This window comes from Papio anubis, chromosome 13 (genome assembly GCF_008728515.1).
Source record: "Papio anubis isolate 15944 chromosome 13, Panubis1.0, whole genome shotgun sequence".
NCBI lineage: Eukaryota > Metazoa > Chordata > Mammalia > Primates > Cercopithecidae > Papio > Papio anubis.
The window spans coordinates 9,375,418-9,519,596 of record NC_044988.1 but is presented as its reverse complement, the minus strand read 5'-3'; the positions used below and the strand labels follow the sequence as shown (position 1 = coordinate 9,519,596).

Sequence of the window (144,179 nt, the reverse complement as noted above, 5' to 3'; positions counted from 1 at the left end):
GGGTCACATGAGAGCAGAAGTTTGAGGTTACAGTGAGCCATGATCATGCCATGCCACTATACTCCAGCTGGGTGACAAAGCAGAGACTATATATACACACACACACACACACACACGTATATATATACACACATACATATATACACACACACATATACACACATACATATATCTATATACACACATGTGTGTGTATATATATATTTTTAAGTGCAGGAGTGGTGGCTCATGCCTGTAATCCTAGAACTTTGGGAGGCTGAGGCAGGTGGATAATTTGAGGTCAGGAGTTCGAGACCAGCCTGCCCAACACAGCAAAATCCCATCTCTACTAAGAATACAAAAATTAGCTAGTTGTGGTGGCACACATCTGTAATCCCAGCTACTCAGGTGGCTGAGGCAAGAAAACTGCTTGTACCCAGGAAGTAAAGGCTGCAGTGAGCTGAGATAGCGCCACTGCACTCCAGCCTGGGTGACAGAGCAAGACTCCATCTCAAAACAAAACAAAACAAAACAAAAACCCAACCAAACAAACAAAAAAAGGACATTACATTACAAGAAAATTATAGACCTCACAAATATAGATGCAAAACTCTTTGATAAAATATTAGCAGATCTACTTTGGCAATACATTTGTAGGATTGGGTTTATCATGGCCAAGTGGGCTTATTCTAGAAATAAGAAGGTTTGGCATTCAAAAGTCAATTATTATAATTCTCTATATTATATTGAAAAAAGAAGAAAAACATGATCATTTCAGTTAATGTATAAAAATCTTTTGACAGAATTAAACACCCATTCAGGATAAAAATCTCAGCAAACTAGGAATAGAGGGGATCATCCTCAACTCGATAAATACCATCTGCAAAAATCCTGGAGTTAACATATCAGAAAAAGAGAAAAGCTAACTCAGACACTACCAGTTTGGGCTCAGTGCTAATACCTGGCTGCCATATCTACAGTTGACTTAGCACTTGATATGGTTTGTCTGTGTCCCCATCCCAATCTCAACTTGAATTGTATCTCTCAGAATTCCCACCTGTTGTGGGAGGGACCCAGGGGGAGGTAATTGAATCATGGGGGCTGGTCTTTCCCATGCTATTCCCATGACAGTGAATAAGTCTCACGAGATCTGATGAGTTTATCAGGGGTTTCCACTTTTGCTTCCTCATTTTCTCTTGCTGCCACCATGTAAGAAGTGTCTTTCACCTCCTGCTATGATCCTGAGGCCTACCAGCCATGTGGAACTGCAAGTCCAATCAAACCTCTTGTTCTGGGCCGGGCGCGGTGGCTCACGCCTGTAATCCCAGCACTTTGGGAGGCCAAGGTGGGTGGATCACCTGAGGTCAGGAGGTCGAGACCAGCCTGACCAACATGGAGAAACTCCGTCTCTACTAAAAATACAAACTTATCTGGAGTGGTGGCACAGCTACTCGAGAGGCTGAGGCAGGAGAATTACTTGACCCGGCAGGCGGAGGCTGTAGTGAGCTGAGATCATGTCATTGCACTCCAGCCTGGGCAACAAGAGGGAAACTCCATCTCAAAAAACAAAAACAAAAACACCTCTTGTTCTTCCCAGTCTCAGATACGTCTTTACCAGCAGCATGAAAATGGACTAATGTCGTAAACTGGTACTGGAGTAGGGTGTTGCTGAAAAGATACCCAAACATGTGGAAGCAACTTTAGAACTGGGTAACAGGCAGAGGTTGGAACACTTTGGAGGGCTCAGAAGCAGACAAGAAAATGTGGGAAAGTTTGGAATCTCCTAGAGACTTGTTGAATGGCTTTGACAAAAATGATAATAGAAATATGAACAATAAGGTCTAGGCTGATGTGGTCTCAGATGGAGATAAGGAATTTGTTGGGAACTGGAGCAAAGTGACTCTTGTTATGTTTGAGAAAAGAGACTGGTGGGCTGAGCGCAGCAGCTCACGCCTGTAATCCCAGCACTTTGGGAGGCCGAGGCAGGTGGATCATGAGGTCAGGAGATTGAGATCATCCTGGCTAACATGGTGAAACCCCGTCTCTACTAAAAATACAAAAAAAAATTAGCCAGATGTGGTGGCAGGTGCCTGTAGTCCCAGCTACTCGGGAGGCTGAGGCAGAAGAATGGCATGAACCTGGGAGGCGGAGCTTTCAGTGAGCCCAGATAGTGCCACTGCACTCCAGCTGGGGTGACAGAGCAAGACTCCATCTCAAAAAAGAAAAAAAAATCAGAAAAGAGACTGGTGGGATTTTTACCCTGCCCTAGAGATCTGTGGAAGTTTGAACGTGTGAGAGATGGCTTAGGGTATCTGATGGAAGAAGTTTCTAAGCAACAAAACATTCAAAAAGTGACTTGAGTGCTGTTAAAAGCATTCTGTTTTAAAAGGAAAACAGAGCATAAAAGTTCAGAAAATTTGCAACCTTATGATGTAGTAAAAGAGAAAAACCCATTTTTTGAGGAGAAATTCAAGCCAGCTGCAGAAATTTGCATATGTAGCGAGGAGCCTAATGTGAATCCCCAAGACCATTGGGAAAATGTCTCCAGGCCATGTCAGACACCTTCATGGCAGCCCCTCCCATCACAGGCCCAGAGGCCCAGAAGGAAAAAGTGGTTTCATGAGCCAGGCCCAGAGTCCCCATGCCGTGTGCAGCCTAGGGACTTGTTGCCCTGGGTCCCAGCTGCTCCAAACATGGAAAAAACAGGCCAGCATAGAGCACGGGCTGTGGCTTCACAGGGTAGAAGCCCCAAGCCTTGGCAGCTTCCACATGGTGTTGAGCCTGTGGGTGCACAGAAGTCAAGAATTGAGGTTTGGGAACCTCTACCTAGATTTCAGAAGATGTATGGAAATGTCTGGATGCCCAGGCAGAAGTTTGCTACAGGGGTGGAGCCCTCATGGAGAACCTCTGCTAGGGCAGTGCGGAAATGTGGAGTTGGAGCCCCAGCACAGAGTCCCTAGTGGGGCACTGCCTAGTGGAGCTGTCAGAAGAGGGCCATCATCCTCCAGACCCCACAATGGTAGTTTCACTGACAGCTTGCACCGTGCACCTGGAAAAGCCACAGACACTCAATGCCAGCCCGTGAAAGCAGCCAGGAAGGAGGTTGTACCCTGCAAAGCCACAGCGGCAGAGCTGCCCAAGACCATGGGAACCCACCTGTTGCATCAGCATGACCTGGATGTGAGACCTGGAATTAAAGGAGATCATTTTGGAGCTTTAAAATTTGACTGCCCTGCTGGATTTTTGGACTTGCATGGGCCCTGTAACCCCTTTGTTTTGACTGATTTCTCCCATTTGGAATGGCTGTATTTACCCAATACCTGTACCCCCATTGTATGTAGAAAGTAACTAGCTTGCTTTTGATTTTACAGGCTCATAGGTGGAAGGGACTTGCCTTGTCTCAAATGAGACTTTGGACTGTGGACTTTTGGGTTAATGCTGAAATGAGTTAAGACTTTGGGGGACTGTTGGGAAGGCATGACTGGTTTTGAAATGTGAGGACATGAGATTTAGAGGGGCCAAAGGTGGAATGATATAGTTTGACTGTGTCCCCACCCAAATCTCAACTTGAATTGTATCTCTCAGAATTCTCATGTGTTGTGGGAGGGACCCAGGGGGAGGTAATTGAATCATGGGGTCTGGTCTTTCATGTGCTGTTCTCATGATAGTGAATAAATCTCACAAGATCTGATGGGTTTATCAGGGTTTCCACTTTTGCTTCTTCCTCATTTTCTCTTGCAGCCACTGTGTAAGAAGTATCTTTTGTCTTCTGCCATGATTCAGAGGCCTCCGAGCTATGTGGAACTGTAAGTCCATTTAAATATCTTTTTCTTCCCAGTATTGGGTATGTTTTTATCAGCAGAATGAAAACAGAGGAACACAACACTTGTCATTTGTAGTGATAATATATGTGTACATGTATCAGCCATGTTTCTAGTGTCTATAAATCTGTATTTAACATCTGCATATGTCAGTTATGCATTGTTCTGGACAACCTGTTATTATGTCTGAGTCACCTTGCCTTGGCCTCCTACCTCTCTTATTGTCCCCAAGCCCCTTACAGGAGGAGTCCACCTCCTATCCTCCTGTGACCACACTTTTCTTTTTTTTTTCTTTTTTTGAGATGGAGTTTTGCTCTTGTTGCCCAGGCTGGAGTGCAATGGTGCAATCTTGGCTCATGGCAACCTCCCATTCCCGGGTTCAAGCGATTATTCTGCCTCAGCCTCCCGAGTAGCTGGAATTACAGGCATGTGCCTCCACGCCTGGCTAATTTTTGTATTTTTAGTAGAGACAGGGTTTCTCCATGTTGGTCAGGCTGGTCTCGAACTCCCAACCTCAGGGGATCCACCCACCTTGGCCTCCAAAGTATTGGGATTACAGGCATAAGCCACCCTGCACCTGGCCGACCACACTTTTCAAATAAAAACTGATAACCTTCTGGTCACATTTGACAGTGTACCTTAGAAGTAAGCAGGCTTACAAATTAATCCCCCTGGGGAAGATATTGTGACTTGATGGTGACATTCTCTCTCTGAGTAAAGAATCTTATCGAAAGTACTGCAAATTGTTGATGTACTGATGAATGCATAGCCTGCTGACACTGAATAGGACGCTGATTTATTTTAAGATTAGCTGAAGCATGAAGTTCTACTGATTGTCTTGCATGTAGGCATTTTTTAGCCCGCATGATGTAATCTGTAGCTAATGATCGCGACTTCTGTATTGTACCCGCCTATGAAAAGAGAACAACTCCAGTTTGAGAAGTCCTCCTCCTTGTTTTTAAACTTTCCTATAAAAAAACTCTTCAGGAGTTGGAGACCAGCCTGACCAACATGGTGAAACCCCGTCTCTAATAAAAATACAAAAATTAGCTGGGCTTGGTGGTGGGCACCTGTAATCCCAGCTACTCGGGAGGCTGAGGCAGGAGAATCACTTGAACCCAGGAGGCAGAGGTTGCAGTGAGCCAAGACTGCGCCATTGCACTCCAGCCTGGGTGACAGAGCAAGCCTCCGTCTCAGAAAAAAATAAAAAATAAAAAACAATTTTTCGCCATGGTGGGGCGTGGCAGCTCGTACCTGTTAATCCCAGCACTTTGAGAGGCCAAGGCAGGAGGATCACTTGAGGCCAGTGAAAGGAGCTGGGCACATTCCTCAGCCCCGGGCTCAAAACTCCCTGAGCCTAGTACAAACACATCCCATCCTCCCATCCCACCACATACCGCCATATATCTCTCAAACTCCCTGAGCCCAGTACAAACACCACCTGGAAAGTCTCCGATAAGAGGACAGCCGTTCAAGGTTACTGAAAGCGCGGGAGCCAAAAGAATTTCTTTGTTCCCCTGCAACTTTCAGGCTATAAAAAGCAAACGCTCGCATTGTTCGGGGCCCTCTTGTATACTGTGGAATGGAGGGACCAGGTTCGAACTTGTAGTAAAGATCCTTGCCGCTTGGCTTTGACTCTGGACTCTGGTGGTCTTCTTTGGGGAACAAACGGTCTAGGCATAACACCAGAAGTTTGAGACCTGCCTGGGCAACAAAGCAAGACTCTGTCTCAAAAACAAACAAACAAACAAACAAAAAAAAACACTAAAAAGACAAAACAAAAACAAACAAAACCTTTCACCTAGTGACAGACTCCAGAACAACTGTAAGTTTGTTGGTGGGTCTTCCTGGGCCAATTCTCACATTCAGCTTTCAATAATCCCTTGTAAAATTATTTCTGTCTCAACAGCCTCAATTTTGGTAGACAAAACCAGCTGATTGACAGTCCCAATCACCTCCTCTATGGGGTTTTCACACTCTGAGCTACCATACTCCTGCCCTAATCATCCCAGAGCCAGGTACCAGACAACTAAGAGACAGCCCCTAAGCCCCAGGGGCCACTTACATTATGCAATTTTTTGTTTGTTCGTTTGTTTGTTTTAGCAGCAACAAGATTTATTTTGAAGAGTGAAAAAACAAAGCTTCCACAGCATGCAAGGGGACCCGAGTAGGTTGTCTAACAATTCAGTTGAAACTTTTTTTCTTTTTTTTTGAATGGAGTTTCACTCTTTTTGCCCAGGTTGGAGTGCAATGGCGCAATCTCAGCTCACTGCAACCTCCGCCTGCCAGGTTCAAGTGATTCTCCTGCCTCAGCTTCCTGAGTAGCTGGGATTACAGGTGCGCACCACCACGCCTGGCTAATTTTGTATTTTTAGTAGAGATGGTGTTTCACCATGTTGGCCAAGCTGGTCTCAAACTCCTGACCTCAGGTGATCCACCCGCCTTAGCTTCCCAAAGTGTTGGGATTACAGGCGTGAGCCACCACGCCCACCTAATTTTTTTGTATTTTTAGTAGAGACACTATGTCTCTACTAAAGACCAGGCTGGTCTTGAACTCCTGACCTCGTGATCTGCCTGCCTTGGCCTCCCACAGTGCTGGGATTACAGGTGTGAGCCACCTCGCCCAGCCCATGAATCAAAGTTTTTAAGGTCAACTTGGTGGGTGGGGGAAAGCCAGTAAGCCAGGAGTGCTGATTGGTCAGGGGTGAAATCATAGGGAATCCGAGCTGTCTTCTTGGACTGAATCTGTTCCTGGGTGGAGGCCACAGGATCAGATGAGCCAGCTAATTCGTCAAGTACAGGGTCTGCAAAACGTCTCAATCACTGATCTTAGGAGCAGTTTAGGAAGGGTCAAAATCTTGTAGCCTCCAGCTGCCTGACTCCTAAATCGTAATTTCAAATCTTGTGGCTAATGTTAGTCCTAAAAGGCAACCTAGTCCCCTGGCAAGAAGGAGGTTTACTTTGCAAAAGGGTTGTTTTCATCTTTGTTTTAAACTATAAATTTCTCCCAAAGTTAGCTCAGCCTACACTCAGGAATGAACAAGGACAGTTTAGAGGTTAGAAGCAAGATGGAGTCGGTTAAATTAGATCTTTTTCACTGTCTCAGTCATAATTTTGCAAACGTAGTTTCAAGACCTTTGTGTAGTGTGGACCTGGCATAGTACATGAGCCCAGAAGAGTTATTTAAATGTGATTAAACTAAACACAAAGACATACTTTTCTTGGATATAACATTGTATCAGAAAAAATGAAGAAAGTTTGGATAAATTTAAATATTAAATAATAGTTTGTTGACTATGAGGCAAAAAGAAAATCCAGGGAACTCACCACCCAGTCATCCCTGTGGTCCTGAGGTTCCTGGTCAGTCGGCTGTCTTCTGTCCTTCAAATCTTGTGATGTTTGTTTCATACATAATACCCAAGACTGTTAGTTGTACTCAGTATGAGAAATAAGGAAACTACCACAACTCACACATATGAAATAGATAATTTGAATAGCTGCATAACTATTAAAGAAATTGAATTCATAATTTTAAAACTCTCAAAAAGGAAAAATTCAGGGCCAGATGGTTTCATTGCAGACTCCTGCCAAATGCTTAAAAAGTTAACACCAGTTGTACACAATCTCTTTTAGAAAATAGGGGAGAAGGGAATATTTCCCAACTCATTTTATGAAGTTAATATCTGCCTAATGCCAAAATCAAAGAAAGTATTAAAAACACAGGCCAGGCACAGTGGCTCACATCTGTAATCCCAGCATTTTGGGAGGCTGAGGTAGAAGGGTTGCTTGAGCCCAGGAGTTCCAGAGACTAATATTGGTAACCTGGTGCGATCCCATCTCTATTTAAAAATTAATTAATTAAAACAAAAAACTATAAACCTATATCTCTCATGAGTAGAGATGCAAAACTCCTTAATCAAATATTAGTAAATAGAATTCAACAATATATCTTTAGAGATTATACAACATGTCTGAGTAGGGTTGATTCCAAGGATGCCAGCATGGTTTAATATTTGAAAATCAGTGTAATCTATCATATTAACAGCATAAAGAGAAGCAAATCACATGATCGTGTCCATAGATGCAGAAAAAGCTTTTGACAAAATTCAAGACCCATTAATGATAAAAAACTTTCAAAAAAAAAAAGCAATAGAGAAAAATACTTCTTCCATCTACAAAAAACCTACAGCTGCCAGGCACGGTGACTCGTGGCTGTAACTGCAACACTTTGAGGATCTCTTGAGCCCAGGGGCAAGAGACCAGCCTGGGCAACACAGAGAGACCCTGTGTCTACAAAAAACAAAATTAAAAAAATTAGCTGGGCATGGTGGCTTCTGCAAGGCATGAGGCTCACTTGAGCCTGGGAGGCAAGGCTGTGGTGAGCTGTGATCATACCATTGCACTCCAGCCTGGGTGACAAAGTGAGTGAGACCCTGTCTCCAAAACAAACAAACAAACCTACAGCTAACATACTTGATGGTGAAAGACATAATGTTTTCCCTTTAAGACCAGCGACAAGGAAAAAAAAATAAGATCAGGAACAAGGAAAGGGTATCAGCTCTTATCAGTCTTACTCAACATAATGCTGAAAGTTCTATGCAGTGTATAAAGCAAGAAAAGGAAATGAAAGGCATACAAACCATATGGAACAGAAAGGAAGAAGTAAACTTGTCCATGGCTGGGCGCAGTGGGTCACCCCTATAATCCCAGCACTTTGGGAGGCCAAAATGGGAGGATCACTTGAGTTCAGGAACTCAAGTCCAGCCTGGCCAACATGGTAAAACCCATCTCTACTAAAAATACAAAAAATTAGCTAGGCATGGTGGCACACTCCTGTAGTCTCAGGTATTCAGGAGGCTGGGGCACAAGAATCACTTGAACCTGGGAGGCAGAGGTGGCAGTAAGCCCAGATGGCACCACTATACCTCAGCCTGGGCAACAGAGCCAGACTCCATCTGAAAAAAAAAAAAAATTTCCAGGTATGGTGGCTCACCCCTGTAATCCCTGCACTTTGGAAGCCTGAGGCGGGTGGATCTCCTGAGGTCAGGAGTTCAAGACCAGTCTGAGCAACATGGTGAAACCGCATCTCTACTAAAAATACAAAAATTAGCTGGAAATGGTGGCACGTGCCTGTAATCCAGCAATTCAAGAGGCTGAGGCACAAGAATCACTTGAACCCAGGAGGCAGAAGTTGCAGTGAGCCGAGGTCGCACCATTGCACTCTAGCCTGGGCAACAGAGCAGGACTTCATCTCAAACCAATAGCAACAACAATAACAAAATTGTCCCTACTTGCAGATAGCATAGATATATATACATAAAATATATTTAAATATATGTATGTATACTTATATATTTATATATACGCTATAAGCAGTGTATATATGCATATGTATTTATATATACTATATTTAAATATATTTTATAATTATATTATATAATTATATTATAATTAATTATATATAATTATAATATAATATAATTATATAATTATATATTATATAATTGTATATATCTTTATATATAAAGATATATATCTATATATCTCATATAATTATATAGATATCTTTATAGATGAATATATATCTATTATATAGATATATAATTGTGCTCTGTTATATCTGTATGTATTAATATATCTATATAATTATATCTACATGGTATATATCTATATTACATATATAATTATAATATATCTATATTACATAGATATATAATTATAATATATCTATATTACATAGATATGTGATTATAGCTTTATATCTATATTACACTTAGATATATGGTATAACATATCTATGTTTTTTATAAGATATATAATTATAACATATCTATATTATATAAATAATTATATTATATAAATAATTATATATCTGTATAATTATATATCTTTATATATAAAGATATATAATTATATAGATATCTGTATCATTATATAGATATATATCTATATTATATATCTATCATTATATAGATATATACTTTATATATAGATATATATACTTTATATAGATATATATCTATATACTTTATAGATATATATACTTTATATATAGATATATATCTATATACTTATATATAAGTATACTTATATATATGTACATATAAATATATATATTATCTATATATACATATATATATTTTTTGAGATGGAGTATCACTCTGTCGCCCAGGCTGGAGTGCAGTGAAGCAATCTTGGCTCACTGCAAGCTCTGCCTCCTGGGTTCACGCCATTCTCCTGCCTCAGCCTCCCAAGCTGGGACTACAGACACCTGCCACCATGCCCTAATTTTGGTTTTTTTTTTGTATTTTTAGTAGAGACGGGGTTTCACCGTGTTAGCTAGGATGGTCTCAATCTCCTGACCTCGTGATCCGCCCCTAGCATATATATTTTTAACATTTTATTGGAGATGGAGTTTTACAGTGTTGCCCAGGCTGGTCTTGAACTCCTGAGCTCAGTCAATCCACCCACCTCACCCTCCCACAGTGTGATGACAGGGGTGAGCCACTGTGCCTGGCCAGATATCATAATTTTCTATGTAGAAAATCTCAAAGTAAAAAAAAAAAAAAAAAAAAAAAAATTTCCTAGAAGTAGTGCAGAAGTCAATTGTATTTCTACATACTAGCATGAACATGAAGGCATCAAAATTAACAATGGAGTACCATTTAAAATCACTCAAAAAGTACTCACGTATAAATATAGCAAAATATGTACATGACTTACCTGCTAAAAACTACACAAATTTCAGGAAAGACATCAAAGAAGCTCTAAATAAATAAGGAGACACACTATGCTGATGAACTAAAAGACTGAACATAGTAAAAATGGCAATTCTTTCCAAGTTGATATACAGGTATAATGCAATTCCTATGAAAATTGCAGCAAGATTATCTGTAGATATAGATGCAATATTATTCTAAAATGTGTGTAGAAAGGCAAAGGAACTAGAATAGCTAAAGCAATTCTGAAAAAGAATAAAGTAGGAGCAATCAGTTCACTTGATTTCAAGACTCATAATATAGCTACAGTAATCAAGTAGTTTGGTATTGGTAGAGGGATAGACACATAGATATAACATAACATAACATAACATAACATAACATAACATAACATAACATAACATAACATAACAGACTCAGGAATAGACCCACATAAATATGCCCAACCGATTGGGCAAAAGCAATTCAACAGAAGAAAGACAGCCTCTTCAAAAGATGGTACTGGAACAATTGGACATTAAAAAGCAAAAAAATAAATCTCAGCCAAGTCTCATATTTTATAGAAAAACTCAAGGGCCTGGTACAGTGGCTCACGCCTGTAATTCCAGCACTTTGGAAGGCCAACGTGGGTGGATCATGAGGTCAGGATCAAGACCAGCCTGGAAAAGATGGTGAAACCCTGTCTCGACTAAAAATACAAAAAATTAACCTGGTGTGGTGGCGGATGCCTGTAATCCCAGCTACTTGGAAGGCTGAGGCAGAGACTTGCTTGATCCTGGGAGGCAGAAGTTTCAGTGAGCCAAGACTGCACCATTGCACTCCAGCCTGGGTGACAGAGTGAGACTCTGTCTCAAAAAATAAAAAGAAAGAAAGAAAAAAAAGAACAACAACAACAAAAAAGGCAAGACAGAAAACAAGAGAAGATGGGAGGTTGAGGCAGGAGAATGGCATGAACCCGGGAGGCGGAGCTTGCAGTGAGCCGAGATTTCGCCACTGCACTCCAGCCTGGGCGACAGAGCAAGACTCTATCTCAAACAAAAAAAAAGAAAAAAACAGAAGAAAGGAAGGAAGGAAGGAAGGAAGGAGGAAAGACAGAAAGAAAGAAAGAGAGAGAGAAAGAAAGAAAGGAAAGAAAGAAAGAAAGAAAAAAAAAGAAGGAAGGAGGAAAGACAGAAAGAAAAAGAAAGGAAGGAAGGAAGGAAGGAAGGAAGGAAGAAAGAAAGAAAAAAAGATCCTCCCAATGTTCAGGGAGGAATACATATTGGTAAAACGCCATCTCTACTAAAAATACAAAAATTAGTCAGGCATGGTGGCAGGTGCCTGTAATCCCAGCTACTCGGGTGGCTGAGGCATGAGAATCACTTGAACCGAGGAGGTGAAGGTTGCAGTGAGATGAGATCACACCACTTCACTCCAGCCTGGGCAACAGAGCAAGGCTGTCTCAAAAAAAAAAAAAAAAAAAAAAGAAGGAAAAGAAAGAAAGAAAAAGAAAAAAATAAATGAACACATACAATGTGTGAGACAAAGAAACAGTCTTTGAGGGAAAGATTCAAAAGAAGAATAAACTGAAAAATGAATCGGTGAGCTGTGTGATAACATCAAATGGCCTAATATATTTGTAATTTGAGGTCCAGATGTATCGGGATGGGGTGGAAGGAGGGATGGCCAAAAACATTTGAAGAACTAATGGCCTGTGTTTTCAAATTTGATGAAACTATAAACCCACAGCTCAAACAAACAAGAAAACCCAACAACCACAAGCAGAAGGAAAATGAAGAAAATCACACCAAAGCACAATATAATAAAATTGCTGTCCAGGTGTGGTGGCTCACGCCTGTAACCCCAGCACTTTGGAAATCCACGGTGAGTGAATCGCTTGAGTCCATGAGTTTGAGACCAGCTTGGGCAACATGGCAAAACCCTGTCTCTCCAAAAAAAAAAAAAAAAAAAAAATTAGCCAGGCATGATGGCACAGACCTGTAGTCCCAGCTACTCAGGGGGAGGCTGAGGTGGAAGGATGGCTTGAGTGACAGAGCGAAACTCCGTCTCAAAAAAAATAATTCAGGCTGGGCGGTGGCTCATGCTTTGGGAGGCCTCTAAGTCTTCACCTCCTATTAACACAACATCTTCATTAGCACAACTTCACCCCAAGTCCTCTGGCCAGGCATGGCTTCTTTTGGGCAGATGATCTGGGAAGTACCCACTGATCTATTCCCACCAAGAACCCCCACATTTCCTTGTTCTGCAATGGTTCACCCTCAACCCAGGAATCTGAAGCAATAATTTTTAATCATGTAGTTTGAGGGGGAGAGGTGATGAGAATGTTGACATATTTAGTTGATAACTAAGGTATAGAAAAATCAGCTAAACTTGGGCCATTTTTTCATATGTAGATAACAGCTACACACACACACACGCACACACACACGCACACGCAATACTTTCACATATAGGCATGCTCAACAGGTTTTTAACTGCCCAAACACACGGAATTCATCTGTGTAGAACATTCCAACACTCCTGCCTCAAAGGATGGTTGATCAGAAGACAAGATAACCAACACAATGCTTGGCTTTTGGTTTGCAAAATAGGCTTCTGAGGTTTCAAGGCAAAGATTTTAGTTTGAGACTACATTTCCAAGTCTGCAAGGTCTGTTTGAGACTCACGCCAAATTTCTTTTTTCTTTTCTTTTTTTTTTTAAATGCCAAATCTCTAAAGATATATTTACTTTAGGAATATGGAAAGATTGGGTGAGATCAGCGCTCTCCTGCCCCCTGTGATAAAGACCCCTTCCTCTGCCTGGGCAGGAGAAAGTTGGTGATACCATGAAACGTGGAGGGCTTTGGATCAGGGCATGAGAGTATTTGTTCTCTAGCTCTTGGTTGACATTGCCTAGGAGTCAGTGTGTTGGCTGAGTCTCGGGGTGTCACTTCTGTCCTGGCCTGGCTACACCTTCTTAACTCATTTATCCCGGAGGTTGCAATTTTGTGTGTGTGAAAAGTCAGATCTTGGCAATGATCTTGAGCAGTAGGGTATAAATAACTCCCACAAGCTTAGAGTTCCAATAATGGAACACTAGTTAAGTATTATTCAGGATGTGTATTATCTGCTGGAATGCCAAGGCTCCCCTGCCTGTGCCCCAGCCTTTGTGCAGCACTCAGATTCATCGTGACACCCAGAGAGGTTGTGGACAGGCCTAGCATCCCCACTGAGGCTGGGCACTTATCATGTACACTCTGACTATAGTCAGTAGATGACCTAGTCTTGGAGAAAAACTGTGAAAGTAATCACCCCCCAAGGTCACTGTTTGAAAGCACTGTGGTTTCTTAGATTTAATCTATTCATTATATGCTGGTGATTTATGGTTTTCACATCAAAGAAGTGAGCACTTACACTTTACACCCTCAGGGAAAATCTGGCCAGGGGAGGAGGGGATTGGTTGGTCTCTCTCACACACAGGAACAGACCGTCTCAAACACAGATGCACATGGAGAACTAGTGACCCTTTGGAAAGCCTGTCTTTTGTTTTAAGGGAATTATCTGTGGGCTGGCTATATAAACTAATGTTTACACTTGATAGAGAATGAAAGTGGACTATTTTGATTATTTGACATTGTGAGTCATATGAAAAACATGTTTAAAGACAAAATAGCTGGGCCGGGTGCGGTGGTTCACGCCAGTAATCCCAGCACTTTGGGAGGCCGAGGCGGTTGCATCACCTGAGGTCAGGAGTTTGAGACTAGCCTGGCTAACATGGTGAAATCCCGTCTCTACTAAAAAGTACAAAAATTAGCTGGGCGTGGTGGCTCATGCCTGTAATCCCAGCTACTTGAGAGGCTGAGGCAGGAGAATCGCTTGAACCCAGGAGGCGGAGGTTGCAGTGAGCTGAGATCATGCCACTGCACTCCAGCCTGGGTGACAAAAGCAAAACTCAGTCTAAAAAAAAAAAAAAAAAAAGACAAAATAGGCTGGGCTTGGTGGCTTGCCCCTGTAATCCTAGCACTTTGGGAGGCTAGGGTGGGTAGATCGCCTGAGGTTAGGAGTTGGAGACCAGCCTGGCCAACATGGCAAAACCCCGTATCTACTAAAAATACAAAAATTAGCCAGGCATGGTGGCGTACGCATGTAGGCCCAGCTATCTGGGAGGCTGAGGCACGAGAACCACTTTTACCTGGGAGGCAGAGATTGCAGTGAGCTGAGATCATGTGCCAACGCACTCTAGCCTGGGCGACAGAGACTCTTTCTCAGAAATAAATAAATAAAGACAAAATCAAAATTAAACCTCTCCAGTGCTTAAGGTTTTATTCTATAATTTTAAATTTTTAAACAACGAACAAGTGTGTCTGAACACGAGAGTAAAAAAAAATGCATTATCTTAGTATGGGAAAGATGTTTCTAAACATTGTAAAAATTAAAGAAGCAGTGCAAGAAAATAGTGCCAAATTTGATTATACAAAATTTTAGGCTAGGTATGGTGGCTCATGCCTGTAATCCCAGCACTTCAGGAGGCTAAGGCACAAGGATAACTTGAGCCCAGGAGTTTGAGACCAGCCTGGGCAACATTGCAAGATCTCCTCTCTACAAAGAATAACAAATTGGCTAGGGCATGATGGTATGGGCCTGAGATCTCATTTACTTGGAAGGCTGAGAAGGTGGGTGGATTGCTTGAGCCTAGAGGTTAAGGACACAGTGAGCTGATGAGTGCACCACTGCAGGAAAATAAACACCATAAACAAAATAAAAACCGAAATAAAAAATTGGTTAAAAATTTTGCTACATATGTGACAACAGACTAATATTCTTCAACATGTAAGGAGTTCCTGCAAAACAAGGAGAAAAAACAAAAATCCAACTAGATTAGACCACAACGTGGACAATTCACAAGAAATACATTTCAAATTTTTTTGTTTTATTCTTTTAACAGCTTTTTTGAGATACATTTCATGTACTATATACTTTACTTATTTAAATTATACAAGTCAGCTTTCAATATATTCATAGTTATGCATCTATTATCATAATCAATTTTGGAATACTTTTATTACTCCAGAAAGAAATGTAAGCACCTGAGAAGTTCTTCCTGCCCATCGTGTAACTGCCCAGCGGGTTCACCTTGCCCTCTGCCTAGACAGAGCCAATTTATCAAGACAGGGGAATGGCAATACAGAAAGAGTAATTCACGCAGAGCCAGCTGTCCAGGAGACCAGAGTTTTATTATTACTCAAAGCAGTCTCCCTGGGCATTCAGGGAGCGGAGTTTCTAAGGACAATTTCGTGGGTTGGGAGAAGCCAGTGAGTTAGGAGTACTGATTGGTCGGTGATGAAATCACTGGGAGTTGAAGCTGTCTTCGTGGACTGAGTCAGTTCCTGGTTGGGGGCCACAAGATCAGATGAGCCAGTTTATTGATCTGGGTGGAGCCAGCTGATCCATCAAGTGCAGGGTCTGCAAAATATCTCAAGCACTGATCTTAGGAGCAACTTAGAGAGGGTCAGAATCTTGTAGCCTCCAGCTGCATGACTCCTAAACCATAATTTCTAATCTTGTGGCTAACGTTAGTCCTACAAAGGCAGTCTAGTCCCGAGGCAAGAAGGAGGTCTGCTTTGGGAAAAGACTGTTAGGGTCTTTGTTTTAAACTATACACTATAAACTAAGTTTCTCCCAAAGTTAGTTCAGCCTACCCCCAGGAATGAACAAGGACAGCTTGGAGATTAGAAGCAAGATGGAGTTGGTTAAGTTAGATCTCTTTCACTCTCTCAGTCATAATTTTACAAAGGTGGTTTCAATTGCAAAGACGAAATTATCATACTTCACTGAGACCACGAAATTGCAGTAAAGAAAGACTTTAATTGATGTGAGGCTGGTTACACCACATGTTAGACGGAGTTACTACTCAAATCAATATTACCAAAGGCTTAAAGGTTAGGGGTGTTTTAAAGATAGTTCGGTGGGCAGGGAGTTAGGGTATAGGTGCTGATGATTAGTTGAGGATTCAACCATAGGGGTATGGAAAACGATCCTTATGTCTGAGTCGGCTTCTTGGTGGGTGTCCCAGGACTGGCTGAGTCATGGGCCTGGGTGGGGCCATCTAGTAGTAAAAAATGCAAACCCTGGAAAGACATTTCAAAAGGCCAATCTTAGGCTCTACAATAGTGATGTTATTTATGGGAATAATTGGGGAAGTTGCTAATCTTGTGACCTCTGGAATAATGTCTGGTAACCACTTAAGTGATTTTGCAAAGGCAGTTTCAGAAATCGTGCACTCCTTAGCTGTTACCCCTCAATTCCCCATTCCCCCCAGTCCTAGGCGTCAATATAATTTGTCTCCATTAATTTGTCTTTCAATTCATGAACATAGGATACTTTTTAACTTATTTTGGCTTTTAATTACCTTCAACATTATTTTATTCTTTTGGAATCTGTTATAAGTAGAATTCTTTTCTTAATTTCATTTTCAGTTTGTTCATTTGCTACTGTATAGAAATACAACTGATTTTTGTATATTGATCATATATCCTAAAACCTTGCTGAACTCATTTATTAGTTCTAAGAGTTTTGTTTTGTTTTGTTTTGTTTTTGAGATAGAGTTTCGCTCTTGTTGCCCAAGCTGGAGTGCAATGGCACTATCTTGGCTCACCACAGCCTCCACCTCCCGGGTTCAAGCGATTCTCCTGCTTCAGCCTCCTGAGTAGCTGGGATTACAGGCATGCGCCACCACACACAGCTAATTTTGTATTTTTAGTAGAGACAGGGTTTCTCCATGTCGGTCAGGCTGGTTTCGAACTCCTGACCTCAGGTGATCCACCTGCCTTGGCCTCCGAAAGTGCTGGGATTACAGGCATGAGCCACTGCGCCCGGACGGTTAGTTCTAAGAGTTTTTTTAGTGGATTCCTTAGGAACAAATTACTTTTAAATATATGAAAAGAGATCAACTTCTCCTATAATAATAAGATAAATGCAAATCCAGATTACCACAGGATATGATAAATTCACCTACTAAATTGGCAAAGATCTAAAATTTTGATATCATTGCGTAGATGATATCATTGTGTAGGTGTGGTATCTATTAAGACAAATACTCATACTTTTTCTTCAGAATTCTGAAACCACCATTGCAAAAGTATAACTGAGGCAGTAAAAGAGATCTAACCCAACCAGCTCCATCTTGCTTCTAACTTCCAGGCTGTCCTTGTTCATCCCTGGGGGTAGGCTGAACTAACTTTGGGAATAACTTAGCTTATAGTTTGAAGCAAAGATGTTAACAGCTCTTTCCCAAAACAAACTCCCTTCTTGCCTGGGAACTAGACTGTCTTCGTAGAACTAACAAATTAGTCAAAAGATTAGAAATTATGGTTTAGGAGTCACGCAGCTGGAGTCTACAAGATTCTGACCCTCCGCAAATTGCTCCTGGGGATAACAACACTATTGTAAAACCTAAGACCTAAGACTGCTTGAGACATTTTGTATACTCTGCACTTGATGGACCAGCTGGCACCACCCACACTGATCAACTGGCTCATCTGATTTTGTGGCCTCCATTCAGGAACTGACTCAGCACAAGAGGACAGCGTATGATGTCATCTCCGACCCAATCAGCACTCCCGAATCACTGGCGCCACCCCTCACTCATCAAATTATCCTTAAAAACTCTGATCCCCGGCCAGGCACGATAGCTCACACCTGTAATCCCAGCACTTTGGGAGGCCAAGGCGGGTGGATAACGAGGTCAGGAGTTTGAGATCAGCCTGGCCAAGATGGTGAAACCCCATCTTTACTAAAAATACAAAAATTAGCCAGGTGTGGTGGTGCACACCTGTAGTCCCAGCAACTTGGGAGGCTGAGGCAGGAGAATAGCTTGAATCTGGGAGGAAGTGGTTGCGGTGAGCCGAGATCGCACCATTGCACTCCAACCTGGGCGACAAGAGCGAAACTCCGTCTTAAAAACAAACGAACAAAAAACCCCCACTCTGATCCCCGAATGCCTGGGGAGACCGATTTGAGTAATAATAAAATTCCCATCTCCGTATGGCTCTGTGCGAATTACTCTTTCTCTATTGCAATTTGCCTGTCTTGATAAATCGGCTTTGTCTAGCCAGCAGGCAAGGTGAACATTTTAGGTGGTTATACATTTATAAAATATCCTGCTTCTCAACATAACCATAATGTCACCATCATCCCACTCCCCAATAAAATAATTATCCGTGATCTTCGAGTACCCAGTATACTTGCTGTTTGACAATTATTATTATTATTGGGACGGAGTTTCACTGTTGTCACCCAGGTTGGAGTGCAGTGGCGCTACCTCGGCTTAATGCAACCTCTGTTCAAGGGATTCTCCTGCCTCAGATTCCTGAGTGGCTGGAATTGCAGGCACCCGCCACCACACCTGGCTAATTTTTGTATTTGTAGTAGAGACAGGGTTTCACCGTCTTAGCCAGGTTGATCTTGAACTCCTGACCTCAGGTGATCCGCCCGCCTAGGCTTCCCAAATTGCCAGGATTACAGATGTGAGCCATTGCACCCAGCCTGACAATTATTATACTATCCTTTTCATGAGCACTCCATCAGGTCAAATCCTGTCCCAAAAAGTTTATTAGAGTCTTCTACATCGTCTCTTATATCTCAAAATTCCTCCTCTCCATTTTCCTCTAGATAGCACCAGATTGACTCAGCAAAGTTTACCCCGCAAACCTGACCGAACAACTTAAATGGTTTCCAACTGTATGGTGAAACTCCTTTATAAAAGTGTAGTTCTGTATATAACTTATTTTGATCCTTGACATAACTCTGTAAGAATGGGCAATGAGAGTTTAAATTCCCCCAATATCCTGGCGCTTCACAACCCCTGTGTCCTAATAAATCCACATGACCAAGTATTCCCAGACCATGTCATGCATTTATTCATAATGAACAGTTGTTGAACCCTTACTGTGCTCTAGGAGTATACTGACAGTGAAAACAGAGTTTGTTGTTCCCCCTGGACTTTATAATGGGCTGGGAGAACAGAGGATACACAAGTAAACAAATTGATACCTATGCAATTACAAAAAGGGATCTATGCTACAAGTGGAAACAAGAAGGGTGTAAGTAAAAGAGAATAATAGTGGGCAATCTATTTGTGCGGGTGGTCAGGGGAGGCTTCTCTGAGGAGGTGATATTCAAAAGCATTTATTTGCCTGCTGTGCAGAAAATGACCTGTAGGGAGGTGGGGAGTCAGCCAAGGGAAATGGAAAGAAGCCTGGTAAGTTGACCAGATGGCTGAACTTTGCTCCTGCTGTTTCTCTCCTCAAGTCCTTCATCGAGTGAACATTTCCCGAGTAGCATGTGATGTCTCCCCGCTCCCCGACCCTGTGATGTGTAAATGTTCTTGTGGATACAGACTTTGTGCCCCCTCCAGAGGCTAATGAATAATGGTATCTGCTGAACCAGGGAATGGAAGGGCTGTTTTGGTTTTCTTTTCTTTCTTTCTTTTTTTTGACACGGAGTTTCGCTCTTGTCACCCAGGCTGGAGTGCAATGGCGCGATCTCGGCTCACTGCAACCTTCGCCTCCTGGGTTCAAGCAATTCTCCTGCCTCAGCCTCCCGAGTAGCTGGGATTACAGGCATGCGCCACCACACCCGGCTAATTTTGTATTTTTAGTAGAGACGAGGTTTCTCCATGTTGGTTAGGCTGGTCTCGAAATCCTGACCTCAGGTGATCCGCCCGCCTCAGCCTCCCAAAGTGCTGGGATTACAGGCATGAGCCACCGTGCCTGGCCTCTGGTTTTCTTTATATAGACAGGGACAGTTGTTTGAGAGAGGCCTGGAAGGGCATGGCACTACAATTTGTGATTTTGCTGAGGCTCCAGGAGCATGGCATTAAGCCACAGTATAAATGAGTATGGAGAGGGGGTGCCTTCCAAGAGACACAGTTCCTGGGTTCTCTTTGCCCCTTGTAGTCCCACCGCTGCCTGGCTTCCAGCAGACAGTGGCAGGCTAGTTTGCGGGAGAAAAAAATATTTTTCCCTCAACCCTCTCTGAGTTCTTTGTTGAGATGGACGGCTAGAACAAAAGACAGATTAACAAGAGAAAAGCAAACACGTTTATTAACATGACTATCTTATAAATACATGGGAGATAACTCAGAGAAATGAGACAATCTCAAGAGTAGATCTCAAAGAGGTAGCTTCAGACTTCCCTACCATCATTCCCTGACACAAATAATGAAAGGCGTGGGCCAGACCACCCTCATCCTCTGCTAGGACTGCCTGGCCAAGAGGTGCAGGGTAAACAAAAGCCAGGTTTGTGATGCAGATTGAGCTTGTGTTTTTTGCATTAATAAGAGTTTCCAGGGCTGGGCATGGTGGCTTACACATGTAATCCCAGCGCTTTGGAAGGCCGAAGCGGGCGGCCCACTTGAGGTCGGGAGTTTGAGATCAGCCTGACCAATATGGAGAAATCCTGTCTCTACTTAAAACAAAACAAAACAAAACACAAAATTAGGTGGGTGTGGTGGCGCATGCCTGTAATCCCAGCTACTCGGGAGGCTGAGGCAGGAGAATCACTTGAACCCAGGAAGGGGAGGTTGCAGTGAGCTGAGATAGCGCCACTGCACTCCAGCCTGGGCAACAAGAGCAAAACTTTGTCTCAAAAAAATAAAATAAAATAAAATAAGAATTTGCAATGATTTAGTCATCCTTGTCTTCCTGGTACAGAGAGGAAAACACTATTACAAATGCAGATTTTCTTTACAGAATAAGTTTCTCTTACAAAAGGATAACTGTTGACTGTTTTCAGTTTCTCCTGTGTCTGCTGTTTCCCAAAATAATCAGTTTAAAGTAATCTTATGTCAAAGAGGCATATTTGGAATGGCATATACTGGTCTCCTACAGACATGTTTTGGGGTGGCGTGTGCTGAACTCCACCATTGGCTCCCTCTCCCTTTAATAGGAATGTAAATAACATTCCTAGGAGGCCATTGATCTCCACTGAGCTCCTGCACCAGCGCCAACAGACCAATCCAAGATGGAGTCCCTCCTGCTAAAGTTTGATGTCACCAAACTGAAACTAAAAAAAGAGAGAGAGAGAGAGAAGTCAAATTCCCAAACAGGCCAGCTTTAGCTGGCTTGATAAGGGAGTCTCCTCTGCTTTAACCCTTATAAGGAAAGCAACTTTGAACCTACCAATTTGCTTTTTGTTCTTTGTTTCTGCTTTCTTCATCCTTTTACCTAAGGACTAAGCTCTGATTTTTTTTTTTTTTATCTTGCCAAAATTCCTATCTAAGGATCTGGGGAATCATGCCCTACAAATCATATCAGATGGGTTTTATTTAACCTTGTATATTGTGACTTACTTTCCAATCTGGGATAACAAGGAAGAAAATCAAAATACTTTACCCCAAATCATGTTTCTCTGCCATTATCTTGAAATGGCCCGGCAAAGCCATGTCTTATGGGAAACAGCCATATTCTACAGAGAATCCCCTTTCCCCCATTTATTTATTTATTTGTTTATTTATTTATTACCTTTCTTCCTTTCCAGATCCAGGAGATAATCAACTAAGTACTAGGCACCCTTTTAGGTCTAATAAGAAACATTTCACAACCTGCTCTCTCTGAAGTCTACTATCTGAGAGCTTCCTCTGCACAATAAAACTTGGTTTCCACAATCCTTTATCTTAACCTGACCATTTCCTTTCTACTGATCCCAGGTCTTCAGATAAACTCAACCAATTGTTAATCAGAAAATGTTTAAATTTACCTATAACCTGGTAGCCTCCTCTTTGAGTTGTCCCGTCTTTCAGAACCAAACCAATGTATTTCTTAAATGTATTTGATTGATGTCTCAGGCCTCCCTAAAATATATAAAATCAAGCTGTGCCCCGACCACCTTGGGCTCATGTTCTTAGTGTTATAAAGTTTTGGTGCCACAAAAGAAATAGCACTCGAATATAAAATTTTCTTTTAATTCTCAGCAAGGCAAGGTATTTCTATAGAAGGGTGCACCCTCACAGATGGAGCAATGGTGAGCGCACACTTGGACAAGGGAGGGGAAGGGGTTCTTATCCCTGACGCACATGGCCCCTGCTGCTGTGTCGTTCCCTTTTGGCTAGGGTTAGAGGGCACAGCATAAACTAATTCTGATTGGCTAATTTAAAGAGAATGATGGGGTGAGTGGTTTGGTGGGAAAAATGGTTATGACAGAGCAGGTAATCGGAATGACTCAAGGTGGAGCAGGTAATCGGAATGAGTCAGAGTGGTGCAGGTAATCCAAAAAGGTTGATTTATGAGAAAGTTAATTTTAACAGTAGAAGGCAAAGAATTGAACATACTGACATATTGATTGTTTGAAAATAAATTTAGAACTCATATCTAATATCAGGACCACCTGAGGGCGGTGTCACAGGCCATGGTCACTCATATTTGGCTAAGAATAAATCTCTTAAAGGTTTACTCTCAACATATCCATCCAAAATACTCACTGCCCACATTGCGGAGATGAGCGCTTGAAATCTCTTCTTGTTCTGAGGGTTGCATGATGGTGAATTGTTCTTTGGTCAAAGAAACTCTGTTACACTTATCTTGTCTGGTATTTTTCTTTATCAGGAAGAAGCTTTGGTGTGGAGTCCAGTAGTCTGAGGCTTCCTGAGAACTAAACAGGTTCCCACTATTCAAGACTCACACTCTAGCAAGGTGATGGGATGGTGGGAGAAAGGGTCAGAGGATGGGGGCTGGGCCTAGGATTGGGTGTGGCTCCTCCAGAGACCACCCAGTTTTGTTTTTTTAAAACCAATTACTTCCCATGGAAGAATAACTTCTGTATTGAAGTTGTAGCGTGAACATGGGGAAGCCATCCGCAGGCTCTGAACTGTCAATAAGCCCTGAGCCGTTCTGGAACTTGCCCAAGCTGGTATAGAAGTCCTGGGTTCAAGCAATCCTCCTGCTTAGGCCTCCCAAAGTGGTGGGATTACAGGGGTGAGCCACAGTGCCCACCCTTTATTTTTTTATTTTTATTTTTTTTTTGTTTGTTTGAGATGGAGTCTCGCTCTGTCACCCAGGCTGGAGTGCAGTGGCCGGATCTCAGCTCACTGCAAGCTCTGCCTCCCGGGTTCACGCCATTCTCCTGCCTCAGCCTCCCGAGTAGCTGGGACTACAGGCGCCTGCCACCTCGCCCGGCTAAGTTTTTGTACTTTTAGTAGAGACGGGGTTTCACTGTGTTAGCCAGGATGGTCTCGATCTCCTGACCTCGTGATCCGCCCGTCTCGGCCTCCCAAAGTGCTGGGATTACAGGCTTGAGCCACCGCGCCCGGCCTGTGCCCACCCTTTAGTGTCTTTATTGACCCCCTACTCTCACCAGACTTTTGTTCAGGCAGTGGAGATACAGCACAGAATAGAGGAAAGGATGTATGCTCTGGGAGCTTACAAGACTATGATAATGTGATAGAGGGCTAGAGGAGGCATGGAGCATGCTCCCATCCTTGCCAGCCCCCCGGAATCCAGGTGAGCAGGCAACACCCGGAGAGGCTCCCAGCAGGGCTGTGTGTGCTCAGTTTGTTTCTGCCCCGTGTCTGTTTGTGCTTTCCTTATTTGTTCCCCTCCTCTGGTCCTAATGCTGACCATCCAGGCAGGTGCTGGTCACTTCGGTTCTGACTGAGCCTGGATGGACTCCACACTTCCTCACATAGAGCCTGTATCAGTTGTGGCTCTCAGTCAGAGATTCGGCCCCAGTGCCTCATCACATCCAACACAGAAGAGCTGCCTCTGTCTCAGTGAGGCCACCATCTTATCAGGATTCACATGTTAGGTATCTTAGTGTACTATCTGTTGCTTGAAACTGGGTAATTTATAAAGAAAGGGAATTTCTTTTTTTTTGAGATGCAGTTTCACTTTGCTGCCTAGGCTGGAGTGCAGTGGCATGATCTTGACTCACTGCAACCTCCACCTCCCACATTCAAGCAATTCTTGTGCCTCAGACTCCCAAATAGCTGGGACTATGGGCACGTGCCACCATGCCCAGATAATTTTTGTATTTTCAGTAGTGACGGGGTTTCACCATGTTGGCCAGGTTAGTCTCTAACCCCTGACTTCAGGTGATCCGTCCTCCTTTGCCTCCCAAAGTGCTGGTATTATAGGCATGAGCCACCATGCCCAGCCACAAGGGAAATTTATTTCTTACAGTTATGGAGGCTGGGAAGTCCAAGCTCAAGAGGGCCTTCTTGCTAGTGGGGACTCTCTGCAGAGTCCTGAGGCTGTGCAGGGCATCACATGGAGAAGGGGCTGAGTGAGCTCACTTGCTAGCTCAGGTCTCTCTTCCTCTTATAAAACCATCAGTTCCACTTTCACAATAACCTATTAATCCACTAATCCATGTATGGACTATTCCTCTTAAAAGGCCCACCTCTCAATATTGCCACATTGGGGACTGAATTTCACCATGAGTTTGGAGGAGGCAAACATTCAAACCACAGCATTTAGAGTTGCCTCATCAGCACATCCATAAATCTATAGCTACGAGTGTGAGTGGGAGAGCCAGCATGAACCTCAAGCCCTCATATTGAGGGCCAACATGTTACTATTCACTCAGTGGGAGAACCTGAGCAGTCCTAGCTGGATGACCGCTGCCTGACCAATCTGCGTACGACACAGGCAAGCACTGGGGAGACAGCATCCTTTCCTAAAGGTGGATCTTCAAGCTCACCCACCTAGAGGTTAAGCCAATCAAATAATTATCCATGGGCTTGGGGTATATACTGGATACTGAATACTTTTTGCTGTGTTGAATAATTCTATAATAAACATACTAATTTGAAAAGGATCCCTAGGGTCAGTTCCCAATTATTACATCAATGCCAGTGGGGTGAACATATCAAGGTTCACTGCAGATATTAACCACCCCTCACGACTTTGGTATCTCTTCCTTCTTCCACTCCAAATCACAAGTATACTCATCCTTAGGGCAGAAATCCTCCCAAGTAGAAGCCCAGGAACCCAGAGGTAAAAGAGACATACATTTAGTATAGGCCAAGGCTTTTCTTTCTTTATTTATTTTTGAGACAGAGTTTCGCTCTTGTTGCCCAGGCTGGAGTGTAATGGCGCAATCTCGGCTCACTGCAACCTCTGCCTCTCAGGTTCAAACGATTCTTCTGTCTGTCTCCTGAGTAGCTGGGATTACAGGCACCGGCCACCACACCTAGCTAATTTTTTTGTATTTTTAGTAGAGAAGGGGTTTCACCATGTTGGCCAGGCTGGTCTCTAACTCCTGACCTCAGGTGATCCGCCCACCTCTGCCTCCCAAAGTGTTGGGATTACAGGCATCAGCCACCACGCCCAGCCGGCCAAGGTTTTTAACATGCCAATTTGTATTTAATAAGCTTGCTATAGGAGGAAAAACATATGTAGAACCTCTGATCCAATTTAGAAGTTGAGTATGGTTGAGAAACTGTAAAGAGATTACCTATATGCCAGGGCTGGTGGTGCATGCTTGTAGCTCCAGCTATTCAGGAAGCCAAGGTGAACGATGGAGAGTTCAAGCAGACCTGGGCGAAATAGCAAGACCCCTTCTCCAAAATATAATAAAAGCAAAATAAAAGAAATTTGCTATATATGTAAGTTTCTCAAAATATTTCATTAGCAAGTTGGAGCACAGCAGGAGCTGCCTGGCAAGTTGAATCAATGTGTCTTAGTATCCTAGAAATTCATAAATTAACTTGAATTCTATTTTTCCAATTTTTTATTTTGAAAAGTTTGTTTTCCAGAAAAGTTGAAAAAAAACTGCACAATGAACCCACCTAGACTCACCACTTAGATCCACCAACTATTAACAGTTTGTTACATTTGCTTTACCTCCATATAAAATACATCAGTCTCTGAGGCATTTATATGTCAGTTGTAGCCATTAGGACTCTTATCTAATGATTCAGCACTAACATCCTAAGAACTAGGGCATTCTTGTAAACAGCCATTGTCACACCGAAAAATCTAATGATGACACAATAATACTGCCTAATATATAGTCCATATATAACAACAAAGTTTCTCAGTTGTCCCTCAAATCTCTCTCACAACTTTTTTGCCTTCAATGCAGTGCTGCATCAGGGGTCACTTGATGGACTGACCCAGTTGTTATTTGTCTAGAACAATTCCCTAGCTTGAATTTTTGAAGACTACAGTGCAGGGAAATTGTTTTGCTGAAGGTCTTCCAACCTGAATTTTTCTTATTTTTTTTTCCCAACTTGAGTCACTTAAACATTTTTGGCAGTTATACATGGGTAATATAAAAACCCATTTGTGACATTCTAATGAGCTAATTAGCAAGGCCTTAGATGCAGTTGAGATATGTACTCCTCTGGAGGATGACCTTTGCTAATAGACATTACTGGACTGTGCATTCTTTTTTTTTTTAATTTAAAAATTTTTTTGAGACAGAGTCTCACTCTGTTGCCCAGGCTGGAGTGCAGGGGTGCAATCTCAGCTCACTGCAACCCCTGCATCCTGGGTTCAAGCGATTCTCCTGCCTCAGCCTCCCAAGTAGCTGGGATTACTGGTGCCCGCCACCACGGCTGGCTAATTTTTATATTTTTAGTAGAAATGGGGTTTCACCACGTTGGTCAGGCTGGTCTCGAACTCCTGACCTCAAGTGATCTGCCTGCCTCGGCCCCCCCAAAGTGTTGGGATTACAAGCGTGAGCCATCGCACCCGGCTGGCCTTTTTAAAATTTTAAAACATTTTATTTATTTATTGTAGAGTTGGGGTCTTGCTATATTGCCCAGGCTGGTCTTGAACTCCTGGGCTCAAGCCAGACTCCCAACCTTGGCCTCCCAAAGTGCTGGGATTACAGGCATGAGCCACAACGCTGTGTATTCTCTCTCTCTCTTTTTTTTTTTTTTTGAGATGGAGTCTGACTTTGTCACCCAGGCTGGAGTGCAGTGGCACAGTCTCGGCTCACTGCAACCCCTGCCTCCTGGGTTCAAGCGATTCTCCTGCCTTAGCCTCTGGAGCAGCTAGGATTACAGGCATGCACCACCACGCCTGGCTAATTTTTGTATTTTTAGCAGAGATGGGGTTTCACTGTGTTGGCCAGGCTGGTCTCAAACTCCTGACCTCAAGTGATCCACTTGCCTCAGCCTCCCAAAGTGCTGGGATTACAGGTGTGAGCCACTGTTCCTGGCCTTTGTAAAATTTTTAAAAATTGTATTTATTTTAGAGTTGGGGTCTTGCTGTGTTGCCCAGGCTGGTCTCGAACTCCTGGGCTCAAGCCGTCCTCCAGCCTCAGTCTCCCAAAGTGTTTGGATTACAGGTGTAAGCCACAGTCCTGCGTATTCTCAAGAGCTCCCAATGTGATCATTACTAGTGGCACATTTTAAATCAGGGGTTGGGGGATGGAGATGGAGGTGGGGCAACATATTTGACTTTGAAGACGTTTTCTGTGAATTTTGGAGGAGCGTGTGTGCTACTAGCATCTAGTGGGTGGAGGCCAGGGATGCCGTCAAACATCCTACAAAGCATGGGACCGACCCCACACGAAAGGATTATCCCATCCCAAAAGCCAACAGTGCTGAGGTGGAGAAACCCAGGGGTCTCACCAACGAGATGAAATCTTCCAACCAGCAGATTTCTTGGCACCTACCTTCTTCCCATTCCTCTGTTTCTGAGATAATCCCACTATAAGACATTAAACAGGCCGGGCACGGTGGCTCACGCCTGTAATCCTAGCACTTTAGGAGGCTGAGGCCAGCGGATTGCTTGAGGCCAGGAGTTTGAGACCAGCCTGGCCAATATGGCGAAATACCGCCTCTACTAAAAATATTTTTAAAAATTAGCTGGATATGGTGGTGCGCGCCTGTAATCCCAGCTACTCGGGAGGCTGAGATATGAGGACTGCTTGAACCCAGGAAGCAGAGGTTGCAGTGGGCCGAGATCATGCCACCGCACTACAGCCTTGGGAACAGAGCGAAACTCCGTCTAAACAAACACACAAAAAAGACATAAAATACACAAATGAGTGAGTAATTTCTCAACACTTGGGAACTTGTAAGTACAGCGTTACACTTTTATATCTCAGTACTGAAATCAGCCCTCTAGTTGGCCTGTGAACGTCCCATGCCTGCCAAGTGTGTCATCTGAGACAAGCATTTCCATTTGTTTGAGTAGGAATCTATCACTCTTATTTGGAAGAAAAGGTGCCAGTCAAACCCCAAAGAGTATTGCTAACTAATAATTGTGCTGCAGTTTAGAGTGTTTAAGGTGCTTTCCAATACCATGTTCTGAAATTTGATCTGACAACGCTTTGGGAGGCGGTTTATTACGATGAGGCTGCGCTGTCGCACTCGAGGAACCGGGTCAGTGACCTGCTGCAGGACACGGGGCTGGCGGGGAGGGGAGAGCGCCTGAACTCAGCCTCCAAGTCCTGCACTCGACTCTGCAGGAGTAAAAACTATTCTTGACGCTACCTCTCTCCCTTCTCCTGCAAACAAGCAACAAAATGCTGAAAAGGCATCTTAACTGAAACGGAAGTCAAATGAATTCGCGTGCGATCATGGGAATTTTTGGCTCCTAACCTTGCGAGTAGAGCTGGGTGACTTCCATTTCTGGTGGGGGAGTGGAAACAGGTTTCTGGGCTTGCAGAACCCACATCCCGTCCCCACACAACCTAGGCCAGGCCAGGTATTTGTAGGTGAGGCTCCGGGGCTCCAGCTAACCCGAGCTACCTGGGCTAGGCTTTGTGCGGGGAGGCAGCAAGCGAGGTGAGCGGGCGACGACGCCGGCCTCTACGCAGTGCGGTGGTGAAGACGTCTCTTCCAGGGAGTCACAGGAAGCAAATCCATCCTTTTAAAGGGCTCGCGTCCCGCGGTCCTGAACCGGCGCGCTGGAGCAGTAATGCGGCGTTCTCCAAGGTTCAGGGCTCACGGCCCAGCCCTGTGATCCAGCTTCCTCAGTCTTCGCGGTGTGCACTACTCAGGACCACTTGCGGCTTACGTCCCAGGACAAAGGGGGCTTGTCCTTTCTTCAACGTCCTACTGCGCAAAAACGAAGTCCTTTTGAGGCTGCCTGCCTTCCGGGAGAAGCTGCGCCCCCTCAGGCGCCTGGGCTCCGCGCGCCTGCCACCGCCCATTCACCTCGCGCACCTGGCATTCCGGGTCTCGGGCCCCGCCCTGCCGCCAGCCAGGTGAGAAGGACAGGGCCCCGCCCCCGCCGGCCCCGCCCCGCCCCACTGCGCCTGCGCAGTCGGCCGTCGGCGCCAGGCGCCGGGGCGGCGCGGCCGTCGCAGTTCGGCGGGCGCAGTGCGCGTGCGCCCTGGCTGCTGGGGGGCGGGCGGCGTCCGCGGCGAGGGAGCGGGGGCGGGGAGGCGCCGTCTGGCTCGGGCTGGGGCCGGCGGGAGCGCGAACGAGCGACGGCGGAACCCGTGGGCCTGTGGACTGCAGCCTCGGCGGCCAGCAGGTGAGGCTCGCGTAGGGCGGGCGTGGGTCGTGAGAGGGTGCGGGCCGCCGGCAGGCCAGGGGTGCGGCGGCCTGCCCGGGGGCGCAGGTGAGCGCGGCCCGCGCGGGGCCCGGCGGAGCATTGTCCAGCGGGCGGCGCCCGCACAGCGCCCCCTGCCGGCCGGGCCACGGCGGGGACCCGGGCGGGGCGGGCCTGGGCCTCCGGGCGGGCGCGCGCTCCTTTGTTCGCCGGCCCCCACTCCTCAGTCCCCCCATCTCCGCCGCCCCCCGCCAACATGGCCGCCACCCTCCCGTCCCCAGTTCCCCGGCCGCCGCCGGCCCCTTAGCGCGCGCTTTGTTTGGAGCCGGGCGGGGAGGCCCGCGGGCAGGGGGCGGCGGCGCTGCGCAGTCGGGCGCGGGGAGGGGGCGCTGCGCCAGAATGCGGGCGGGGAGGGGGAGCGTTGCATAATCCCGGGCCGGCGACGGGGGCGGGGCGGGGGGAGGGGCGGGACCCCGGCGCGGCGGGTCGGGTCACCCCGGGGACGCGGGCCTGCCCTCGGGCCACCCCTCCCAGGCCCGGGGGATGGCCGCGGACCTTGCAAGTTGCGGGCTCCGCGGATCCGCGGGTTTCCGCGGCGCCGGAACGCCCACCGGCCAGTCCTCGCGCCCGCGCAGCCCCTTTCCTGATGCGCCCGTCTCCTCGCCGCCCTCCGTGGGGGCGCGGCGAACGGGTTGCGTGCTCTGGAGAGAGACAAGCACTTTCCTCTCCATCGTGAGTGACCTTGGATGTATTCGTCAAGGAATGTGTTGAAATGAATTGTGCGATGCGGGAACTGCGCAGCGCCTCGGGTTTGGCTTTCTCGAGCATCTTATCGCATTGATTGTGCGTTCTCGATTTTACAGAGGTTCGTTTTGAGTAATGGCTTCAGTAATGTCATCGCATACGCATTTCGAAGTTTGTTTATGCATTTGTTTTTACATTTATTGTCTTTTTATTTATAATTTTTGAATCAGATTTTGTGTTTTGGAGAGATTTTCCGTGCGTGGTGGAAGTGTTTTTACTCTTGGTAAATATGGATTGACTATTTTATCACGTTCATCGCAAAACGATACCAGGAACATTTAAATGTCTTAAAGGATTTCACGCTACATGACGTGTGCCAAAGACTACTTACGCACCAAAACGCGAATACCTGTCTTAACTTTTTTTCTATTGGAATTTTCTGGAAGGAATTCTGTGCAATCCGAAAGGATTGATGGAGGGTACGGTAATTGCTTTCTACATCGCTTTTGTTAAACAGTGAAAATTAAGCTTGGAGATTTATATCTGGACATACTGAGTTTTTAAACACTCTTTTGAAGTGAAATTTTGGAAAGGGCAGGTAAAATGAGTATTCTTCCAACCTCCTTACTCCCCCCATCAGCTTTAGTTAAAAGGCAAACACCAAAATATTGTAGTAGCTGGTAATTTGCAGAACGTTCGTTATCAGATTTGATAATTATGTATTAAGGTACAGTATGTGTGTGCTAGTAGATCGTAGATTCTTACGAAAAATAGAATTTCTTTATAATCTTTTGAGTAGCGAAATGGTTACTTTTACAATGGTTATGAATTGGGTTAAGGCAAAAGGGCCAGTATATGTCTTCAGTCATCTTTTTATGCCTGAAATCCAGGGAACAGTGAAAATGGATGTTCCCTGGAACAGCCATTGCGATGCCATATGTTGATCATTGGTGTCCTAAAGTGTATCTCAGATAATTGTGTGTCTCTCTTGTGAACTGAGGGATCACAATATTGATGTGGCTGATGTGTGCCCCTCTGCATTTTGTGGGTAGTGTCTCAAATTTGGCTATCATATTGATGAGAGTTATTAATTTGGTTTTTATTTAGATGGTTTTCACTTCCGAGTGACTTACCTGATTGCACTTAGTTATAACGTTACTGGTTGCACTCCTTAATTGCTAGCATCTTTTTTCTAGTATGTTTGATATACATTCTTTTGGTTTATCCTTTAAAATATGTGCTGAGAAAGCATTTAAATGTCAATACTGTATTTACATTTGCTGGACGTTTAATTCAATATGTCTTCTTTCCCTTTCCATGAATGAAAAGAAACTGGAAGAAGAGAATCAACTATTTCGTGCAAGTATTTTGTTCAGTTTAGAAGATACTATGGTATTGTGAAAACAGTGTAGTCTGGAGTTTGACATGGAGTCACAGTGGCCTTCCAAGTCAGTACAATCTGGGTTGAAATTGACTCCTTACTGGTCCAAAGCCACATAACTGATTCATCATGCAGTCTTTTTTTAAAAAAAGTTTTTTTTTAAAGCTACTCGAATATGTCAGTTTTATTTTCTCTATACACACATTTATTTGTTACTGAAAATTGGAAAAATAGCACATTAAAGATCCTTTTATTGGAGTTCACATTTTTGGAAACCAGAAAATTCAATAATTATGCTCTTGCCAAACTACCCAGTGTTTTCTTTACATTCTTGCTCCACAAGTTGCTTTACTTAAATTCTTGATGTTGGACTTCATCTCACTGACTTCAGGCTTCTGACACACAAAGGACATTTAGGACCTACTGGCTTTTTGGGTCACATCAGAGAGGAGAGCTAATGTATGTTGAAGTTACTCAAATACATTCAAGCTACATGGATCTGTTATAAATTACTGGTATCGTGGCAGAAATGAAAATACTCCAAAAAAAATCACAGAACTTTTCATCAAAATTATTGGTATACAGGCTGTTCTAGCATAGAGTAGGTTTCTCAACCTAACGCATAAAATTATCAGCAAGAAAAAAAGTACAAGAATGACAGTTTATGGTTGAATTGGCTTGGTGTCATGATTCCCTGTTCTAGCATTCTCAGGCTATCTATGATACAGAAACTGCAGCTCATTTGAATGGTTCTCTTCTTGATTCATTCTGAATTCTCCCTTTGGCCCAGTGTCTACTAGTTGTTTTTCAAGCCAAGAACATCTGTTGAGGAACAGGTATCTCAATTTTACAATACTTACTTTCTGCATAGATAGCAGTGTTCTTACTTCTACTCCTAAGGCAAGCCATCTCTGATGTCCTGGAAGGTCGTTTCTCTCCTATCCAGTTTTTGGAATGAATCTCTGGTAGAAGGGAAGGGAATTAGGTACTAGGGTTGGAAGTCATGTTACTAAAGTTCTTTATTGACATCTCTGAGCAGAAGAAAGGCCCCTGAGTCGTCCTGGGAATTTTCTTCAGTGAGCATTTGTGAAGATTCTGGGGTCAAGGTTGGGTTAAACTTTTGTGGTGGGTCCATCCGAGGTCTAGTCAACAGCACTAAGCTCTTCCTGGATCTTTGGGACCCAGCGGAAAGTGATGCCAGTTCTCAAATTGCTACAAGGTAACCTGGAAAGAAATCTATGACCCAGAAAGCCTGAAAACCCAAACTCCAGCAAATAATGGTGAAAGAGCCAACACGCAAAGCCTTTTAAAACCTTCAATTCCTTAACTGTAAACTGGGATAAAACCTATGGTGTAAGTCTGTTCTGAGAATTACGTGAAATGGATTTATAGAGTTTTCAGTACAGTTCCTGAAATATAGCAGCTGACGCCAGTAGATGTTGATTTCCTTCTCCTTTCTGCTTTTGAACTTTGCTGTAGTTGTTAGCATTTTTTTTTAATGTGAAGTAAACAGTTGGCTTAGTTGTGCATCAGTATTCAGTCCAATTTAATCTTAAATTACACCTTTACTGGGAACCTATTCATGACCTTAAAATTGCCATAAACCCTTTATAGAACAAGTCATGTTTGGCTACATATATAAACACAGATGTATCCTTACAGACTTTATAGTCTGATAGAGGAGATACACATGCATATAATGAGGGAATTCTGTGCTGAAGGGTATCTGGGAAGAGAAGGTGATTCTACAGAATATCAGAATGGGAGAGGAAAGACATCTGGATGGACAGGAAAGCAGGAGCAGAGGCTAGGAGTTAAAGAGGCCATCGGGGATTGTAATCCCAGCCAGAAGTTAGCCCCTTCTTTTCTCTTCTCTTCTCTTTTTTTCTCTACTCTTCTCTAATCTTTTCTTTTTATTTTCCTCCCTTCCTCCCTTCCTCCCTTCCTGCCTGCCTGCCTGCCTGCCTGCCTGCCTGCCTGCCTGCCTGCCTTCCTTCCTTCCTTCCTTCCTTCCTTCCTTCCTTCCTTCCTTCCTTCCTTCCTTCCTTCCTTCCCTCCCTCCATCCCTACATCCCTCCCTCCTTCCCTCCCTCCCTCCCTCCCTCCTTCCCTCATCTTTCTTTTACTGTCTCCTTCCTACCTACCTACTATCTATCTTCTATCCTCTTTTGTGAGTGTGTTTACGTATAGCAGGGGCCGAGAACACCTACCTCATCGGGGTGAGCTTAAATGAAGTAAAATGATTCATAGGCTCCTGGTATACAGTAAATGCCCAGTTGATATTGATGATGATGTCACCACTGCCTACACCACCTGTAGTTTCTTTCCTGTGGCTGATCTGTCTAGGGGTGAATTTGGGGGCCACATTTTAAATTCTGCATGTAACATTAAGGTCTTTGATGTTGAATTTGTAGGTAGGGGGAAGCCGTTGAAAGGCAGGGACAGGATTGGACCTGTGTTTTAGAACAGTTTGAAAGGTGGGTTAGAGGAATTTGCCTGCGTAGGCTCTTTAATCCCCAGAGTCTAGTCTGTTAGAGAAGCTGGTGAAGTCATTTGAGGCATGGGGTATTGGTCTGAACTCGGAATATTTAATGTTATGTTAAATGTGCTTTTTTTTTTTCTTTTCCTGAAGGGAGGTGAGGAGGAAGGATTTATTCAATGTGAATATTATTTTATCCAAATGTTGAGAGAATAGATGAAAAGACTAGTAAGGCATCTTTATACCATTTGAGATGTTAGATTATAGTAGCATGTTAACAAAATAGACAGATTTTTTTAAAAAACTGGATTATATTTCTTTGTAGTTGTTTATGCTTGGGCCTGTCTTTAAATTATTTAACAAATCATATGTTTGAATTACTATTACTTAACCTGACACAGGCAATAAGGAGAGAAAAGAACTCTTTCGCATTTCTTTGCTGTTTTTTTTTGAGTATTAAATCTCGCTTCTGTCGGCCAGGCTGGAGTGCAGTGGCGCATCTCTCGCCTCACTGCAACCCTCCTCCTGGATTCAAGCTGCATTCTCCTACCTCAGCCTCTTAATAGCTGGGTTCATGTTGCCACCACGGCATTGACCCAGCTAATTTTTGTTTTTAGTAGAGATGGGGTTTCACCATGTTGGCCAGGATGGTCTCAATGTCTTGTCATCGGATCCCACCTCGCCTCCCTGTAAAGTGCTGGGATTACAGGTGCCGGGCCACCCTGGCCTGATTTTTTTTGGAGGTAGGGGTTTGAATTACTTTCTTTTTTCTTTCTCTCTTGAGCATCAGTAGACCCATGGGTTTTTATGCACGCAGTGTGTGTTTTTGTGTTTTTAGTTTTGAGAAAGAGTCTTGCTCTGTCACCCAGGCTGGAGTGCAGTGGTGGGACCTTGGCTTGCTACAACCTCCGCCTCCTGGGTTCAAGCTATTCTCCTGGCTCAGCCTCCTAAGCAGCTGGGATTACAGGCATGCACCACCATACCTGGCTAATTTTTTGTATTTTTAGTAAGACGGAGTTTTACCTTGTTGGTCCACCTGGTCTCAAACTCCTGATCTCAAGTAATCCTCCCACCTCAGCCTCCCAAAGTGCTGGGATTATAGGCGTGAGCCACCACATCTGGCTTTATCCAATGTGTTTTAATCAAATACTCACTGTTTTTCTGTAACTTGTCACAACTTGGACGTGTTGAGGTCCTTTCAACCTAATTCTCTTGGCTTTGACGTGACACGTAATCTCTGAAGCTTTTCTTGCTTTCTGACACGAGATGTCTGAGGTTCACTTTGTGCTTTTCCTGCCAAATACCTATCAGCCGTTTCTTGCAGCTTGTTTTATTGAGGAGTAGAATTTTTGTATCTAAAAATCTAAATTGTTATATGTTCTGACTGTTAGGATGCCCATGCTTTTATAGGACAGACATGGGAAACATACAGATTTTGATTTTTATATTGGTATTTCCAGTTCGAATTTAACATCACAGAGTTTTTACTATGAGCTTATCCTTTTTTTCTAACGTTGAAAATTTACGTTCTTAGCAGCATTAATATAATTGCATTATCTTATAGTAAGAATGTAGTAGTTTGAAAATAACACTAATAACAAGCAACTCTAGGTTTATGTTTGGTTATGGTTCTTTTTGTTCTTAAAATGTATCCGCATAAGCATGTTCAGTTGACATTCTGATTTGTAAGGCCATTTGAAAAGCTTTTCTCTGATTTTGTGTTTGATAATTAATTTGGTTTGTTTGCCTGAAATTCTTCAAGAGTTGCTTTAGTTTTTCATTTAATGTATTTTTTAACATGTAGAACATTTATGTGAACATTTATGTAGTTAAAAAATCCGATCTGTGCTAAAAAGTTATGTTCACAGCTTCGTTTTAATTCTGTCCCTCCACGAATTTCTCTCCTGCCCCAGTTGTTTCTGCTTTATTCTTCTGATACTTCATTTTTGCAAATGTAAGCATATGTGTATATTTTTATTTCCCTTTCTTTCACAATAGGCAGCGTTCTATGCACACTGCTCTGCTTTCTCTTAATATATTCCGGAGATCGCTTTATAGAAGTGCATTCTTTTGTGCTTGCAACTCATCTCCTGTTGAACATTTGGGTTGTTTATGTTCTCTTGGCTGTTATAAATATTGCAGCAATGAATAACCTTGTGGGTATAATGTTTTGTATTTGTGCAAATACAGCTTTAAGATAGATTGTGGGGTGAAAGGTAAACACATTTGTAATTTTGTTAGTGGCAAAACAGTTACATTTTCTTTTTAAAACTTTTTTTTTGTAGAGATGAGGTCTCACAGTGTTGCCCAGGATGATCTTGAACTCCTGACCCCAAGCAGTCCTTTCACCTGGGCTTCCCAAAATCTTGGGATTACAGGCGTCAAGCACCAATACAGGCTTAAAAAAATAACATTTTCAGGCTGGGTGTGGTGGCTCATGCCTGTAATCCCAGCACTTTGAGAGGCTGAGGTGGGTGGATCATGAGGTCAGGGGTTCAAAAACAGCCTGACCAACATGGTGATACCCCATCTCTACTAAAAATACAAAAATTAGCCGGGCGTGGTGGCGCGTGCCTGTAATCCCAGCTACTCGGGAGGCTGAGGCAAGAGAATCGCTTGAACCTGGGAGGCAGAGACTGCAGTGAGCTGAGATTGCACCACTGCACTCCAGCCTGGGCAACAGAGGGAGACTCCATCTCAAAAACAACAACAACAACAAAAACCCGTCTCTACTAAGAATACAAAAATTAGCCAGGCATGGTGGCACGCGCCTGTAATCCCAGCTACTCCTAATGAGAATCACTTGAACCTAGGGAGGCGGAGCTTGCAGTGAGCCGAGATCACGCTGTTGTACTCCAGCCTGGGTGACAGAGTGAGACTCCATCTCAAAAAAAAAAAAATTACATTTTAAAAGGCAGATCTTACCATGTCAGCCTTTTACTTAAAACTCTAAATGGTGGCCGGGCAGGCATGGTGGTTCACACCTGTAATGCCAGCACTTTGGAAGGCTGAGGTGGGTGGATTACCTGAAGCCAGAAGTTTGAGACCAGCCTGGCCAACATGGTGAAACCCCATCTCTACTAAAAATACAAAAATTAGCCAGGCGTGGTAGTGCACGCCTATAATCCCAGCTACTCAGGAGGCTGAGGCAGGAGAATTGCTTGAACCTGGGAGGTGGAGGCTGCAGTGAGCTGAGATCATGCCCCTGCACTCCAGACTGGGCAACAGAGTGAGACTCCGTCTCCGAAAACAAAACAAAACAAAAAACAAACTCCGAATGGCTTTCCAGTGCCTTAAGGACAAAAGTTTATAAAGTAGCCTCAAGGGTACACATATATTTGGTGTACATATAGTTTTACATCCCTTAACAATGGGATTCAGAGAACCTCATTGTGTACCTCATAGAGCGTACTTACAGAGACCTATATGGGACAACCTACTGGCACCTAGGCTATGTAGTATGGCTTAATGCTCCTAGGCTACAAACCTGTACATTATGTGACTGAACTGAATAGTGTAGACTGTTGGAACACAGTGGTAAGTATTTATATATCCAAACATATCTAAGCACAGAGAAAGTACAGTACAGACATGCTATAAAAGATAAATGGCATGCCTGTGTAGGGCACTTAGCATGAATGGAGTGGCAGGACTGGAAGTTGCACTGGGTTGAGTCTGTGAGTGAGTGGTGAGTGAATGTGAAGGCCTAGGATATTACTGTACACTACCGTAGACTGTATGTAAACACTACAGTTAGTCTACACTAAATTTATAAAAACAGTTTCCTCAGTAATTAACCCTAGCTTACTGTAAGTTTTTAACTTAATAAGCTTTTTAACTTTATTTTTTTTAACTTTTTGTCTTTTTAAATAGCACTTAGCTTAAAACAGCCTCATGATATGGATCCACTGGTTTATGTGGTCTGTTGTTGACAGAAACATCATTAGGTGGTGCATGACTAATTACTTTTGGGCCTCAGCCTCATCTTGTACTATTTTCCCCCTTGCTTTCTTTGCTCCAGCTGTATGGGGCCTCCTTCATTCTCCTGGAATCCCCTCCATCTTCTCCACCAGGAATCTTGGCACTCGTTCTTTTCTTCTGCCTGGAATGCCTTTCTTTGTTAACAGTTATTCCTGGTCTTTAGAGTTTGGCTCAAGCATCACTTTTTAATGAAATTTTCTGTGTGCGTGCTTGCAAATTTTCATAAGATAAAGAGATTGGAGTGTACTGATATTCATCACCCACTCCAACAAGCATCAGTTGCCTGAAGTTTTTTTTTTTTTCCAGACAGAGTCTTGCTCTGTTGCCCAGGCTGGAGTGCAGTGGTCGATCTCAGCTCACTGCAGCCTCCGCTTCCCAGGTTCTAGCGATTCTCCCTCCTCAGTCTCCCAAGTAGCTGGGACTACAGGTGTGTGCCACCGCACCTGGCTAATTTTTTTTTTTTTTTTGAGATGGAGTCTATCGCCCAGGCTGGAGTACAGTGGTGAGATCTCAGCTCACTGCAACCTCCATCTCCCGGTTAAAGCGATTCTCCTGCTTCAGCTTCCTGAGTAGCTGGGACTGCAGGCGCCTGCCACCACGCCCGGCTAATTTTTTGTATTTTTAGTAGAGACAGGATTTCACCGTGTTGGCCAGGCTGGTTTCCATCTCCTGACCTCAAGTGATCTGCCCTCCTCTGCCTCCCAAAGTGCTGAGATTACAAGTGTGAGCCACTGTGCCCGGCCTGAAGTTGTTTTTTTGAGACAAGGTCTCACTTCTATTGCCTAGGCTGTAGTGTAGTGGCACAGTTTTGGCTCATTGCAGCCTGGACCTCCCTGGGCTCAGGTGATCTTCCCATCTCAGCCTCCTGAATAGCTGAGACTACGGCATGTGCCACCATGCCTGGCTAGTTTATTTTGGTATTTTTAGTAGAGACAGGATTTTGCCTTGTTGCCCAGGCTGGTCTCGAGCTCCTGGACTCAAGCAGTCTACCTGCCTCAGCCTCCCAAAGTGCTGGGATTACAGGCATGAGCCACCGTGCCCGGCTGTCTGAAGTTCTTGAAGTTTTTTCTTGACCCTTCTGCAGTCAAGTTCTCTTGGTGCTTATCAGAATTACAGTGTTATATTAGTTTATGTGATTTAATTAATTTTAGTTTTCCCACAAAGGCTGAGTTTCATGAAAGCAGAACCGTTCCTGTTTTTGCCCGTAATTACTTTTCTGGTATCTAGCTCAATGTCTGAATTGTGAGGACTCAAACTACCCTGTGCAGTAGCTAGAATTAAATCATAAGGAAATTGAGGCTGTCCAGTTGGTTAAATGTCTTGTCTGCTGCACAGGTATTTGTCATACAGGGATTATTAAGTAACAGTTTGTTGACTTTTATTTATTTATTTTGAGAGGGAGTTTCGCTCTTGTTGCCCAGGCTGGAGTGCAGTAGCACATGTTGGCTCACTGCAACCTCCGCCTCCTGGGATCAAGTGATTCTCCTGCCTCAGCGTCTTGAGTAGCTGGGACTACAGGCATGTACCACCACACCTGGCTAATTTAGTATTTTTAGTAGAGATGGGGTTTCTCCATGTTGGTCAGGCTGGTCTCAAACTCCTGACCTCAGGTGATCCACCTGCCTCGGCCTCCCAAAGTGCTAGGATTACAGGCGTGAGCCACTGCACCTGGCCTTGTTGATTTGCAATTGTAATTTTTTTTTCAGGACCTCATAAGGTTTAGAAAAATGAAACCACTAGGATGGATAAAGAAAAACATATGGAATATGTCTGTGTATGTATTAAGGCATATGCTACAGTGACTTGAGTTCACACAGTGTAGAAGCTGGCTAAGCAGTTTCTATTAGGCTGTTGTCTTTGTGCTAGATGCTGGAGTTTGAAGTCCACAGGGCAGTCGTTTGAGAAAGAGAGATGGATATAAAGTGGGGAAGAAGATGACACAGGAGGCCAGAGGCAAGGTACATGGAAACCATGCTAGTTCTAGTTGCCTTTGTTCCTGGTTGTGTGGGTGGCCTGTAAGAGTTGGATCTTTGGCACATGTAGCCCAGGAGCAGAGAAGCTTAAGGAGAACCCAGAAGAAGGTGGAGTGGATGCAGCTGCGATTCTTGGCCAACCACTGCCTCACATGAATGGGGTGAGTCAGAAGATGAGCAGCAACAGTGTGTGCAGGCTGCAAGGTGGTTGCTTCATCTCCTGCACCCTTCACCTGCTGCACAAGAATCTGTGAGCCATGCAAGGAGACACAAAGGAAAGGAAATTCGGGGGAATATAATTCAGCTCAGCCAGTTTCAAACCAGACAAAGCAGAATGATGAACTCAGGCTTTTAAATTTTTAGCTCAGGTTGCATGTAAGGGACCTGAAGGTTTCTGTGACTGCTGTAAAAATGCAAATGTAATTCCCAATTTGTGGGTGAGATCATTGATTGGTAGGAATGGAATCCTGAAAATTGGATTGGAGGCATATGGTCAGATTCTGTTTAAGCTGGAAACCTTCAATCCTTAAATGCTGCTCTGCTACGTTTGCCAGAGAAACAGCGTTTCCAGCCCTTCCCAGAGGAACTTAATCTCTGTTTGCCTGAAAAACCTGTAATTGGCCTCCCTTTGGGTAGTTGTTCTGCATGGTACTGTCTTCCTGATAATCTGCCCTGTAATCCTCCTTTCTTGTGGATCTGTGACTGGACTGTAGTTGCAGCAGGCCCCAGAGAGTGAGGTGACCTGTGAGAAAGGTATGCTACACTGCAAAAGATTGTGTAGCTTTGCCACTATATAGTCAGGAGCCTGGAGGAGTATTTGTGGCATTGGAGCGTAGGAGTGTAGTGTAATAGAAGAAGGAACATAAAGTTGGGTCAGGCAGAATTTATTGATATGGGCTCACTAAATAGAGGTTCTGGATTCAGTGTTATAGTTCAAGGGGTTAGAAAGGGCTCTTAACGGTTGGGTTGATTGGCTAAGGCCCATCCCACAAGGCCTGATGCCTCAATTAGATTTTTTCCCACCTAACAAGGAACTCCACTGAACACTCACTCACCTTGTATGAGAGTCTATATTTGGCCTGGCATGGTGGCTAATACCTGTAATCCCAGCACTTTGGGAGGCCAAGGCAGGCGGATCACCTGAGGTCAGGAATTTGAGACCAGCCTGGCCAACATGGCGATACGCCATTTCTACTAAAAATACAGAAATTAACTGGATATCATGGCCCATGCCTTAATCCCAGCTACTTGGCAGGCTGAGGCAGGAGAATTGCTTGAGCCCAGGAGGTGGAGGTTGAAGTGAGCAAAGATCGCGCCACTGCACTCCAGCTGGGGTGACAGAGCGAGACTTCTGCTCAAAAAAAAAAAAAAGCCGGGTGTGGTGGCTTGTGTCTGTAGTTTCAGTTACTTGGGAGGCTGAGGTGGGAGGATCAGTTGAGCTGGGGAAGTTGCGGCTGCAGTGAGCCAGCCTGGGCAACAAAGCGAGACTAATAAAATATTAGTTCATAAGGAAAGGTTCACCTAAATGCAGTGAGCCAGCCTGGGCAACAGAGCGAGACTAATAAAATACTAATTCATAAGGAAAGGTTCACCTAAATGCATAGCCCTTAAATAAGTAATTTACATCGTTGGTGAAACTGTACTTTGCTAGGACTCTTTGGAGGATAGCTACACTAAAACCGAATTTAAAATGTTGACTCTGTTGATCCAGTAATTTCACTGCTAGGATTTTATTGTATAGATAAATTTGGACAGTATACAAATATGTATGTGTAAGGGTTTTCATTATATCGGTGTTTGTAATTGAGAAAAATTAGAAACAATTGTCTAATAATGGAGTTAAGATAGAGTAAACGACCATTATATGCGTACACTGGAATATTCTGCCACTGTTAAGAAGAGTTTGATAGGAAAAAAAATTCATACAACCATCCCTCCATATTAGGGAATTGGTTCCAGGACCCACTCCCCCCTCCCCTTGGCCCCCGTGGATACCAAAATCCATGGATGCTCAAGTTTCTTATATAAAATGGTGTAGTATTTGCATATAATCTATGCACATCTTTCTGTATACTTTAATCTCTGAATTACTCATAGTATGTAATACAGTGTAAATGCTACACAAATCATTATACTGTATTGTTTAGGGAATAACTATAAGGAAAAAAGTTTATGTGTTTGGTAGAGATGAAACCATTTTTTCCCCAGATTTTTAAAATCTGAGGTTAGTTGAATCCACAGATGTGGAATTCAAGGGATAAGAGGGCCAAGGGCCTACTTTATTACATGAAAAATGTACCATTTAATGAGAGACACAAGTTGTGGAACTGTATGTTCTCGCTTATGTTGAGATGTTATATGTTTTAAGCCTTTGCATAGAAATACATTGCTAGATTCCTATCTTTTCCTTTTATTGCATAATATTTTACATCTTTATGGGATACATATGAATACTTGTTACGTGCATAGAATGTATAATGATCAAGTCAGGGTACCTGGAGCATCCATCACCTTGAGTATTTATCTTTTTTTGTTTTTGAGACAGAGTCTCGCTCTGTTGCCCAGGTTGGAGTGCTGTGGTGCGATCTCGGCTTGCTGGAACCTCCTGCCTCCTGGGTTCAAGCAATTCTCCCGCCTCAGCCTCCTGAGTAAGCTGGGATTACAGGTGTGTGGCACCATGCTGGGCTAATTTTTGTATTTTTAATGGAGACAGGGTTTCACCATGTTGGCCAGGCTGGTCTGGATCCCCTGACCTCAGGTGATCCACCTGCCTCAGCCTCCCAAAGTGCTGGGATTGCAGGTGTGAACTACCATGCCTGGCTGAGTATATATCATTTCTGTGTGCTGGTAACATTTCAAGCCTTCTCTTTTAGCTACTTTGAAATATATGGTATATATTTGCTAACTATGGTGACCCTACTCTGCTATAGAACATTAGAACTTTCTAACTGCATGTTTGTACCCATTAACCAACCTCTCTTCCTCACCCCCCATCCCTTCCCAACCTCTGATACCTGTCATTGTTTTCTCTATTTCCATGAGGTTAACCTTTTTTTTTTTTTTTTTTTAGCTCCCATGTATTTGTGAGAATGTGATATTTGTCTTTCTGTGCCTGGCCTGGCTTATTTCACTTAACATAATGACCTCCAGCTTCATCCATGTTGCTGCAAACATGATTTCATCCTTCTTTCTGGCTGAATAGCATTCCGTTGTGTTTATATGCCACGTTTTCTTTATCTCTCTGGTCATCGATGGATACTTAGGTTGATTCCATATCTTTGCTTTTGTAAATAGTGCTGTGATAAACAGGTGAGTGTACGTATCCCTTTGATATACTGATTTATTTTCTTTTGGATAAATAGCCAATAGTGGGATTGCTGGATCATGTAGTAGTTCTATTTTTAGTGTTTTGAGAAATCTCTGTACTGTTTTTCGTAATAGGTTTACTAATTTCCATTCCCAGTGTGTAAGAATTCCCTTTTCTCCACATCCTTGCCAGCATCTGTTGTTTGTGTTTTAATAATAGTTATCCTAATTGATAAGGTGCTATCTCATTGTAGTTTTGATTTGCATTTACCTGATGATTACTGATGTGAGCATTTTTTCGTATATCATTTGGCCATGTGTATGTTTTTTGATGGCTTTTGCCCACTTTTTAGTGGGATTATTTGTTTTTTTTAATTGTTGATTATTTGAGCTCATTGCATATTATGGATTTTAGTCCTTTGTCATGAATAGTTTGCACACATCATTTCCCATTCAACAGGTTGTTTCTTCACTCTGTCATTTGTTTCCTTTGCTGTGCAGAAGCTTTTCAGCTTGTTCTGTTGGTTATTGAAAGAGATATATTAATACTTTGATTTTGCATTTGTCAGTTTCTCCTTAGCTCCGACACTTTGTGCTTTATACATTGTCATATGAGGGTATGTTCTTAGATGCATTGGTATTTAGAGCTGTATATCAACCAGGTCTTTTAAAATCGCTATTGGCTGGGTGTGATGGCTAATCCCTGTAATCCCAGCAGTTTGGGAGGCTTGAGGCGGGAAGATCACTTGAGTCTTGAGTTTGAGACCAGCCTGGGCAACATAGCAAGACCCCATCTCTAAAGAAAATTAAAAAAAAATTAGCTGTGTGTGGTGGCACACACCTGTAGTCCCAGCCGCTCGAGAAGGTGATGTAGGTGGATCACTTGAGCCTGGGAGATGAAGGATGCACTCAGGAGCCCTGATCTTACTACTGCACTTAGCCTGGGTGACAGAGTAAGACCCTGTCTCCAAAGCGGGGAAAAAGTAGAAAACCACTATTAAGTGTTCTTTTTAAGGGAGAAGTATTAGTAGAGGTAAAGTTATTTAGCTTGATATTAATGTTGCTGCAGAGTTTTCCTTTGGTTAGTATGTGCAGGGTATATCCTTTTTTACTCTTTAATTTCAGTCTTACTTATTTTCTGCCGCAGGTTGCTTAATGATGAGAGTATGTTCTGAGAAATGCATTGTTAGGTGAGCATTATAGCATGTACTTGCACAAAACTTAGATGGTATAGCCTTTGACACACTTAGGCTAAATGGTATAAACCTATTTGCTCCTAGGTTACAAACCTGTGTAGTATAGTATGTGACTGAACTGAATAGTGTAGACAGTTGGAACACAATGGTAAGTAATTATGTATATAAACACAAGGAAAGTACAGTGAAAACATGGTATAAAAGATACAGAAATGGTACAACTGTATAGACCACTTACCATGAATGGAGCTTGCAGGATTGGAAGTTGCTCTGAGTGAGTGAGTGGTGAAAGAAAACTAATACTCAAGATCATCTGTATCACTGTCTTCCAGCTCGGCCCCTTGTCACAGTGAAAGGTCTTCAGGTGCATTAACACGTTTGGAGTTGTCATCTGTGATAACAGTACTTTCTTCTGGAGTACCTCCTGAAGGACCTGCCAGAGGCTGTTTTACACTGAACTTTTTTTTTTTTAAAATAAGTATGAGTACAGTCTAAACTAACGATTAAACATATAGTTAATACATAAACCAGTAACATAGTTGTTTATTGTCAAGTACTATGTAATTGCAAGCATAATTGTGGCCTATACTTTTTTTTGAGATCTGGGTCTCACTCTGTTCTCAGGGTTGGAGTGCAGTGGCACGACCTAGGCTCACAGCAACCCTGCACCTCCTCGTTCAAGCAATTCTCCTGCCTCAGTTCTCCCAAGTAGCTGGGATTACAGGCATGTGCCACCTCATCCCCAGCTATTTCAGCTTTAGTAGAGATGGGGTTTCACCATGCTTGGTCAGGCTGGTCTTGAACTCCTCGACCCTTGTGATCCACCCACCTTGGCCTCCCAAAGTGCTGGGATTACAAGCTGCGGAGCCACCGCGTCACTCCCCCTGTACCAATACCTCCCTCCCCCACCAAGGTGGAGTCAGCCCTGGTTACCAGGTGGCTGGGAGTGCAGTGGCGTGACTCCTCGCCTCACTGCAACCTCCACCTCCCCGGCTCAAGCTTATTTCCTCCTGCCTCAGCCTCCTGAGTAGTTGGACAGGTTCTCGCCACCATGCCTGGCTCATTTTTTTTTTTAAGTAGACAGGGTTTCGCCATGTTGGCCAGGCTGGTCTTGCACTCCTTACCTCAGGCGATCCATCCACCTCAGCCTCCCAAAGTACTGGGATTACAAGCGTGAGCCACCGTGTCCGGCCTGTACTATAATATGACTTTGAACACAGTAGTTTTGTTTGCAGCACAGTGGGTTTGTTTACACCAGCATCACTACAAATGGCTATGAAATACTAGACAATAGGAATTTTTTAGCTCCGTTATAATTTTTTTTTTTTTTTTTAAACAGGGTCTCGCTCTGTGGCCAAGGCTGCAGTGCAGTGGTGTGATCTTGGCTAACTGCAGCCTCTGCCTCCTGGGTTCAAGTGATCCTCACGCAGTCTCCCTAGTAATTGTGACTACAGGCGCGTGCCACTATGCCTGACTTGTGTGTGTGTGTGTGTGTGTGTTTAGAGGTGGGTTTTTGCCACGTTGCCTAGTCTGGTCTCCATCCCTTGGACTGAAGTGATTTGCCCACCTTGGCCTCCCGAAGTGCTGGGGTTACAGGTGTGAGCCATTGTGCCTGGCTCTGTTATAATCTTATGGGACTACCGTTGTATATGTGATCCATTGTTGACTGAAACATCACTGTATGGGGCATGACTGTACTTACGTTTTGAAAGATTCTCTTGCTAACAATACATAGTAGAATTAATTTTTTTTTTTCTTGAGTTGGAGTCTCGCTCTGTCGCCCAGGCTGGAGTTCAGTGGTGCAATCTCAGCTCACTGCAAGCTCCACCTCCCGTGTCATCGCCATTCTCCCGCCTCAGCCTCCCAAGTAACTGGGACTACAGGTGCCCGCCACACGCCCGGCTAATTTTTTTGGTATTTTTAGTAGAGACGGGGTTTCACTGTGTTAGCCAGGATGGTCTCCATCTCCTGACCATGTGAGCCACCGTGCCCAGCCAGTATATACTAGAATTTTTAAAAATCTTGTGTGTTTCTTATGATTACAGCATCTGTCTATTAAATTCTTTATGTTTGAAATGTCTGGTGTGGTTCCCATTTTCCCACTTGGGTCCTGTTAATCTTTTAAGCCTAGTTCTCCAGCCTTCTCTTAAAGTCTATGAGCCACCCAAAATATTCCTAAAAACTGCCTTTACCAGAGTTAGACAGCCCTAACTGGTACACACATGGCACAGTCAGCCACCAAAGGATCTAAGACAGAATTGGAAGGCAGAACCAATTAATCCACAGCTCAGATATGTGATTTTCACAGGCCATGTTGCTTTTGAGCAAAGAGGTAATACAGAGCTTATTTAAAATCTTTTTTGTAGAGTTTTTTTGGAGACAAGATCGCGTTTTGTCACCCAGGCTAGAGTGCAGTTGCATGATCTCGGCTTACTGCAGCCTTGGCCTCCTGGGCTCAAGCTGTCCTTCTGTGTCAGCCTCCCTAGTAGCCGGGACTACAGGCATGCATTGCCATGCCTGATTTTTTAAAATTTTAGTAGAGATGAGATCACCCTATGTTGCTGAGGCTGGTGTTGAACGCCTGGGCTCAAGCAATCTTCCCTCCCTTGCCTTCCAAAGTGTTGGGATTACAGATGTGAACCACTGTGCCTGGCCTATTTTCAACTTTTTCTCATGGTAGTTTTCAGTTATATGCAGCAGTCAAGAAAATAGTTCAAAACAACCCTGTTTGTTTGCTTAACACAATTCCAGCAGTCGTTGATAGAGCTTCCTTGCTTCTGGTATGACAGGATATTTCAAGCTTCTCTAATACCCTTCTCATCTGCAATCGGCTATTTCTCTAAGAAACTTTGGTTTCTGATAGTTTTTACGAGGGATGTCTGTGTAAATTTTACTTTAACTTTGTAGCTGTTGGGAGGATTGTTTAAATTACCAGTCCATTATTACCAAGAGTTGGCCATTTACATTGATCCTTGCGGGTGACCTTCAGAAACCCATCAGAGACCCAGAGGGACTGCTTGTTGTCCATAGTTTTGGGCACTTAGGGTTGTGCCATGGACTATTTGCCAGTTTTATGAAACCTATGGATGCCTCTTCAGAATCTTTCTGAACACAGTGAATGAAATACACAGGATCACAACAGAAACCAATTATGTTTAAACAGTTATACAAATATTACTACCCTGTTAAACAGAAGACTGACGTCTTTGTCAGTAATTTTTTTTTTTAAGACAGTCTCGCTCTGTGACCCAGGCTGGAGTTCAGATGGCACAGTCTCAGCTCACTGCAACCTCCACCTCCCGGGTTCAAGCGATTATCCCGCTTCAGGCTCCCTGGTGGCTGGGACTACAGGCGCATGCCACCACACCCGGGTAATTTTTGTATTTTTAGTAGAGACGAAGTTTCACTATGTTGGCCAGGCTGGTCTCAAACTCCTGACCTTGTGATCTGCCTGCGTCAGCCTCCCAAAGTGCTGGGATTACAGGTGTGAGCCACCGCACCAGGCCTCTTTGTCAGTAATTGAAGTGACAAGACAATATTGTTGATACATAGGTAATTCAGATTTTGTTTTTTAAGATATTAAAATTAAGGGTTTTTTTGTTTTGTTTTTTTGAGATGGAGTTTTGCTCTGTCTCTCAGGCTAGAGTGCAGTTGTGTGATCTTGGCTCACTGCAGCCTCAGCCTCCCAGGTTCAAGCATCCTGCCTCCACCTCCTAAGTAGCTGGCTCTATAGGTGCACACCACCACATCTGGCTAATTTTTGTAGAGATGGGGTTTTACCATGTTGGCCAGGCTGGTCTCAAACTCCTGACATCAGGTGATCTGCCTTGGCCTCCTAAAGTCTTGCTATTACAGGCGTGAGCCACTTGTCTGGCCAAGGTTGTTTTTTTTTTGAAGACGGAGTATCACTCTGTCACCCAGGCTGGAGTGCAGTGGTGCAGCCTCGGCTCACTGCAAGCTCCGCCTCCTGGGTTTACTTACTCCATTCTCCTGCCTCAGCCTCCCGAGTAGCTGGGACTACAGGCACCCGCCACCATGCCCAGCTAATTTTTTGTGTTTTTAGTAGAGACCGGGTTTCACTGTGTTAGCCAGGATGGTCTCAATCTCCTGATCTCATGATTCGCCCGCCTTGGCCTTGCAAAGTGCTGAGATTACAGGCGTGAGCCACTGCGCCCGGCCGTATTTTTTTTTTTTTTTTTAAAGGCAGTCTCCCTGTATTGCCCAGGCTGGAGTGCAGTGGTGCGATTTTGGCATACTGCAACCTCAGCCTCCCAGGTTCAAGCGATTCTTGTACCTCAGCCTCCTCAGTAGCTGGGACTACAGGTGCGCACCACCACACCTGGCTAATTTTTTAGTAGAGATGGGGTTTCACCATTTTGGCCAGGCTGGTCTCAAACTCCTGACCTCAAGCAGTCCGCCTGCCTTGGCCTCCTAAAGTGTTGGCCTCCCAAGGCCTCACACTCTACAGGTGTGAGCCACTGCACTGGGCCAAAATTAAGGTTTTGATGTTTAATAAAAATCAGTTGTGTGGTGGTCTTTGGCTTATCTCCGTTTATATATTCATCAACACATAATTGTTGATGGGGAATGTATCATTGTGATACATTTCGACTTAGATCAAAGTTAATAGGTTTCCACAAGACTGCCCTCTCACTTTGTATACCAGCTGCAAACTTGAGGGGCTCCTGTGTTACTTTTATTTCTGACCGAGTACAAATGTGGAGGTTTCTGTCACACTCAAGTTTGATAATTCACTTAGGATGACTCACAAAACTCAAGAAAGTCCAGTACTTACAGTTTATTGTAGAACAAAAAAAAATGCAACTTAGGACCAGCCATCAGAAGTGACATATAGGACAGTGTCTGGGAAGGTCCCAGATGTGAAGTGTTCATGCCCTCCTATGGAGACAGGGTGGATCATCTTGGTGTCTCCATGTGTGACTATATGCACAGAGTATTAACCAGGAAAGCTCATGTGAGCCTCTGTGTCCAGAGTTATTGGTGCTTAATTACATCAGCATGAGCCATTGAATCATTGGCCTTGAACTTGAACTCAATTTCTAGCTCCCCTCTCTGAACTTTGGGCTGCTGTCCTGGGGCTCAGAGCCCCAGCCTCTAATGCCATGATTGGTCTTTCTGGTTTGGCCAGCTCCCCAGCCCCACATCCTGAGACATCTTGTTAGTATAAACTAGGTGCTCACCGTGAATCACAGAGATGCCCTGTCCCTCTCAGGACATTTCAGGGATTTAAAGGGCACCAACTGGAGCTGGGACAAAGGCCATCCAAGCTCTTTGTTATACCACAGTCAGCAATTCTGCTTTCAGTTTGATGCGTAAGGACCAGGCCTAGTGATAGCTGACCTGAGCTGTGCCTGAGCGCCTGCACGAGAAGACTGTGTGCTCTGTCTGTTCTGGTGGCAAGTCTAGTCAAGTGTCAGTTGATGAGTTTGAATGGTATTTTGAGCTACAACAAATTCAATGGGATGGAAATATATGTGATTTCTATTGTTGAGAAGTTGGAAGTATTACTGATACTGTGGTTTGTTTACATTCATGATAGAAGGAACTGCTGTACTTCAGGTAGAGGTTAGGAAAGATGAAGATAAAATTTTTCTCCTGTCCAAATCCATGGTCCTTATAAATGTTGATCGTGTATTATACTTGTATTAAAACTTGGTGTTTAGATGTTTAGAGGTTTAGGGTGTTTAATAATTTTTTTTTTTTTTTTTGAGATGGATTCTCGCTCTGTCACCCAGGCTGAAGTGCAGTGGCATGATCTCGGCTCACTGCAACCTCCACCTCCTGGGTTCAGGCAGTTTTGCTGCCTTAGCCTCCTGAGTAGCTGGGACTATAGGTGCATGCCACCACACCTGGCTAATTTTTTGTATTTTTAGTAGAGACAGGGTTTCACCGTGTTAGCCAGGATGGTCTCGATCTCCTGACCTTGTGATCCGTCTGCCTCAGCCTCCCAAAGTGCTGGGATTACAGGCGTGAGCCACCGCATCTGGCCTAATAATTTTTATATTGATAGGAGAATTTGGGCTCTGAAGACCTTCAGATTAAGTAGCTGAACATTGTGTAATTAGCAGTACTTTATAAGGATTGAGCCCTTTATTTTAATCTTTGAAGTTTCAGCTAAAAGCAGAACCTACACCATGGGCCCCTAGAACATCGTCCTTAGGTTCCATCGATTGTAACATTTATTTTTTGAGAAAGGTCTTGCTCTGTCACCCAGTGCAGTGGTGCCATCCTGGCTCACTGCAACCTCTGTTTCCCAGGCTTAAGTGATCCTCCCACCCCAGCCTCCCAGTTAGCTGGGACTACAGGCATGCACCACCTCACTTACACTTTTTTGAGACGGAGTTCCAGCCTCCAGTCTGGCTGGAGTGCAGTGGCCGATCTCTGCTCACTGCAAGCTCCTCCCGGTTTACCGGCCTCCTGCCTCAGCCTCCCGAGTAGCTGGGACTACAGGGCGCCCACTCACTCGGGCTAGTTTTTGTATTTTTAGTAGAGACGGGTTTCAACTGTGTTAGCCAGGATGGTCTCGACCTCCTGACCTCGGGTGATCCGGGCCTCGCCTCACCCCAAAGTGCTGCTGATTACAGGCTTGCTCACTCACCGCCGGCTAATTTTTAAAAAATTTTTGCAGATGAGGTCTCACTGTGTAGCCCAGAAAGGTCTGGAATTCCTTGACTCAAGTGATCTTCCCACTTTGGTCTTACAAAGTTGGGATTACAGATGTGAGCCCCACCCTGCCCATTGTAACATTTTAAATGTTTTAAATATTTATCTAATAAAATTTTAAATGTTTATCTAATAAAATTTTTTTTTTTTTTTTTTTTTTTTTTGAGACTTGAGTCTCGCTTCTGCCTGTGGGCTGCAGTGTAGTGGCGATCCTCGCTCACTGGCAAAGCTCTGCCTCCGTGGCTCACGCTGCCTCCTGCCTCGCCCCTGAGGGCTGACTACAGGCGCCCGCCACCATGCCTGGCTAATTTTTTTTTTTTTTAAGTAGAGATGGGATTTCACCATGTTAGCCAGATGGTCTTGATCTCCTGACCTTGTGATCCGCCCGCCTTGGCCTTCCAAAGTGCTGCGACATATATGAGCCGCGCCCGGCCCAAGAATATCTAATAAATTCTTGTAGTTACCTAGGAAGGTTTTGAGTTGTGCTCTGAGTGTTTTTTCCTTCCAGAACTGTAAAACCTAAAACCATTGACCCTTAAATTTTTGTTGTGAAACATTTCAAACATAGAAAAGTAGAAACAGGCAGTTAATATCTGTACTCAACATCTACATTCAGGAATTGCAGATATTTTGCTGTCTCTTCCTCTTTATGTTTTTAAATTTCTTTTCTGCTAAACCGTCCTTTGTTACCCTATTTTTGTTTTATTTGTTTATTTTTAGAGATGGGTTCTCATTCTGTCACCTAGGCTGGAGTGCAGTGTGGCTTGATCATAGCTCTCTGCAGCATCAAATTCTTTGGTTCATGGGATCTTCCCACCTCAGCCTCCCGAACTGGAACTACAGATGCATACCACCACATCTGGCATTTGTCTACTATTAATAATGATGTCTTAGTTAAAAACTTAACTGGTAAACTCTAGTGATGCTGCTGCTAGTTCTAAACTTAGTTACTTTTTTCCCCTGCTGTTTTTTTCCCAAACTTTTTAAATGAAATTTTCTTTCTTTTTCTTTTTTTATTTTTTGAGATGGCGTTTTGCTCTTGTTGCCCAGGCTGGAGTGCAGTGGCGTGATCTCGGCTCACTGCAACCTCCACCTCCTGAGTTCAAGAGATTCTTCTGCCTCAGCCTCCTGAGTATCTGGGATTACACGTGCCACCACACCTGTCTAATTTTGTATTTTAATAGAGACAGGGTTTTTCCATGTTGGTCAGCGTCTCGAACTCCCATCTTCAGGCGATCTGCCTGCCTCGGCCTCCCAAAGTGCTGGGATTACAGGTGTGAGCCACTGCGCCTGACTGTAAATGAAATTTTCTACACATAGAAAAGTTGGAACTATAGCAGAGTGACCCAGCCTGTATACCCGATATCAATATTTCAATTTGCTTACATTTTGCTCTGTTTTTTGCTATTGAACCATTTGAAAGTCTCATTAAATTGCAAACATCATGACACTTCTTAGAGTAAGGTTGTTATTCTTTGTAACTACATACCATATTTAAGAAAGCTGATTAGCCATTCATATCTAATATCTATGTCCTGTATTCAGATTTTAGCTATATTTTTTTCGTATAAATGTTTGTGATAATGCATGTAATCCCCACTATGTTTTAAAGGAAAAGCAAATTCGTATTCTCTATACTCGTATTCAGCACAACACTTCTGTGATCAAATGTGTGTGGGTTTTCTCTACATTATCTGTGTCTCATTTTCTCTGATGACTCCAGTGAGTTGTCCTACAGTTTAACTTAATTCTGAGAGTATCCACCGGGAAATAGCATCACATCCCACCAGACTGCTCCCGCTTCTCATGCCAATCACAAGTCCAGGTTATTCATTTTATTTATTTACTTATTTATTTTTTGCGAGATGGAGTACTCACTCTGTTGCCCAGGCTGGAGTGCAGTGGTGTGATCTCATCTCAGCCCACTGCAACCTCCGCCTCGCGGGTTCAAACAGTTTTCCTCTCTCAGCCTCCCCAGTAGCTGAGACTACAGGTGCGTGCCACCACACCCAGCTAATTTTTGTATTTTTAGTAGAGACAGGGTTTCACCATGTTGGCCAGGCTGGTCTTGAACTCCTGACCTCAAGTGTTCTCCTGGCCTTGGCCTGCAAAATGCTGGGATTACAGGCATGAGCCACCATGCCCCAGCCAAGTCCAGGTTATATTATGTGCTTCTGACACACTAGCTATGAATTGGAGGCTCCTATGATTCCTCCTTCAGGTTTGCTAGTATCACTCAGAGAACTCAGGGAAACAGTGTATTTGCTAGATTATCATTTTATAATAAAGAATACAACTCAGAAACAGCCAGATGGAAGAGAGATGCATAAGGCAGAGGAGAAGTGTGGAACTCCCCTGCCTACTCTGGGCTCATCACCCTCCCAGTACTTCCATGTGTTCACTAACCTTAAGTTTCTCTGCACCTGTCCTTTAGGGTTGTTCTGTAATCTTCAGTAAGCCGGCATGATTGATTATGTCATTGCCCACTAAGGATCATCTTAGCTTTTAGCCCTCTGCTCTACCCGCCTCCCTTCCCAAGGTAGGGCTGAAAGTTCCAGCCCTCTCACCACTGGCGGGTTCCCCTGGCAATCAAACCACTTCCTGAGGCTATCCAGAAGCCATCAGACATCATTCATCTCATTAGCGTAAAAAAGACACTGGTATTCCTAGAGTTTTAGGAATTTGGGTGCCAGGAAATGGAAGAACAAAGTGTGTATTTCTTCACGTTTAACCTTGTGTGACAACCATTTTTTTCTTTTTTGTTTAGATCTTGTTGCATACCAAAACAGCAGTTTTAAGACAACTTGTTGACAGCCCAAGCTTCAGTTTGGGCTTGACATGTTTCACTATTAGTGCTCCTGTATACTTTTTCATTAGTGGTCCTGGTGTTAACATTTGGGAACTTAGTATTTTTGCATAGTTTTAGGAATCTATTTTCTTTATAAATAACACTGTTCAGTGATAGCAGCAGGCAACAAATACTTTGATATGACTCTACTTCCTGAGATTACTGCTTTTATATCTGAAATGTTGAAATACTCATGTTTTAGCCTGTTTGGAGACAATACATGGTCATTGATTTCGTGATACCATATTCCTTTATTGAAGCAATCTATGTGTTTATTTTTAAATAGGAAGTGTATCTCGACAGTGCTAGTTTCAGTCTGTGTGACCTTGACCAAGTTACTTTAATGTCTGTGCTGTAGTTTTTCAGTTTCCAAGATGGAATAGTTATAGTACGTATCCTCCTCACGGTTGTGAGGAGTGCATGACACATAGAGAGTGCTCAGTGAACGATCATTTTTCTGGTAAGTAGTTGGAGAATTTTTTGATCTCTTTTGAGATTATTATAGAATGAGAATTTTGAGTTTCAGAATTTAAGTTCATGACACATTTTTAAGATTAGAAAAATTGCAGGCCTGGATACTGTTAGATATGAGTTCTGAATTTCTCCTCCAAGAATCAATATGTCAGTATGTTCAATTCTTTGCCTTCTGCTTTTAAAATTAACTTCCTCTTAAAGCAACCTTTCCCACCCTCATTCCGATTACCTGCTCCACCCTGACTCATTCTCTGCCCTGACTCATTCTCCACCCTGACTCATTCTCCGCCCTGACTCATTCTGATTTCCTGCTCTGCCATAACCATTTTTCCCGACAAACCACTCACCCCGTCACTCCCTTTAAATTAACCAATTGGAAATAGTTTAGCCTGTGTGGTCTAACCCTAGCCACTAGGGGAACGACACAGCAGCAGGGGCCACGTACATCAGGAATAAGAACCCCTTCCCCTCCCTTGTCCAGGTAGTATGCTCACCATTGCTCCATCTGTGAGGGCGCAACATTCTATAGAAGTAAATTGCCTTGCTGAGAAGAAGAAAAATAAAATTTTATATTCGAGTACTATTTATTTTGCAGCACTGAAACTATAACAGTACTTAACTATATTTAATGAAGATGGACTTAGCAAAGGAAAATCCAGCATCTTTTTTCTCTTAATTTCTAAAAAATTTGAACTGAAATAAAAGTTCAAAGAATAACATTAGTGAACACTAATATGCTGTTCACCTACGTTAAAAAAGATTTTGCCATGTTCATGTTGATTAAAAATTGTAGGTGGTGCCATTGTTTTGAGCTAATCTCCTGCACTAGGCCACAATAGACCAGACTAAAATCTAAATGGAGCCACTCATGGTTCCAGACCACCAAACTGAGGTGTTATTGGACCTTCCCAGAAATCAGGAGAGAGGAATAGCCTTAATTTCTCAAACCAGACAGTTCCAGTTGGCATGATAATGCAGTTCCCAATCAGTTATTTCTCTATGGTCCTGTTTTTTCATTCCTTCCTTACAAGGAAAGTAACTTTGAAATGACCAGTGCACTTTTTGTTCTGCTATCCTGAAATAATCAAAAGGATCACAGTCAAGTTTAAAAGAGTTTTATTCAGGCTGGGCACGATGGCTCATGCCTGTAATCCCAGCATTTTGGGAGGCTGAGGCGGGCGGATCACCTGAGGTCGGGAGTTTGAGACCAGCCTAACTGACATGGAGAAACCTCGTCTCTACTAAAATTACACAATTATCCAGATGTGGTGGCGCATACCTGTAATCCCAGCTACTCGGAAGGCTGAGGCAGGAGAAGAGCTTGAATCCAGGACGCGGAGGTTGCAGTGAGCTGAGATCGTGCCATTGCACTCCAGCCTGAGCAACAGAGCAAGACTCCATCTCAAAAAAACAAAACAATACCAAACAAAAAAACAAACAAGAGTTTTACTTAAATGCAAAACTGAGAGCAGCCAACTGGGTAACACAGAATCCAGAGGAATAGAGCCAGCCAGTCCTCTGAAACCGAAGAGTTTAAGGTCTTGCTTATTTAGGCAGAAAACAAATTTAACAGGATTGCCACATTTTCCATACAAGGTTGGTTTATGAGTTATAGCAATTTGATTAGTTACAGTTCTTTTCCTTTTCCAATTTAAAAGAGTTTATTTAACATTCCATCTTAGTGTTTTTGTGTAAGAGACAGAAGTTAATCTACAATGAAGATTAAGTTTAGAGGGATGGGGGTCTTCTCTGGAGCCCATTAGTCTTTTCCAACATTTTACAAAACAGTGTAGGTAAAAAGGCTGATCTATAATCGGAGGACTAAAGCTGCCTGTCATGTGACTCAGGTCCCATTATCACATTTCTTTAAGGCTGAAAATAATTTAAAAACTTCCAGCAGATTTGATTTTGAATTATTTTCACAGTTCTTTGTTTCCGCTTTCTTCAGGCCTGTTGTTTCTGTACATGTAGCCTCTGCTCTGCTCACTGGAATGCTCATTCTATTTTATGGAACAAAGCGTTGCTTGATTCTAGAATCGTAAATAAAGCTGTTTAAGATCCTTAAACCACATTATTGTAATTTTGTCTTTTGATACTTATGTTAACCCTCATGTATGTACTCTTTTCTTTCCCTGAATTATTTGAAGTTAACTTACAGAAATTGTGAGTCTATCTCTTTAGGCATTTCAGCATGTGTTTCCAAAGAATACGTTCTCAGGCATAACCACAATGTCCTTGTGCTTTTAAAATTCAACGATAATCTTACAATATCTAATATTTAGTCTGCATTTAAATCTCCCCAGTTGTCTTAAATGTATATGTGTGTGTGTGTGTTGTTTTTTTTTTTTTGGATACAGGGCCTCAGTTGCCCAGGCTTGATCATGAAGTGCAGTGGCTCGATCATGGCTCACTGCAGCCTTGACCTCCTGGTCTCATGTGATCCTCCTGCCTCAGCCTCCTGAGTAGCTGGTAGCTGGTACTACAGATGTGCATCACCATACCCAGCTATCTTTACTGTGTTGATCACTTGAACTCCTGGGTTCAAGTGATACACCACTCAGCCTTCCAAAGGATTAGGATTACAGGTGGAAGCCATTGTGCCTGGCCTTAAGTGTCTTTTGTAACTTTTGCCATCCCCCCAACCCCCAACCAAACCATGTGGTTTATTCATTGTGTCTTATTGTTGAGTCTTTAGTCTCTTTTAGTCTAGAGCAGTATGTCTACCATTTTTCTTTTTTGACACTGACTTTTTGAAGAGTATGGCCCACTTTTCATGTGCAAAGTCCACCTTACTAATTTGTCTGTTTCCTCATGGTGTTGATCTGAGTTGCTTCTGCATCACCTGTATTTCATATAAACTAGAAATTCGATCTAAAAGCTTGACTAGATTTTTTGGTTTTTTTAATATATTGCCACACTTCACCTGGAGCTAAAACAAGTTGTCATATCACATTAAGAAGTGGATAAAGAAAGATTGATTCCCTTTTAATGATGCCAAATTGTTTTATCTTTCCGTTCTGTTGTAGTGAAGGGTCAAGATTGCTCTATTGTAAAGCAACAACATTTTCCCCTTTATAATTAACAGGTAACTTATGGAGCGATCCTTTGATACCATACAGTTATTGTTCTCCAGCAGCCTTTCTCCTGATGGTTTTAGCAACTATTGATGGGTCTTTCTGAATGCAGGACCTTCTTCTTAATGGTCTTGTAATTAAGCTCCATTTGACAATATTTTCCATAAGACTTGAAGGTTCTGCTAACCTAGAAATAATGCTAACTCTGAACCTAAATTTTTTGTTTCCTTCAGTTTTCATCTACAAAGTTAATCACTTAGTAGAATAACTTAAGGTAAAGATGGTATATCTTTAAACAAACCTGAGCAAATTAAGTTTAGCCTTTTCCAGTCAAAGGAGAGTGGGATTTGTTTTAGGAAAGCTCTGGTTCATCTGAATTTTGAAAGCCTTACATGGCAGCTGTTAAAACCAGGGTCATTATTTTATTTTATTATTATTTTTTAGACTACATCTCATCATGAGGGAAGGACTCTTTTTTTTTTTTTTTGAAATGAGGTCTCGCTCTGTCGTCCAGGCTGGAGTGCAGTGGCACCATCTCAGCTCACTGCAACCTCCGCCTCCCGGGTTCAGGCGATTCTCTTGCCTCAGCCTCCCGAGTAGCTGGGATTACAGGCGCCCACTATCATACCCGGCTAGTTTTTGTATTTTTAGAGGAGACTGAGTTTCACTATGTTGGCCTGGCTGGTCTTGAACTCCTGACCTCAGGTGATCATCCACCTCAGCTTCCCAAAATGCTAGGATTGCATGCGTGAGCCACCACACCCAGCCAGTGGAAGGGCTCTTATCTGGAGTTTTGCATTCTAATATTATTTAAATAGCCTCCTTGTATCCTTCCCCTACTGCAACTCTTCCTTCATCTCCTGTCTTAAATTTTTAGTCTATTAAGTTCAACTTGAGGCCGGGCGCGGTGGCTCAAGCCTGTAATCCCAGCACTTTGGGAGGCCGAGGCGGGTGGATCACGAGGTCAGGAGATCGAGACTATCCTGGCTAACATGGTGAAACCCCATCTCTACTAAAAATACAAAAAACTAGCTGGGCGAGGTGGCGGGCGCCTGTAGTCTCAGCTACTTGGGAGGCTGAGGTGGGAGAATGGCGCGAACCCGGGAGGCGGAGCTGGCAGTGAGCCGAGATCACGCCACTGCACTCCAGCCTGGGAGCATAGCGAGACTCCATCTCAAAAAAAAAAAAAAAAAAACAAATAAGTTCAACTTGAAATGTTAATGAAGTGGAAAGCAGCAGAAAATATTGCTAAGATAAGCTTAAATCTGATAGAAGGGTGCACACTTCAGAATATCAGTAAGTTAAAATTCTCATTTGATCGAATGAATTTGTTAGGATAAATTGATTTTATGTAGTTTAAAAATTTCTTTAATTTGGCCGGGCACAGTGGCTCATGCCTGTAATCTCAAAAAAATTTTTTTTTCTTAATCTTTGAAGTCGTTCTCTAAAGAGCACAGAAAGGGAGTAGAGTCATGGTTTGTGTTTTAAAATTGGGAAATACTACATTATGGTTTTTTGGTTTTTTTTTTTTGTTGTTGTTTTTGTTTTGTGACAGAGCATTGCTCTGTCATCCAGGCTGTAGTGCAGTGGTGCATTCTTGGCTCACTCTAACCTCTGCCTCCCGAGTTCAAGCGGTTCTCCTCCCTCAGCCTCCTAAGTAGCTGGGATTAAAAGTGTGCACCGCCACACCTGGCTCATTTTTGTATTTTTAGTAGAGACTGGGTCTCGAACTCCTGGCCTCAGGTGATCCGGATCTGCCCGCCTTGGTCTCCCAAAGTGCTGGGATTATAGGCGTGAGCCACTGTGCCCAGTCTACATCATGATTTTTTTTTTTTTTTTTTTTTTATAAAAAGTTCTTGATCTTATTTATTGTATTTTTTTGAGATGGGGTCTCACTGTGTCACCCAGGCTGGAGTGCAGTGGTGTCATCTTGGCTCACTACAACCTCTGCCTCCCTGGTTCAAGTGATTCTCCTGCCTCAACGTCTCGAGTAGCTGGGACTAAGGACATACACCACCATGTTTGGCTACTTTTTTGTTTGTTTTTTGTAGAGACAGGATTTCGCCATGTTGGCTAGGCTGGTCTCGAACTCTTGAGCTCAAGTGATCTGCCTACTTTGGCCTCCCAAGGTGTTGGGTTTACAGGTGTGAGTCACTGCGCCTGGCCTTTACATCATGTGTTGTATGCTGATGGAACTATGCTAGTGGTAAATGTATACAGAGAAAAAGGATGGGATTGATTAGGCAAGTAACATGGTTGAACGTGGCCCAGAGATAGTACATCTTTTATTAGGGAGACAAAGGGTACCGATCAGTCAATTTGGTGGTGAAGTGATGAGTAGTTGAGTAGTTCTCTTTGCTTCTGTTTTCTTAGCCAGTAGCAAGCCTATCTGCTGAGGCTGTGGTTAGTATTGTTGAATGCTCACTTGAGATATGAGATTGAGGCTGTGGTTCATATTGTTGAATGCTCGCAGTGAAATTTGTGTATGTTTTTAATCCACATTTAACCACTTTATGTTGTAAGCACTCTAGGAAGGGATTTGGGTTAGGGTTTTGCCATACAACAGTGACAAGAAGAGAAGGGTAAGAGAATTGAGAAAAGCAGTGGAATAATAATCATCATAATGTGATTGACCATCCATGAAAATCTAAGCAGAGTAATGAGGGAAGTTAGTCCCTGAGGGAGGTAATGCGATCCTGGAAAAACAGTAAAGCTGTAGATTGGTACTGGTTGCATCAAAGAATTGTTGGAGTGGGAGTGTCAGTGTAAGAAAACTGGAATGATCAGAGATGGTTTTGAGTGTGAGATACTTGAAATAAAAGGTTTTGGGGTTATTGCAGTTATTGTTGATAAAAAGGTCCATGTTGGGACTATGAGCATAGATGAAGTGTAGGGTAAGTGGTTTGAAGGGAGGGTGTCTAAGAGCCAGAGGGCAGGTTGAATGAATCGTGTGTGGACGTTGAGGTTGCCAAGAATGTTGATGAGAATCATGGAGGAAAAGAAGTAAAGCCGATAATATAATCTTCAACAAATGTGTGCAGATGACTGGTGGAAGATTAACAGGTAGAAAAGTAACAAAAACGGATAACTATTATGACTAGTGTTACGACATGTGCTTCTAGGGTGAGGATTGGGGTAGGAGAGATGGTGCCAGGGTATGCGGTGAGAAATACAAACAACCGTCTTTTGGGGGAGCTACTGGTGGTAGGGTCATGTGGTCAAAGTAGACTGCACTTTACTGAAGAACGACTTTACCTTCTGGAGAGGTTTGGATAGGCTGGGGGAAGAGAGTGATAGGGGCCCATTCGACAGGTCTGAGTGGGAAGAGAGTTGAATGAGGTAAAAGAGGGATATGAGATTTGATGTGGCAGCTGGATAGGCTCTCAGGGAAAGGCAAGTAAGCAACCAGTTGTCCTGATAGCCTTCATCTTAGGCCTAGTCTCTCTAGATCATTGAGTGGTGAGACAGACCTGCTATATCTCTAGGAACCAAATTTGGTTTAAAAGATACACTGCTTCTGGCCGGGTGCAGTGGCTCATGTCTGTAATCCCAGCACTTTGGGAGGCCAAGGCGGGCGGATCACAAGGTCTGGAGATCGAGACCATCCTGACCAACATGGTGAAATCCCATCTCTACTAAAAATACAAAAATTAGTTGGGTGTGGTGGTGCACGCCTGTAGTCCCAGCTGCTCCGGAGGCTGAGGCAGGAGAATTGCTTGAACCCAGGAGGCGGAGGTTGCAGTGAGCCAAGATTGCGCCACTGCATCCCAGTCTGGCAACAGAGCGAGATTCAGTCTCAAAAAAATAATAATAAAAATAAATAAAAGATAACACTGCTTCCATAAAATGACTTTGGCATTTGCACGGGTGAGAAACTTTCTTTGAGACTCCTCTGAAATTCCTGGACCTTCTTTAGTTTCTGGAAGCTTGTGAGCAGAAAGGGAAACATAGAGACGTGTTTGGCTAGAATTCTTTCTCTTGCCCAAGACCCTGGCCTACTGATCTTCAGCCTTGCTGTTACTCTGTCTTGAACATGATTTCCTGTGCTGCCCCCATGCTGTCCTTCCACTCTGCCTTCCCAGTGACCTCACACCCCCGTCTCCCACTCCCATACTCTGGTTCTTGGTGTTCCGTTAGAGAGGTGGGCCATGCTGTCTGAATCTTCTGTGAAATCCCAGCATCCACCCTTTTCTGGTTTCTAGCAGCAGGATGCTTTAGGATAGTAATGGGGATGCCAGACAGCAGCTGTATTGTATTCCAGATGATCTTGGAAGAACTTCACTTTTGGGTCTTGCACATGTCCCAGGCTTCTTTTTTTTTTTAAGAGTCTATCACCTCTTTTTCTCCTTTCTACTTTGTCATGTCCTGAGAACCCAGGTCTTAGGAAATAAAGTTAATTGCTTTGGGACAAAATGCACTTGAGCTAATACTTTTGCTTAAAATTTTATGTTTAATGGCTTACTAGGCATAATTTTGCTCTCTTGATACTCTAGTAATGAACTGTTTCACTATTTTACAGAGTGCTTGTGATTTCACATATTTTTGCTGGACTTGTAAAAGAGACACTTGGATGGTGGATTAAAGAGAACACTAACATTCTGTGAAAAGTTTCAAATTGGAGAATATTGAATTTTCACCCTAGTCCAGCAGCTCTGCTGCTCACTTAAATACAGATGAATGAAGACCCCATTCGGAAAGACACCTGGCCAGCGGTCCAGAGCTGATGCAGGTAGGCATTGCGGTTCTACACATACTTAAATACGTATTTTAGTATAATACATTTCAGACAAGTGTAAAATTGGGTACTTTCACATAATAGCTAGTGAAAAACTGTCGTTTCTAGTATGTTACACACATATGCATATATTAAGCAGATTTAAGTTTCTTGAAAGGGAAGTAGTCACATGAAATTTCTGTATAATCTTCTAGCAGGTTGTAAAAGTCTAATAAATTTAGCAAGTGAGTTGTAAATATCTGTTAATAGGATTATAGTAAAAGTTCTTTTCGAAAGAGTTAAAGTGAGGTAACATGAGTTGGAGCAGCTTTAAGTAAGAAAGATAAACTTGGAATTTCTTGTGTTTATTTGAAAGAAGTTTACTGGTGTGGAAATTTTAATAAAAATTACATCAATCTTATTTTTGTGGCACATAGCTAGTATAACTCGAATAGAAGTTAGTCTTTGCCTGATTTTTAGTGTACCCCCCCAATAAAGATAAACAAAATCTTATAGGATACCCTATAAAATAGCTAAGTCATACTTTCTTTGGGACTTGAAAAGCATTCTTCTCCATTTCAGACATACATTTGAATGTTGAAAAAAGTCTGTCATAATGTTTTAGGGTTCTTTGACAAATGAATCAGAATTATTCTATAAAAATTATTATTAATAGTACAAACTTAAGTGATTTAGAACAATTTCTTCTATTTATTTACTATAGTATTGGGAGTTCCATTGTAGAAAAACCACAAGAATTAAGATCTCTAAGTACCCCTTGTCTTTATTTTAGATTCTGTTTTACAAAGATAATATTCATCTAAGTATTTAATATTTGTCAGTAAGATTAATTTGGGTTGGTGATGACTAAAGTTTAAGGCATATGAGAGCTTATTCAGAATCCTAGCCCTTATTAGCTGTATAAAGATGGATACATTTCTTAGTCTTCTTGAGCCTTAGTTTTTCTCATCTAAAAATATGGGACTTTTTTTTTTCCTTTTTCTTTTTTTGAGACGGAGTCTCGCTCTGTCGCTCAGGCAATGTTGGCTCCAGGCGATCTGCAACCTCTGCCTCCTGGGTTCAAGCGATTCTGCTGCCTCGGTCTCCCCAGTAGCTGGGATTACAGGCATGCGCCTCCATGCCTGGCCAATTTTTTGTATTTTTAGTAGAGATGGGGTTTCACCATGTTGGCCAGGCCGGTCTTGAACTCCTGACCTCAAGTAATTCTCCTGCCTCGGCCTCCCAAAGTGCTGGGATTACAGGCATGAGCCACCGCGCCTGGCCAAAAAATAGGACTATTAATGTACCTATTGGGGTTAAGGACTAAATGAGATGTGAGTCAAATGTTTAGGTAGTTGCCTGGCGCTTTTAATAGTATTATTATTGATCATAATGTTTAGAATAAGATACTTTTATTTCTTCTCATTAATTGAAAAAATTGCTGTCAGGTGTTTATTGACTTGTGAAACCTCCTAGGTTTCTATCATTTGAAATAGTAATTCCTTTTCCAAAGTTCATATTATGTAAGCATACAGCATTCCAGATTCAACATTCTTTCTTTTTTTAAATTTCCATTTTTATTTTAGATTCAGAGGTCCATGTTCAGGTTTGTTACAAGGGTATATTGTATGGTGCTGGGGTTTGGGCTTCTATTGATCCTGTCACCCAGATAGTGAACATACTAGTTCCAGCAGGAAGTTTTTCAGCCCTTGCTACATCCCTCCTTCCCTTTGGAGTCCCCAGTATTGATAGTTTCCATATTTATGTCCACATGAACCCAAGATTAACTCCAACTTATGAGTGAGAATATGCAATGTTTGGTTTTCTCTTTCTGCATTAGTTCACTTAGGATAATGGCCTCTAGCTGCATCCTTGTTGCTGCAAAGGACATGATTTCATCGTTTTTCATGGCTGTGAACATTGTTATTTTCTTTATCGATATTGAAGTCATCTTGTGAGAAACCTAGCAGGCTGAGTAAAGTGAAGTGTAATATGGTAAAAGTAACTGAAGGAACTAAACCAAGAGATTTTATTTTTCTTAAGGGGGAGATTGTTAATCCTAACAAGTACTTTGATCTGAAATTTTCTTATTGTTTAATTTTTTTTAAATAGCATATGGCATAGGTGTAAAGATAAATAGGTTCTGTGTAAATCCTAGTTGGCGTGTTAGATATTTTAGCATAAGAGACCGTGAGTTTATTTTTTAATGTTGTGTAAGAAGATACAATAAAAACAAACCAAAGTGCTTTTTCCTACCTATTCTCTCTCTTTTTTTAAGAGACAGGGTCCCTCTCTCTCACATGGGCTGGAGTATGGTGGTACAATTAGAGCTCACTGTGGCCTTGAACTCCTGAGCTCAGGCGGTCCTTCTGCATCAGCCTCCTGACTAGCTGGAACCACAGGTGTGTGCCATCAAGCCTGGCTGATTTTTTTGTAGAGACAGGGTTTCGCAGTGTTGCACAGGCTGGTCTTGAACTCCTGGGCTCAAGCGGTCCTCCTGCCTCAGCCTCCCGTAGTGTTGGGATTACACTTATGAGCCACTGTGCCCGGCCTCCACCTATTCTCTTGTAATTCAATACAACACAGTACCTCTGGTCACCCAAATGTGCGAAGAGGAAGAGTTGCTTCCCATCAGCAACCAAGCAGTTGTGCAGCATACCATTTCACGTCAATCCAGTTCTGATACTGTCCACCTGGAGACAGCGTCAAATCTCACAGGTTGAGGGCTCAGTTCCACAAGACCACTCCTTACTTCTGATGCCAGTTCAGGTGCATATCTGGGCCTCTGGAACTTCTGGACTGAACAGCTGTAAATTGGAGTTTCCACAGCCCTGTTCCTGGGCTCAATTAATTTGCTAGAGCAAGTCACAGAACTCAATGAAATACTTAACTTTTACCAGTTTATTATAAAGGATATTACAAAGGATACAGATGAACAGCCAGATGGAAGAAGGAGAGATGCACAGGGCAAGGCATGCAGAAAGGGGCATTGGCGCATCTACCACCCTCCAGGAACCTCCAGGTAGTGTTGCGCCATCTGGAAGCTCTTCTAAACCCTGTCTTTTGGGGTTTTTATGGAAGCTTCATTGTGTAGGCATGATTGATTACATCAGTGGCCATTGATGATCAACTCAGCCTTCAGCCCCTGTCCTGTAACAGTGGGTGGTTGAAAGTTCTGATCCTCTAGTCATTCCTTGGTCCTACTAGAGACCAGTTGCCATCCTGAAGCTGTCTCTGGTTATCCCATTAGCAAACGGAAGACACTTACCACTGTGGAGTTTCCAAGGGTGTTGGAAGCTGTAAGTCAAGAGGAGGAGGAAGGCCAAATACATATATTTCACAGTATTACAGAAGTATACCCTATTTTGGAAAGATTGCTGACCCCGGGATCCGTATTGTTTGTAAAATAGAGTCTTAATCATTCTTCCTGTTAGCGTAGACAAATGCTCTGCTGCTTTTAAGTCCCTGTATCAGTCACCAATGTGTCTGTTTGCAAATGAAAGAAAAATCACCAAAAAAGGGTTTTGTCTCAAGCAGCAAGAAGCCCAGGTAGGCATTTTAGAGTTGGTTAGGTGGCTCAGCTATGCCTTCAGGCAGGTGTCATCTCAAAGGCTTCTTCACTCACATAGGCTGATAGAACTTAAATAGCCTGGAGCTTTAGCCACCTGGCCGCCTGGGGCATCTCTTTTCTTATGGGGACCTTTAAAGGAGGCTTCCAGATAGTATCCCTAAGAGAAACTGTTACAGCTGTGTGGCCTTTATCTGGTCTTGGAACTTACACAGGTTCACTTCTACTGCATTCTATTCATTGAGGCAGTCACAAAGGCTCACCAAGTTTCCAGGGAGGGAGCATAGACACTATACTTGGTGGGAGAAGTAGCAAAGAATCTGTGGCTATGTTTTAAAACTGCTACAGTGGTAAATAGATTGGGTAGGCAACTTCCAACATCTGCCATGACCCCCAGTACCTGTCTTTAACATAGAGGGTGCATGATAGAGGAAAAATTTGAAAGTCATAATTTTATATTTTCTTTATCTCATTCACCGTATCAGGAATTTCTATTTTGAAAATAACGTATGTTTATCTATAATTATGTTGAAATTTAATTGGTTACTAAGTCGCAGTTTATGCCTGATGACATTGGGTAACAAGTACTATTCAGGTATATGGTAAAATTTTTTTTCACATGTTTTCCACTGGTGTTAACCTCCATTTTTAGTATTTTAGCAAAGATTGCAGTATTTTCCTTTTCTGATATATTTTTTCTTTCTTTTTTTTTTTTTTTTTGAGATGGAGTTTTGCTTTTGTTGCCCAGGCTGGAGTGCAATGGCACGACCTTGGCTCACCGAAACCCAGGTTCAAGCGATTCTGCTGCCTCAGTCTCCCGAGTAGCTGGGATTATAGGCATGCACCACCACACCCGGCTAACTTTTTTGTATTTTTAGTAGAGTACAGGGTTTCACCATATTGCCCAGGCTGGTCTTGTACTCCTGACCTCAGGTGATCCATCCGCCTCTGCCTCCCAAAGTACTGGGATTACAGGCTTGAGCCACCCCGGCTCCCTTTTTTTTTTTTTCCCCCTTTTTTCTTTGAGACAGGGTCTTGTTCTGTCACCCAGGCTGGAGTGCAGTGGTACGATCTCGGCTCACTGTAACCTCTGCCTCCCCTGTTAAGCTGTTCTCCTACCTCAGCCTCCAGAGTAACTGGGATTACAGGCGCACGCCACCATGCCCAGCTAATTTGTTTTTTCGTTATTTTTTTTTCTTTCAGTAGAGTTGGGGTTTCACTATGTTGGCCAGGCTGGTCTCGAACTCCTGACCTTGTGATCTGTCTGCCTCGGCCTCCCAAAGTGTTGGGATTACAGGCATGAACCACTGCACCCGGCACATTTTCCCATTCTCTGGGGGAGCTTATTGACTTTATATTTTCCCACCTTTTCTGTTTTGTTTTGTGTTTTTATTTCAGTCAGCAACTTAATTTCTAAGTGCCTTCCCTCTTCCTCCTCCTTTTGCTTTTACCCAGGCTGGTTTCAAACTGTTGGGCTCAAGAGATCATCCCATCTCAGCTTTTCAAGTAGCTGGGAATATAGGCACATGTACCACTACACCCAGCTTTTTTATTCTCATACTTGTTTCATAGATGCAGGCAGCTTATGTTTCTGGGGATATAAATTACTTTTTGTTTGTTTTGAGAGAGGGTCTCGCTGTGTGTCCCAGTCTGGAGCGCAGTAGCATGATCTTGGCTCATTGCAGCCTCAACCTCTGAGGCTCAAGAGATCCTCCCACCTCAGTCTCCTGAGTAGCTGGGACTACAGGCGTGAGTGCCCTCACACCCTGCTAATTTTTGTATTTTTTGTACAGATGGGGTTTCGCTGTGTTGTCCAGGCTGGTCTTGAACTCATGAGCTGGAGTGATCCACTGGCCTTGGTCTCCCTAAGTGCTGGGACTACAGGCATGAACCACTGTGCCTGCTGATAAATTGCTTTTTAAACAGCCTTTCTAGTATTAGCCTTGTTGCTTATGAGTTTCTTTGTGTCTCTGCTATTAGTTTCTGTTTATTTGGAGGCTTTCCTTGAGTCTATTGATCCTAGGATGTTCCTCTAGGAAGGCACCAAGATGATGGCAAGCTGTCTGCGAGGAAATAGCACTTGTTGCCTGGACTTCTCCTGCCTTACTGGGGAGTCTGTGAAGTGTTTTCTTTGGAGATGGATTATCACGTGTCCTCCATAGATGATGATCATTCATCTCTTATATTTTCTTATTTCTCTTTTAAGTTTATGTAGTCATATTTCTTTACCTGCTGCATCCCCAGAGACGACTGTCTGTTATACAAAGCTAAGTGAGCAACAAGGAGAGTGTCACCTTGGTGGACTCTCAGTGAAATTTTCAAAGAAAGAAAGATATGGTAAGTCCTCACTTAATGTTGTCCGTAAGTTCTTGCGAACTGTGACTTCAAGGAAAACAAAACCAGTTTTTCCAGTGTTACAAGGAAACAACTTTGAACATTGAACTGACAGTGTTCGAGGACCTGCTTTATATTGTTTTGTGTAAAGTCTCAGTTTCCAAGAACTTATCAATAGTTAAGTGAGAACTCAAGGGGAGGAGTGAGTCATAGGGTTGGAAGTCAGGAAGTATGATATAGATGGGGATTGGTTTAGAATTTCTAGTCCAGATGAGCTGCTGGATCAGACATTGGTCTTTATCATTGGAGCATCTGAGTGTACACAAAGTTCATTTAAAACAGTTGGTCTTATTTTGGAACATGTGCCTGAGTAAGTCTCTGTTAAAACAGTTTTGATTGTATTTTGTTTCTTGCATATTATGGTTTAGTATAGTTTAACTGTTTTAGAGTCATAGAATAGTTTATTTTATAAATTACGGTTCTATTTTCTTTAACAAATAGATATAATAAAGTTATATATTAAAGGATCTTCTGTTTCCCACTGGGAAGTCAGTGATGGGTGATATAACTCCCCTTTTAGTGACAAACTGATAACAGTGTCCAGTTAATAAGTACCCATTAACTTACTGTTCTTTACTTTTTCTGCTTAACAGTGTGTGTTGGTGACCACTCTAGCAGTATGTAGAGCTAGCTCTTCCTCATTGTTTTTTACAGATGAGTAGTACTTCATTGTGTGGCTGTACCATATTCATTTGGTATCCGTTATTACTGGACATGTGAGTTGTTTCTACTCTTCCGCTCTTACAGATAATAGCTACAATGGGCTGGGCGGAGTGGCTCACACCTGTAATCCCAACACTTTGGAAGGCCGAGGCGGGTGGATCACTTGAGGTCAGGAGTTTGAGACTAGCCTGGCCAACATGACGAAACCCCATGTCTACTGAAAATGTAAAAATTAGCTGGGCATGGTGGTGGGTGCCTGTAATGCCAGCTACCTGGGAGGCTAGGCAGGAGAATCACCTGAACCTGGGAGGCGGAGGTTGCGGTGAGCCAAGATTGCACCACTGCACTGCAGCCTGAGTGAAAGTGTGAGACTCCGGCTCAAAAAAAAAAAAAAAAAAAAAAAGGCTTACCTTTGATTTGTCAGTATGTCTTGGTGTTGTGTCACTGGATAAACTTCTGGAAATAGAATTGAGTCAAATCTTCAATTCATGTATAATTTTGTGAGAGCTCACCAGATTCCCCTCCATCAATTCTGTATTATTTTGCATTCTTTTTTTCTTTTTTCTTTTTTCTTTTTTGGAGATGGGATCTCATTCTGTCACCCAGGCTGGAGAGCAGTGGCATGATCAGGGTTCACTGCAGCCTCAACCTCTTGGGCTCAAGCGATTCTTCCACGTCAGCCTCCAAGTAGCTGGGACTACAGGCATGTGCCACGACGCCCGGCTAATTTTCGTATTTTTTGTAGAGATGGGGTTTTACCATGTTGACCAGGCTGTTCGTGAGCTCCTGAGCTTTGTGGGCCATGGTGCCAGGCCCATTTTGCATTCTTACCAGTAATAAAATATGTAAAGAGTTTCTGTCTTCTCACAGTCTTGCCAGTGACATATGTTGTCAAATATGTGGTTTTGTCTGTCTTGTGGGTGAGAAACGGTGTCTCTGTGCAGTTTTATTTGTGATCTTGGCTTGTAAGGGTCTATTTGGCCTTCCTTTCTCTGATATTACATCTATTTTTCTTCATTACTTTCATAGACTTTTTTTACATCAGTTATTAACCTTTAATCTGTGATAGGGGTCATTTACCTTCTTACATTTCCGTTGCGTGGAGTCAGTTTCTTGGAAACGGCCTTTCTCGAGTCCCTGGTGTCTCACTCCCACCTGTATGGGTCTGTCAGCCTATATCACATAAGTCTTGCTGGAACCTGCTGCTCTTCTAGGTTATATCTATGGTTTCTCAGATCCTATGTGTTTATGTTACTTTTCTTATTTCCTGAAATGTATCCTTCAGTAACTTCCAAAGAAGATGTATATGAAATATAATTTTTAGCCCATATGTGTATAGAAATGTGTATACTGTCAGTTAATAATTTAACCAGGTATGAAGTTCAGAGTTCAAAATCATTTTGCTACAATATTGACAATACTACTCTCTTGTCTTATTGTTTTCTGGCCCAGTTTTGTTTGTTTTAAAGAGGAGGAGTCTAACTGTATTGCCCAGGCTGGACTTAAGCTCCTAGGTTCAAGTGATCCTCCTGCCTCAGCCACCGGAGTAGCTGGGGCTAAAGGTGTGCCCCACAGTGCCTGACTTTCTAGCTCAACGTTGATGACAGAAGAATAAGTCTAGACTAACAGTTTTTAAACTTATGATCTTGCTTGATACAGTTTTAGAGTTGCAAAGAGATAACAGACTTTATTTTTTTAGAGCAGTTTTAGGTACTCAGGAAAATAACAGAGTTCCCATATATTCCTTTCCCTCACAAATTTGCAGCATACCCTGCCCCATCCCCGCCCCACCATCTCACAGAGTGGTATATTTGTTAAAGTTGATGAACCTACATTGACGTGTCATTATCACCCAAAGTCCATAGTTTACATTAAGGTTCATTCTTGGTGTTTCACTACCCTGAAAATCCCTTGTTTTCCCATTGTTCTTCTCTCTCTCACCTTTAACCCCTGGCAAGTGCTGATTTTTTATTGTTTCCCTAGTTTTGTCTTTTCCAGAATAACAGCATACAGTTGGAATCATACAGTATGGAGTCTTTTTAGATTGGATTTGTTCACTTAGTAATTAATATGCACATAAATTTCCTCTATTCTTTTTATGACTTGATAGTTCATTTCTTTTTAGCACCAAATAATATTTTACTGTTTGGATGCACCAGTTTATCCATTCACCTACTGAAGAAACATCTTGGTTGCTTCCAAATTGTGGCAGTTTTGAATAAAGCTGCTATAGGCCAGGGGTGGTAGCTCACACCTGTAATCCTAGTATCTTGGGAGGTCGAGGTAGGCTGATCTGTTGAGCCTGGGAATTCTAGATCAGCCTGGGCAACATGGCAAAACCCTATCTCTACAAAAAAATACAAAAAGTAGCAGGGCACCGTGGCTCACACCTGTGGTCCCAGCCAGTTGGGAGGCTGAGGTGGGAGGATGGCTTGAGCCAAGGAGGGAGAAGCTGCAGTGAGCACTGATCTTGCTACTGCACTTCATCCAGCCTGGGCAACAGAGTGAGACCCTGTCTCAAGAAAAAAAAAAAAAGAAACAACACAACAAAATGAATGAAGCTGCTATATATATCTTTGTGCAGATTTTTGTGTAGGGGTATTTTCAACGCTTGGATAAATATCAAGGAGCACAACTCCTGGTTTACGGTTAAAAGTATGTTTACTTTGCAAGAAATTGCCAAACTGTCTTCCAGAGCAGCTGTACCATTTCGCATTTCCACAAGCAACTAACTTTTGGTTTCATTGATTCTTCTCTATTGATTTTGATTTTTAATTGTAGTGATTTCTGCTCTAATTTTTATAATTTTATTTATAAAAAAATAAAATTTATTTTATAATTTTATAATTTTATTTTCCTCTCCTCACCGTGGATTCTTTTTCTAGCTTCCTAAGAAGCTTAGATTATTAACTTTAGATCTTTCTTTGGCTGGGCGTGGTGACTCAAGCCTGTAATCCCAGCACTTTGGGAGGCTAAGGGGGACAGACGTGAGGAGTTCAAGACCAGCCTGGCCAACATGGTGAAACCTTGTCTCTACTAAAAATAGAAAAATTAGCTGGGCGTGGTGACGTACACCTGTAATCCCAGCTACTCGGGAGGCTGAGGAAGGAGAATCACTTGAATCTGGGAGGCAGAAGTTGCAGCGCATCAACATCATGCCACTGCACTCCAGCCTGGGCCACAGAGCGAGACACTGTCTCAAAAAAAAAAAAAAAGATTATTAATTGCTATAAATTAATGCATTAATTGCTGTAAATTTCTCTGGTAAGCACTGCTTTTGCTGAATGTTGGTGAGTTATGTTTTCATTTTCATTTACTTCAAAATATATTTAAATTTCTCTTGCAGTTTCTTCTTTGACCCATGTGCTTAGAAATGTGTTGTTTAATCTCCATGTATTTTGAGATTTTTCAGGCATCTCTCTGTTACTGATTTCTAGATTAATTCCATCGTCGTATGACAGCATATACTATATGATTTGTATTTTTTTAAATTTGTGAAGCTGTGTTTTGCAGTTCATAATGTGGTCCGTTTTGGTGTATTTTTTCCATGTGAACTTGAGAGAGTTTGTATTCTGCTGCTGTTGGGTGAAGTAGTCTTTAGATTTGACTATAGATCAAATATATAGATTAGATTTGATCTGTAGTCAGATAGATTTGATGGTGCTTGTTGAGTTCATCCATATCCTTACTGATTTTGTCTTCTGGATCTGTCCATTACTGATTGAAGGATGTTGAAATCCGTAACAATAATATAGATTGGGCATCCCTAATCCAAAAACCTGATATCCAAAATACTTCAAAATCTGAAACTTTTTGAGTAACTCACGTGATTCCACAATGGGGTGATGAAGATGACATTAATACTAAAGAAAAAGTGCCTGTTGATGACATGGGGAAAATGTGTGATGGGCTTATTGGAGGACTAGAGCAGGGTGCATTTGTAACACAGCAAGAAACCATGTCAATTTATACTATCAAAGAGAGACTTAAGATAAAAACTTGTTCATGAGGCAGTTGACTAGAGGAAACACTTTGAAAAACCATCCAGTAGAATGCTTGCTCATTCCTAAGGACCCACTTTCTGGTCCCTCAACTGCTTCTGATATTTTTTCTCACCTAAAAAAATAAAACACACAAAACACAGCATTGTAGGTGGAGAGTAAAGGCAAGCTGTCGTTTGTTGTTGCTGTTAATAGCTGACGTAGGTATTCTGGCGCTGCTACTGTGCTGCTTAGGTATCCTGAACACATTATTTTTTCACTGTGTTAATGGTATGTTATAATTTTTCCTGTTAAGAACTTGTGTGTGAATTAGTGTAAGAGAATGGTTGCTGTTGGTAGCATATAAATTCAGCGTCAGGAATGATGATGATAACAAACAAGATTGTCCACATGGGTTGAGCTAGTGACACCTTTGGTTTTTGATACTTCAATGAGTATAAACTTTGTTTCATGCACAAAATTATTTAAAATATTACACAGAATTATTTTCAGGGGGTATATAGAAGGTTTATATGAAACAAATTTTGTGTTTAAACTTGGGTCCCATTCCCAAGATACCTCATTTCATATGCAGATATTCTGAAATGTGAAACACTTCTGGTCCCAAGCATTTTGAATAAGAGATACTCAACCTTTAGTGGAGTTAATCTGTCTCTTCCTATGGTTCCGTCAGTTTTTTTCCTCACATATTTTGATGCTCCATTTTTAGGCACATGCACGTTAAGGATTGTTCTGTTTTCTTGGAGAGTTGACACCTTTGTTTTATGTATTGCCCCTCTTTATCTTTGATAACTTTTCTTCCTCCAAACTCTGCTTTCTCTAAAATTAATATAGCTTCCCACTTTCTTTTGATTATTGGTAGCAAGCTGTATCTTTTCTTCATCCATTTACTTTAAATGTGTGTGTATTTATAGTTAAAGCGGATGTCTTGTATCTAGCATGAAGTTGCATCTTGTTTTTGATCCACTCTGAGTCTGTCTTAATTGGTATATTTAGATCAGTAACATAGAAAATGATTATTTATGTAGGTGGAGTAATACCGTGTCATATTTATGTTACTGTTGTCTATTCTTTGCCCTTGTCCTTTTTTCTTTTTTTTGCCTTCCACTCTTTCCTGCTTTCTGTGGTTTTAATTGAGCATTTTATATTATTCCACTTTTTTTCCATTTCTTAGCATATCAAAGGATTTTTTTGTTAATTTTTAAAAATTTTTAAAAAATAGAGACAGAATTTCACCATGTTACAAAGGCTGGGCCGGGCGTGGTGGCTCAAGCCTGTAATCCCAGCACTTTGGGAGGCCGAGACGGGTGGATCACGAGGTCAGGAGATCGAGACCATCCTGGCTAACACAGTGAAACCCCGTCTCTACTAAAAATACAAAAAATGAGCCGGGCGAGGTGGCGGCGCCTGTAGTCCCAGCTACTCAGGAGGCTGAGGCAGGAGAATGGCGTGAACCCGGGAGGCGGAGCTTGCAGTGAGCTGAGATCCGGCTACTGCACTCCAGCCTGGGTGACAGAGCGAGACTCCGTCTCAAAAAAAAAAAAAAAAAAAAAAAAAACACAAAGGCTGGTCTCGGACTCCTGAGCTCAAGCGATCCATGCACCTTGCTCTCCCAAAGCGCTGGAATTACGGACGTGAGCCACCGTGCCCAGCCAGTTAAGTTTTTGAACTTTTTTTTTTTTTTTCCTGAGATGGAGTCTCGCTCTGTCGCCCAGGCTGGAGTACAGTGGCGTGGTCTCAGCTCACTGCAACCTGGTCCACGCAATTCTCCTGCCTCAGCCTCCTCAGTAGCTGGGACTACAGGGTGCACACCACCATGCCCAGCTACTTTTTGTATTTTTGTAGAGATAGGGTTTCACCATGTTGGCCAGACTGGTCTCGAACTCCCAACCTCAGGTAATCCACCTGCTTCGACCTCCCAAAGTGCTGAGATTACAGGCATGACACCGCGCCCGGCCTCTCCCTTTCTTTCTCCTTCCCTTTCTTCCCTTTTCCCTCCCCTCCTCTCCCCGTTTTTTTTTTCTTAAAAAACAAAAACAAAAACAAAACTCCCCCTCCCCAAGCCTACTTTAAAATAACATTATATTGCTTTAGGGGTAGTGCCATGTACCTTATAATGATAAAATTTAGTTGGCCCTCTGCATCCGTGGGTTTTACATCTGTGGATTTAACCAAACACACATTGAAAATATCCAGAAAAATATCATTGTGCCTATAATATAAACAAGTACATTATTGTCATTTTTTTCTAAATGATGCATTGTAACAACGATTTACATAGCTTTTGTATTTGGCATTATTAGTAATCTGGAGATGATTTAGAGTATATGGGAGGGGATGTGCCTATGTTAGATGCAAATACAACACCATTTTATGTAAGGGACTTGGGCATCCATGGAGTTTGGTGTCGAAGGGGGTCCTAGTACCAGTCCCCCATAGATACGGAGGGATGGCTGTATTCCTAATTCTCTCTCCAGTCTGGTTGTATCATCATCGCTGCCATTCATTGTGTGTGTGTGTGTGTGTGCGCGTGTGTGTGTGTGTGTACGTACATTGTTACTCGATTAAGAAAAATAGGCCAGGCCAGTATGCTGTGGCTCATGCCTATAATCCCAGCATTTTGGAAGGCCTAAGTGGGAGGATCACTTGAGCCCAGGAGTTCCAGACCAGTCTGGGCAATGTAGTGAGACCCCATTTCTATGAAAAATAAAAAAAATTTGGCTAGGCATGATGGTGCATTCCTGTAGTACCAGCTACTTGGGAGGTTGAGGCGGGAGGACTACTTGAGTCTTGGGAAGTTGAGGTTGCAATGAGCCATAATCACATCAGTGCACTCCAGCCTGGGTGACAGAGTGAGACCCTGTCTGAAAAAAAGTTTTTATATTCTATTTTTATTATAAATATGTTTTTATTGTAATTGTATATTGTATGTTGTTATATTATTTTCACTTATTTCTTCATTAATGTTCTTCCTTCCTTTATATAGATCTGAGCTTCTGACCTATATTTTCCTTCTTTTTTTATTTTTATTTTTTGAAAAGATGGAGTGATGGAGTCTTGCTCTGTTGCCCAGCCTGGAGTGCAGTGGTGCGATCTCAGCTCACTGCAACCTCCGCCTCCCGGGTTCAAGCAATTCTCCTGCGTCAGCCTCCCAAGTAGCTAGGATTATAGGCACTTGCCGCCACACCCAGCTAAATTTTCCTTCTTTTCTTTTTCTTTGAGGCAGTCTGGCTCCCTCGCCCAGGCTGGAGTGTGGTGGCGCCATCTGGGCTTACTGTAAGCTCTGCCTCCCGGGTTCATACCATTCTCCTGCCTCAGCCTCCCGAGTAGCTGGGACTACAGGCGCCTTTCACCACGCCCGACTAAATTTTTTGTATTTTTAGTAGAGACGGAGTTTCGCCATGTTAGCCAGGATCGTCTTGATCTCCTGACCTTGTGATCCGCCTGTCTCGGCCTCCCAAAGTGCTGGGATTACAGATGTGAGCCCCCAAGCCCGGCCTCCTTCTTTCTAAAGACCTTCTTTTTAACGTTTCTTAGGAGGCAGGTCTGCTGGTGACAAATTTCATCACTTTTTGTTTGTCTGAGAAAGTTTTATTTCTCCTTCCCTTGAAGTAATTCTGCAGGATATAAAACTGTAGGTTAGTAGTTTTTTTTCCTCTCAACACTTTAAATAGTTCCCTCTACTATCTTCTTACTTTGCATGGCTTCTGAGGAGAAGTCTCATATAATTCTTTATTCCTCTGTGGTAAGGTGGTTTCTTTCAAGATGTTTTTCTTTTTCTTTCTTTTCTATTTTTTTTTTGAGACAGTCTTGCTCCTGTCACCTGGGCTGGAATGCAGTGGCCTGATTTCAGCTCACTGCAACCTCTGCCTCCCTGGTTCAAGCGGTTCACCTGCCGTAGCCTCCAGAGTAACTGGGATTACTGGTAATTTTTGTATTTTTATAGAGATGGGTTTTCACCTTGTTGGCCAGGTTGGTCTCAAACTCCTGACCTCAAGTGATCCACCCACCTCGGCCTCCCAAAGTAGTGGATTACAGGTGTGAGCCACCATGCCTAGCGAAGATTTTTTTTTTCTTTACCTTTGATTTTTCTGCAGTTTGAATATGATACTCTTTGGTGTAGGTTTTTTTCTGGCATTTATTCGGCTTGGCATTCTCTGAGCTTCCTGGATTTGTGGTTTGGTGTCTGGCATTAATTTCTGGGAAATCTCAGTCTTGCCCGGGCGCGGTGGCTCATGCCTGTAATCCCAGCACTTTGGGAGGCCGAGACGGACGAATCACGAAGTCAGGAGTTTGCACGAGGTCAGGAGTTTGCGACCAGCCTGACCACCATGGTGAAACCCCATCTCTTCTAAAAATACAAAAATTAGCTGGGGTGGCACATGCCTGTAGTCCCAGCTACTTGGGAGGCTGAGGCAGGAGAATCGCTTGAACCTGGGAGGCAGAGGTTGCAGTGAGCTGAGATGGTACCACTGCTCTCCAGCCTGGGCGACAGAGCAAGACTCCCAAAAAAAAAAAAAAACTCAGTCTTTGCTTTACATTGCTTCTGTTCCTTTCTTCCTTTACCTACTTGCATTTCCATAATGTGTAAGTTATGCCTTTTGTACCTGTCCCATATTTCTTGGATATTCAGGGGATTTTCTCTGCTTTTCAGTTTTGGAAGTTCCTATTAACATGCCCTTAAACTCAGACGTTGTTTGGTTCGTCCCGTCCAGTCTACTAATAAGCCTATATCTGAAAGGCATTCTTTGCTTTTGTTAAAGTGTTTATTCATAGCTTTCTTTGATTATTAGAAGTTCCATCTCTGTATATATTGTCCATCTATTCTTTCATGTTGTCTGTATTACTCATTAGTGACTTTAGCATATTAATCATAGTTCATTTAAATTCCTGGTCTGGGTGGAATTAACAGACCTAGTTGGTAATTCCCTGCCTAGTTGAGTCTGGTTCTGATGCTTGTTTTGTCTCTTAATACTAGTATTTGCATTTCAATAAGCCTGTGATTTCTTGTTGAAAGGCGCACATGATGTCTGGGTAAGAGGAGCTGTGGTAATAACAGGTCTTTAGCAAGGTGGTGGTAAGGTGTACTGGGGAGGGGAAGCAGTCTGTAGTCCTGTGATTGCCTGTCAATCTCTTCATGAGGCTTGTACCCCTGGGTTGTGACCTTTGCTTGTGCTTCTCAGTCTCCCCACCCCCACCCCTTGTGGGACAGGATGGCTTGACCAACTTCTTCAGCTTGTAGAGGAAAAATTCAGGAAAGTGTGGGGGTCCTCTTAAGACAGCCCCCAACCCCTGGAGTTTTTGTCAGACTTGCCCATGCTGATTCTCCAGCAATGTCGGTTGCAGTTTAGGTTTTTCTTACCATGGCTCTGGTTCCTATGTGGAGGTTTCTGACCTAGTAAGTTGTGATTCTCTGTCTCTGCCTGTCTCTCCAGTTTTGCAGACAGTTGTTTGTCTTGTGACCTCAGTTCTCTGACTAGTCTAAGAAGTTGTTGATTTTTTCAGTTTGTTTAGCTTTTTATGGACAAATTAGTTAACTTGCAAGCTTTTTAAATGCCAGATTCTCTTTATTTATTTTTTAATTTTCAGGAGCTGCTTTCCCTTTTCATAGTCGCTTGTTCCCATTCTGTTATTATAATATCTTCAGTTTCCTTGGAGATGCCAATTCTTTATAATCATTTTAGATCTCATATTTCAGGGATAGTGGTGCTGCTCACTTTCATTTTTCTCAATTCTTTGATTATGAATGGCTTACCTTTTCTTGAGTGATAAATAGCAAAATTCTGTTTCTTCTAAATGGAAGTGTTGACTCTGGGGACATAGGGGGATGTTTAGAATTTGAGGCACCCTTTCCTAGAACCCGGCACTCAGTACATCCAGTGTGGGGTTGTGTGTATGTTGGGGATTGAAAAGGGTTCTTGACACCTGGTGCAATTCTAATAGCTCTTGAAAGACTTTTTACTTTTACTTCTCTTTTTTTCATTTCTTACCTCCTTCCATCCTTGTCTACTCTAAGACCAGACATGTTCCAGGGATGCTTCAGGTAGACTTGCTCCTGCTTCCAGTCTGTATCTTGTCTTCACTGTTTGAGGCCATCACATGCCTAATTCTTCACCCATTAGCTATTACAGAGCTTCTGTCCACATCTCAGTGCGTATGAACATGCTGGGTGAAGTGGGCAGAGCGGTTCTTGGCAGTCAGCCCATCTCCCAGTTTTAGTCTCCATAGAAGAACTGTAAACTTTGCTTTCAGATTGTATTGTCTTAAACATGTTGAGACTTTTATTATTATTATTATTATTGTTATTGTTGTTTTGAGATGGAGTCTTGGCTCTGGGCTGGAGTGAATTGGCGTGATCTTGGCTCACTGCAACCTCCACGTCTCAGTTTCAAGCGATTCTCCTGCCTTAGCCGGAATTACAGTTGCCCACCACCATGCCTGGGCTTTTTTTTTTTCTTTCTCCACCTCCCCCCCTCCCCCCTTGTATTTTTGGTAGAGACAGCGTTTCACCATGTTGGCCAGGCTGGTCTTAAAATCCTGACCTCAAGTGATCCGCCCACCTTGGCCTCTCCTAAAGTGCTGGGATTACAGATGTGAGCCACCATGCTCCGCCTGAGACCTGTATGATTCAGAAATATGTATCTGAGTGAATGTTTCCATGTGAACTTGAAAAACTATTTTGGCATTAATGGTTTAGTATTCTTGAAATGTCAACTAAGTAAGGTTGGTTGTTCAGGTTGTTCAGGTCTTCTATATTCCTTTTGATTTTCTTTTTTAAATTTTTCTATTTTTTTGATTGGCGTATTCATGATAATCTTTCTGATTTTCCTATCCACTTGTTATATCAACTGCTGAGAGAAGAGTTGTATAATTAAGTATAATTATGGATATGTCTTTGTCTTTCTGTCAGATTTACTTCATGTGTTTCGGTACTCTGTAATTGAGTTCATATGCATTTAAGATTATTATGGCTTTTTAATCAATTCACTCTTTTAGAATTTGGAATTGTCCTTTGATTTGTGGTAACATTGTTTGTCTTGAGGCTAATTTGTTTGGCTTTTCCCTTTATAGTCTTAATTGGTACAATTAGACTGTTTCTATTTAGTTTAATTATCAATGTGTTGCAAGTGGAAGGTATTTTTTGCTGAATATAGCATTTTAAGTCCATAGGTAAGTTGGTTTGCTTTTTTTTTTTGGACGGAGTTTTGCTCTTCTTGCCCCAGCTGGAGTGCAGTGACACAATCTTGGCTTACTGCAACCTCCGCCTCCTGGGTTCAAGCGATTCCCCTGCCTCAGCCTCCCGAGTAGGTGGGATTACAGGCGTGCACCACCACACCCAGCTAATTTTTTGTATTTTTAGTAGAAACAGGGTTTCACTGTGTTAGCCAGGCTGGTCTTGAACTCCTGACCTCATGTGATTCGCCCCCCTCAGTCTCCCAAAGTGCTGGGATTACAGGCGTGAGCCACTGCACCAGCCTGGTTTGCTTATGTTTTAGCACCTTAAAGATGTATTCCACTGTCTTCAGGCTTACGTTGTTTCTGACATCAATTTTGGAGTCAGTTTTATTTTTGTTTTCCTATATTTAATGTATCTTCTGTTCTTTAGCTATTTAAAAAAACTTATTTGTATCAGTGGTTTTTAGAAATTTGATGAAGTGCCTTGGTGTGGTTTCCTTTGTTTTTGATCTTACTTGGGCTTTGCTGAGCTTGTTAGCCCTGTGGTTATATGCATTTTATCACATCTGGACAACTTTCTACCATTATATTTTCCCCTCACTCCTCTCTCTACTTTTTGTCTTGGATTCTGCTTTCCTATGTGTGAGGCCAGTTAATATTGTCCTAAAGGTCACTGAGGTTGTGCTCATTTTCTTCCAGGTTTTTCTTTGTGTGCTATTTTGAGTAGTTTGTATTGCTGTGTGTCAAAGTCACCCATCTTTGTATCTCACATTCAGTGAATTTTTAATTTCAGATTGTGTATTTTTCACTAATTTCATTTGTTTTCTTTATATTTTCCACTTTGTATTTTAAGTATTTTTATTGTCCTTTAGATATTTTAACATATTTATTAGTGTTCTCAATGTCCTTGCCTGCTAAATACTGTGTTTCACTCATAGCCAACTCAACTATGGAATTATAATCTGCTAATTTTTTTGTGTCTAATAATTTTTGTTGGTGTTGAACGTTTGAAACCTTGTGTTGTTGAGTGTTGGGACTTTGTTGATGCCCTTTAGAGAGTATTGGAGTCTATTTTGGTAAGCAGGTGCTGAGCTTTTGTTCCAGGCTGCCTCATATTTCCCAGTTAGGGCCATCTGTTGCCATTTTTATTGATTGCCCCAAGTGTTAAGAGGTGGCGATGGAATCTGGACAACTGTCCCTTTGTGACTTCTCAGAATTATGTGCAGATTTGTGTTAGCCAAAGACTTAAGACATCCACCCCCAAATGCAGACTTTTTGAGCTTCCCTTCTGAGTAGATCCCTTCTTGCCCACATGTAGTTCCACAAATTCCAGCCAGCCCACCCTTCCCAACTCCAGACTGACTCACGACATGGTAAAAGGATAGTGTTCTTGGTTCCCCCTTCATATACCATGCCCAAAAATTGCTTCCAGGAATGAGGTAAGGGCCTGTGCAGGGTTCCCCATGTGTGTTTTCTGCTCCCAGATCCCACACACCTGTGCTGCCTATTGCCCAGCATCTGAAACCAGGTGTTTCATATATTTCATCCTGTTTTTCAGTTGTTCATGACAGTAAGACAGTTTTGTACCATTTAGGACTTTATGGCTAGGATTGTCACGTAGTCTTGTTTTGTTTTGTTTTTTTTGAGACAGGGTCTCACTCTGTTGCCCAGGCTGGAGTGCAGTAGTGCAATCTTGGCTCACTGCAGCCTCTCTGCCTCCTGGGTTTAAGCAATCCTCCCACCTCAGCCTCCCAAGTAGCTGGATTACAGTTATACACCACCACGCCTGGCTAATTTTCGTATTTTTAGGAGAGACAGGGTTTCACCGTCTTGGCCAGATTGGTCTCAAACTCCTGACTTGAGGTAATCGACCCAACTTGGCCTCCCAAAGTGTTGGGATTACAGACCTGAGCCACTGTGCCTGGTTAGGTTTTTTTGTTTGTTTTTGTTTTTTTAAGACAAGGTCTTACTCTGTCACCCAGACTGGACTGCAGTGGCAAAAACACAGCTCACTGCGACCTCGACTTCTGGGCTCAAGTGTTCCCCCCACCTCAGCCTCCTGAGTGTCTTAAGACCGCAGGTGCGCACCACTACACCTGACTCATTCTTTTTTTTTTTTTTTGTAGAGACAAGGTCTTGCTATGTTACCCAGGCCTGTCTCGAACTCCTGGCCTCAGCCACCCTCTTGCCTTGGCCTCTCAGAGTGCTGGGATTACAGGGATGAGCCTCCACACCAGACTGACACTTAGTTTTTCTTGTAGTTCTTGTCCATGCAGTTCTGGTTTTGTGCTTTTATGGCTGATTTGAGGGGGTAGAGAACTGTTGCCTCTGCTATTTTGTCTTTCAAGAATCTCTTGTGTGTATCTCCTTTTTAAAAGTTCAGTAAACAAGTGGCTTTCTTACATGTTTGCTGATAATGGTGTATTTTCATGTTCTGTATAGCAGTTTTTCAGAAGTTAAGATTTCCTGCGTTCTGAGGTATTCTTAAATCTGGTTTTCATCGACTGTATATGCATCTCTCTTACAGGCCATGCTGGAGTATCTGCCAACATGATGAAGAAGAGGACATCCCACAAGTAAGCAGTTCTGAAACTGGTTCTAGAATAGTGTTTTGTGACCTTTTGTTACGCAGCATACAAGATCACCTAGGTAAGGCCCCCTCCCCTGTGATCGAGGGCTTCCTAGCTCACAGGAGATGTAGTGTGCGATGAGGAATAGTATGTAGTCATCTTCTCTGTCTGTTCCCTTCGCCTTGGCCTGGCTGAAGTGTGCCAGTTCTACCCTTCAGCCTTTAAAAGCCTTTGGGACGTGATTTGTCTCCAGTTTAATGGGAACTGGGCCAATGGAAGGAAAACTGTTGTAGTAAATGTGGCAGGTGCATGGTGAACCTCTCCCTCTTCTCTCCTTGTAATGCCTGTGTGGGCCTTGTGTGCAGGCTTTCTCTCCTGGTCTTGGTCCACTGTTTGACAAGGAGCTCCTTTTGGGCAGAGACCATGTCTTATGCTGGGAGGGCCTGCCTAACATGTGGTCACACGCTCACTGTTTTATAGCATTTTTATATGAAGGAAAAGCTTATGAATTTAGGGAAAGCATATCCATGTTAAAAGATAATGCAATAGCCATGTATTTAAACCGACAATGTGTTCTCCATCCTAAATTCTATAAATACCAGTTTACAGAAGCCACTTTTTTCCCTAAATTTTTTTTGTGTGTGACATAGTTACATCCAAAAAAGAAAATTAAGATTCTATTAATGTCTTCAATTATAATACTTTTACTTTGTTACGTATAATTGATTTCACAGCTGTCTATCCTATACTGATGACTATGCCATTACAAACTGGAAATGTCACTCGAACAATCTGCTCTGATTGTAAGACTCTTCTTAGTCATAGATGATTAAATATGGAGAAGACACTCCTTGACCCTAGCACCATGTGAGGCACTCTTTAAAACATTTTTTCCCCAAAATATTGGTATTGAAAGTGTATGCCCCTTAGACACGACAATGTAATAGCTGAAGAGGATGTGAGGCCTCTTGGCTATCAGGGAAGGGCTGGATGAATGCCCTTCAGTAATTGTTAGTGAGTGGACCAAACAAAAGTCTCCAAAATGTGTACGTGATACATAATACAAATATTTGTAATATTTAGCATAAGAAACTACCTGGAAAGTAAAAATGTGGAGGTAAGCTACATAAGTTCTTGTATCTCTGAGGTTAAGTTTCTGGAATTTTATCCATGTGCTCATCATCTTCATGGTTTTGCCATATCCAGTGATATGTTTTTGCTCATTATCATGTCGTTACTATAAATACTAAGCTGTGTCTTGCCACAAATAAAGCATAGCAATAAAAACAAATGTAAGCCATAAATATTAGGTAATGATGAAAAACTTAAATACAATGGGGACAAAGGCAAATTAAACCTTAACTTTGCAAGACCAGAACAGTTCATTCAAAATAGATTTTGCAAATTAAGTTAAAGGCTTTTAGAATATTAATGTGCGTTCTAATCATTTTTCCGTATTTTCTAATCATCTATGATTAAAAGTTCATTTACTTAGGATTTCAGATATTAATAGGTTTGAGCTCTTGGGCGTGTTATTTGTGCAATAAGATTCCATCTGCCTCATCCTAATAAGCAGTACTGTTCATTAATTCATAGGTTTGATTCCCTAAAGCATAAGAAACGAAACACCTGAAGTTCATATGCATAGTAACTGAAGAAGTCTCTCATCCTGTATGTTCCACATTTGGGGACCTTGATTTAGTGTTTTCACAGGCACACATACTTGTCTTGAAGACTGGAAGCTTTGAGCATATTACTCTCTAGCAAAAGGGAGAAACTGAAAGGAAAAGTTGTGAGTCCCGTTTTCCTGTTCTCAGTGTGAATCTGAAGATGGGTAGAAGGAAAGGCTGAAACAGAAGTTTCCACTGTTTTTCACATGGAGTGAGCAGGGATGGCTGCATGGAGCTTTGAAGAGGCTGCCTGGTGGGGAGGCAGGCTCTCCCAGGCGAGTTAGGAAGCCTGATGGAGTTTGGCTGTTAGGCCTGTGGAAGTTCCTTAATGTATCTAAGGTTGGCTTAATCCTGTCTAAAATCAAGGTATTGAACTGGAACAATGAGGTTTGCAGCTTTTTAGCATAGATTCCTTTCTAAAATGCAATTTTTATGAAAATCAAATATGGAAAAATGCAGAACTATAGCATCCTTCTCCCCTTCACTTTCTCCACTTTTGACTCACGGGAGTTGCAAGGAATAAGGGCCACCTGGCTTGACACTGGGGCTCAGTGACGGTGGCCACTCCTTCTGTCTCTTCTCAAGTCAGTGTTGGGGGGCCGAGAAAGAACCTCTGGTTGCTTGAGGGAAAAGTCACAGAACTGCACTGAGTGAACAGTAGCACCTGTCCCTGAAGGTGTTAGGAAGGTTCAGGGAGTCTGGTGTGAAGTACTGAGACCACACAGGAAACATTATATAGCTGGGTTTTTGTTTTTTAAGAAAATAGAAGCAAGCTGTTTTTTTCCTATAGGCCGAGCACCTTGCAGTGTTTTGGGTGGAACTGGTGGATACACCTTTCTGGGCTGTCCATGATTTGAGACAAACATTTGCAGTAAAAGTACATCTGTGTTTTCTTTTCTTTTCTTTTTTTTTTTGAAACGGAGTCTTGCTCTGTTGCTCAAGCTGGAATGCAGTGTTGCAATCTTGGTTCACTGCAACCTCCACTTCCTAGGTTCAACTGGTTCTCCTGCCTTAGCTTCCTAAGTAGTTGAGACCACAGGCGAGCCACAGCACGCCCAGCTAATTTTTGTATTTTTAGTATAGACGGGGTTTCACCGTGTTGGCCAGGTCGGTCTCGAACTCTTGACCTCAAGTGATCCAGCTACCTCAGCTTCCCAAAGGGCTGGGATTATAGGCGTGAACCACCGTGCCCAGCCTAAAAGTACATCTTGGAGGGAAAATATAGTTGGGGGGTGTCTAAGACAAATTTATTACTTCTTTTCAGTTTTCAAATGTAAATTCCCTCCCCCATCCTGCAATTTGAATAGGGAATAGATTTCCATTCCATGCTACTATTGAAAGGGGTGATTGGATTTTGGTGTATTTTTCACTAACTTAGAAAGTGGACTAGAATCTGCTAAACACTAAATAGAGGTATTTCCAGGGATTTTTTTTTTCCTCCCATTTTATAAGACACAAATACTAGTCACTGGCAAAAATGTCGTCGTACTCCACCTTGTCCCTGGTGTGTTCTCATGTAGTTTTCATGATAGCCCTGTCAAGTAGGAACTATGATCCCTTATTGCAGATGAGGAGACTGATGCATGAAGGCATTAAGTAACCTATCCGAGGTCATGCAGCTAGTAGGTGATTGAGCTAGGACTCAAATAGGACAGTCTGATTCCAGAGCCCCTGTTATTAAGTACCACGCCATATTTACTGAACTGCACGTTTTGTTTTCTCTTCTCAGAAATTGGTTATTTCAGTCGTGGGCGTGAAGACTGGGTAACTCTTGGTGTGGGCATCTATGTGCACCACGGTGTTTACAGTCTTAAGTTGGTCAGAACATTGAATGCTTTTTAATCACCTTGCAGTAAGTCATTCATGCCAGCAATGAGAGTAGCACTTGGAGGCCCTAAAGCTGTTGGAATGTTTGCCGTGGACATCTCTGGTATTCCCAAAGTACACAGTGTGTAGACAAAGTAGTGAAAGGAACCATGCTAATGTGGATGGAGAACTGACTTTTTTAGGATCTATCTTGTTTTATTGTTGACATTTTAATCTGGGAAATGGCAGTACTTGGCATAGAACTTTTATTGAATAACAATTACCAGCAAAGCAGGTTTTTCCCTCTCTTTCTGGTTTGCATCTTGCAAAAAGACAGTTATCTTGATTCAACTGGCCTTTTCTTCTAAAATCTACCGTAGCCCAGAGTAGGAGAATTGCTTTATAACAATACCAAATAGACCAAGAGTATCAGTAATTAATTCTTACAACCTAGTATACAGTGTATGACAGGCATTTACAGGTATGTGGTAGAATTGTGATTGTTGAAAATTTAACATGTATGATGTCTGTAAATATTGGCTACCAAGATTAGATATTGAAATGCTGATTAGGAATAGGAATTAATTCAAGCCATTAAGGGAGTCTAGGTAAAAAGATGAAAGGTCTTTTTTCTTTCCTTTCCTTTCCATTTCTTTATTTGTCTGTTTTTTCCCCAATAAGCCTTTTGCACTCCTAAACAGGTTTTTCAACACAAGACTTCAGCACAAAGTGATGGTACTTTGAAGTATTGAGAAGAGTACATAATGTTTCCTACAATCTCAGTTTACTTTTTTGGGAACATGAACACATGCGTTCTATCTAAATCAGTGCTACCCAAGGTGTGGTTCGTGGATTGACTGCAGCACCAGTTCGGCACTTGGGAGCTTATAGGAATTCTTTGGTTCCTCTTCAGGCTGCTGAATCCAAGAGGCTTTGGGGGCTGGTTTGGAGAGTCTCATTAGAGGATCTCCAGATGATTCACATGCATGCTGAAATTTGAGAAGCACTGGCCTAAATCGTTGTTGGAATGTTCCCCCCCCCCCCCGCCCCCCAGACAGAGTTTTGCTCTTGTTGCCCAGACTGGAGTGCAATGGCATGATCTCGGCTCACTGCAGCCTCTGCCTCCTGGTTCAAGGGATTCTTCTGCCTCAGCCTCCTGAGTAGCTGGGATTACAGGCATGTGTCACCACGCCCTGCTAATTTTATATTTTTAGTAGAGACAGGGTTTTTCCATGTTGGTCAGGCTGGTCTCGAACCCACAACCTCAGGTGATCCACCCGCCCGGCCTTCCAAAGTGCTGGGATTACAGGCGTGAGCCACCGTGCCCGCCCTGGAATGGTATCTTAAGCACATTGAAGAACTAAGTTAAATTGTGGTTGGAGATTAGTACACAAAATGATAGCAGTGAAAGATGGTTGCAGTGCTGTGTAATTGTTCACCATTTACTCAAAACTACAAGAAAAGTGTTTTTAGCCGTTACACTGATACCAGCTTATCCCTAATGATGCTAAATACCTTTCAATCACTTTATTTTTTTCTTGAATTATTTCAAGAAATAGCTTCTGGAGTTATGAAACGAGAAAAGAGGTTATAGATGTTTAATTCTGGCTGCATTTCAAGATGTCCCAGGTTGAATGAAGTATCTTGATATTTGTTGTACAGTATTGCCCTGTGAGGGGATGTTACTAACTGATAAATGAGAGTAAGAATGTTTTACACCTTTTCCAAGAAAATATAAGAGACTGAAGGGCTTTTAACAATATATATATCCAGAGAGTATTTAAATTAAAATCACTATATTCAAAGAACCTTCATTTTAAATCACATTTAAGTTGCTAATCAGTTTACTCTATTTGGGATATTCTTAGACTGAATGATCCAGATATGACCAAAGGGTGTTTGGTCATTTTATTTCCTTTCTAGTAATCCCTAGTAGTTTGCTTTTATATACACTATTTCAGCTCATGTAAGTAAGCTTTAACTTTTATTAATAGTTTTTTAAAATTATTTTTTAGAACTCCTAATAAGTGATAAGAAATTAAAATATCTTTTAGGAATTGTTCAGTATATAAATAACTTTTTTTACTGTGGGAGATTTTAAATATACAGAAAAAATGTATAGTAGTATATAATAAATCTTGGCATTCCTCACCTAGCTTTAGTAATCTACATCAAATATCAGATATTGTTAGTGTATCTAAACCTGTCTTCAAGTAGGTACTAGTTGGAAGAACTGAAATAAATTTGTTAACGGCTTCCATATTTCAGTGCTCTTAGCGGTGAGCACGGTCTCGGTTTGTTTAAACACTCTGCCTTGTGAACTTTGGCTTCTCAGCAGCCTGTGCGTTCAAGGCCCCGTAATTGGAAAGCTGGACTCCAGATTTAACAATTAGTATATTATCAAATTACTCGTTTTTTGCCTTCAGCCTTGAGGGGAAAATTACCTTTGTTTCCTTTGCCTTTTCAGTCAAATGTAGTTATTCATTAAAAAAATTGGACAGAAATAGTATCTATAACAGATATTCTTTAATCCTTCTCTTGGAAACAACAAAGTTACATTCTGAAAAAAGAATTGCTCTTGAATCACAAAAAGGCAATAGAAATAAATGTAGGAATTGCCATCCTTAAAATATGCAAATCTGTTTTTATATAAATTTCTTGCCGAATTAGTATACACATTGCATGAATGTAGCAGTAATTAAAAATTGTGGTTTGCCGGGCACGGTGGCTCACACCTGTAATCCCAGCACTTCAGGAGGCCAGGGCTGGCGGATGACCTGAGGTCAGGAGTTTGAGACCAGCCTGATCAACGTGACGTCTCTACTAAAAATACACAATTAGCCGGGCGTGGTGGCACATGCCTGTAATCCCAGCTGCTCGGGAGGCTGAGGCAGGAGAATTGCTTGAACCCGGGAGATGGAGATTGTGGTGAGCCGAGATCGCGCCATTGCACTTTAGCCTGGGCAACAAGAGTGAAACTCCGTCTCGGAAAAAACAATTGTGTTTTATGTGGCTGCAAAAGTGAAATACTTAAGTTGTAGAAAATTTTGAAAACAGGTAAACAGAGAGGAAGAAAAGTTATTTATAATGCCATCACCCAGAGATTTTAATGATTTAATGTATATTTTAAAAAACTTCTTCCTACATACCTGTAAGGATTGTGTATAAAAATTTTTCATGTGGCCATATGTTTTACACCTGTGGGTTTTTAAAATAAAAAGTTTTTAAGGCTGGGTACAGTGGTTCACACTTATAATCCCAGTACTTTGGGAGGCCAATGTGGGAGGATTGCTTGAGCCCCGGAGTTTGAGACCGGACTGGGCAACATAGTGAGACCTTGTCTGTACAAAAAAATTAAAAATTAGCTGGGCATGGTGGCGGGCACCCCTATGTAGTTCCAGCTAGTTGGGAGGCCGAAGCAAGAGGATTGCTTGAGCCCAGGAGTTTGAGGACAATTTGGGCAGCATAGCAAGACCCCATTTCTTTAAAATTAAATTCTTTTTCATGATTTTTAATACGTATATAGTTCATCATAGAGATACGCTCTGAACTTTTAAATTAATGGGGCCTATTGTTAAGCATTTTATATGTTTAGTTTCCCCTGTTAGTAATATCTTTGTGCACATCCGTTATTATTTTCTTTTGATAAATTTGTAGATGTGGACTCACTGGAACAATGGAAACTCCAAATGGTAAGACTTTGGACAGATATTGCCAAACTGATCACTAGAAAGGTTTTATTCATTTTATACGCAGATAGAAAATAGTACGTCATCATAATTTGTAGTAAAATTATGATGAAATTATCAAAATTCTAAGTTTTTGTTACTGTTAATATAAAAAGGTCATCCTGCTGGCAGACCAGAGCACTAAGAAGTTTCTAGATCTCAAGCAGATAGGAACAAATTTATGTCAAGACTCCGCTGAGGAACTCTGGTGCCAAAAAGTAAATAAACTAGATTTAGATTACTGCCAGGATCAGAGATAGAATGGGTTGGGTACAGTCACCAGATATTAAAAGGGTAAGAAAATTGATTGTACGGAATTGACATTGGAACAGAAGATGCTCAGCTTACCTCCTCCTGACTTAAAGATACCTGTCACTTCTTAGCCTCTGTGTAGCTACGAGGGTCGTGACTTCTGTCATCAGAACCTGCATTTACTGCTCAGAGGCCAGAGAGTCTGACTTGAACTGCAGACATACATTGTATCTACAAATGCCACTTCATCTTGACTTGCATCTACAAATACGAACACCAAGAATCATGAGGCATCTTAGAGCACTAACCACATAAAAGACCGTCACTAGTCAAAACAGAAATACAAGCCAGGAATCACCATGTATGTGTAGAAAACAGAGGAGACCTGATCCTAAAGAGTTCCTAGAAGAACCAGGAAAAAATGAAACTTAGATATCAGAAAGCATGTTCATTGAGAAGAAAAACCATTCGAGATATGATGACAAAGAACTAGTTTTTAGACATTAAAAATATTATGCAAGATATTCAATAGGCTGAAAGTAGAGTTTACTTAATTCACTAACAATTGAGCTAAAGATTTCTTCAAGATGAAAAATATGAGAGGGCAGTTGAATCATGGAGGATTGATCTAAAAGTGCTAGCATTTGTCTGATGACATTCCAAAAGGGGTTGGAGGAGGAGAATAATCCAGACTACATATGGGTGAAAATTTTGCTCTGCTCTCTTTAGATTGACCAACTTCTTGTGAGGGATAATTAAAACCACATGCCTCAAGTCTTTGTGACATTTTAGAATCTAGGAACAAAGAAAATTCTAAAACTCCTTGAAGACCCAGCAGTTTGGGAGACTGAGGTGGGGCGGATTACTTGAGGCCAGGAGTTTGAGCCAGCCTGACCAACATGGTGAAACCCTGTCTCTACTAAAAATGCAAAAATTAGCTGGGTGTGGTGGTGCACACCTGTAATCCTAGCTACTAGCGAGGCTGAGGCATGAGAATCATGTGAACCTGGGAGGTGGAGGTTGCAGTGAGCTGAGATCGCGCGGCTGTACTCCAGCCTGGGTGACTGAGTGAGACTCCCTCCAAAAATAATAATAAAATAAAATACCTTGAAGAGAAAATTGCCCCTCAAAGGAACACAAGGATCAGATTGGTTTCTATCGTCTGTAATTCTAGATTATAAAAGACAGTGAAAGTTTTTTTGTCTCTCAAAGTACTGAGGGGAAAAAGATTTTGAACCTGATTTGTATACATAGGCAATTCAGGGATGAGGGCAAAATAATAATTTGAGGCTTGCAAAAATCTAGCAAGTTTGTATTTCTGAACTTTACCTGAAAGAATTACCAGAGGATGTATCTAGAAAGACAGAATATACATGAGAAAAAAAATGTGAAAATACTACGCCAAAAGCCACCAAAAAACCTTTCTTGTTTCTAAATTAAAAAGTTATTAAGATAGTAGCAAAATGAAAAATATCAGTTTGGAACAAAAGTCTACATTTCAGCAATGCAGTAGAATTAGCCAGGTAAGGTTTTAAGTTTTTCTTCTTTTACTAAGGATTTTTTCTTGTTTGGTTTTAGTGTTGCTTTGGTTGGGGGATGAAAAGTATAGGTTTTGATTAATCACAGATTGTAATAGAAAAATGAAAGTTTAGGTATAATATGTGGAACATTAAAGATAATTGCTGGAAGACTAGAAATAAGATACATCATTTGCATTAGAGGCTTTAGTGAAAAGAAACTTCAGTCATTCTAGCGGCACAGATATAGGAAGAGAGGAAAGTGAGGAAAACAGAAGACAGGTAGACAACACAGAACAAAATGTTAAGTATGAGACTCATGGTATCATTTACTACAGCAAAAGCTAACTCTTAATAAGAAGATGAGGAAATAAAATCAGTTCAAAAGGGAGGAATATGCATCCTCAGAATTAAAGGATCCTGGTCCGGTTTGAGGAGGACTCCTGGCAAGATGCAAGCCCTTTGTGTAATGCTCAAGAGGGAGGAGACCTTGTTTGCTCCTTGGAAGTGTTTAGTACAAAAACTGCTTATTCTGACATGTGATTCCAGCCATTATCAGGAGCGACTGCAGATAATTCCCATTTGCAGAGGAATGCTACTAACAAGTGTAGGAGGGAGCAGCGACAACGAAAAATTCTGCTGTCATAGGTCACGTTTATGTTGGTTTTCTTGAAAATCAAGGGTAGAAAATTTCATGCCGAGAGAGAGAGAGAGAGAGAGAGAGAAACACATAGGGAGGGAAGTGGGGAAGATTTATGTTAAGGAATTGGTTAATGCAATTGGGGAGACTGAACAAGTTCAAAATCTGCAGGGTAGCCAGCCATCTAGAGACCCAGGGAAGAGTTGAAGCTGCAGCACGAACAGCCAGTCTGGAGGCAGAGTTCCTCCCTTCTCTGGGGAGGCCAGTTTTTTTCTTGGATGAGGTCCACCTACATTATGAGGGCAGTCTGCTGGTGCTCATAGTCTGCGATCCAAATGTTCATTCCAGCTAAAAAATGCTTTCACAGAGACATCTAGAGTAGTGTTTGACCACATATCTGAGTACTGTGGTGTAACCAAATTTGACACACAAAGTTAACTACCATATGGGTGAAGATGCTGTATTGGCTTATAATTTTGGTAGTAATCATGGAATGTCTGTGTAAATTACAAAATGGGACACATGACTGAATTCTATCCTTAGTGAGGTTTGGGAACTAACCTTAGCCTTTGCGCTAAATATGAAGAAAGCCCGATCCTGTACAGGGGGTAACTCATTGGATCTTCTGCTTAGAAATCAAAAGAAGATATGTAACTGGTTGTCAGTTTAAGAAAAAAAGTATTACTACAAAGGATTCTTGTATTCTAAAGTGGAAATGTAATCTCCTTCAGCTGTTTTCCTGAAGAGGCCAATTGGATGTTGTTGTATATTTCTAGAGATTATGCAGTTGTCTAGAAATCAACTTTCTTCTATCTCTGAGTAGTAAAGTTACAGACTTTTTATTTATTTTCATGTTTATATATATATATATATATATAGGTTCCTTACTGTGAACAATACTGAATTTAGCTCTTTGTCATCTCTTTTCTCTCTACAATCCTAATTTAAATTCTTTTTTTGATCTAAGTTTTATAAGGCACTCACTATACTTACTCTACTTTACATATTCTTTCCTCCTGTTTTGGAGAGTTGTGTTAAATTTGAAATATCAGAACAGATAACGGTTACACACTATTGTCTCTCCTTGTCACCATTTGTTCTACAGTTAAATGTATTCATTGCTTCCTCTCAGTGCTGAACCTTCTCTGTGAGTTCCTTGATTATCTGAAGCTCATTGTCATGTAACTTTATAAAAATAGTACCCCTGCCTTCTGACATGTTCATTACAGTTTTGTTGGAGGCCTTCATACTCGAAGGTCCGAAGGTCCGTGTGCATTCTTGGCTGATGAACAAATCCTTGGCTCACATTTTCTTTTCCTTGAGAACCTTAAGTTTGTTACTCTGTTGCCTTCTGGCATAGAGTGTTGCTGTCAGATTCTGAGTCTGTCCCTTACACATGATTTGGTCCTTTTGTGTGAATGCCCAAAGGGTGTTACTTTCTTTAAAATTCGTTTATTTGACTTGGATATGCCTTAGCGCCAGTCATTTTGGGTTTTCCCATGGGGTGCATTTGTATGTTCAAGTGTTTTGTTTCAGGAAAGTTTTCTTGAATTACGGTTTTTAGTACTCTCTTCTGTGAACTTTGATTTTAGTTTTTAGGTTCTTCTGTTATACAGAAGTTGGAGTATTTGTTACCATCTCTTAATTCTTTTTGCTTTTGTCCCCATCTGTCCCCTTTTCATCATCCACTTTCCTCACATGCTCCCATGGTGTCTGTTTCTTCTCATGTTCTTCTAGTCTTCATTTCTGAAAAAAAAAATTCAAATTATTCTTTACTTTGTCTGGTAGTTCTCACATCTTGTCTAGAGATCTCATTTCTCATCTTTTCTGTTTCTGATATATGTTTTTATGTTTGAATTCTTCAGGGAAATAGGACCGTTGGGAAGTAGATAAAATATGAAGGAGATTTATTATGAGGAAATTGGCTTATGCTATTTTGAAAGCTGAGAAGTCCCATGGAGTGCTGTCTGTAAGCCAAGCCTCAGGAAAGCTGGAAGGGGAATTCAGTCTGCAGGCCTAGAACCAGGGGACCCAGTGGTGTCAGTTCCAGTCCAAGGGCAGGAGAAGACTGATGTCCCAGCTCAGGCAGGCCAGCAGGAAGAAGAAGGGGTAAATTCCTCCCTCCTCTACCTTTTGTTCTATTGAAGCCCTTGACGGAATGGATTATGGCCACCCACATTGGTGAGGGCATCTTCTTTGTTCAGTCTGCTGATATAAATGCACAGACACACCCGTGAACAGTGTTTAATCTGGGCACTCTGTGGCACAGTTAAGTTGACACATAAAATTAATCATCACAGTTTCTCTTTTGTGGCTTCTGTCATTTGTTCAGTGTTTGATAGTAGTTTTCATCTACTTCACAAGCCTGTTTTTGAGGCCCGCTGCCGCCTGTCAGAACATCTGTCACATTGTTAGTCTCTTTCCTCCTCAAAATACTTTCGTATGTTGTCCAACTGTGATGCTTCCAGACCCGTGTAAACGAGAGGATTTCAGGAAAGCTTTCCTAGCTTAAGACCTCTCTATGTAGCCACCTCTGTCATACTTTCTGAGGCCTGCCGCCCTCATTTCTGCCTGAATCCTGCTTTCCTTACCCTGTGGTGCTGTCCTGGTCAGTGAGGATTGTGTACTCAGAGGGACTGTGTCTTTCTGGAAGGAAGGTTTCCTGGGTTTTTACACAGTCCCGAGGGGCTTAGGCAGACCTGAGTTTTCTGGCCTTACAGTCTTGCACTTAGCCTTGTGAATCTCCTTCCCAGTCTCCTTGGTTAGGTTCAGATCCCCTTGCTTAGTTTTTCACCCCAGGGGAGAAGCTTCCCTTCTGCGATGAGTACTCCTTATTGTCTCTCATAGCCTGTTCCCCTCTGACTTAGCTAAATTTATGTTACCAGTCTAAAGTAAATTATTTAGAAAATATGTAATTTTAGTTTTAACTATTACAACCTACAATAAATTGTTTCTTTAAAACTTGTTTGTGTTATATATCAGATGTTAGTCACTTTTATTCATGGTGTACGAAATGAGAGCTTTATACCCATAAAACTGTGGGAAGGGGATTCCTTTCAGCTCTTTTCACTCTTGGCATATATCAGCATCTGTTGTCTTGGTTTTGGCCTTCAGCTTGCATCCAAGAAGCCAAGGTTTCAAGGTGAAATGAAGATTTTTTCCTGATATCAAGAGCCAGGTGTATTATTTATAAACTTTCTATGTAGATTTTTCAGTTGCTAATAATAAACCAGAAAAAAAAGTAGTTTGATGTTTCAATAATTTGTAATATTACATTGTTTGTTATAAACTTCAGTTTTAAGATTATGTGTTTCCTAGACAAGTAATGTTTCTATAGTGCATTGATATAAGCTAATCTGGATTTCAGTTTAAGAGAAGATTGTCTAGTTTATTTTTAGTTAAGCCTGTACAGGCAGAATTATTTGGGCACGGGAATGGGTGAGATTGAATAGTTATACATTTCTTTTTAATTTGAAGTGGATATTATATAAAGCTATATACCTGTGTGATTATTGATAACATGTGTTTCATGGATCAGTCCTTCTTCTTTAATTAACGTGGATAATTTTGAGTTGATTGGATTAAAATAAACTCAGAAAGCTGATAATCTGATGCTTAATGGTAGGGCTTAAGTTGCAATTGACTAGTAGTTTTTTCTGCCTATACACAGTGGAAGTGCACAACAAGCTCATATTACTAACGTACCATGTTACCCAGTCACCACCACTGGTACAGGGGTGGAAGATAACCACCTTGAGTCACCTGAAGCAGGAATGTGGCAAACATGAGTTTGTACATATATTGGGACCATCTGTAATGAGATCATGCTAGCCAGTGGTTATGTTAGCTCTAGGCATGCATACTTTTGAGATAATACCTTATGTGTGTATATGTGTGAATACAGAAAACATCGGAGCAGTGTGGGTCCGAGCAAACCTGTTTCCCAGCCCCGGCGGAACATCGTAGGCTGCAGGATTCAGCATGGGTGGAAAGAGGGGAATGGCCCTGTTACCCAGTGGAAAGGAACCGTTCTGGACCAGGTGCCTGTAAATCCTTCTTTGTATCTTATAAAATACGATGGATTTGACTGTGTTTATGGACTAGAACTTAATAAAGATGAAAGAGTTTCTGCGCTTGAAGTCCTCCCTGATAGAGTTGGTAAGTTCTTTTTATAATTTGTGCATTATATGCTTTAAAAATGATATTGAAATGGATGCTTTTTAAATTATTTTACATTATTAATACTTCACTTTTATTGGAACACAAGCACCCCTCTTGATAAACATTATATTAAATCACCGAAAACCACAAAAATTGATCCAAAGCAGTTCAAGGAACTGTGTGAGAGATATAGAGATGTGTATTTTCCCCCCAAGAAGTTTGCCACTTAATAATTTATAATATGGTTATTTTTAACATTTTTGCTCACTGTTTTCTGGACTCTGATGGGTAAGGTTATCAGTAGCTCAAATATCTTGTGTGTTAATCTCATCAGATACAAAAGATAAGAGAATGCTGTGCATTTATTTTAGAATCTTTCTGTGAAAGTGTATCTTTGATTGTGTACAGTGTAAATGATAATTGGACTTTGAGCCAAAATTTAGGCAACCAAAACGTGATCTTTATTATACACAGCGCTTGACTGAAGAATGTTTGTGGAAATGAATGGCTCTTTTTAAATGTCATACAATGTCAGTTTTGCCTTGCAAGTGTTCCTTAAGGCATAAGGTCTAAGGTAAATAATAAATTACTGATTTTATTAGTAGGGTGGGATACACCCAAACTAATACTACTTTTTTTGAAGCATTTATTTTGAAATATTTTCTTATTACAGTGATGCTGCTCTTGTTTAAAATATTGGTTTGTAGTTTTAGAATTGTCTTTAAAAGTCAATACCATTAAATAACAAAGCTTCAGCATATCTAGGTAGGAATTTTGGGATCAAATTGTCACGGGAAGAAATTAGTTCAGTCTCCTCGCTTTGTTTTTCTTCAGGCTGTGCCATTGTGTCCCTGAGATATAATGAGTTTCCTTAGGAATTTAATTCTGCCTTAGTAGCAAGTTATTTTGTTAATCTTCTCTTTAGATATCAACTGCTAAATCTTTACTCATCTGTATAAATATGGTTCAGTTTTCAAAGAAATCTTTCGTTAAGTGTAAATATTTCTTACTACTCCTATAAGTGATATTAAATCTTTGTTATTTTCAACATTCTCATCTCTTCTTAAGTATGACTGAACACCTGCTCTTCCTCTTGATGCACATCCTACGTTTCTTCCTTGATCATGGCATTAATCCATTTCCCACATAAGAAACTTTAACATATTAAGAATCTTAACAGCAGAATTTTAGTCTTTGCCCCTTCTGAGACGACAAGTAGCTCACTTGAAGGTTCCTGCGTATTGCTGCGTGACCTGTGGTTGTTGGTCCTTTTGTCATCGAAGGATAGAAACTATACAAGTATCTGGTGATGGGACTAAGGGTTACATGTTGTTCATAGTTTGGGATTATCTCAGTTTCCAACAATAGTGATTTTGTAAACAGTAAAGCAATATAAAAAGAAATCCAAGAGCTTTTATGTAAATCAGCAATGTATGTGCCTCATTCAGCTAATAGTTGCTATTAATTTTAGTATTTATTGTATTAGATTGGTGCAAAAGTAATTGCGGTTTTTGACATTGAAAGTAATGGCCAAAACAGCAGTTACTTTGGCATCAACCTACTTTAGTCTAAAAAATTACTTGCTCTTCACTTTTTTTTTACATAGGAAGCAATTGCTTCAGGCAGTACATTAGAGTATAATTAAAATTATGTTTTTCTTAAGCTAAAGTTGGAGAAAAAAGTCAGTCAGCCAGAATGCATGTGATGTCACAGAGCAGTGGTTCCCAAAGCAAAGTCTGGGGACCCTTGGGTTCTCTGAAGCCCATTCAGGAGATTTGCAAGGTCAGAAATATTTCATATTGTTAAGCTGTAATTCGTGCTTTTCACTCTCTTTTGTTTTTCAGTTACACAGTAGAGTTTCCCACTATCTATTTGGAATAGTTGCATAACTTAGTGAACACAGTATTTTCTTTATGAACAGTGCATGGTACCAGATCATGCACTGGTGAAAGAGCTATTCTAAGTGCAAGACTAACTACTTTTTTTAATTGTAAAAAAACCCACATAGCATAAAATGTACTGTCCTAACCATTTTTCCTTTTTTTTTTTTTTTAAGACGGAGTCTGTCTCTGTCGCCCAGGCTGGAGTGCAGTGGCCGGATCTCAGCTCACTGCAAGCTCCACCTCCCGGGTTTTTTACGCCATTCTCCTGCCTCAGCCTCCCGAGTAGCTGGGACTACAGGCGCCCACCACGTCACCCGGCTAGTTTTTTGTATTTTTTTTAGTAGAGACGGGGTTTCAACGTGTTAGCCAGGATGGTCTCGATCTGCTGACCTCGTGATCCGCCCATCTCGGCCTCCCAAAGTGCTGGGATTACAGGCTTGAGCCACTGCGCCCGGCCCTGTCCTAACCATTTTTAAGTGTACAGTTCAGTAGTGTGTTAAGTACATTCACATTGTTGAAACAGATCTCCAGAACTACTTCATCTTACAAATCTGAAGCTCTCTACCTATTAAACAAAACAGCATGCCGTTTCTCCCATTCCCAGCCCCTGGCAACCACTGTTCTACACTCTGTCTCTATGAATTTGACTACTCTAGATATCTCAGAGAAGTAGAATCACACAATATTTGTTTTGTGAATAACTTAATTCACTTAGCATAATGTCCTCAAAGTTCGTTCATGTTGTAATGTGTGACAGGATTTCCTTTCTTTTTAAGGCTGAAAAGAACATTGCATTGTATCTATATACCACAGTTTATCTGTTCACCCATTAATGGACATTTGGATTGTTTCTGCCTCTTGGTAGAATGTAAAATTGTACCATGTAAAATTGTGACTAGCGCTGCTGTAAACATGGATATGCAGATATTTCTTTGAGATCCTGCTTTCAGTTTTTTTGGATATAGGCACAGGAGTGGGATTGCTGGATCATATGGTAATTATAATTTTAATTTTAATGTCGTAATTCTAATTTCTTAGGTAGAACTACCATACTGTTTTCCACAGCAGTTGTACTATTTTCCAGTCCTGCCTACAGTACACAAGGGTTTCAGTTCTCCATCCCTTAGTCAGCAGTTGCTATTTACTGTTTTTGTCATAGTGGTCATCCTGATGGGTGTGATATGATACCTCATTTTGTTTTGATTTCTGTTTCTCTGATGATTAGTGATGTTTAACATCTTTTTATGTGCTTGTTGGCCACTTGTAAATCATCTTTGGGGAAATACCTAGTCACGTCCTTTGACCATTTTTTAATTAGGTTATTTGATTTTTGTTGAGTTGTGGGAGTTCTTTATATGTTCTGGAGACATGAGTTTTAATGTAACAGTATGACAAATTTATTAATGGTTTCAGATTCTGCATTGTAACCTTTAAGGAGCTAACTGTTGACTTTTGTAGTTTCATATAAGAATATCTAGAATTATCTGAAAGACAATTAGAATACTCTTTTCAGTATCATATCTTTGAGAGGCTGGATTTTATATATGAACCGAAAGAGCAGATCATAACAGATTGAGTGCTAAAGCAGATATGAGAATCTGCTTGTTCTTTTTAAAACCTAGACATTAGGAGATTTGCAAAAATGTAAAAATTAAGCCACTTTTCTTACTATATTTTGATAGGAAATAGTTATTTTTAATTTAAAATACATTGATATATAGGTATTTTTAAATGTTTCTATATTTTTTATTTTCCGAAGTAGTAAATATTGGTAGGCATTATCTATGTAAACAGATGCTTTTTTAGGAGTGTAGTAATTTCTATTTATGTTTTAATTATTTTTTTAGAGACAAGATCTCACTTTGTCACCCAGGCTGAAGTATAGTGGTGTGATCAGGGCTCACTGCTGTCTCAACACCTTGGGCTCAAGCAGTCCTCCTGCCTCAGTCTCCCGAGTTGCTGGGACTACAGGCGCGCACCACAGTAGCCTGCTAATTTTTAACTTTTTGTAGAGATGAAATCTCATTATGTTGCCCAGGCTGGTCTCAAACTCCTGGCCTCAAGCAGTCCTCCTACCTGGGACTCAAAGTGCTGGGATTATAGGTGTGAGCCACTGTGCCCAGCCAGTAATTTTTAAGAATGCAATGGAGTTCTGAGATCTAGTAGTCTGAGATCTACTGGCCCTAAGAAACTAGTGGGGGTTTTTTAGTATCGTACACGGGGGGAATTCTATGTAATTTTTTATTATTACTGCATACTTAAAGAAAACCAACCATGTATTAGTTTAGGGTATGCTGATAAAATTGAATAGCGATACATTTATCAAGAAAATCTAACTTTTTTGTTTCTTTTGATTTAACAGAAATAGAACTCTGTTGAATGAGAAAAATAGGAGTGCTAACTGGTTTTTTTTGTTGTTGTTAAGACAGGGCCTCACTTCGTAGCCCAGGCTGGAGTGCAGTGGCGCCACCTTGTCTCACTGCAGCCTCGACTTCCAGGTTTAGGTGATTCACCACCTGGGCCTCCTGAGTAGCTGGGACTACGGGCCTGCACCACCACACCTGGCTAACTTTTTGTATTTTTGGTAGAGACGGGGTTTTGTCATGTTGGCCAGGCTTGCCTCAAACTTCTGGGCTCGAGTGATTCGCCCGCCTTGGACTCCCAAAGTGCTAGGATTACAGGCGTGAGCCACCGTACCTGTCGCTAATTGTTTTTTTTTTTTTTTTTTTTTTTTTTTTTAAGAAAATTGTTTTAATTTTGTATAAAGACAGTTACCTAAAATTGTGTACTGGAGAAATCTTAAAACCAATAGGATCCTTCATAGTTTTTCCAGTGTTAAAAAGATGAAGGTGATAATTTTCACCTCATTAGAAAATTATCAAGGGCTAGGACTGTTAATCTATCATTTCAGAGACCTGAGCTCCTAACCACATGGGGCATCTGATTAAATCATACAAAATACTGACCTGCTATGATCTAGTTATGAAACAAGAAAGGGAAGGTCTCTGCTTTCATTGGGATATACAGGCAACTAACAAGTACACAAATGCATAAAATGGGATAACTTTAGATCATGGTGAATGTTACTAAGAGGTAAAATTGGGTAATGTGACTGGAATTTGTGGGGCTACCTTGTTGGTCAGGAGAACCCCAACAGGAACCGGCCTTCTGAAGATGTGGGGAAGAGCTTATCAGGCAGAGGAGAGTGTGTCCTAATGGGAGAGGAAGAAGAGCCGAGTAGAGAAGGCATGAGCAGTGAGGAGGAAGATGTGAAAACTTGAGGGCAGAGGCGTGGTGGCTTAGGGCTTGGGGGCCATGGTGAGCAGTTTGGTTGTTTTTCAAATTACGAAGGAAAGGCATGGGAACATTTTAAATCACACAATGTGTTATCAATGACACAGTGATTACTTTGGTTGCAGCGAAGAATAAGATTGTAGGAGCAAGAGAGTAAAAACCTATGCCTTAATAAAAAATGGAAATAAGACTGAAGGAAAACAAACACCAATTTCTTTTAAAAAAAAAAAAACAAAAAAATCTCTGTGCCTTGAATAGGTTAATTTCTAAGTTTTAAATAAACGTTCTGTGGTTATGTAAGATGCTAATACAGGAGAAGCAAAGTGAACCATATACAGGAACTCTACTGTTTTTGCAATTCTTCTGTAAGTCTGAACTTATCTCAAAATTTAACTGTTAAGTAAACAGTAACAAAAATTATTTTATACCTTGAATGAACAGTTAAAACTTTTGATTTGGGTACAGAACCAAGAGCAGATAAGTCCAGAAAAATTTTTTTAAAAATCATATTTTTTTCAGTTAACCAACTTGGGACAAAATACTTCTATTCCTGTTGAATCCATCTCTGAGCTGGGGCCCAGTAGTTTGTCTTTGGTTTTTGTACTTTTTAAAGCTTTCCCAGATTCTGATGCTTGCTAATACATTGCATGGACAAAATTTCAGGTAGCCTTCTTTTGTAGATTCAGTCTTCATAGTCGGTAATCAGTGAAAAATGCTTTGTCAACTTTTTTTTTTTTTTTAAATCCCCAGCAACATCTCGAATCAGCGATGCACACTTGGCAGACACAATGATTGGCAAAGCAGTGGAACATATGTTTGAGACAGAGGATGGTTCTAAAGATGAGTGGAGGGGAATGGTCTTAGCACGTGCACCTGTCATGAACACATGGTTTTACATTACCTATGAGAAAGACCCTGTCTTGTACATGTACCAACTCTTAGATGATTACAAAGAAGGCGACCTTCGCATTATGCCTGATTCCAGTAAGTATATATTGGCAACTTTTATTTTTGGTAATTAGAAGGGATTTGGACTTTAGTGCAAGATATTTGATTGGCTCTTTTGCAGATACATTTTTATTTCTGGATATATGATGATTATTTTAGTCATGCACAAACACAGCCTTTGAAATTTTTCATCCGGTTGTCATGAATTTTAGATAAGAAAATATTTGATAATCAGTTCTGCTTGACTTCCATAATAAGATACAAGTTTTTTTTATAATTAACACTACTACATATTACTTATTGCTTTTATTTAAAAGCATGATGGAATAGGGACCAGTAAAATACGTCCCTGTGTACCCCTGCTCAGCTTTAACGGTTATTGTCTCATTGCTTGTCTAGTTCTATCTATTAATCCCCCCAATGCAATTATTTTAAAGCTAACCCCAAGACATTGATTATTTCATCTGTAAATACTTGAACCTCAGAACAGCAATCTTCAGCCTTTTTGTCACCAGGAACCAGTTTCGTGGAAGACAGTTTTCCATGGATTGGGAGTGTTGGGTGTGGAGATGGTGGTTTTGGAGGCGTTAGATTTCCCATAAGGAACACGCAACCTAGATTCTTGACATGCGTAGTTCACAGTAAGGTTTATGCTCCTAGGAGAATCTGATGCCCCTGCTGATCTGCCAGGAGGCAGAGCTCAGGTGGCAGTGCTCTCTTTGCCACTGCTCACCATCTGCTTTGCAGCGTGGTCCAGGTGTCCGGGACTCCTGATTTAGAGAACATCGATTTCAGAAAAGTTAATTGGGAGAACTTTTCAGTAGCAATTGGAGTACATAGTCAGTGTTTAGACAGATGATTAGCTATTTCCACAACTAGTCTGTTCGCACAGGTAAGGTAGAAGAGGATGTGACCTGGGCTAATTTCGTTAGGCCTAGAAAAGCTTTATTGTGTTATTTATTTATTTATTTATTTATTTAGAGACAAGAGTCTTGCCCTGTTGCTCAGGCTGGAGTGCAATGGTGTGGTCTTGTCTCACTGCAGCCTCTGCCATCCGGGCTCAAGCAAGTCTCCTGCCCCAGCCTCCTAAGTGGCTGGGACTACAGGCATCCACCACCACCCCTGGCTAATTTTTGTTTGTTTGTTTGTTTTGTTTTGTATTTTAGTAGAGATGGGATTCACCATGTTGGCCAGGGTGGTCTGAAACTCCTGAGCTCAGGCAGTCTGCCAGCCTTGGTCTCCCAAAGTGTTAGGATTACAGGTGTGAGCCATTACGGCTGTGTTAGTCCATATAGTTAGTCCATTTAAAATGTGCAATTCTGTACTTTTTAATATATGCACAGATATGTACAGTCCTCACCACAGTCGATTTTAAAACATTTTCATCACCTCAAAAGAAAGCCTTGTATCTATTAGCTGTCAGTCCTTTATTCCTCCAACCCCCTAGCCTTAAGCAACCAGTAATGCTTGATGTGTCAGTTTCCCTGTTGTGGACTTTACTGTGAATGGACCATATGATGTGAGGTCCTTTGTACTAGCTTCTTTCCCTTAGCATGTTTTGAGATTTCATTCACACTGTAGCATATATCAGTACTTCATTCCTTTTAATGGCCAAATACAATTGCATTGTATGGATATATACTACATTTTGATTAGCCATTCATCCAATAAAGGACATCTGAGTTGTTTCCCCACCTCTTGGTTTTTATGAATAATGCTGCTGTAAACATTTGTGTGCAAGTTTCTCTATGGACATGTTTTATTTCCTTTGGGTATATACCTAGGAATGGAATCGCTGGGTCATAATGGTAACTTTATGTTTAATCGTTTGGGGGAACTGCAAGGCTAATTTTGAAAACAAAAAGACCATTTTACATTTCCAAGAGTAGTGTTATGAGAGTTCTGATTTCTCCACATTCTCACCAACTCTTACTGTTACCTGACTTTGATTCTTGCCATGCTAGTGGATGTGAAGTGGTATCTCATTGTGGCTTTGATTTGCATTTCTTTGATGAGTAATGATGTTAAGCATCTTTCATATGCTTATTGGCCCTTTAAACAAAAAAAAAAAATTTTTTTTTTTTTTGAGATGGAGTCTTGCTTTGTTGCCCAAGCTGGAGTGCATTGGCATGATCTCAGCTTACTGGCAGCCTCCGCCTCCTGGGTTCAAGCCATTCTCCTGCCTCAGCCTCCCGAGTAGCTGGGACTATAGGTGCGTGCCACGATGCCCAGATAATTTTTGTATTTTTAGTAGAGGGGGTTTCACCATATTGGCCAGGCTCCTCTCGAACTCCTGACCTCAAAGGATCCACCCACCTGGCTTCCCAAAGGGCCGGAATTACAGATGTGAGCCACCATGCCCGGCCTGTTGGCCCTTTTTATATCATCTGTGGTGAAATGTCTATTCATATCCCCTGCCCATTTTTAAATTGAATTATCTGTCTTTCATTATTGCATTGTGACGATTTTTAAAATATAAGACCTTTATCAGATACATGTTGCAAATATTTTCTCCCATTCCATGGGCTGTTTTTACTTTCTTGATGATGATCTTTGCACAGAAGTTTTAAACTTTGAAGTCCAAGTTACATTTTCTCTTGCTGAGTATGCTTTTTGTGTCCTAAGAATCTTTTGCCAAATCTGAGGTCATAAAGATTTACCCTTGTTTTCTTCTAAGAGTTTTTATAGTTTTAGCTCTTACTTACAGGTCTTTGATGCATTTTCAAGTTAATTTTTGTTTGTGGTTCAAGGTAAGGGTCCAACCTCTTTTTTTTTTTTTTTCTTGTGACTGCCTATCTAGTTGTCCAAGCACGATTTTTTGCGAAGACTATTCTTTCTCCCATTGAATGGTTTTGGCATCCTTGTTGCGCAGTGGCTCATGCCTGTAATCCCAGCACTTTGGGAGGCCAGGCGGGTGGATCACGAGGTCAGGAGTTCGAGACCAGCCTGGGCAACACGGGGAAACCCCATCTCTACTAAAAATCAGCCAGGCATGGTGGCAGGCACCTGTAATCCCAGCTACTTGGGAGGCTGAAGCAGGAGAATCGCTTGAACCTGGGAAGTGGAGGTTGCAGTGAGCCAAGACCGCACCATTGCACTACAGCCTGGGCGACAGAGCGAGACTCCGTCTCAAAAAAATAAAAAATAAAAAAAAATCAGTTGACAAAGTTTGAGTCCTGCTTTTTTTTTTCTTCCTTTTTTTTTTTTGAGACAGTTGCACTCTGTTGCTCAGGCTGGAGTACAGTGGCACGATCTCGGCTCATTGCAACCTCCGCCTCCCAAGGAACTGGAATTACAGACATGTGCCACCACATTCGGCGAACTTTAATATTTTCTGTAGAGATGGGGTTTTGCCATGTTGGCCAGGCTGGTCTCGAACTCCTGGAGTGAAGTGATCTGCCTGCCTCAGTCTCCCAAAGTGCTGGGATTACAGGTGTAAGCCACTGCACCCGGCCCCTGCTTTCTTTTTCAGGATTGTTTTGGCTATTCTGGGTCCCTTGCAGTTTCATACGAATTTTAGAATCAACTTGTCAGAACAAAGAAGTCCCCTGGGATTCTGATTAGGGACTGTGTTGAATCTGTGGATCAGTTTGAAGAGTATTGCCCTCTTAACAGTGTTAACAAGACTTTACAAGTCTTCTAACCCATGAGCATGGGGTGTTTTTTCATTGATTGGTGGATTGATTTCAACAATATTTTGAAAATATTGCATTTCTTTTTCCTTTCCTTTCACTTTCGCTTTCCCCTTTTTTCCTTTTATCTGAGACAGAGTCGTCTTGTTGGCCAGGCTGGAGTGCAGTGGCTTGATCTCACTTACTGCCGCCTCTGCCTCTCAGGTTCTAGCGATTCTCCTCCCTCCGCCTCCCGGGTAGATGGGATTACAGGCATACGCCACCTCGCCTAGCTCATTTTTGTATTTTTAGTAGAGACGAGGTTTCACCATGTTGACCAGGCTGGTCTTGAACTCCTGAGGACCTCAAGTGATCCACCCACCTCGGCCTCCCAAAGTGCTGGGATTACAGGTTGAGCCACCGTGCCTGGCCACTTTTTATTTATTTATTTATTTTGAGATGGAGTCGTCTTCTGTCACCAGGCTGGTGAGCAGTGGCACAATCTTGGCTTACTGCAACCTCTGACTCCCAGGTTGAAGCAGTTCTCCTGCCTTAGCCTCCCAAGTAGCTGGGATTACAGGCATGCGCCACCATACCCATCTAATTTTTGTAGTTTTAATAGAGATGGGGTTTCACCATATTGGCCAACATGGTCTCAATCTCCTGACCTCGTGATCATCCTGTCTTGGCCTCGCAAAATGCTGAGATTACAGGTGTGAGCCACTGCGCCTGGCCCCGCATTTCTTTTATTAAATTTACTTCGAAGGATTTTATCCTTTTTGATGCTATTATACATATGAATTGAATTGTTTTCTTAATTTCGCTTTTGGTTAAGTTTGCTCCTTTAAAAACTACTCAGTGGCCTTTCTTCAAACACATGAATCTCTGACCTTGGACAGATGTAACTGATAGGCCCTCTCCATACATTAGCCATGTGTCAGTCATTTCTATTTCTTTTTTTTTTTTTTTAAATTCTTCCTATGAAGAAGTTAGTTAATGTACTAATTTGCTCATCTGGCCTTGAATTTCTACTTCTTTGATATGTATTTTTAAAATTTTGGGTCTGGGCATTGTGGCTCATGCCTGTAATCCCAGCACTTTGGGAGGCCGAGGTGGGCAGATCACTTGAGGTCAGGAGTTCGAGGCCAGCCTGGTCAATATGGTGAAACCTGGTCTCTACTAAAAATAAAAAAATTAGCCGAGTGTGGTGGCGGGCGCTTGTAGTCCCAGCTACTCGGGAGGTTGAGGCAGAAGAATCGCTTGAACCTGGGAGGCAGAGGTTGCAGTGAGTCAAGATCATACTGCTTCACTCCAGCCTGGGCAACAAGAGCAAGACTCTGTCTCAAAAAGAAAAAAAAAATTGTGTACATTTGTTATAAAGGGGTAATTCAAATTATATACTCAGGAATTTGTCATGAGAACATTTCTTTTTTTTTTTTTTTTTTTTTTTTTTTTTGAGACGGAGTCTCGCTCTGTCGCCCAGGCTGGAGTGCTGTGGCCGGATCTCAGCTCACTGCAAGCTCCGCCTCCCGGGTTCCCGCCATTCTCCTGCCTCAGCCTCCCGAGTAGCTGGGACTACAGGCGCCCGCCACCTCGCCCGGCTAGTTTTTTGTATTTTTTAGTAGAGACGGGGTTTCACCGTGTTAGCCAGGATGGTCTCGATCTCCTGACCTCGTGATCCGCCCATCTCGGCCTCCCAAAGTGCTGGGATTACAGGCTTGAGCCACCGCGCCCGGCCCGAGAACATTTCTTTAAAAAGCATTTCTCCATCCTTTATGAGGTAACTTGAACATTTTTTATGGATAGAGTAAGTACTGTTAACCTAATCATAGGAAATGCAAGGGTGTCTGCAATTCTCCATCACTTTTCCTAACCATTTTTTGATCTTCCCTCTCCGTTAATTCTCCAAACTTACATTTGTGTGTGTGTGCGTGCATGTACACGCTGTGGAAGTGTATTTACCTTTAGAAACAGTGGTGGTTCTCTGATCTAATGAGTTCTGAAAGGGTCCTGTTCGAGTACCAGCTCTGATGCTAAAACAGGCCTCTACATGACTCCCTTGTTTAGCTCAGTTACTATAAAATTTATGTGCGATCGTGTATTTGTAATTCCTTTGTAAACATGAAAGTGCCATAAAAATATGACAGTATGATGATACTGCTTAAGGGAAGATAATTTTTAAAGAGTTCAGCTTATATTTCTTTATTCTTTTAAAAGAACTGATTATGCTCAGATGTTTTATTTTTATTGCTTGTGACTCTTAGTACCAGAGATCACAGTAGCAGTTTTTGGATTGTCATTCAGTGAGAGAATTTATTGTAACCAAAGAGGCAGACTACTGTTAATACATGTACGTTATATGGTCCACACCAGGATGCCTGTGAGAGTAAAATGGCATTGCTACCAATTGTGCCAGGATAACGTGGACTGTCGTATGTAGCTGGAACCTCTGGTTTCCCTACCTGAAGGCCACCTGCTACTGTGAGGAAAAGAGCTTTGAGTTTTTCAGAACCCATGCAGTTTCTTAAAATAGAATTGTAACTGCCTAGCAAGCCCCCTTTCTTTTTTTCTTTTACTTTGTTTTTTGTTGGTGGTGGTGATGGTTTGCTGTTGCTGTGTGTTTTCTTAGAGGCCAGAAGCAGTACATTAATCTTGGGGACCTTTTAGGCAGTACAGATGCCTGGGCCATCCTCAGAGATTCCCCTGTACTTGTCCTGGGCTGAAGTTCATTCAGTACCAATTTTTAAAGCATGGAAAACTTAAATTTTGGAACTGAGTTAGAAGAATGATGTGCAATGCAGTGAAGTTGAGGGGGAAGAGGCTTTAAGGATTCAGAGTAAACCAGTGGTACTTAGGCGTTTTAAATATGCGCCATATTCTCAGTAATCCCTGTAGGAATTGTCTGCTTTCAAATTATATTTCAAAGCCACTCAAATTTATTTTCATTTAATTACAGCTACAGATTAAATATGGACCAAATGAATTTTTGGTTATGATTTTTAAAATTGTTCATATATCTAGATGGGGGTCGGCAAACTATGGTAAAAGGTTTTATTGGAACACAGCCACATCTGTTTATATGCATATCATCAGTGGCTGCTTTCGTGCTGCAGTGGCAGAGTTCAGCAGTTGGGACAGAGACCATATGCCCGTAAGCCTGAAATATTTACTGCCTTGTCTTTTACGAAAATGTTTGCTGACTCCTGGTCTAGATAATCATGACTTCAGGGTATTTAAATTTTTTTTCTTTTTTTTTTTTTAAGTTATGAAAATAAGTATGTGAGTTGATTTATATCTAAAAATTGATTTAGAAATTTTCTCTCTTTTTTTTTTTTTTTAAATATAGATGATTCACCTCCAGCAGAAAGGGAACCAGGAGAAGTTGTGGACAGCCTGGTAGGCAAACAAGTGGAATATGCCAAAGAAGATGGCTCCAAAAGGACTGGCATGGTCATTCATCAAGTAGAAGCCAAGCCCTCCGTCTATTTCATCAAGTTTGATGATGATTTCCATATTTATGTCTACGATTTGGTGAAAACATCCTAGATGTCATCACAAACTCTGCCAAATTTGTGGAACTATGAAATGTATTATTTGTAGACATAAAGACTTGATTGCTTTCCAGTTTAATGAAAGCTTAAATGTCCCTGCGAACCCACAATCTCTGCCAGCAGAACTGGTTTTGTTCTGAATAGTACAGATTGATGTGAACACAAAGCATTTTGTGTAAGGAGAACCCCTTTCTTTTAAAAGAAGTCTGTCTATTTGGAGGGGAGTTACAGGCAAGTTTGGTAAAAGTTAAGCTAGTATCATAGTCATTTAAAATTGTAATAGATCTTAACCATTTTCCCCCTCACCTTAACCCTCTTATTCTGCCGCCACAATGCAAGCATAGTTTGATGTTTTCGTTATTGCCTTTTTTGAGATATATGTATCTGTATCTACCTATATCTATATGTGTGTATACATATATAATATATACACACAGATACATGTGTACACACACACACACACACACCCTCCACACACCCCACAGTCCCCACACACCCCACTGGCAGTCTTTTCTTTGTGGATTATTAGTATGTGGGTGACATAATTTTCTCAGTTTAACAGGAGTGCTTTACCCAAGTCAGTCATGGTTATGATATTACTGCTCTTTATTTCAAATTAAACTTTGGGCACAGGAAGCATATGGGAACATTTCAGCTTGTTTCAAAAAATCAGAAGTTCAGAGCACCTTTTCAATCTGGAGCCCTTAAACCATAAGTCCAAATATGAATTACTTGTGAACAGTTAATGACTCATTAGAATTTTACAATCTGGTGAAAAATCTGGGTAAAAGGCTACCTTTAAGTCTAAGCTTTGAATTTTTTTTGTTGTTGTTGTTACATTTTAATCATAAATTCTTTTTAGCAAAGCCCAGGTCCTTGTTCCACACAGTGTAATGTAGGTGTATTTTGGACAGCACATGTGGTACATTGTGTACAAATCGGTAATCTGGATTTCAGTACATGAATTTAAAAGGCAACAATACATCACTGGTTTGCGTGTTTTTGGTAAGTTTCTGGAAGAATACTATGCTTTTATATTGGAAGTGTAAGTTTTGAGTGGCATTGTTGCCTTCTAACAAGCTCTCTGGGACTTTTAAATTTTTATTACTATTATTGCTAATGTATAATTATGGTCAGAAACTTTCAACCCACCCCTTTCCCCTACCCCCTGGCTTTTCCTCACAAAGAATGTCTAGACAAATAGCAGCTTAGTCTCCTGACACCTTGTGGGGTGCATGTTCCTGCTCCAGGTGTGCTGTTAATGTGGATTCATTCCATTCAGTGGCCCCTTGGGGTTTGCATGTCAGTGATGCGTTACCATAGAAGAAAGCCAGCCGTTTGTGTTCGCTTGGTGGGTGTAAGTAATAGCAGCCCTTAGCCACGGAGTCTTTATGTGGTTTATTCCTGCAAGGTTGTTTTAAACTGAAATAGAACTGCTAGTGTGATTGGTTGATCAGCAAAACAGCTGCTCTCACTTTGTTTTGGAGGAACCCTGGTGGTTTGACAACCAGGAGAAAGGCCATATGTGAAACCAGTCTCTTGTGGAGATTGGAAATCCTCCCTGATATTTGGGCAGAGCCTAAACGTGCATGCTTATCACTCAAACACCAAAAGTTTGAATCAGAGGTCCGAGTGACCTCTTTTGTGGCTGTTCTTGATGGTTTCCAGGCCTCGTTATGCATGGTTTGCTTGATGCCCATTTTTTGTGCCTTGTGCTGTTGGATGGTAACGACCACTCACCATGTAAACACAGTACCTCAGTTTTCTGTCCACAGCTGCAGTCGCTCTGTCCCTGGTGCTTCACTGTGGGCAGCCAGGGACAAGCTTCTGAAAGCAGTGTGATACCCAAGTCATAGGTGCTTCTCGTGTGTGAACAGGTGTTATTCTGCAGATCTGCTATGTGTTTTCCTGTTGACTCTTTAAGAGTCCCTGCATGTAAATCTCGAAGCTGAGCCTGGCTCCCGGAGGCCAGACTGACATTACAGCGCAGGAGTTTGCAAGTGTGTCCAGCATGCACGGACTGTGCAGAACTTGGCTCGGTCACTTTGGGTGGAAAAATAAAGTTCATTTTGAAGTATCTTGAGGGTTGGGTCAATTGAGACATTTCTAGCATTACTTAATGACTTGCATTGTGGTTTTTCTGCAAGCAACTTTAATGACTTTTTTTATACCACATGGTCTCCCAGTTTCTAGATGAATGCAACATGATGATGGTGATGATGACGATGAGTTTAATCATTGTTCCATTTATTGCCTTTAGGGCTGAGGGAAAGGGAAGATTTTTTTTTTCTCTCCCCATTTTCCCCCGTTCTGTCTTTCTTTTGGTGGCTTACACCACACTTAATGACGCTATGACTAATTCTGCTCCCAAGCCCTTGTATCTTGGGCTTCGTTTTAGGCTCACGTGTCAGATCTGCATGCATTGCTTGCATTTTTCTGGTATCTGAATGTTGGTTCCTTGTTCCAGGAATTCAACATTAATTTCCAAAAGTATCATGGGACTTGTGACAACACAAGACATGAATCTATGTATAAAATTTATCGGCCTTTCTCATTTACCTGCTCTAGTATTATTGTATTGTGTGTGCGTGCGTGTGTGATGTCAGGCTGCCACGTAAAACTTCAGAGAAAAATCTTAAAAGCAGACCATCCTTTTTTGCATGCTCTATTCTAAGTAGAATGTTCAATGTAACTGACTAAAATTGCATGTTAAAGATATTTAGGTTTTTTTGTTTTCTTTATTTTTATTTGTTTTCAGTTTCCTGTATATTTGCTTACTGTGCCGTTTTAGTGGTTTTAGGATAAAAATGCACTGGTGAAGCAAATGTAGTGCCAACAGAAGGTGATTTTCCAGTTGTAAATGTCATGCAGCATTTGAAGGGACTGTGTTTTCTTAAAAAAAAATCACAGTTACTTCTAAATCAGATTTCGTTTCTTTTATCGTTTTATGTGCCAAACCACGAAGTGCATTGGGCTTGAATCTCTGAACACTGTAGACCCATTAGAAGACTGTTCCGATTGTCACAAATTGTAGTGCCTGAAAACACTCTTAAGCTGATTGTCTTAAAAAAATGAAAGTTCTCCAAAGACAAAACAGGAACAATTATTATAACAAAATAATTATGGTTGAAATGTCTGTGGTTCCTTGGAAATGCTGCGCTCTTTGTGTTTTCCATCATTAGTGCAGTTGGAATGAATGTGTACAGGTCAGAGGTCTTCGTGTTCACATTTTAAAATTAGGTAAATGACCTCATCTTTCAAGCTTGAATTCATTTTTAATTTTAATTTTATTTTATACAATGTGTAGACAGTTCCCTGTTCTCTGCATTTAGAAGTATACACAATATAAATCTGTTAATTCTGTAAGTAATTTTTATAATTATGATGTAACTCTATCTTATCCTTAAAACATTTAAAATAAACCCTTTATGTGCAACTCCTGACTGTAAAGTTTGTGCTCATGAGCAAATTGTGATGTGTTAAACTTGATTCTGAGAAGTTTTTGGGCCAAGTAACCTTTTCACCACATGTAAATGTCAGATATGCATAGAAATGGAAAGAAATAGAATTTTTATTTGATTGATAATATTCAATAATACCTGAAAGAAGAGGAGGCAATCATCGATACCACACATATATTAAATATTGAAGTTTGCAGTTTGACATTGATAAAATTCAACTTTAAAAGATCTTAAACTTAAAAAAAATTCTTTTAAATAGAATTAAATAATGTGTATTTTATACTTTCATATCTATTCTTGCTTTGAATATTATAATGCTTTTACTCATATTTAAATAATAATGGGATTCTATAGTGAAAAATCACTATTTCTCAATGCTAAGATATAAAAAAAAGTAATACAGGCTCGTGCAAAAGTAATAGCAGTTTTACCATTGCTTGTATGGCAAAAAATGCAGTTACTTTTGCACCATCCTAATATTAACACCTATGTATGTTTTATCTTTCTTGATTATTTTAATCAATGAGGTAAAAAGTGGAATTTATGGCATGTTTTAGTTAGTGTTTTTTTTTAAAAATGTTTCCCAATTCATTTTGGCCAAAGGATCGTGCTGAAGTCCAGAATATTGACCTGCTTTTGGGAGAATGGTTGATACTTGGTGAGGGATGAGTGCAAACTGGGGCTTTGGGACACCGGGCTTCTAGGTTTGTGTCAGTGCAGTGTCTATGCCCCAAGACCGTGGATATTACTGAGGTGGACTGAAGACAGGGTCTACTCGGGCTTTGGTGGAAGAAGTCTGTAGTTTAGGGAGGAAATGAGCCATTGGGAAGCACAGGTGCCCGTCTTGAGTCTGGATTTTCTGACCTTCCTTGCTGAAGGTAGATTATTCATTGTCTGTCTGTGGTATCTATCACGGGTACAACTCTGTAAATATCGCTCCAAAAATATAACAGAGTTTAGTCTGAAGTTTGAAAGTTGATGACTAGTATTTGTAAACGAATGAATCAACTCCCCTATTTAAAGCAGTCATCACTCTGTTCGAGAATTTTTGTTTCTTGGTACAATTAAACTCTGTGATGACAAAAGCATTTGATACTAATAAAGCATTCATAAATGCTTAATAAGTACCTTGCCAAGCACTTTCCACGCTATTTTGTTTTGTTCTTAACAGTCTTTTGAGGAAGGGGCAGAGATTGAGTATCTCACGCAGGATTACAGAGGAATGAAGACTCAGATCTCTATTTTGTGCCCAGACTCTGAGCTGCTTTATGAACACCTCAAGTAAATTACTTCATTGGAGTGATTTGAGTATCCATCTATAGTGTAATATTTTCTGTGAATAATTTTCTGTAACCATATTTCATAAGTTAATATCTAAAAAGTGTTTATTTCCAAATTGCCAAATAAAAGGTTTTATATTAGTCATTAGAATGTAGGCATCTGTGTCTCTGTATACTAGGAATTATAACCCAAAATTGTTTTTGTGCTTAAAAAATAAATGCCTCCACCATAGCACACATATACCTGTGTAACCTGCACGTTCTGTGCATGTATCCCGGAACTTAAAAAAATTTTTTTCCATAACTAAAAAAAGTAAATAAACGATGTCTTTTTGGAGAGAAAGTATGCTGAAGAAATTTAAAAAATTTTTCATCACAAGAATATAGATACTTTAATTTTTAAATATATTCATTTGCTTATTTATTTTGAGACTGGGTTATGGGACTGGCTAATCTTTGTATTTTTGGTAGAGACAGGGTTTTAGCCATGTTGCCAAGGCTGTTCTCGAACTGCTGGGCTCAAGCATTCCACCCTCCTCAGCCTCCCAAAGTGCTGAGATTATAGGCGTGAGTCATGGCACCTAGCCAGATAACTTTATATTTTAAAGACACTTTCAATATATCATGAAAGTAATATCTTCATAAACCTGTTTTTTTAACCACACAGGAGACTTAAAAAGCCTAGATTTCTTTTGCTCATAATCTACAATCTTATACTTAATTTTTATAGTAATTGGTTTGTTCTGTGTCATGTACTTGTAAGTTTTTAGGCAGCATGTGGAGTTGAGAGAATTCATTGAGTCTTTAAGTTACTTCTCCAGCCATTCCTAGAGTCTCTGTCTTCCCTTATGATTGATGTTGGTAAACCAAGTAGCAGACGGTTTTTGAAAAATGTCATGGCACATAAGTTTGCCTAAACATGACATTGGCGTTCTTTCTGCTTGTTTATTTATTTATTTATTTATTATTATTATTATTTGAGACAGAGTTTCACTCTTGTTGCCCCGTCTGGAGTGCAATGGCGCGATCCCCGCATCCCAGGTTCAAGCAATTCTCCTGCCTCAGCCTCTCGAGTAGCTGGGTTTACAGGCATGCGCCACCACACCCAGCCAATTTTGTATTTTCAGTAGAGACGGGGTTTCTCCATGTTGAGGCTGTTCTCAAACTCCTGACCTCAGGTGATCCACCTGCTTCCGCCTCCCAAAGTGCTGAGATTAACAGGCGTGAGCCACCACGCCTGGCCGCTACTTAATTTTTTAGTGAGGGCACTGGTCCAAGTGGTGCGTCGGCCCCTGCCCAGCTCTGAGGTGACACAGAAGTACGGGGTCTTGCTGTGCATTTTTTTTACATCGACTGTTCAGTGAGTGAGTCGGCTTACTCCTGCTCTGCTTTTACCATCCTCTTTCTCATTTTCAATTTATGCTTTCTGGGGGAAAAGTTAAGAGCTTTATGTACCACACAAACTACCTAAAATCCTTAATAGGGTAAGATGATTATATATACATTTAAAATTGTCTGTTTCTATGTTGGAATTACTGAAGCACATTATAATGTGAAAGAACAGAAAGTCTTTTAAAAACTTTATGTTGGGGCCGGGCGCGGTGGCTCAAGCCTGTAATCCCAGCACTTTGGGAGGCCGAGACGGGCGGATCACGAGGTCAGGAGATCGAGACCATCCTGGCTAACACGGTGAAACCCCGTCTCTACTAAAAAATACAAAAAACTAGCCGGGCGAGGTGGCGGGCGCCTGTAGTCCCAGCTACTCGGGAGGCTGAGGCAGGAGAATGGCGGGAACCCGGGAGGCGGAGCTTGCAGTGAGCTGAGATCCGGCCACAGCACTCCAGCCTGGGCGACAGAGCGAGACTCCGTCTCAAAAAAAAAAAAAAAAAAAAACTTTATGTTGGGCTGGGCGCGGTGACTCATGCCTATTGTAATCCCAGGACTTTGGGAGGCCAAGGTGGATGGATCACAAGGTCAGGAGTTCAAGACCAGCCTGGCCAGTATGGTGAAACCCCGTCTCTACTAAAAACACAAAAAAGCTAGGCGGGTGTGGTGGTGCACGCCTGTAATCCCAGCTACTCGGGAGGCTGAGGCAGAAGAATAGCTTGAACCCTGGAGGCAGAGGTTGCAGTGAGCTGAGATCGTGCCACTGCACTCCAGCCTGGGCGACAGTCTGTGCAAGACTCTGTTTAAAAAAATAGAAAACAAAACCAACCTTGATGTTAACATAGGTTAACAGTTGTTAACAACCCAGGGTTGAGTGGCAGCATTGTGAATTGTCTTCACATACAGATTGTGGAAATAACTCTTAAAGCTTTTTCCTTGAACTTGTCTCTGTATGGCTTTGTAAAAAATTGGATAGCTGCTTTCCTTGGTCTTCCCTGCACCTGCACGTTGTGTATACAAGTGTGAACCTCTGGCCTTCTCATAGAAAAGTCTGACGACTGTTAGAGAAATGACATCAGCAGTAACTCTTTTTCCTAAAGTCAGTCTTTATCCTGCACTGTGTTTACTCTCTGTTTTATGTACTGGGGACCTGGTTTTAACAAAATGTTACTTCTAGTTTTTCTGTAATGCTGTGGTAAAGTAGCTTTAAGCACTAGATTAAAGTAGCCACTAGATTCTTAATTTAATCTAAATCTGATGGATGCTACTTAGGACAAAACTGTGGTCATTTTCAGAGCAGTCCTGTAGGGGAGAGCAGCGTGTCAAAGACAAGTGAGCACAGTGCAGGCCTATGCCTGGCACAGGGCATGCCGCCGTTCAGCTGGCCTGTCATCATCAGGCATCACTTAAGGCCTTACCATGTTTTGCTTTGTTTTTTCTTTCTTTCTTTCTTTTTTTCATAGATGGGTTCTCCACTGTGTTGCTCAGGCTGGTCCTAAACTTCTGGACTCAAGTGTTCCTCCCACCTCAGCCTCCCAAAGTGCTGGGATTACAGGTGTGAGGCATCACGCCCGGCTGGCTTTATTTTTGATGTTTGAGATTACACTTTCAGTTCCATGCAGTCGATTTTGCTTGTCATATGATGTTTGGTTTTAGGAATATTTTAGTTGTTACATCTTTTTTAGAACACTAGCATCTTCTAGCATACATAAAAATTGTAATAAGCAGTGTTAAAAGTTTAGTAGGATGTTTCACGTTTTCTACTTCATTGTGATTGAGAAGACTGTACATCTAATTTTTATGAATAAAGTGACACATCTATGTTTGTTTTTTTCTTGAGACGGAGTCTCACTCTGTCGCCCATGCTGGAGTGCAGTTTCATGATCTCAGCTCACTGCAACCTCCACCTCCTGGGTTCAAGCTATTCTCCTGCTTCAGCCTCTCGAGTAGCTGGGATTACAGGTGCCTGCCACCACACCCGGCTAATTTTTTTATTTTTAATAAAAATGGTTTCACCATGTTGGCCTGGCTGGTCTCAAATTCCTGACCTCAGCTGATCCACCCGCCTTGGCTTCCCAAAGTGCAGTGGGCATGAGCCACTGTGCCCAGTCCAAAGAGACATATCTGTGTTTTACGTTTGCTTTTGCATTGTCTTAGCGTTCATGAACACTAAATTGTCTTCTTAGTTCATTTGTAAAACATGGGGCTGGAGGTTGCAGTCTAAGCTCATGACTAGATAAGTAGTGACTTAAATAGCAGGTCTGCTTTCAGAATGTATTCCTACAGAGAGGGAAGCTACATTCTTTTAAAACAGACAGTTGTGCCCAATAAAGTTTATCTGTTGAATACTACAGAAAAGTAACCATCATTATCTTTGTTTCTACCTTTAAGCCTTAGATGCAGGATGTATTTAATTAGTCTTTTTCTTTCAAATATAACCTGAAATAGTTGATCTTTGGAAAAGTGTTAAAAGTTGGTTATATTTCTAGGGGGAGAAGTTTGCAGATGTTAAAATTCACCTTGAATTTTTGGACATCCCAGCCGGGCGTGGTGGCTCACGCCTGTACTCCCAGCACTTTGGGAGTCTAAGGTGGGCAGATTACTGAGGTCAGGAGTTTGAGACCAGCCTGGCCAACATGGTGAAACCCCATCTCTACTAAATATACAAAAAAAATTAGCTGGACGTGGTGGCACACACCTGTAATCCCAGCTACTCGGGAGGCTGATGCAGGAGAATTGCTTGAGCCCGAGAGATGGAGGTTGCAGTGAGGTGAGATTGCACCATCGCACTCCAGCCTGGCCAACAGAGCAAGACTCTGTCTCCAAAAAAAAAAAAAAAAAAAAAAAATTTTTTTTTTTTTACATTGCATCACTAATTCAGTTTCTGGTATGGAGTTATAACATTGGTCCCCACATTCTAAGTAAAGCTAGCTGCTTTATCACTTCAAACAGAATCCCATTCTCTTAATGTGTGCTCAAAAGAAATAACTACCAAGATTGCGGGAGTGATTTCTAAAGGCAAGTGGGTCATTGTATGTTCTACCATCTGGAGCTTTGTGACGTGGCAGAGGGTGTGAATGGTGTCAATAGTATGACAAGAACACTTGCGTATTTTGGTCCCGAGAAAGTGAAGGTAGTAGGCTGCCTTCCTAAAGGGTTAGCAATTTAAGGGACATTCTAGACCTCTATTCTAGAAAATGTAACTGTTGGCTGGGTGCCATGGCTGATGCCTGTAATCCCACACTTTGCAAGGCCAAGGTGGGCAGATCACCTGAGGTCAAGAGTTCAAAACCAGCCTGGCCAACATGGTGAAACCCTGTCTCTACTAAAAATACAAAAATTATCTGGGTGTGGTGGCACATACCTGTAATCCCAGCTACTCAGGAGGCTGAGGCACAAGAATTGCTTGAACCCGGGAGGCAGAGGTTGCAGTGAGCCGAGATCACGCCACTGCACTCCAGCCTGGGCAACAGAGGGAGACCCTGTCTCAAAAATACAAAAAACAAGAAAGTGTAACTGCAGGTGAAGGTTTAATTAAACTTCTTTAGACTGGAATTTCACGTTTTTTCTTCCAAGCATTGTTTTGTTTTGTTTGGAGGTAGGATCTTGCTTTTTGTCCCAGGCTGGGGTGCAGTGGTACAGTTATACCTTACTGTAACCTTGAACTCCTGGACTCAAGTGATCCTCCCAAGTAGCTAAACTACAGACAGGTGCCACCACAGCCAGCTGATTTTTCAGAGACAGGATCTCTCTATGTTGCCCATGCTGGTCTTCAACTCCTGGCCTCAAGAGATCCTCCCACCTTGGCCTCCCAAAGTGCTGGGATTTGAGGCGTGAGGCACCCACACTCGGTATTCAAGTTTTTATTGTAACTTATAAGCAAATCAGTTCCAACTTAAATTGGCTTCAGTGCTGCTTACATAGTAGCAAAAGTGTATGTTTTCTTCTAGTATATTTTTAAAATGTGGATATATATAAATAACTTCATAACCCACCTAAAATATTTTATGGAACAAAGTGGATATAAATAATTTTGTCCTTAGAAAGTTCTTTGCCATGTAATTATGATTTTTAACATCTATTACGCCATAAATTCATAGGGACTGGGTTCCAGCAGCCCAGGCTCCTTTCCATTGGTTCTCGCAAAGTGCGCTCCTCTGGGTAGAGCAGGTTGGTGTTTAGTGGAACCCAGGCACCTTTCTCTGGCTTCCTCCTTTTTTCCAATCATTTTCCTTCACGAGTTTCAGGAAGCTATCCTGACTCTTAAGAGTGCTCAGTATACTCTATACATACACACATTAATTGTCTTAAGAATCTTGTGCTTACCTTGTTTACAAACAATACCAACAGCATGCTGGGTAACGCTGTAGACTGCTCCAGTTTTGCCATGGTAACGTGGGCATTCCTCCTTGAACAGTACCCATTCCCTTAATGTCTACTGTATCACCTTTCTTTACAGGTATGCCTATATGTGGGCAAAGGAACAACTCCATGTTTTCTAAAAGGTTTAGAGGAAGTATATCAGGTGCCTCTCCTCTTCCCTTTTGTGTTCATAATTTTGGCAAATTACTGGAAGATGGTGGTTGGGGCCAAAAGGAATAATTACAAATTTTTAAACTGTCAGGTTGAATAATTCTTTCTTCCTAGATAAATGTAAATTGATGTGGTGTTCCACCACCTATCTTTAGAGATGCAGTTAGCAGAGATGGCTCCTAAAATTTGTGGTCACTGTTACATTATAAAAATGTGCCAGGCTGGGCATGGCGGCTCACGCCTTTAATCCCAGAACTTTGGGAGGCCAAGGTGGGTGGATCAATTGAAGTCAGGAGTTGGAGACCAACCTGAGTAACATGGTGAAACCCTGTCTCTACTGCAAATACAAAAAGTCATTAGCCAGGCATGGTGGCTGGTGCCTGTAATCCCAGCTACTCAGGAGGCTGAGGCAGGAGAATCGCTTGAACCCAGGAGGCTGAAGTTGCAGTGAGCCGAGATGGTGCCATTGCAACGGAGAGAGCAACGGAGTGAGACACTGTCTCAAAACAAAAAAAGCCTGAAGTTATATGATGGTTATGATTTGGGGGGATTTAGGGAGTACCGTCCCAGGTGGCAGTTGGACTGAGATTCCAATCAGAATTAGCCTTAGGCAGGGATTTTGGAGTCCGTTCTGTTCTCTATTTTAAAATGTCTCTGTGCCTTAATTTCTTTCCTTGCATGATTTTCGTAACATGTTTGACCTTCTGATTTCTTTATCTAGAATAATAGTATGATTTCCTATTTTTTTAAAAACACTTTGGAAAGATTAATTTGGTTTTGCAAAGTTTGTCACATTCAGTGACAGTACGTTGCCCATAAAACTAGCAACATAATTCGAATCACATTTGTTTGTTTGTTGAGACAGAGTTTCACTCTAGTTGCCCAGGCTGGAGTGCAATAGCATGATCTCAGCTCACCACAACCTCTGCCTCCCAGGTTAAAGCGATTCTCCTGCCTCAGCCTCCTGAGTAGCTGGGATTACAGACATGCACCACTATGCCCAGCTAATTTTATGTTTTTAGTAGAGACAGGGTTTCTCCATGCTGGTCAGGCTGGTCTTGAACTCCTGACCTCAGGTGATCCGCCTGCCTCAGCCTCCCAAAGTGCTGGGATTATAGGTGTGAGCCACTGCACCCAGCCACTAACATGTTATCTGTAAATCATTTGTGTCTATTCTAAGTATGACTAGTGATAAGCTTTCCATTGTTCAGTTTTTTTGAGGTGTTTTTTTTTTTGAGACAGAGTTTCGCTCTTGTTGCCCAGGCTGGAGTGCAGTAGCACAATACCAGCTCTCCGCCTCCCAGGTTCAAGTAATTCTCCTCACTCTCAGCCCCCTGAGTAGCTGGGATTACAGGCATGCGTCCCCATGCCTGGCGAATTTTGTATTTTTAGTAGAGACAGGGTTTCACTGTTTTGGTCAGGCTGGCCTCGAACTACTGACCTCAAGTGATACACCTGCCCCAGCCCCCGAAAACTGGGATTACAGGCGTGAGCCATCGCACCCGGCTGCTCACTTAGTTTAAGTACCTTCCACTGTTGGTGTCTTAAAACTAGTAATGACATCTGGACTTTGGACTAGAAACGTCAAGCTGATGAAGGCATTAGTTCTTGTGGTGGTCTGTGGTGATACATTGAGGAGCTTAGGTCTAAAGATGGCCATTTCGGTGTAGTTTTCAGGAAGAGAAAATAAAAAGTAAAATACCAATTGAAGCATATTCTCAGTTTACAGTCATAATTCTCCTAGCTGAGCATTAGCGGACAGAATGTTAACACTTTGGAGTCGCCGTTTCTGCATCTGCCCCAGAACCACACAAATGCACAGGATTTGTGTTCCAGCAGGATTCTTTTAGCTACGGTCAAGACCTTTGGCTTGTCAGGCACTGTATCTACTACTTCTTATGTTTTATGCGCACACTATTCTGTAGTTTTATCATGAATTGAAAGATGAAGTTTCAGGTTCTTTCCGCATTCCACAGAAAAATATCCAAAAACTTTCCTAGTTTCTATGTCTTTATACTAAAAAATTTCCTAAGATCATTTTTATGTTTTTTTTTCCCCCCTACCGTTTAAAAATAGCTGTAGTTAACAGTGTCAAATTAGAACAGGGGAACAAGGTGCTGATGTGATTCTGGTTGGACACAGTCTTGAAGGAACTGGGTGAATCACCGACTTAAAGTCTCGTGTTCTGAGCTCTACTTCCATGGAAAAAATACCAGCTTTATCTTTCCGATGGGCATATTGTGGGATTTAATGGATTTCAAAAAAGGTTCATAGAATTTTGGGAAACTATTAAAATGGGACTTTAAAGTTCCTTTTATAACTAACCATAATATCAACTGCCTTTGCACTTTGTAAAAACCGGAATGTCTTAAAGTAAATTTGTCGTACTTTTATTGAGGATTCTTGGGAGGATATAATTTTGTGCTGTATTTTTTTTTTAGTTTTTAAAGGAACAATTTTAAGACTCTCATAAAGAATTTTTTTCAGATTATGTTCTAGGTCATCAGTGTTTGGGAAGTACTATCTAGTGAAAACATTCTGGGTTTGAGTGAGTTTGAGAAGAAAATCCCCCCCAAAAGAAACGTATGACAGTACATAATTGAAAAAACGAGGAAGTTAATTGATATAGTGCCTGAGGTGCCTTTAAGCAATGGAAGAAATGCTCTGAGCAAGTTCCTCTCAAGTTCAGCAGTCAGTCTTTAGATCGGTCTCCATGTCAGGCTTTCAGGTGCTGAGACCCAGGTTGTGGTTAAGGGGCACCTCCAGCTGTGCTATCAAGGCACCCCAGGTCCCCTCCATCATGGTTCTCTGGCTGAGCGTGGAGTTGGTTAAGTATAGCATTTCCTATGATGTGATGATTGGTGTTATAGGCCGCTTAAGTGTTGCTGGTGTCACCTACAGAGGCCTCTGTAAGATCCAAGAAGTAGTCCAGACCTGGTGCCCAGCGAGGGTTGTAGTCCCTGGTGAGGAAATGCAGTTCTTAATTGATAATCATCCAATCAGCTGGATGCAAGGATGACTCTTTAAACCTCAGAAAGTCAAGGTATCTGCTTGTCCTGGAGCCCGTGCTGCCCGGCCACCCCTCAGGCTACTGTCTCGTGGGAGAAATGGTGCTCATTGAGTCATAAACGGAAGGCTGGACCTTTCCATGGTTATGCTCCTGTTGTAGATGGTCAGGAGGACTGTGGAAAAGGTCCTCACAGGTTTACAGACAGAAAAGCCTAATCTGAATCCTACAGGACCAGGCTGGATTTATAGCCTCGGCGGTGTTGTTCCGGTTTAATGTTGTAGCAGAATGAGTGGTAGAAGGGAAGGCCAGTCAGAGTCTAATTGGTTGCTTCTACTTTAACCACCTGTTGGAGACAGGATTGCAGGGCAAAGAGCTGTCAGCCAGCCTCAGGTTGCTTGTTGGGAGTCAGCAACTAGCTAGGTATCATGTAACTTAATTAGCTGCTGGCTGGTATGACCATTTTCTCTTATACAAATTATTACAAATTATTCCCCAGTCTTTATTTTTTTTTATTTTTTGAGATGGAGTCTCGCTCTGTCACCCAGGCTGGAGTGCAGTGGCATGATCTCGGCTCACTGCAAGCTCTGCCTCCCGGGTTCAAGCAATTCTTCTGCCTCGGCCTCCCAAGTAGCTGGGACTACAGGCATGTGCCACCAAGCCTGGCTAATTTTTATATTTTTAGTAGAGACAGGGTTTCATCATATTGGCCAGGCTAGTCTTGAACTCCTGACCTTGTCATCTACCCACGGCCTCCCAAAGTGCTGGGATTACAGTTGTGAGCCACCGCGCCCGGCCTCCCAGTCTTTTCGTGCCTTTATTTCCCTTGCCTTATCAACAGTTAACACTTTTTAAAAGGTCTTGAGCCCAAATCACCCCTTCCAGAAAATTCAGTTGCTACCTTAGATCCTTAAAAAGTGATGTTTTGTGTGCTTTTTGTTCATCAGTATCTGCCAAAGTGCTTCTAAGTCACCATTAAGTTACTCCTCTGGGGCAGAAAGGAATTAAAGGTCCAAGAGACAGGAGTTTATTGCACATTAAGTTTGTTACTCATCGGAGATGGATGGTCTTTAAGAGTGATCAGTAAGAATGAGAGATTGTTATTGCCATTAAAGACAAAATTACAAACTTAGCTTAGATCTTAACTGGCATTTATTCAAGATTCTAGAATTGGATAGCCCTCCAAACCAGGATAGGTTCAAAGAACTCTTGTCTGTCACATGGCCAGACAGCGTTTTTGAACAGAAAATAGAAATGAGGTAGAGAAAAACAACTGATTTATACAGAGACAGCTTGATTGAGTACAACGTGATGTTTACCTTTTTATATAATTTAAACAGTTTAGTGCCCGTGTTGACTGAAGCTTGGCTGCTATGATTGTCTGAGACTGTTTGACACAAAAGCATGAAAACATATACCGTTATGCATTGTACTGTTATTCATCGCTTTTGGTGGGGATACTTTTTGCAAAATTTTGTATTTCATTGTTGTGGGAACATCTTAGAGTGTACTTACACAATCCTAGAAGATACAGCCTACTGTACACCTAGGCTGCCTGGGATAGCCTGTTGTTCCTAGGCTACCAACCTGTATAGCGTGTCACTGTACTGTATGCTGTAGGCAGTTGGAACACAATGGTATTTGTATGTAAACATACCAAACAGAAAAAGTGCAGTAAAAATACAGTAGTGTAATTTTTTTTTTTTTTTTTTTAAAGACGAAATCTCGCTCTGTCGCTCAGATTGGAGTGCAGTGATGCAATCTCAGCCCACTGCAATCTCCATCTCCTGGGTTCAAGCGATTCTCCTGCCTCAGCCTCCTGGGATTACAAGCATGCACCACCATGCCCAGCTGATTTTTGTATTTTTAGTAGAGATGGGGTTTCACCATGTTGGTCACGCTGGACTCGAACTCCTGACCTCGTGATTTGCCCGCCTCAGCCTCCCAAAGTGCTGGGATTACAGGCGTGAGCCACTGTGCCTGGCCTAGTATTATAATCTTACGGGACCACTGTCTATGTGCTGTCTGCTATTGATGAAAATGTCATTATGCCATGCATGACTGTACTCCTAAATTGGTCTTTTAGTTAGTTACATACTAAGTTAGGTTGCAGTTCATTACCCTAAGGACTTAGGTACTGAGGCGTCCTCAGGCCAAATACTTTTAACCCGCCTCAGGACTGTGCTGAGTGCAGTGTGAGTGCCGGCTACAGCAGCTGTTTGAGGCGTATTGAAAGTGCAGATTCCTGGGTTTCACCCAGACTGAAATTACGGCCCAGGAAACTGCAGTTTAAGAAGCACGTTCCCCTTTACCCTTAAGTTCCCCATTACCCTTAAGTAATGTTAGAGGCACAGACCTACCATCACTCAGGTTTGAGAACTACCATTTTAGATTTTAGAGATAGTTAAAAGTCATGGAGTTTTTTATTTTCGAATACTTGCAAGGCTATATCTTAGGGATGAGGAGAAAATGGTTTTATGTTCCTAATGACCTGAATCTTCCTGTTTTAAACCTGCTGATTAAGTTTTATATCAATATATGAATCTTAAAAGATTTTGAAACTGTGGGATCGATTAAAATTGTTGAGTTTGGAGTTGTGCATGTGCCTTCCAGATTGCTGAGATTATCAGCACATAGTGTTATAGTCCCTCAGTTTCCAGGACCCCTACAGATGCCAAAAACCACATAGACTTAAGTTCCTTATGTAACATGGTGTAGTATTTGCATATAACCTGCCCACATCTTCCCGTATACTTTAAATCATCTCTAGATTACTTATAATGCCTAATACAATGTAAATGCTATATAAATAGCTGTTCTGTACTTCTTAATGAATATTATTTTTGTTTTTTTTCCCCAAATATTTCTGATCCATGATTGGTTGAATCCACAGATGTGGAAGACCAGCTGTACTGTGACTTGCCCATTCATGAGCCAGGCTTAGTTTTACCTATAGCCCCAGCCAGGTGACCCTTATCTACCTTTGGCTATTAAGAAGGGACTATTCTAGATGGGGAAAAACCTTCAGGCTTCAGTACCAGTGATGTTGGTAGTTTCATCAGCAATGAAGCTCAGTCACTTTCAGATGACCTCCTGTTTATTCCTGAAAGCATACAAAACAAGAAGAATGCTGCCAGACATTTAAAGAAGAAATACCATTTTTCACAGACTCAGGAAGCAGAAGAGTAAGGAATACTTAACTTATTCTGTGAAACCAGTATTACCCTGATAGAAAATCCCTCATGAAAATATTAATAGTTGTAAAAACCCATGAACAAGTTAAATAACATATAGATTTAGATACATGACCAAGTGAGACATGTTTAATATCAGAAAAGCAATTAATGCATTTTGCCATATTAATAGATTAAAGGGCAGAAGGCAGGAGTCATCTCAAATGATGGGGAAAGAGCATTTGACAAAATCTAACACATATTCATGATAAAAACGGAAAAAAATTGGAATAGAAGAGAATTTTTTTCAGCCTGATAAAAGACATCCATAGGCTGGGCGCAGTGGCTCATGCCTTTAATCCCAGCACTTTGGGAGACCGAGGTGGGCGGATCACTTGAGGTCAGGACTTTGAGACCAGCCTGGCCAATATGGTGAAACACCGTCTCTACTAAAAATACAAAAATTAGCCAGGCGTGGTGGTGGGCGCCTGTAGTCCCAGCTACTTGGGAGGCTGAGACAGGAGAATCGCTTGAACCCAGGAGGCAAAGGTTGCAACAAGCTGAGATCGTGCCATTGCACTCCAGCCTGGGCGATAGAACAAGATTCCGTCTCAGAAAAAAGACATCCATAAAAAAATGTTACAAATAAAATTCTACTTAGGATGAGAGAATATACCCCTAAGGTCAGTAGTAAGTCAAGGGTGTCTATACACACCACTCATTGACATCGTACTGCAGTTTCTAACCAGTGCAATAAAGCAAGGGAAAACATCCAGATTGGCAAGGAAGAAATAAAATTGTCTTTGTTTGAAGATGACATAATTCTGTATGTAGAAAATCCTAAAGGGTACATATACTCACACTCTTGTGCACACAATGGAGCTAATGAGTTCAGCAAGGTTGCAAGATACAAGATATGCAAAAATCAGTTGTATATGTCTATGTGTAATATAGCAATAAATTGTGAAAACAAAACTAAACAATACCATCCACAGTAGCATCAAGAAGGTCAAAATAGGGCTGGGCATGTTGGCTCAAGCCTGTAATCCCAGCATTTTGGGAGGCCGAGGTGGGCTGATCACGAAGTCAGGAGTTCGAGACCAGCCTGGCCAACATGGTGAAACCCCGTCTCTAATAAAACTACAAAAATGAGCTGGGTGTGGTGGTGTATACCTGTAGTCCCAGCTACTTGGAGAGCTGAGGCAGGAAAATCGCTTGAACCCGGGAGGTGGAGGTTGCAGTGAGCAGAGATCGTGACACCGCACTCCTGCCTGGGCCCCAGAGCAAGACTCCATCTCAAAAAAAAAAAAAAAAAAGTCAAAATACTTCAGAATAAATTTGACTAAAGTGCAAGCTTTGTACACTGAAAACTGCAAAATATTGCTAAGAGGAATTAATGACTAAATAAATGGAGAGACATTCCATGTTCATAGGTTGGAAGACTGAAGATGGCAGTCCCTATCAAAATCCCACCTGACTTTTTTTCAGTAATTAACAAGCTGATCCTAAAATTTTTATGGGAATGCAAAGGACTCAGAATAGTCAAAAAAATCTTGAAAAATAAGAATAAATTTGGAGCATTTCCAAGTAAAATTTACTATGAAGGTATAGTAATCAAGACCATGTGGTATAAGGATAGACATATATATATATCAACTGAAGGTTTGAGGGTCCTGAAATTAGCCCTTAGATTCATTCTTAATCAATTTTGCTCACAGGTGCCAAGGCATTTCAATGTGGAGAAGATTTGCCCTTTCGACAAATGAGGCTTGAAGAATTGGATATTCGCATGTAAAATGATGGATTTAGATCCTTATATTTTCCACAAAAGTTAACTCAAAATGGACCACACACCCAAATGTAAGAGCTAAAACTCTAAAACTTAGAAGAAAACATAGGCAAGCATCTTCATGACTCTGGGTTGGGCAAAAATATCTCGTGTGACACCAAAAGCACAATCTTTCAAAGGTAAAATGGATGAATTGGGCCGGGCGTGGTGGCTCATGCCTGTAATCCCAGCACTTTGGGAGGCTGAGGCAGGTGGATCATAAGGTCAGGAGTTCAAGACTAGCCTGGCAAACATGGAAAAACCCTGTCTCTACTAAAAATACTAGAAAATTAGCCAGATGTGGTAGTGGGTACCCATAATCCCAGCTACTCAGGAGGCTGAGGCAGGAGAATCACTTGAACCCAAGAGGCAGGGGTTGAGGTGAGCCAAGATTGCACCACTGCACTCCAACCTGGGTGATCGAGCGAGACTTCATCTCAAAAAAAAAAAAAGAAAAGAATGAATTGGACTTCATTAAAAGTTAAAAACTTGTGTATCGTAAGCCACCATTATGGAGATGAAAAAAATCACAGATGGAGAAAATGTTTGCAAATCATATTGATAAAGGATTTATATCTAGAATATATAAAGAAATATTCAATAAGAAGTAATGCATGTAAAAGATGGGCAAAAGATTTGAATAGACAGACATTTCTCTAAAAGAAGATATAAGATGGCCAATAAATACTGAAAAGATGCTCAACATCTTTGGCCATTAGAGAAATACTAATTAAAACTACGAAATACCACTTCTCTCACACTAGGATGGCTATAATAAAAGAGATACGCAGTAAGAAGTGTTGGTCAGGGTGTGGAGAAACTAGTTGCAGCCCCTTCGGATAGCAGTTTGGCAATTTCCTATGGTAAATACAAATTTACCATATTCCTAGGAATAGAGCCATGTGAATTTAAAAAAATATGTCTCTAGGAAACTTGTAAACTAATACTTGTAGCTGCATCATGTAGTTCATGTAGCTCTTTGTATCTCTATTCTTGGTGCCAAACTGGACATAACCCAAATTTCCATAAGCTGGTGAATTGATAAACACAGTAGGTTATATCCACACGTGAAATCTTACTCAGATATGAAAAGGGACAAAGTACATGCTACAACATGGATGAACCTCAAAAACTGATAAAATGAAAGAAGCCAAGGGGAAAATACCATGTATTGCATGGTTCCTTTGTGTGGAATGTCCTGAAGAGGGTAAGCTGTAGGGACAGGAAGTGGATTAGCAGGGGGCTGGGACTTGGGCTGACTGTGGACAGTAGCTGCGAATGGGCACAAGGAGCGCTTTTGGGATGAGGGGAATGTTTAAGATTGGTTAAAATTTACGAAAATAGGTGATTTTATGACCTGTATGTAAATTCCACCTCAATAAAGCTGTTCAAGGCTCCTGAGATGAGACATGAATTCTAAAAGGAAAGTGTGGGAAGAAGTTTATGATTGTGGTTGTGGGCTGGTGCCTTAGAATTTGTTTTTTGTTTTTGTTTGTTTGAGACAGGGTCTTGCTCTGTCATCCAGGCTAGAGTGCAGTGGCTCAGTCTCAGCTCACTACAGCCTCTGCCTCCCAGGTTAAAGTAAGTGATTCTCCTACCTCAGCCTCCCAAGCAGCTGGGATTACAGGCGCATACCACCGTGCCTGGCTGAGTTTTGTATTTTTAGTAGAGATGGCGTTTCACCATGTTGGCCAGGCTGGTCAACCTCAGGTGATCCGCCCGTCTCAGTCTCCCAAAGTGCTGGGGTTACAGATGTGAGCCACCGCGCCACGCCTTAGCACTTGTATTGCTAACAAGCTCCCAGGTGGCGGTGTTGCTTCCATTCAAAGCCCTGGGGCTAGACCCAGCGCCTGTGTGGTAGGATATCCACTGGTGTCTGAATGAGGTGAATGCCTGAGGCGGCGGCGGTTGGGGGGCCCTGATCTCCATGGTGCGCTGGGTAAAATCTGGTGACCAGTGACAGGGCTGAAGTCCTGAAAAGCTAAAGGTTTCCCTTTTAGGAAAGAAAATGGTGAAAACCAAAAGATCCTGAGGAGGAGGTTGTCATGAGCTACGAAGCTCTTGTTGAAAAGCGCAGGAGGAGTGGCTGAGGTCAAGAGCAGGAACACAAGAAAAGAAGCTACAAGTGCTAACTGAGCTGGGCGTCCGGGCACAGCCACGGAGATGCGCTCCAGGAGGCAGCTTGTCACTCGGCCTGTGGGCACTGCAGGGGACAGGGCTGAGTGAGCGAGACCGTGCGGCAAGGCCCACAAGTGACCAAGCGCTCAACGAAGTACCTCGGTCCCGGGCAGGCCCTCCTGATGCTGGAAGTCTGATCCTGCCCAGAGACTAGGAAGGGCTCAGTCTCAAGGAAGGTCAGCCAGTGAGAAAGGCAGATCCCCAGGAGGCGGCCCACAGACCAGAGAGTGCAAAAGGCCGAAACCAAAACCCAAGAATAACAAGCAAAATAGCTAGGCTGACAGAGTATGAGACCCTCGTGTGGTTTATTTTCACTCCCTGTAGTTCTTTATCTGAAATCTACTTTAGGTGAGTTTGGCTGGGAATTAAGTTGGTTGTGCCAGGGAGGGCACGGCCCTCAGGGTGGGAACTCTGAGGAGGTGGACTAGGTTCATCGGGCTGTGGCCAAGAGCGCCCTTTTTGCTACTATTGAGAAGTCTCACCAGGATTTCCCTCCATCAAAATTTGGGCCAGACGTGGCGGCTCACGCCTGTAATCCCAGCACTTTGGGACTACAAAGTGATCCCAACTTTGTAATTGGGAGGCTGAGGCAGGAGGATCACTAGAGGTCAGGAGTTCGAGACCAGACTGACCAACATGGTGAAACCCCATCTCTACTAAAAAATACAAAATTAGCCAGGCGTGGTGGTGCATGCCTGTAATCCCAGCAATTTGGGATGCTGAGGCAAGAGAATTGGTTGAACCTGGGAGGCAAAGGTTGCAGTGAGCTGAGATCACGCCATTGCACTCCAGCCTGGGCAACAAGAGTGAAATTCTCTCTCGAAAGAAAAAGAAGTTCGAGATTAGCCTGGCCGACATGGTGAAAGTGGTGGTGGGTACCTGTAATCCCAGCTACTCAGGAGGCTGAGGCAGGAGAATCACCTGAACCCAGGAGGCAGAGGTTGCAGTGAACTGAGATCATGCCATTGCACTCCAGCCTGGGCAACAGAGCAAGACTCCGTCTAAAAAAAAAAAAAAAATTGAGGCTACTGCTGTGAGGAACCAGCTCTGCCAAAGAACCTTCCAGAGTCCACTTTGGGGATGGAAAGAAACTCGTTTGTCCTTGCTCCGTGCATATATGCCCCGCACCATGTTTGTGCGGATTTGAAATGTGCTGGCTGGAGCAAATGTGAGAGCACATAGATGACAGTGTGGAGGGCCAGAAACAGTGGTGGTCGTCTGACATCTGTGGGTCTGTGGGGTTTTTTGAAAGTTTATTTGAGAAAAATTAGCTATGGAGGCCATCTTACAAGTCAGCCCAGCACCAGGGTCAATTTCTATGGAAAAATATCCCATCAAGGTCCTGCATCAGACCGGGTGCACTCCCTAGCACGTCCACCGACACCAGACCACGCGTGGGGCTCGCCTGAGAGGCCTGGCTCTTCACATTCCCTTGTGCTGCCTCCTTCCCATGTGCAAAATGGACATGGATGAGAGGAGGGAGCAAAAGGTATGTTTAATCCTTTCCTGCCAAAGTCCCCGGACTTTGAGGGAGAAACAGATCAAACATGTCAGAGGCCTTTGGGGCGGGGAAAGGGAAAGTCATTTGAGAAGCAGGATGCCATCCAGGAGCAGATGCTGGCGGGGATAGTCTGCAGGCGAGATGTTATGGAGGCTGTTTGGGATAACGATTCGTATGGGTTTCAAGACTCTCTTCTACTGGAATCCCTCGCTGGAGGGAGCACCTTATTTTTGCTGTTCTAATGCCTTCCGTGTGTGCTTTTGGTCACAAGGTTTCTCCATGTCAGGTTCCACTGCTGTCATTCAAGGGATATTCTTGCTTTACTGGTGTGACTGGGGATCCCTTCTATATTTCCCCCGTGGTGGCTCATGCCTGTAATCTCAGCACTTTGGGAGGCTGAGGCAGGTAGATCACGAAGTCAGGAAATTGAGACCATCCTGGCTAACATGGTGAAACCCCATCTCTACTAAAAATAGAAAAATTAGCCGGGTGTGGTGGCACGTGCCTGTAGTCCCAGCTACTCAGTTGGCTGAGGCCGGAGAATCGCTTGAACCGGAGAGGCGGAGGTTGCAGTGAGCCGAGATCGCGCCATTGCACTCCAGGCTGGGCAAAACAGCGGGACTTTGTCTCAAAAAAAAAAAACAAGATTTATTTCATTTAATTTAAATAGCCATGTGTGGCCAGTAGCTCTTGTGTCAGTGCAGGTGAGGTGCCAGCAGTACTCTGCGTCTTAACCTAGGGGTTGTCTGTTTATTGCTGTTCTTTAAGCTGTTTAGCTAAGTGTTAATACTTGTTAGTATGCATGGTAAATCCCACACTTTGAAAGGTTGTGGTCCGCCTCCTCCAGCCTCTCCCTTTAGTCTCTGAGTATGACTTTTCCGGTGGCTTCTGTTCAGATCACTCCAGGCCATCTTGCTCCTCTTGCTCAGCAATGCGACGATTTGAAGTCAGTCACATATATAAGAGGGTCTCTGACTGGGGCCCTGTACCCCACCAGCTGTCTTTGAGATTGTCACTGTTTTATTTATCCCTTGATAAGATCACACGATAGCCAGTGGATCGCCGTTTCTAATTTGCTGCAACAAATGAAGTTGCTCTGCCGGGTACAGTGGCTCATGCCCGTAATCCCAACTACTCGGGAGGCTAAGGCAGGGGGATCACTTGAGGCCAGGAGTTCAAGACCAGCCTGGACAACACAGCAAGACTCTGTCTCTACAAAAAACAAAACAGAGCAAAATTAGCCAGGCATGATGCTGTGTGCCTGTCATCCCAGCTACTTGGGAGGCTGAAGTGGGAGAATCACTTGAGCCTAGGAAGTCGAGGCTGCAGTGAGCTATGACCACTGAATGCATTGTGGGTGATAGAGTGAGACTCTTTCTCAAAAAAAAAAACGAAAAAGAAAAAGAAAGTATCTCTGTTGCTAATAGGAGCTTATTTCAAAGTAATAAGAAGAAACGACAGTTTACTGTTTTTAGGCACTTTTCAGGATGATTTACGTATGTCATCTCATTAATTCCTCATTTAACGATATTACTGTCTCCTTTTTATAGATGTGGAAATTGAGGCAGAGGGATGGTAAATAACTGGCACAGTCACTTTAGTAGGAATTGGTCTGCCTCATCCATGTGTCCACACCTCTTGAGTCACAGCACTTGTGGGGCATTCGAATCTGTTAATTTAATTTAATTTAATTAATTTATTTATTTAGAGACGGAGTTTTGCTCTTGTCACCCAGGCTGGAGTGCAATGGCGCGATCTCGGCTCACTGCAACCTCTGCCTCCCAGGTTCAAGGGATTCTCCCACCTCAGCCTCCCAAGTAGCTGGGATTACAGGCATGTGCCACCACATCCAGCTAATTTTGCATTTTTGGTAGAGACGGGGGTTTCTCCATGTTGGTCAGGCTGGTCTCGAACTCCCGACCTTAGGTGATCTGCCCGCCTCGGCCTCCCAGAGTGCTGGGATTACAGACATGAACCACTGCACCCAGCTGGAATCTGTTTATTATTATGTGTCACTGAAAGAGTTTTAAAATTTGGGGATGATAGAGAGGAGAGAGATATTTGCTCTCAAAAGATATGTATTCATACTTGCTTCATACCCTCTAGAATGACTCTAGTAAAAAAGACAATAACAGGCGCTGGCAAAGAGGTAGAGAAATTGGCACCCTTCTGCCCTGCTGGTGGGAAGCAACGCAAAGGGGCGCAGCTGTGCCAGGTGCAGTGGCTCATGCCTGTAATCCCAACAATTTGGGAGACCAAGGTGGGTGGATGACTTGAGCCCAGGGATTGGAAACCAGCCTAGGCCACATGGCAAAACCTCATCTCTACAAAAAATACAAAACTTAGCTGGGTGTGGTGGCGCGTGCGTGTAGTCCCAGGGAGGCTGAGGTGGGAAAATCATTTGAGCCTTGGAGGTCGAGGCTGCAAGAGAGCCATGATCGTGCCGTTGCACTCCAGCCTGGGTGACAGAGCGAGACTCGTCTCAAAAAATAAAAATAAAATAAAGATTCAAAAAATAAAGTGGTGCAGCTACTGTGGAAAACAGGAGGTTCCTCAAAAAGTGAAGCACAGGATTACCATGTGACCCAGCAATTCTTCTCCTCAGTGGAAATGAAAAGACATATCCACACAAATGTTCACAGCAGCATTATCCACAATAGCCAAATAGCAGAAACAAGCTAACTGTCCATTGGCTGACGAATGGATATGTGGTTTATCTGTAGCATGGAATTTTATTTGGGCCATAAAAAGGAATGACATTCTGATACATCCTACAAGATAAATGCATTTTTAAAATGTACTAAGTGTAGCCAGGCATCGTGGCTCACGCCTATAATCCCAGCACTTTGGGAGGCCGAGGCAGGCGGATCACCTAAGGACAGTAGTTGGAGACCAGCCTGGCCAACATGGCGAAACCCTGTCTCTACTAAAAATACAAAAATTAGCCAGGCGTGGTGGTGTGTACCTGTAATCCCCAGCTACTCAGGAGGCTGAGGCGGGAGAATCTCTTGAACCCGGGAGGTGGAGGTTGCAGTGAACCGAGATCATGCCACTATACTCCAGCCTGGGCAACAGAGCAAGGCCTTGTCTCAAAAAAAAAAAAAAAAAAAAAAAAAGGCCGGTAGCGGTGGCTCAAGCCTGTAATCCCAGCACTTTGGGAGGCGGCCCGGGTGGATCCACACCCGAGGTCAGGAGATGAGACCATCCTGGCTAACATGGTGAAACCCGTCTCTACTAAAATACAAAAAACCAGCGAGGAGTGGTGGCCAGGCGCCTATGATCCCAGCTACTCGGAGGAGGCTGAAGAGGCAGAGGGGAAAGAATAAGCGTGAACCCTGAGGCCGGAGCTTGCAGTGAGCGAGATAAGCCACTGCACTCCAGCCTGGGTGACACAACATAAAGACTCTGTCTCAAAAAAAAAAAAAGTACTGAGTGAAAGAAGTAACAAAAGGCCACATTTCATATAACTTCACTGATGTTAAATGTCCCGAATTGGCAAATCTGTAGAGGCAGAAAGTAGATTAGTGGTTTCCGGGGCCTGGGAGGGGCAGGTGAGAAGGGAAGAGTAACTGTTCAATGGGTCTGGGGTTTGTCCTGGGGACTATGAAGATATTCTGGAGATCATTGGTGGTGATGGCAGTCTGACTTTGTGAATCTACTGAAACTCACTGAATAATGCTCTCAGTGGGTGAATTTTACAGTGTGTCAATTATCTCTCAGTTTTTAAGATCTCCATGATCTAGCCTGGAGGACAAAGGCTGCAGCCCCTTTGTCATGCCAGCATCCTGACCTGGTGCTGCCTGCGCCCTGGGGACCTGAACAGATTCACACTGTGGCCTGGATAGCTGAGTCAGCACACAGGTGGCTGCCATACTCCTTGTGTCCCCCAGGCCGTGCCTCCTCCCCTTGTTCCTCACTCCGCAGCTCCATTTACCCTCATATGTGCCCAACAGTTCCGAGTATACTGGGGCCTTCCGGTGTGCTGGGCTCTGCTCTAGTCCTGCCTACACGGTGAGTGGGATGTGGGCTGGCCCTTGAGGCTCATGGTCTGGCAAGAAGACAGTAAGTCAGCAAGTCACAAGCAAGATGGACAGGAGGGCAGCGGGCCCAGGGTGGGGACGGTGCTTTGGGATGTGCGTTCTCAAACATCCTGGGGAGGTGACATCTGAGCTGAGACTCTTACTGGGAACCCCAGAGGCTTGCTCTGGGACAAGGCTATCCTCTGATTGATTGACCCATTACAGTGAGACTGAGGGAGACTGCTCACTAAGAGAACCTCTGGCATCTTTAGGAAACAGGAAGAGACAGCCCTTCCAGGATTGGGGAGAAGGATGGAGCTGGGGTAAAGTTAAGTGCAGCAATGTGTTGATAGGCTTGAAGCAAAGCAGGCCTGTGTGGATGGGGCCACAGCAGGACTGGACTGCAGAGTGACTGAGGCCGGTTTCTCTGGAAACAGCAAAGTTGAGAGAGACACGAATGTCCAAGCCACTGTCTGAGGCTCTTACCTCTTCCTGAGTCAGGCCCTGGGCGTCAGTGGGCTGCTTCATCCTCACTGCGGTCATTTCAAACATTTGAGCTCTGTAGCTGGTCTTACCTGGATGTCCTCAGGCAGAGGAAGGAGGGGCGGGGCCCGTCCACTTTCACCGCAGGCTCTACAGCAGCCCACCTGGCCAGCACTGAGCGACAGCCACCAGCCCCTTCATGATGCTCAGAGCCATGAGGGGATGAATGTCACACTCCTCATTATGCTGCGCACATGGGAACCCTCAGACAAATACATGTAACAGAGATTTGGCTGCTTCGCTCCACGTGCAGAACATGCTGAGTGCCAATAGTATAGGGCACCATTTGAGCTAAACTGGCCTGACAGAGGCTGGGGAGAAAGATCCTCCTGTGGAGAGGACACTGCAGCGAGGCCCAGGGAGTGGGAGGAGTGGGTTAGGGAAGGGGCAGAGGCCCTGGGCCAGGTAGCTGCAGCTGCTTCGGTTAGAGGGACAGAGGGCCAGGAGAAGGGCAGGGCCAACCCAGGGAGCCTGGCCTCACCCAGTGCTGGAGGCGAGAGTCATGCGTGGTGTGTGTGTCATGTATATGTGCTCGTATCCTTGTGTCCTCTCCTCCTTGTCAAACACAGGCACATGCACGCAGCATGCATGCACACGCACTGGTGTTTGTCTTCATTCTGTCACCAACAGACTTCTCTGTGAGGTCTTCTCATGCAGGTGTCCCCGCTATGTCACACCGTGCAGCTGTGTCTGCCAGAGAGGACCCTTTATGCGCTCTGCCACCTCATTCAAGGGCCTCACAGGGATGTGAACTTGCCATCACAAATGCGGGGGACTGGGCCACCCGTTCTCTTGTTCGGAAAGTCACCGCCCCAGCTGACAAAGTCATCGCAGTGGGACACTCGAAACCTGGACCCTGTGAGCCGCAGGGCAGCTGAAGAATCCGCACTCTGTCCAGGCAAAGCACTAGCGAGAGAGTGCGGCCACTGGGACGCCAGGACAGGCCCTGCTCCTGATGTGTGGTGTGTGTGTGGGTGGGTGGTGTGTGGTGTGCCTGTGTGATGTGTGCTGTGTGTTTATGTTACGTACAGTGTATGTGGTGTGAGTCCAGTGTATGTGTGCAGTGTGCGTGGTGTGTGTGTGCATGTGGTGTGTCTGGTGGTGTGTCGTGCGTGTGGTGTATATCTGGTGTGTGGTATATGTGGTATGTGGTGTGTGGTGTGTGTGGGGGGTATACATGGTATGTGGTGTGTGTATATGGTGTGTGTGGTGGGTGTGTTGTGTATATATTGTGTGTGGTGTATGTGTGGTGTGTGTGGCATGTGTGGTGTGTATGTGGTATGTGTGTGTTGTGTATGGTGTGTGTGGCATGTGTGTTGTGTGTGGTGCGTGTGTGTTTATTGTGTGTGGTGTCCTCTGTCCCTGCCTGTCCTGTGTCATCCTGGGATCGGGGAGCTTCTCCCTCAGGGAAGGAGCTCACACCACAAATCCAGGCATGACCTGGGCTTTCACAGTGAGGCTGGGCCCCTGCTGGGTCCTGTGTGGGTTCAGTAGACCTCAAGCCACATTGACAAAACACCCCAGAGCCTCATAAACAGCACATGCCTGAGAGCTCGGAAGGGCAGAGAGTCCCTCCCAAAGTTTATTACCTGCTTATGTGTTTGGGATTGGCATAAAATAAATTCTCACTGGGGTCATATTCCAAAAACCTTTGAAAAGTACTACTTTAGGCCAGGCGTGGTGGCTCACGCCTGTAATCTCAGCACTTTGAGAGGCGGAGACGGGCGGATCACGAGGTCAGGAGATCGAGACCATCCTGGCTAACACGGTGAAACCCCGTCTCTACTAAAAATACAGAAAATTAGCTGGGCGTGGTGACAGGCGCCTGTAGTCTCAGCTACTTGGGAGGCTGAGGCAGGAGAATGGCATGAACCCGGGAGGCGGAGCTTGCAGTGAGCCGAGATCGTGCCACTGCACTCCAGCCTGGGTGACAGAGCGAGACTCCGTATCAAGAAAAAAAAAAAAAAGAAAAGTACTACTTTAGTTGAATCATTGTGCATAGAATGAACATGGTTGGGTCTACCCAAGTCTACAAAGACTGTCACCCACGGATCATTAAAGAAGTCTGTTTGGTCTTGGCTTTTTCAGAGAATGATGTAACAATGCGTGTGGACGGTGCATGTGGACGCCGTGGATGAGCAGTTGATCTAGTTGGTCTAGTGGCCCTATTCCGGAAGCAGAAATAATTTTGTTGGGTATGATAACCAGCTCACGCTGCCTCTAGACCCGCCTCGTCCGTCATGGTAGCCACAGCCACGTGTGGCAGTGGGCACTGGAAATGTGGCGGATCTGAATGCAGACGTGCTACAAATGTGAGAACTGGAAGACTCGGCACACAAAATATCTCAGCAATTATTTACTGTTGGTTAGATGTTTAAATGATAGTATTTTTGGCACATTAGGCTCACTGTGCTGTATTTTGAAAATCAGTGTTACCTGTGTATACTTTCTGTGTTTAATGTGGCGATGGGAAAATTTAAATTTCCATTTGTGGCTTGCATTCTCTTTCTAGGGGCTGTACTGGTGTCCATATAACTGGGTGCTGTTTGTCCGCCAACAGATAGCCCCACAGGCACACTACTGTCCTTGTTTGCAGCCCAGTGCCAGCCCCTTTGTGGCTTTCTCTTTCGTCTGGTACACAAATCCTTCCCAAACTACTCCTCGTCCAGTCCACGCTTCCTTAGGAGGAGCTAACCAGAGCCCCGGTTCCTTCACTTCATTTGCTTCAGTTGCATGTGGCTTTGTTTAGCTGGAGACCATGACCCTGAAGAGGGTCTCTGCCAGGGCTGCTGAGAGGGGCCTGCGTGGGGCTGCGCAGCTATGTCTTCCGTTCTGTCTGGCCTCGCACCTCCTGCAATCTTGCCTTTCCTGCCCCGCGCTGTTGCAAGAATGCAAACGTATACTCCCTCCCTCCTCTTCTTGCTGACCTAGTCTAGGATGTCTAGGTGACCTGGGCATAGCTCTTGAATTCTGACTGTTCACCTTCCAGTTTTACCAACTCACTATGACATTTTTCTGCCGAAATACAACAGATTTCTCTTCTCTTCTGATCAAAACTCTGTGATAGTCCAGAGATGGTGGCTCATGCCTGTAATCCCAGCACTTTGGGAGGCTGAGGTGGATGGATCATTTGAGGTCAGGAGTTCGAGACCAGCCTGACCAACATGGTGAACCCTCCTCTCTACTAAAAATACAAAAAAATTAGCCAGGTGTGGTAGCACACGCCTGTAGTCCCAGCTACTTGGGAGGCTGAGGCAGGAGAATCTCTTGAACCCGGGAGGTGGAGGTTGCAGTGAGCCAAGCTCACACCACTGCACTCCAGCCTGGGCAACAGACATAGACTATGTCTCAAAAAAAAAAAAAAAATTAAACAAACAAAAAAACCGTGTCATTCGACGCACGTGTTTTCCATCTAGAAGTCCCTTCAAATGTGCGGAAGCCCCTGGGTGCATCCTGAGGCACTGGGATTGTACAGTGGGCTCCCCCACAGTGGACACAGTTCAGGGAGTTGGTTAGCCTTGTGCTCTGTTTTTGGAGCTTTGCAAATGGAAAGAAACCCTGTTTATTTTCATGACTTGCTTAAGAGTAAAGACACTCAGGGCATTTTTGTTAACTTTACATCTAGCATTCAGAGGAATGTGTCAGTGTTTTTAATCTCAGTGTGCTGTTAATCATGGTCTTATACAAAAAGGAGTGGGGAGGTCAGGTGCGGTAGCTCATGCCTATAATCCCAGCACTTTGGGAGGCCAAGGCAGGCGGATCACTTGAGGTCAGGAGTTCGAGACCAGCCTGGCCAACATGGAAAAACCCCATCTCTGCTAAAAATACAAAAATTAGCCAGACGTGGTGGCACATGCCTGTAACCCTAGCTACTCAGAAGGCTGAGACAGGAGAAGCACTTGAACCTGGGAAGTGGAGGTTGCAGTGAGCCAAGATCACACCACTGCACTCCAGCCTGGGCAACAGAGCGAGACTCCATCTCAAAAAAAAAAAAGGTAAAAGGAGTGGGGAAAATCAAAACCCCCAAAGTATGTTAATACCACAAAATAGTAGTGATTTTAAACATACGGAAGTAAGGGAAATTTTTATAGCAACTGTCACTGAGTCATTTTACAAACAGAAGAATATGAAATTACCCTTATGCACATACATAGCAATCCAGTGTTTTAAGAAGAAACCATCATTTTAAAGTCCTAATGCTATGTATGGTATTTTCAACAGGAATGAAAATGGAATGAAGCCAACAGGAATTAAATTGATGGCCAGAATGAGTGTCCTGGTTATTTTTATTAATAAAAATTCCCATTTGTGACAAAACAATTGAAATTCAGTTTAACCTCCAGCATGAAAACACTGCTGGCCTCTCCCACCAGGCTGCCGGTTATCTGGCCTATGTCCTGGTCATCAAAGCCAGCAAAGTGTGGCTTCTCTTTCTTAGGGCCAGGTGGTTTGTGAGTTAGTGAAAAGCTAAGGATGGGGATAGAGGAACAGGTTAAAGGCCACCTAGAGGAAGTGACTGGTCAGATTCCTAGTGTGAACAAGGCTTTTGGGCAACCACCAAGGAAGTGTCCACAAGTCTGTGGCATAAATAACTGGGGGCGGGAATGGGGGCGGTGGAGACTCTTATAGATTACAAACCTAAAAAAAAGAGGCTTTGGAGGTATACATACCAAACACAAAGGGTGGACCTTGTTTGAATCCTAATTTGAACAAATCAATTGTAAAAACATACTTTACAGACAGTTGGGGCAATAATATAATATTGTGCTCTGTTTTTGGAGCTTTGCAAATTGGCTATTTTTGTTATGTGTGAAAAGTTAACAATTTTATAAGAAGTATCAATGGGTGGAATGACACCATGTCTGGGATTTGCTTTAGAATGTTTCAGCAAAATGTTGGCATGTGCCTGTAATCGAGAATCCAAGGCAGAGGGGCCTGGCCTCAATTCTGCTTCAGCCCAGGGGCCTGGCCTCAATTCTGCTTCAGCCCAGAAGTTCAAGAGCAGCCTAGGCAACACAGTGATACCCTGTCTCAAAAAAAAGAAAAGAAAAGAAAAAGAATGTTCCAGCAAAATGCATCAATAAGCAGATACATCAATGTTGCAGGAGTACACAAGAGGAATCCAGGATAAGCTGGGGTAGAGGAGATGAAGCCACATAGCAAGGTACAGTTAGTTGGTGATTGGAACTGCGGAAGGGATAACTGGTATCCCTGCACTCTGCTTTTGTGCATCTTTGGAAAATTTGTAAATAGCCTTAACAGCCCCCATTTATTAAATGCCTGCCGTGTACAGAGCACAATGCCAGCTCCCAGGATACCTCCCAGCCAGTTCCTCAGTCCCCAGTCATGTTCCCAGGCCACATCCCCCCCGGAGGGCTCTGCAGGCTGGGACTGGGGTAAAGAGGATCGAGGGATAGTAGGGTGACCAAAATTAACATCAGGAAAAGTGTATTCCTTAAAGTATAAAGCATCAATAAGCATAAAAGAATGAATAAAGAAATGACTTCATTAGTTGATGATAAAAAGGAGCACCTTGTAAAGAATATATAATAATCCTATCCTGTAGATTCAAAATATACCTTCAAAAGATATAAAACAGGCTGGGCATGGTGGCTCATGCCTGTAATCCCAACACTTTGGGAGACCGAGGCAGGCGGATCATGAGGTCGAGTCTGAGACCAACCTGGCCAATATGGTAAACCCCCGTCTCTACTAAAACTACAAAAATTAGCCAGGCGTGGTGGTGGGTGCCTGCAGTTCCAGCTACAGCTACTCGGGAGGCTGAGATAGGAGAATCACTTGACCCTGAGACGCAGAGGTTGCAGTGAGCCGAGATCTCAACACTGCACTTCAGCCTGGGCAATGGAGTGAGACGCCTTCTCAAAAAAAAAAAAAAAAAAAATCTGATAAAATATATAAAACAGAAAAGGACAGAATACAAAGAAATTGCCAAGTCAGCTACCACAATGGGAAAATGGAACATAATTCTCTGAGAAACTGGGAGATCAGCAGAGAGAAATCAAAAAGGGCACAGAAGATTTGAACAATATAATTAATGAGTTTAATATAAGGACAGGCATAGATCCCTGCACCAAAAGGGATCTATGCCTGTCCTTATATCAAGCTCATTCATTGTATGTAGCTCATATATTAATTATATGTAGGTAACATACACAATTGTCCCTGTTGTTAGATATGAGTTCTAAATTTCTTTTCAAATAATATGTCAGTATGTTCAATTCTTTGCCTTCTACTTTTAAACTTAACTTCCTCATAAAGCAACCTTTTTTGATTACCTGCTCCACCCTAACTCATTCCAATCACCTGCTCCACCCTGACTCATTCCGATTACCTGCTACCTGCTCTGCCCTGACTCCCGCCAAAGCACTCACCCCACCATTCTCTTTAAATTAGCCAATCGGAATTAGTTTAGCCTGTGCAGTCTAACCCTAGCCAACAGGGGAAGGACACAGCAGCAGGGGCCGCCTGCGTCAGGGATAAGAACCCCTTCCCCTCCCTTGTCCAAGTGTGTGCTCACCATTGCTCCATCTGTGAGGGTGCACCCTTCTGTAGAAGTATCTTGCCTTGCTGAGAATCCAAAAGAAAATTTTATATTCAAGTACTATTTCTTTTGCAGTACCCAAACTTTATATATAACACTCAGTGTCCACAGGGTACCAAAGCCAGGCAAGTTGATAAAAGAAAAGAAACAAACAATTTAAAGAAGAGTATCCGCCGGGCGCGGTGGCTCACGCCTGTAATTCCAGCACTTTGGGAGGCTGAGGCAGGCGGATCACGAGGTCAGGAGATGGAGACCATCCTGGCTAACACAGTGAAACCCCGTCTCTACTGAAAATACAAAAACATTAGCCAGGCATGGTGGCGGGCGCCTGTAGTCCCAGCTACTCGGGAGGCTGAGGCAGGAGAATGGCTTGAACCCGGGAGACGGAGCTTGCAGTGAGCCGAGATTGCGCCACTGCGCTCCAGCCTGGGCGATAAAGCGAAACTCTATCTCAAAAAAAAAAAAAAAAGTA

The 144,179-nt window shown here is 42.5% G+C and overlaps 1 protein-coding gene and 1 long non-coding RNA gene across 10 annotated transcripts; one reads left to right on the top strand and one right to left on the bottom strand.

Annotated features, from left to right (window-relative positions):
• Window positions 1-28,388: 28,388 nt before the first annotated feature.
• Window positions 28,389-113,672, top strand: SPIN1 (spindlin 1). 9 transcript variants are annotated; one of them, XM_017949958.3, is made up of 8 exons: window positions 53,779-55,001; window positions 62,609-62,818; window positions 69,420-69,481; window positions 83,133-83,181; window positions 84,833-84,834; window positions 96,693-96,946; window positions 102,877-103,110; window positions 110,032-113,672. In XM_017949958.3, the coding sequence occupies exons 2-8, from the start codon at window positions 62,813-62,815 to the stop codon at window positions 110,229-110,231; spliced, it is 807 nt and encodes a 268-aa protein (XP_017805447.1). In that variant the 5' UTR covers window positions 53,779-55,001; window positions 62,609-62,812; the 3' UTR covers window positions 110,232-113,672. The 9 variants fall into 9 exon arrangements, with proteins under 9 accessions (XP_009187332.1, XP_003911935.1, XP_009187334.1 ...); XM_017949959.3 differs by lacking the exons at window positions 53,779-55,001; window positions 69,420-69,481; window positions 84,833-84,834 and adding exons at window positions 30,583-30,814; window positions 30,924-31,172 and having other exon boundaries at window positions 110,032-110,315; XM_009189068.4 differs by lacking the exons at window positions 53,779-55,001; window positions 69,420-69,481; window positions 84,833-84,834 and adding an exon at window positions 28,389-29,659 and having other exon boundaries at window positions 110,032-110,315.
• LOC108582462 lies at window positions 73,474-83,079 on the bottom strand. Its single transcript, XR_001896031.2, has 3 exons — window positions 83,009-83,079; window positions 75,540-75,588; window positions 73,474-73,544 (listed from the first exon to the last, which is right to left on the bottom strand). It is a non-coding gene; the product is annotated as an uncharacterized LOC108582462 (long non-coding RNA).
• Window positions 113,673-144,179: the final 30,507 nt, after the last annotated feature.

Excerpts from the sequence above, each read along its gene's own strand:
- SPIN1 (XM_017949958.3), top strand. Across the intron at positions 69,482-83,132 it reads TATCCGTTATTACTGGACAT|GCCATGCTGGAGTATCTGCC; the intron begins GTGAGTTGTTTC and ends TCTCTCTTACAG. Across the intron at positions 96,947-102,876 it reads AGTCCTCCCTGATAGAGTTG|CAACATCTCGAATCAGCGAT; the intron begins GTAAGTTCTTTT and ends TTAAATCCCCAG.